We start from the raw sequence: 141052 nt of genomic DNA on the forward strand, positions 1-141052 counted from the left end.
TATATGGATATATGGCTAATAGGCTTTCCGCTCCATGCAATTTTCGAGTTTTTCCTTTCAACCACATAATTTTTGTGATAGATTTGTGAACACTTTCTATGTGTGTATGTGTGTGTTTGTTCCTTTATGCCTGTTCAGCAGGTATTAATTTCATTGGCTCTACGTGTTATTGCTGCTTACAACTCATCTAATATTTCCACCTCAGCTCCCATTCCACAATTTTCCATTGTTTGGGCATCTGTTATGTACCCGAGGGACTGCTGATTATAATGAGCTGCGGCATTGCTCCTTCAACTAAGACCATCCAAAACAAGTTAAACTGATCATTAATCTCATTGTTACTTCTCGTCGGGATGTAGGAAGACTTGTGGACTAAAAATTGATTTTTCAAACAACAGTTCCTATTTTTCTGCTTCTTGTGTGTACCTGTTAATCAATTTGCAATGTATTAACTCCTTACAGTTTCTAGCACTTGCCCAAATAATCCCATTCAAGTACAATGCCTAAAACAGAATTTGAAATAATCCTACATTATGTTATGGAATATCCATTATTATTATTGTAAATTTTGTTTACATTGAGCAATACAATTTAATAATGTGAAAAATAGACAACACTGGAGTTTTCTGGACTGTGGACGTAATTTGCTTCTCCATGCGATTTGAAACCTCAACGCAGCACTACACTTCACACTTAAAACTACCTGACCTCCTGTGGCACTGCTCCTATGTAGATTTATGTAGGCTAGCTATTGCTTGTTGGGAGGCTAAATAATGACCATCAGAGTCAAGTTTTATACGAGAGTAAACCAACAGCCAACATTCAATGAAAAAATGGTGGCTGTTTTGACACATTTTCTTCCAGGCTTGATTTCCAATTAGAAGGCTGCATGAGAAAGAAAATGTTTTGGCTTGACCAATCGGAAAATTGAGTTGCAAATTTAAAGCAACATTAATTTTATTTACGATTGATAATATGATTGATCACTTACTAAGTATGTCAGAAGGAATGGTTTGTTAACCTTGCTGTCTCCCAGTTTGTGAAGAAGGTGCCTACCTTTAATCTGCCTTCCGCAATGTATATTCATGGAAATGACATGAACAGAGTGGCAAAAATCTCTCCTGCACTTAAAAAAAATGATCCCTACAAGCTGGAGTTTAAGCACTGAGACCAGGGGTAGACACAAATGTTTGTCAATTTATTCAATGAACTGGATATGTCACATGCATTCAAATGATCTCCTTGGCTTTGGACAGCAGGACAATAAATGTTGTATCAGGTCATGGCTTATGCCTATGAACTACTGAATAAATTTATTATTAATAGGTAAGAATGCAGCATTAAAGACCAAACTACAGAATTTCTGCAGTATATAGCGCCTCCTGTTCCTTCTCAGAATATGGAAAACATAATCATCCCCTGTGCTGGAGCCCACATTAAAACTGGACCTGATAATATCTTTAACAATGTCATTTTTAAAATTCATTCATGGGTTGTGAGCGTCGCTGGCTAGGCCAGCATTTATTACCCTTCCCTAATTGCCCTTGAGAAGGTGGTGGTGAGCTGCCTTTTTGAAGCACTGCATTTCATGTGGTTTAGGTACACCTACAGTACTGTTAGGGGGGGGAGTTCCATGATTGTTACCCAGCAACAGTGAAGGAACGGCAATATATTTCCAAGTCAGGATGGTGAGTGGCTTAGCGGGATACTTGAAGGTGGTGGTGATCCCATGAATCTGGTAGTGGTCAGGGGTTTGGAACCTGCTGTCTAAGGACACTTGGTGAATTTCTGCAGTACGTCTTGTAGATGGTACACACTGCTGCTACTGTGCATCGGCAGTGGAGGGAGTGAATGTTTGTGGATGGCATGCCAATCAAGGGGATTGCTTTGTCCTGGATGATGTCAAGCTTCTTGAGTGTTGTTGGATCTGCACTCATCCAGGCAAGTGGAGTGTATTCCATCACACTCCTGACTTGTGCCTTGTAGGTGGTGGACAAGCTTTGGGGAGGCATGAGGTGAGTTACTCACTGCAGAATTCCTAGCCTCTGACATGCTGTTGTAGGAGCCATATTTATAGCTCCATCTATCACTTGTTACTTATGCTGCTGGCATGCAAATAGCCCTGTGTTGTAGCTTCAGTAGGCTATCACCTCATTTTTAGGTATGCCCGGTGCTGCTTCTGGCATGACCTCCTACACGCTTCATTGAGCCAGGGTTGATCCCCTGGCTTGGCAGTAATGATAAAGTGGGGGATATGAGGTTACAGATTGTGGTTGAGTACAAATCTGCTGCTGTTGATAGGCTGATGGTTGCTAGATCTGTTTGAAATCTATTCCACTTAGCACAGTGGCAGTGCCACACAACACAGTGATGGGAGTCCTCAAGGTGAAGGCGGGACTTCATCTTCACTAGGACTCTGCATTGGTCACTCCTACTGAACTTGTCATGGACAGATGCATCTGTGGCAGGTAGGTTGGTAAGGATGAGGTCAAGTATGTTTTTCCCTGTTGTTGGTTCCCTCTCTACCTGCGGCAGGACCCAGCCTAGCAGCTAAGTCCTTGAGGACTTGGCTAGCTTGGTCTGTAGTGGTCCTACCAAGCCTCTTTTGGTGATGGACATTGAAGTCTCCCACCAAGAGTACATTCTGCGCCCTTGCCGCCCTCAGTGCTTCTTCCAAATGGTGTTCAACATGGAGAACTATTGATTCATCAGCTGAGGGAGACGGTTCATGGAAATCAGCAGGAAGTTTCCTTGCCCATGTTTGACCTGATGCCACGAGACTTTATGGGGTGCGGAGCGATGTTGAGGGCTCCCAGGGCAATTCCCTCCTGACTGTATACCACTGTGGCGCCACCTCTACAGGGTCTGTCCTGCTGGTGGGACAGGACATAACCAGGGATGGTGATGGCGGTGTCTAGGACATTAGCTATAAGATATGATCCTGTGAATATGACTTTGTCAGGCTATTGCTTGACAAGTCTTTGAGACAGCTCTCCAAATTTTGGCACAAGCCCCCAGATGTTAGTAAGGAGGACTTTGTAGGATTGACAGGGATGAGTTTGCCGTTGTCATTTCCAGTGCCTAGGTTGATGCTGGATGGTCCGTCCGGTTTTGTTCCTTTTGGACTTTTTAGCGGTTTGATATAACTGCGTGGCTTGCTAGGTCATTTTAGAGGGCTTTTAAGAGTCAACCACATTGGTGTGGGATTTGCTGTATATGTTCCACTGACTCTCCCACCTCTCTGTCCCTCTTTCTTCCTTGTTGGTGACTTCAGAAGGCTGCCAAATAGGAATTTAAATCAAGCAGCTCCTGGCTGTAATACTTTCCTCAAAATGGGCTATGAAGAAAGAAGCAGCCCCCCTCCCAACGCACACACCTGATTTAAGCCCATCCTTGATTCCCAAGAGGGAATGAAACCACATTTATCCACAGAAATGTAGCTGCCCCTCACAGCGGGCTGAATTTTTGCCTGAAGGCTGAAGTCCTGCTGCCAAGGCTGCAAGCGGGCGGCGATCCCACTTTGGCTGTTGCAAGGACCTGGGTCAGAGAGTAAGAGTAAAGACGTCTCACTGCAATTTTGTAGGATCTTGGGGAGACTGCACTTGGAGGACTGTATATGGACTGTTTTGGTCTACTTACCTAAGGGAGAATATACTTGTCCTGGAGGGTAACAATGATGCACTAGACTGTTTGCTGGGATGAAGGGATTGTTTTAGGGGGAGTGACGGTGTATGTAAGGCTTGGAATTCCTTGTGTTCAGAAGAATGAGAGGTGACCTCATTGAAACGTATAGGGCTGAATTCATCGGGGGCGAAGTTGAAGGGTGGGCTCGCTTCCAATCGATTGAGGGCGTAGCTCCAATATATATGGGCAGGCCAATTAAGGCCTGCTCAGCGTGACGTCTGCACAGAAGTTCTATGCGCTTCCTGTGCGGGTGGAGGCTGGGGGTGGGGGGGTTCTCCCAAAATCGAGATTGTGCTCTTTCGCGCATGCATACAAAAGAGTGCACTCATCTCCCTGAGGCTAAGTGCAGCCTCAGGGAGTTCGGTTGTAAATGTAAAAAACCTAAAAATAGAAAAATAAAATTTCCCTAACGTGCCCCCTCATGTGACAATGTCACCTGAATTGGGACATGTCCATAATTTTCACAAAAAACATTATTAAAATTTTTTACAATCTACATGAAACATTATCCCGCCCATGGATGAGGTTTCATGCTTTTTCTAATTCACGCCAGGGCTCCTGACCTGCCTGCCAACCTGAAGGTTGGACGGGCAGGTCCTTTAATTACTTAATTGCCTCTGTCAATGGTCTCAAGTGGCCACTGACAGGTCGGCGGGCGCGCAGCTGACTTCGCAGCGCCCCCGCCTCCCTGAAAATTTGAACCAAGCGTGGTGACGTCAGGAGTTCCCCCTGATGTCACCAAGTGTCATTTTATGCATTGGCCAGCGGGCCCCACCCCTGCTCGCTGACACGTAAAATCCTGCCCATAAAATTCTTAAAGGCTTGTCAGGTTGCTGGGAGGATATCTTCCTGGCCGGGAACCCGAAAACTAGGGGTCACAGTCTCCAATTAAAGGTTCAGCAATTTTCAACTGAGATAAGGAGAAAGTTTTTCAAAGTGTGAATCTTAGGCACTCTCTACCACACAGAGCTGTGGATGTACAGGTGGTGAGCATATTCAAATCAGAGTTGGACAAATGTTTGGATTCTAAGAGATATGAGGATAGCAGGAAGGTGGAGTTGAAATAGAAGATTGGTCATAACCTTGCTGAATGGCAAACAAGTGCAAAGGACCGAATGGCCTATTCCTGCTCCTATTTCTTATGTTCTCATATAAATTCATGTTGTTGTTGTAAGACACTTACTAAAATCCATCTTGTTTGTTGTAAAACAAACTCATTAAAGTCCTAAAATACAATATTAGCAAAAAGCATAGCAGTAATGTCGCTAGACTAATAATCCAGAGGCCCAAGCTAATGCTCTGGGAGCACAGCCACCGGTGGAATTGAAATTCAATTAATAAATCTGGAGTTAAAACCTCATCGAATGGTGACCACAAAATCATTGTCAGTTCACTGATGTCCTTTAGAGAAGGAAATCTGCCATCCTTACCTGGTCTGGCCTGCATGTGACTCCAAATCCACAAGCAATGTGGTTGACTCTTAAATGCTCTCTGAAATGGCCTGGCAAACCACTCAGTTCTATCAAACTGCTACAAAGTCTAAGAGGAATGAAACCAGGTAGACCACCCGGCATCAATCAAGACACTGGAAATGACAACAGCAAACCCAACCCTGTTGACACTGCAAGTCCTCCTTTTTAACATCTGTGGGCTTGTGCCAAAATTGGGAGGGCTATCCCACAGACTAGTCAAGCAACAGTCTGACATAGTCATAGTCACCTTATAGGCAATGTCCCAGACACCACCATCATCATCCCTGGGTATGTCCTGTCTCACCAGAGGTGGCAGCACAATAGTATATGGTCAGGAGGGAGTTGCCTGCGTGTCCTCAACATTGACTCCAGAACCCCTGAAGTCTCATAGCGTCAGGTCAGACATAGGCAAGGAAAATTGCTGATTACCATCTACCATGTGCTCTCAGCTGATGAATCAGTGCTCCTCCATGTTGAACATCAATTGGAAGAAGCACTGAGGGTGGCAAGGGCGCAGAATGTACTCTGGGAGGGGGCTTCAATGTCCATCATCAAGAGTAGCTGGTAGCACCACTAATGACTGAGCTAGCCAAGTGCTAGTGGACATAGCTGTGAGATTGGGTCTGCAGCAGGTGGTGAAGGAACCAACAAGAGAGAAAAATTTACTTAACCTCGTCCTCACCAATCTACCTGTTGCAGATGCATCTGTTCTTAACAGTATTGGTAGGAGTGATCACCGCACAGTCCTTGTGGAGACAGAGTTCCACCTTCGCATTGAGAATACCCTCCATTGTGTTGTGTGTCATTACTACAGTGCTAGATGGGATAGATCTTGAACAGATCTTCCAACTCAAGACTGGGCAAACATGAGGCCCTGTGGGCCTGCAGCAGCAAAGTTGTATACAACAATAATCTGTAATCTCATGGCCCGGCATACCCCCACTCCACTATTACCATCAAGCCAGGGGTGCAGGAGGACATGCCTGGAGCAGCTTCCGGTATACCTAACAATGAGGTCTTAATCTGCTGAAGTTACAACACAGAACTACTTGCATGCCAAATAGCGGAAGCAGCATGCAATAGGCAGATCTAAGCAACCCCACAACCAACGGATCTGATCTAAGCTCAGCAGTCATGATCCACCCAGTCATGAATGGTGGTGGACAATTAAATAGCTAATAGGAAAAGAAGGCTCCACAAATATCCTCATCCATAATGGCGGGGGAGCCAAGCACATCAATATAAAAGACAAGGCTCAAGCATTTGCAACCATCTTCAGCCAGAAGTGCCAGATGGATGGTCCATCTCAGCCATCTTCAGAGGTCCTCAGCATTACAATGCTAGTCTTCACTCAATTCGATTCACTCCACACAATATCAAGAAACAGCTGAAGGCACTGGATAGTGCAAAGGCTATGGGCCCTGACAACATTCCAATAATAGTACAGGAGATTTGCACTTCAGAATTTGCTGTGCCCCTAGCCAGGCTGTTCCAGTACAGCTACAACACTGGCATCAACATAGCAATATGGAAAATTGGTCAGGTATGTCCAGACCACAAAATCAGGATAAATTCAACCCGGCCAATTTCCAGCCTTAAGCAGAGTAAACAGACTCTGCTGAGAGAGCTGAGTAGTTAATTAGCTAACCGGTTGAATCTGGTTTCTCTAGCTCCAGTTTACGCATGATGGCTTTCTTTAGTGCAGCTAAGGCAAATGAGTGCAGCTTTGGAACTGAGTGCATACATGGGAGTTTGGTGAGTGGGAGGAGTTTGGTGAGGAGGGTAAGAAGGTGTTCCTTTCCCTTTTCTTTTTCTACCTTTTTCACTCTGTAGGAATTGGTTCTTACTCTACTATAGGGAAGGGAGTTAGCTACTTGGTGAGTACCTGGTACATGGTTAAGGTCTATTCCAGTACTAACGTTTATAATAATAAACAAACTGGTGGTAAAGTTAATAAAATATATAAAAAGGGGAAATAAATAATTGGATAATATAATTAATTAATTAAACACATTATGGATGGCAGGACAGGTGATGTATCAAGGCTGCAGCATGTTGAAGCTCCTGGATGCCAGTGTGATCCAGGGCAAACACATCTGCAGTAAGTGTTCGTAGCTTGAGGAGCTTTGTCTCAGATTCACTGAGCTGGAGGCTGAGCTTCAGACACTGCGACATATCAGGAAGGGGAAAGTTATCTGGATGCTTTGTGCTAGGAAGCAGACACACCACTTAAGATAGAGTCTTCTGATTTGGTCAGTGATCAGGGAGAGGAAGGTGTGACTGTGAGTGAGGCAGCTAAGGGAATCTAGAGGGTAGGAGCCTCCATCTCTGCAATTATCCAGTAGGTTTGAGGTTCTCTCAGCTTGTTTGGATGAGAGTGGGGTCTGCAGTGTGGATAAGTAAACTGGCCATGGCATCATAGTACAGGAAGCCAGTCAAGTGGGGGGAGCATAAAGAAATGTAGAGGTGATAAGGGACAACATAGTGAGGTGGATTGATGCTGTTCTCTGCAGCAAAGAGTGAGAGTCCAGATGGCTGTGCTGCCTGCCTGGTGCCATGGTTCAGAATATCTGCTAAGGGATGCAAAGGAAATTGCAGTGGGAGGGGGAGGATCCATATGTTCTAGTCCATGTTGGTACTAATGACATAGGTAGAACTAGGAAAGAGGTTCTGCAAAGAGAGTATGAGGAGCTAGGCACTGAATTAGAAAGCAGAACCTCAAAGGTAATGATCTCTAGATTATTACCTGAGCCAAGTGCAAAATGGCACAGGGTACACAAAATTAGAGAGATGAATACGTAGCACAAAGACTGGTGTGGGAGAAGTGGGTTCCGATCCACGGGGCACTGGCACCAGTACAGGGGAAAGTGGGGGCTGTACCATTGGGACGGTCTACACTTGAACCATGATGGGACTGGTGTTCCAGTGAGATGCGTAATTAGAGAAGTAGAGAGAGTTTTAAATTAAATAGTGGGCCAAGGGACCAAATTTGGGAAGATGCGACCAATCAAAGTGTAGAGAAAAGGCAAGAGAGAAAGGTATTAATGTGGGAAATGATAAACAGACCATGACAGGAAGGGACAGAAAGTATTAAGAGTACAAATCCAAGAATAAATCAGCAGAAAAGGCTAGTGGTTACAAAAATAATAAGGGGACAAAACCAGAGGCTCTATCATTGAATGCAAAAAGCACTTAAAACAAAACGGATGAACTGATAGCACAAATAGAAATAAATATGATCTGATAGTCATTATGGAGACATGGCTGCAGGATGACAGATTAGGACCTGAATATTGAAGGGTTTGTGACATTTAGGAAGGACAGGGAGCTAAGAAAAGGTGGAGGGGTGGCTCTGTTAAGTAATGATGGTATTAGAGAGTGATGACCTAAGTTCAGGAAACCAGGACGTAGAAATGGTTTGGGTGGAGATGAGGAAGGATAAAGGCAAGAAGTCACTTGTAGAAGTGGTGTATAGGCTCCCTAACAGTAACCATCTGGTAGGACTGGTGTAAAGGAAGAAATAATGGGAGCTTGTTAGGAAGGTACGGGGATAATCATGGGGGATTTTAATCTGCATATAGACTGGAAAAAATCAGGTGGGTAAAGGTAGCCTAGATGAGAAACTCATAGAATATTTTCGGGATAGTTTCTTAGAACAGAACGTTCCAGTACCAACCAGAGAGCAGGCTATACTAGACCTGGTATTGTGCAATGAGATAGAATTAATTAATGACCTCATACTGAAGGCCCCTTAGGTAGCAGCAATCATAATATGATTGAATTGTATATTCAGTTTGAGGGAGAGAAGAGTGGGTCCAAGACAAGTATTTTAAACTTAAATAAGGGCAATAATGAGGGGATGAAAGCACAGTGAACTGGCAAATTAGGTTGTGGAAAAAGGTCAACAGCAATGCAGTGACATTTAAGGGGCTATTTTAGAACACATAGAATAGATACATTCCTTTGAGAAAGAAAATTTCCAAGGGGAGGGCCCACCATCTACGGTTAACTAAAAAAATTGAAGATGGTATCAAACTGAAAGAAAAGATACATAATTACGCAAAGATGGGTGGCAGGTCAGAAGATTTAACAGAATATAAAAAACAGCAAAAATTGATAAAGAAGGAAAAATTAGAGTATGAGAGAAAGCTAGACTGAAATATAAAGACAGATAAGAGTTTCTATAGATATTTTAAAAAATAGTTAACAAGGTGAACATTGGTCCTAAAGAAAGTGAGTCTGGGAAATTAAAAATGGAAAATAAGGAGATGGCAAATGAATTGAACAGGTCCTTTACATCGGTCTTCATCCCAGAACATGCCAATATGTTTCAGAAATAGCTGTAAATCAGGGAATGGAAGGGAGGGAGGAACTCAAGAAAATTACAATCACCAGGAAATTGGTACTGAAAAAAATGTTGGAGCTGAGGGCTGACAAGTCTGGTGGACATCATCTTAGGGTCTTAAAAGAAGTGGCCAGTGAAATAGTTGTTGTATTGGTTTTAATTTTCCAAAATTCCTTAGATTCGGGGAGGGTTCAATTAGATTAGAAAATAACAAATGTAACTTTTTATTCAAAAAGGGATGGGACAAAAAGAAGGAAACTACAGGCTAGTTAGATTAATATCTGTCATGGGGAACATGTTAGAAGCTATTATTAAAGACATTATAGCAGGGCACTTGAAAAAATTCAGGGTAATCAGGCAGAGTCAACATGGTTTTGTGAAAGGGAAATCATGTTTAACCAATTTATTGGAGTTCTTTAAAGAAATAAGATGTGCTGTGGATAAAGAGGAACCATGTATTGTATTTAGATTTCCTGAAGGAGTTTGATAAGATGGCAGTTCAAAGGTTATTGTGAAAAATAAAAGCTCATGATGTAGGGGGTAACATATTAGCATGGATAGAAGATTGACTAGCTAACAGGAAGCAGAGAGTAGGCATAAATGTGTCTTTTTCTGTATGGCAAGATGTAAACGGTGGTGTGCCACAGGAATTGGTGCTGGGGCCTCAACTTCTTACAATTTATATAGTTATTTACGTAACTGACTTGGATGAAGGACCAAAGGTATGGTTGCTAATTTGCTGATGACACAAAGATAGAAAGGATAGTAATATGTGAAGAGGACATGAGGAGGCTATAAAGGGATATAGATAGGTTAAGTGAGTAGGCAAAGACCTGGCAAATGGAGTATAACATGCGAAATTGTGAAATTGTCCATTTTGGCAGTAAAAGTAAAAATGAACCATTTTATCTAAATGGTGAGAGACCGCAGAGCTCTGAAATTCAGAGGGATCTGGGTGTCCTAGTGCATGAATCGCTATAGGGTAGTACGCAGGTATAGCAAGTAATTAGGAGAGTGAATAGAATGTTATCATTTATTGCGAGAGGAATTGAATACAAAAGTAGGGAGGTTATGCTTCAGTTATACAGGCATTGGTCAGACCACATCTGGAGCACTGTATACAGTATTGGTCTCCTTTTTTAAGGAAGAATGTAAATACATTGGCAGCAGCTCAGAGAAAGTGTACTAAACTAATGCCTGGAATGAGCAGGTTGTTTTAATAGGATAGGTTGGACAGGCTAAGCTTGAATCCTCTGGCAACTTGATTGAAACATAAGATCCTGAGGGATCTTGACAGAGTTGAAACGGAGAGGATGTTTCCTCTATTGGGAGAATCTAGTACTCAGGGCCACTCAGGACCCCATAAGGGGTCACACATTTAGGACAGAGATGAGGAGAAATGTTTTCTCTCAGAGGGTTGTGAGTCTTTGGAATTCTCTTCCTCAAAAGTTGGTGAAAGCAGAGTCTTTGAATATTTTTAATGCAACAGTAGATAGATTCTTGATAAGCAAGGAGATGAAAGGTTATCGGGAGTAGGTGGGAATGTGGAGTTGAGGTTACAATCAGATCAGCCATGATCTTATTGAATGGCAGAGCAGGCTCAAAGGGCCAAATGGCCTACTCCTGCTCCTAATTCTTACGTTTGTATGTATGTTCGCCCCATCAGCCTACTGTGAATCATCAGCAAAGTGATGGAAGAGGTCGTTGATAGCTCTATCAAGTAGCACTTACTCAGCAATAACCTGTTCACTGATGCTCAGTTTGGGTTCTGCCTGGGCCACTCAGCTCCAGCCCTCACTACAGCGTTGAACTAAACATGGAAAAAAGAGCTGAACTCAAGAGGTAATGTGAGAGTGACTGCCCTTGACATCAAGGCCACATTTGATGGGGGCATCAAGGAGCCCTAGCAAAATTTAAGTTAATGGGAATCATGGGAAAACATCACTTGTTGGAGTCATACCTAGCACAAAGTAAGATGGTTGTAGTTTTTGGAGATGAATCATCTCAGCCCCTGGACATTGTTGCAGGAGTTCCTCAGGGTAGTGTCCTCGGCCTAACCAGCTTCAGCTGCTTCAGCTGACCTTCCCTCCAAAGTCAGATACTAAGCAGTCCATGTCCATATGCATCAAGATGTGGGCAATGGTCAAGCTTGGGCCTAAGAGGCAAATAACATTCATGCCACATAATTGCCAGCAATGACCACCTAAAACAAGAGAGAATGTAACCATCTCCCCTTGATATTCAATGGCATCACCATTGCTGAATCCCCCACTATCAACATCCTGGGAAGGGGGTGGTGGGCTTGGGGGTGGTGGGATGAGGTACAATTGACCAGACACTGAACTGAAGCAACCTTATAAATATTATGGCTACAAGAGCAGGCCAGAGGCTGGGAATTCTGGGGAGAGTAGCCCACCTTCTGACTCCCCAAAGCCTGTCCACCATCTACAAGCCTCAAGTCAGGAGTGTGTTGGAATACTCTCCATTCACCTGGATGAGTGCAGCTCCAACAACACTCAAGAAGCTTGACACCATACAAGATAAAGCAACCCAGTTGATTAGTACCCCATCCACCACCTTCAACATTCACTCCACTAGCGACGCACAGTAGCAGCAGTGTGAGCCATCTACAAGATGCACTGCAGGAAGTCACCAAGGCTCCTTAGACTGCACCTTCCAAACCCATGGTCACTACCATCTAGAAGGACAAGGGCAGCAGATAGATGGGAACACCACCACCTGGAATTTCCCCTCCAAGTCACTCACTATCCTGACTTGGAAATATATCATCATTCCTTCAAGGTCGCTGGGTCAAAATCCTGGAACTCCCTTCCTAACAGCACTGTGGGTGTCCCCACACCACAGGAACTGCAGCGGTTCAAGAAGGCAGCTCACCATCACCTTCTCAAGGGCAGCCAAGGGTGGGCAAGCAATGCCCAAATCCCACACTGGACTAAAAAAAGATTATATTTATGCAAACCCTTTTTAACTAGCCTTATTCTGCAGTTATAGATTATTTCTTGAATTGTCAGCTTTACTGAGTTTTGTATTTAGCAACTTGATGTGTCATAAACTCTATCGTGAGGGTTGCTTTTGAGTTGCCAATTTTGCTAACTAATCTGTTTTTGCAAAGTAGATTCTTGACTGGATTAATAAAACCATTTCCACCCCTGACTGAGACCGTCTACTGTTCTTTTGTTAATTTGCTTTGCGATTTCGAATTGTGCCAGACCTCCATACAGCAACCGCTGATACCCCGTAGTGCGAAGTGCGGCTGCGCAACTTTTGATTGACAGCCACCCGCGGTCTCAATGGTCTCGTGTTGCGGAGCGCGGGCTGTTCAGGGTTTGATTGACAGCTGCTGGCTGGCTGAATGATTTCGTGTTGCGGAGTGCGGCTGCGCAAGGTTTGATTGACAGCGGCTGGCTGGCTGAATGATTTCGTGTTGCGGAGTGCGGCTGCGTAGGATTTGATTGACAGCAGCTGGCTGGCTGAATGGTTTCGTGATGAGGAGTGCGGCTGCGCAGGGTTTGATTGACAGCTGCTCCCGCCATCAATGGGTTTGAGCTGCGGAGCCGGCGCTGTGCTGTTCGCTCTCGGTTGCATTTTCGTTGCGAGAATTTTCCTGGCTCTCAGGAGACATGAAGCTGGCAAACCGGGTAGGCAGGGCACCGTCAGCGTCCTGGTGGTCCTCGGTTCCGGTAAGTTGATTTAAGAAGCAGGAAGCCAGGGAGAGAGGTGGTAGCTGCTGCCTCCCCATGTTTGTAAAGGAAAGGGAACCCGGAAGCGAATTCAGTTTCTGCAAATATAAACATTGAGGTCAGATTTGGGAACACAGAAAAAGGCAATTCCATGTGAGAACTCCACGCTGCGAAAACCCATTAGACAATTGGCTAAATGTAATATTTTCTTGGAGTGAATTTCTGAAATGTATGCAGAATAACCTTGTGTAAATATCACTGAGGATGATGAGGGATTATCACATCTCTGCACACACATGCTGGGAGTGAACGATCAGAAAATTATAAAACAATCTTATTTTTAAGTATTAACAGCCTGTAGAAAAGACACATTTCATTTTCTTTTACTCCTTCATGGGATGTGGGTGTCACTGGCCAGGCCAGCATTTATTGCCCATCCCTTGAGAAGGTTGTGGTGAGCTGCCTTCTTGAACCGCTACAGTCCACAGTGATGTTAGGAAGGGAGTTCCAGGTTTTGACCCAGCAACAGTGATGGAACGGCGATATATTTCCAAGTCAGGATGGTGAGTGGCTTGGAGGGGAACTTCCAGGTGGTGGTGTTCCCATTGGTCTGTTGCCCTTGTCCTTCTAGATGGTGGCGGTCGTGGGTTTGGAAGGTGACATTGGTTTTAACAAATGTTTTGATGTCTATAGTCATGCTTGATTGCAAAGAAATGCTGAGTGTTATATGTTGACAATAAACGTGTATTGGTTTAACTCCCCAACCCCTCTGCACTCCTATTGCCCTCAAGTGACACCTAAGGGTGATAACTAAATTTAATGGTTCAAATGTAGGTATCTGTGCATGTTCCTATTCTGAGCTAGTATACTGAAGCTCTCTCACTTGAGTGCATCATGGTTATCAAACCTTTGTTTTGACCAACCATGGAGGTTGAATAGAGGGGAGCCAGTCGGAGCATTAGGGGAGCAGAGCGAGCGTGGGGGTGAACGGTGCCAGCGGAGCTTCTCAATAAAAGCCTGAACATCGAGGCCCAGATCGAGCCAGTCAGAGCAGCAGCTAACCCCAACAGGAGCCCTGCCAGAATTTGAAAAGTCTGACTGGAGGGACATCAGCGCAAAGCAGAGAGCTGGTTGGTAGGTAGTGGGTAAGTTATTTTTCTCCACTTTAAAGCTACATGAAGGAAAGGTAAGAGTTCTAGCTTTTTTTAAAAAAAGAAAGAAACTTAAATAATTTTCTACTGGGCTTAAATTTAGGGTAAGAGTATTTTAACTAAAGGTATGGCAGGGGAGCTCAGTCCCATGTGTTGCATGGCCTGCAGAATGTGGGAAGCCTTAAATGCTCCTGGCAGTCTGGATGACCACATCTGCAGGAAGTGCCACTGGTTTGACCAGCTTGAGTGCCGGGTTTTGAAGCTTGAGCATCGGCTGGAGGCACAGCAGTGCATCCGTGAGGCTGAGTGTTACGTGGATAGCATGTTTTTAGATGTCGTCACCCCGCAGCTTAAGGAAGTACATTGAGAGGAAGGGAGGCAGGTAACTAGCCAGGAAAGCCCCAGAGTGCATCTCACTCGAGTTCAGCTTTTCAATGTTGGAAAACGTTGAGAGTGATGGTTCCTCTGGGGAGTGCAGCTAGAGCCCAGCTGCACAAGAGGGGAGGAGAAAGAGAGGAAGAGTAATAATGGTAGGAGACTCAATAGTGAGGGGTAGAGACAGGTGTTTCTGCGGCCGCAGACTTGACTCCAGAATGGTGTGTTGCCTCCCTGGGGCCAGGGTCAAGGATGTCATGAACGGCTGCAGGGCATTCTGAAGGGGGAGGGCGAACAGTTGTCTACCAGCGACATTGGTAGAAAGAGGGATGAAGTCCCGCAACAAGAATTTAGAGAACTAGGTAGCAAATTGAAAAGGAGGACCTCAAGGGTTGTAACGTCTGGATTAGCCCGGTTGCCATGTTGCTAGTGAGTATAGGAATAGGCGGATAGAGCAGATGAATGCGTGGCTGAAGAGTTGGTGCAGGAGGGAGGGCTTAGGATTGCTGGATCATTGGATCCATTTCTGGGGAAGGTGGGACCTGTGCAAGTCTGAGTTGCACCTGAATTGGAACAGGACCAACTTCCTTGCAGGACGGTTTGCTAGTGCTGTTGGTGGGGGTTGAAACTGATTTGGCAGAGGGATGGGATACAGAGTGGAGTTATATCAGGGGATGATGTATAGATAAGTATAGAAGAAAAACCAAGTCAGTCAGGGAGGCAGAGCCTATACATTCAAGTTAAAGCACAAAGGAGCATGGCACGGCTGGATGGCATTTACTTTAATGCAAGGAGTCTTGTGAGTAAGGCAGGTGAGTTGAGGGTGCTGATTAACACATGGGGATATGCTATCAATGCTATCACAGGAGACATGGCTGAGAGAAGGGCAGGACTGGCAGCTCAATATTCCGGGGTATAGAATCTTAAGGCAGGCGGGGTGGTTGTAAAAGAGGAGGTAGTGTCGCAATGTTGATCAAGGGGTCGTTAACTGCAGTAAGGAGGGATGATATCCTCGGTTCCTCAAATGAAGCCATGTGGATAGAACTTAAAAACAAAAAGGGGGCAATCACATTGCTAGGAGTGTACTATAGACCCAGAAACAGTCTGGGACTGATAGAAGGACAGGTATGTAGGCAAATCTCAGAGAAGTCTAAAAATAATAGGGTGGTAATAGTAGGGGATTTCAACTTCCCCAATATTAACTGGGATAGACAAAGTGTAAAAGGCTTAGAGGGGGCGGAATTCTTAAAATGTATCCAGGAGAGCTTTTAAAGCCAGCATATAGAAAGTCCTACAAGAGAGGGGGTGGTGCTGGACCTCGTTTTAGGAAATGAAGCTGGACAAGTGGTAGAAATGTCAGTGGGGGAGCACTTTGGTAATAGTGACCATAACTCAGATTTAAGGTAGTTATGGAAAAAAACACAGATGGACTGGAAATAAAGGTACTGAATTGGGGGAAGGCCAATATCAATATGGTAAGACAGGATCTGGCCAAAATGGTCTAGGAGCAGCTACTTGTAGGAAAATCCACATCAGAGCAGTGGGAGCCATTTGAAAAGGAAATAGTGAGATTGCAGGGCCGACATCCCGTAAAGGTGAAGGGTGGGCTCAACAAATCTAGAGAACCCCGGATGTCAAGGATGTACAGGATTGGATAAGGAAATAAAGGGAAGCCCATAGTAAATAACGAGGGCTCAAAAAAGACGGAAGCCTTAGAGGAGTATAGAAAGTGCAGGGGGTTACTTAAAAAATAAATTAGGAAAGGAAAGAGGGGTATGAAGAAACTCTGGTCAGTAAAAATAAAAGAAAATCCAAAGGTGTTTTATAAGTATTTTAGGGGCAAGAGGTTAAGCCAGGGAAACAGTAGGGACCAACGTGGCAATCTCTGTGAGGAGCCAGAAGATGTAGGTGAGGATTTAAATGAGTATTTTGCATCTATATTCAATATAGAGAAGGATAATGTAGGTATGGAAATCAGGGACGGGGACTGCAATACGCTTGAACAAATTAACAGTGAGAGGGAGAAGGTATTAGTGGCTTTAGCAGGCTTAAAAGTGGATAAATCCCCAGGCCCAGATGAGATGTATCCCAGGCTGCTGTGGGAGGAAAGAGAGAAGATTGCAGGGGCCCTGACATTAATTTTCTAATTCTCCACAGGAGAGGTGCCAGAGGACTGGAGGACAGCTAATGTGGTACCATTATTCAAGAAGGGTGGTAGGGATAAATCAAGGAACTATAGGCTAGTGAGTCTAACACCAGTGGTAGGGAAAGTTTTGGAAAAAATTCTGAGGGACAGAATTAATCTCCACTTGGAGAGGAAAGGATTAATCAGGGATGGGCAGCATGGCTTTATCAGCGGGAGATCATGACTAACAAATTTGAATTTTTAGAGGAGGTGTCTAAGTGCATAGATGGGGGTAGTGTAGTTGGCGTAGTCTACATGGACTTTGGTAAGGCTTTTAACAAGGTCTCGCATGGGAGATTGGTCAAGAAGGTAAGAACCCATGGGATCCAGGGCAAATTCGATCCAAAATTGGCTTAGCAGCAGGAGGTAGAGGATGATGGTCGAAGGTTGTTTTGGTGACTGGAAGCCTGTGTCCAGTGGCCTACCACAGGTTCAGTGCTGGGCTCCTTGCTGCTTGTCATGCACATTAATGATCTAGATATGAAGTATGATCAGTAAGTTCTTAGATGACACGAAAATTGGTGGTGTGTTAAATAGCGAGGAGGAAAGCCTTGAACTACACGATGATATATATGGGCTGGTCAGATGGACAGAAGAGTGTCAAATGGAATTTAATCCTGAAAAGTGTTAGGTGATGCATTTAGGGAGGAATAACAAGGCAAGGGAGTACATGATGAATGGTAGGACCCTAGGAAGTACAAAGGATCAGAGGGACCTTGGTGTGCATGTCCGTAGATCCTTGAAGGCAGCAGGACAGGTAGATAAGGTGGTTAAGAAGGCTTATGGGATACTTGCCTTTATCCAGAGCAGGGAGGTTATGTTGGAGCTGTATAAAGCATTAGGCCACATCTGGAGTATTGTTTGCAGTTCTGGTTGCCACACTTTAGGAAGGGTATGATTGCACTGGAGCACGGGCAGAGGAGATTCACCAAGAGCAGAGAAGGCTGAGGGGGGACCTGATTGAGGTGTACAAAATTATGAGGGGTCAATAACAAGGGGGGCATAGATTTAAGTTAAGGGGGAGGAAATTTAGAGGGGATTTGAGGAAAAATATTTTCACCCGGAGGGTGGGGGGGTATCTGGAACTCACTGCCTGAGGGGGTGGTAGAGGCAGGAACCCTCACAACATTTAAGAAGTCTTTAGATGAACATTTGAAATGCCATAGCATACAAGGCTACTGGCCAAGTGCTGGCAAATGGAATTAGAATAGATAGGGGCTTGATGACCGGCGCGGACATGATGGGCCGAAGGGTTTCTTTTCATGCTGTAAAACTCTGACCCTATGAGGTGAGAAGGGGTGAACTGGCTCCCATCAGTTCATCCTCTGTTTCTCTCGTTCTCTAGGCCTGTTGTTATTGGACAGACCATTTCCTGCTAGTCCCCTTCTCAGCTATGACACTGTTTTATCATGTTGCCATGATGCAACCTTTGCTTTTCCCTGTGGCCTGGGGTTTCAATTAGATAGTTTATGTCCTAAAGCTTCTTTGCTACTCTGTGCAGGCCCCTGAACCAGGCTTTTAGGGTTTCAATAGCATGTAGTCTCCTGGTGGAAAGATTCAGGTCCTGGCATATTTGTCTGCCTGTTTTCTCATAGCAGTTTGGGAGATTTTTGAGAGTTCTTGAGCCACATCACAGGCTCCGAAGAGTTGCTCACGGAAAATGATGATGTAGTCTGACGTGGAGACTTCCTCCTTCTGTCCTAAAAAATCTCTCCTTGATTAGTTTCAGAGGACCTCTCACTTAGTGTCCATAACCCAATCCAAACTGAATAAAACCGGTGGACTCATTGGGTGAGTCCCTGGTAGTAAACAGAAGGAAACCTAGTCCTTTATCCCAGTCATGGGGGTACTTGTGGCAGTGTGCCCTGATCATTGTTTTTAAGGGTTTGGTGGTACCGTTCTAGTTCCCTCTGTGACTGTGGGTGATACGCTGAAGACTTCAGCTGGGTCACACCCAGTTTACCCATGACTTCCTGGACTACTTAGGACGTGAAATTTTGAGCCCTGATCCGACTGGATCTTGGTGGGCAGCCCACAGCGGGTAAAGAATTGTGTTAATTTCCCCCACCACTATTTTGGCAGATATAGTCCTCAGTGCAACAGCCTCTGGGAAGCCGGCAAAAGCCGGCACAGGAATCAAAAGTGCAAGTTTCATTGCAGGCTGGGCTTTTCCCACAACCTTGCAGGTGTGGCAGGTTCTGCAAAACCTTACAACATCCTTGTGGAGGTGTGGCCAGTAAGAATGTTGGCTGGCGTGTGCTTGGGTGTTTTTTATACCAACACGTCTAACCATTGGGGTTTTTGTGCTAGCTTTAGTAAGTACCTCAGCAGCACCACTACCTGGTGGATCACTGTCCACTCCTCGTTTGCAGGTCTGTGAGGGGGTTCTCCACTTCCTCATCAGCACCTGACTTTTAATGTAATAACATTCAGGGATTGCCTCTGCCTCAGCTTCAGTTTGCTCAGTCTGAGGTAACTTGCCAGCTTGCTGAGCTGCAACCCTATTTATTACCTCTTTAGGGTCCTCTAGCCTCCTGAAAAAGGTCTCAGATAACCAGACGGTAGGGGTCATCTGTCTGCAGTGCCACTTCAGCCTCTGGAGTTTATCTGGCCATAGACTGGATTAGCACACAGTCAGGTGAAAATACCAGGTACTTTTCCCTGCAGCTGTTCCATCTCCCTGACCTCAGTCGGCTTCTCTGGGATTACTGGGGATGCTGTCGCTTTTGATCCTACCAGGTCATTGCAGAGGAGCAGGTTGACCCCAACCACGGGCAAACTGGGGACGACTCCCAAAGTCACAGGTCCTGACACAAGGTTGCACTCCAGGTGCACCCAGTATAAGGGGATGGGTATGTACCCTCCTTCAATACTCTTTACTAACACCTTGGCACTTACTGCACTTACTGGTGGAAAGGTCATGCCTTTTCCCAGCAGTAGAGTTAGCTGACCCCTGTATCTCTCAGTATCACTATGGGCTTACTCGCCTCGCTCTGGAGAAATGTGACCCCTCTTTCTTCTGATACAAAAGTTCACCCACACTCAGTAGCGTGACTACAGGGATTTGCTGCCACATTCAGAGCTGTAGCCTGGCCTGCTGTGCTCTCTGTCCAACTCCCATTTTCTGCATGGGGTTTGTGTGTCCTGGTTTGTGGCGGTTAAAACGCACAAACTCCTTGGGCTCACTCCTCTTCTCAGCTCCATCCTTTCTGGCCTGAGGAGGGTGCCGTGTTTCTAGCCATCCCTTCTTTATTATGGGCATTCAGTTTCCTATCGCTCTCCCACCTATCTTTCTCAAAACAAAAACAGAATTACCTGGAAAAACTCAGCAGGTCTGGCAGCATCGGCGGAGAAGAAAAGAGTTGACGTTTCGAGTCCTCATGACCCTTTATTTCTATTTTTCTCAGTTGGCTGGGAGTGACTCAGAAAGGGTTTCCTTTTGGATGAGGGTTTGTGAACAAACTCATGACCTTTGGCCTGTCTGGCCCCTGTTACACTCTGTTCCTCTATGAGAGTTCTTATCGGGAAGGGTACGGAGTTTATGAACTCCTCAAGGAGAATTATTTCATGAAGGTTTTCATAAGTGGCCTCAATTTTAAGTGCCTGTACTCATTGGTCAAAAGCGAGCCACTACAGCCGATTAAATTCCAGGTAAGTCTGGTCAGGCCGTTTCCTGGGAGTGCAGAACTTCTGGTGATGCGCCTCTAACACTAACTGGTACCCATTTAATATAGCCATTTTGCTGCCTCCATAAGTTGTTGCACTTTCCAAGAGGGAGTAAATACCTTGAGATTTTCCTGTCATCTTACTCTGCAACAGCAGGGACAAGTGTTGGGCTGGCCACTTCAACTGCTGTGCTGTCCTTTCGAAAGAGATAAAAAAGGCGTTCACCACTTCTCCATAAAACCTGGGGAATAAATGGGTAAACCTGAATACCTCAGCCCCAAAAATTGAGCCAGACGTGTCTTCAGTGAACACGGTGGGATGCTCGCTTCTCAGCTTGAGCTGTATTATTTTAAATTCTCTTTCCCTTTCCTGGAATTCTCTCTCCTCCTGTTCCTGCCTGCCCCTCTCTCTCTCTCTCTTTTTCCCATTCCTGCCTCTGTCTATCCCTTTCCTCAAATTGCAATTCTAATTTCCACTGCTCCAATCGTTATTTCTCTGCCACAAATTTAACTATTTCAATGTCCTCAATTTCCACCTGTTTTAAAACTTCTGTTTTCCTAGCTTTCGGGTGGAACTTTTGTTTTATTCATTCATGGACGCCGCTGGCTAGGCCAATATTTATTGCCCATCCCTAATTACCCTTGAGAAGGTCCTGGTTTCATGCCTCACTGGGGATAGTGCGCTGTAATATCAAGCCCCACTGTTCCCCAAACTGCGACAGTTGTGAAAACGTTTGACTAAACCACCAGATTTCCCCAATTCTACCTAACTGCTTAATTTAGGTTAACAGAAAACGAGCACCAGGTTTGTATACTTAATAAGTAAATAACTTTTTATTGAACAAGCTGTTGTTAACCAGTGGCAAAAGAAAGAAATATGAACTGCTAACTTCTAATTCTATAACCTAAACTCTACCCCTTCTTAAATCCCTACCCACACACATACATGACACACAAGACACTCAAAAACAAGGATTTTAAGGGTGGGATAAAACAGTTCAATAGCACCAGTTCTGGAGTACAGGATTTGTTAGGTTGATTGATGTCTTCCAAATTCCTTTCAGTTCTTGTTGATGACACGAGGTGGTCTTCCAGCTCTTTCAGTCTTTAGTTCAGCGCTTGCCTTTCACCGTCTCTAACAGTGATTTTCCCCTTTGCCTCTTGACAGGGGTTTTCAGAGAGAACAGGTTATAGAGATATGAGGAGAAAAAGCCAGCTAGCTATTAATCACTGGAATTTTCCACACAAACGAAAGCGAGGTTTTGGGTCTTGTTCCTTTCAGGCTAGGAGCTATTCAGCTGCACTGCTTCTCCCACAAAACCTGGTCACCTGGTCAGGAGCCAATTAAAATGTTGTTGTCAGTCAGCTCCCTTGTTCAGGACTCCTTTCAGACACCATCCTGTCTTTCGTGGCACATTCTGTTCCAGGACTGCAACATGTCTCATCCTGTTCCAGTGGACACATCTTTCAACCTGCAGTCATTGTAATTTTAATCCCAGATCCAACAGAAAATAAAACAATATGTTCCTTACAGTGGTGATCTGTTGTTTTCAACTATTTTTTAATAGTTTTCATCCATGGGATGAGGGCATCCCTCTCTAATGTGCTAATACTATCATTAATTAACAGAGCCACCCCTCCACCTTTTCTTAGCTCCCTGTCCTTCCTAAATGTCACAAACCCTTCAATATTCAGGTCCTAATCTATGTCATCCTGCAGCCACTCCCTCCACTTTTTCTTAGCTTCTGTCCTTGTGATGTTGATTGAGGGATAGATATTTGTTGGGATGTGGGGTATAACTCACCTGCTCTTCTTTGAAATAGTGCCAGGGGATCGTTTGTGCCCACCTGACAGGGCAGGCAAGGCCTCAGCTCCGTGTGTCATCAGAAAGACAGCACCTCTAAGGGTAGAGCATGTCCTTAGTACTGCTCTAGAGTGTTAGCATGGATTTTTGTGCTCAAGGGCTGGATTAGGATTCAAACCCACTACCGTCTGACTCAAAGGCAAGAACGTCACCAACTGAGCCACGTTACTGCCATTCTCCCTCCTCCTTTAAAATGACCCTTAAATGGACCACCTCGTGTCAGGTTTTGTCTGACAGGACTCTTGTGAGGTGCTTTGGGTGTTTTTGATGACATTAAAGGTGCTTAATGAATGTGAATTGCTGTGGTGCTTAAGGGACTCTGATGACAGAACTCATGTTTGGTCTAGCATTGTGTTTCATGCTTGACTATCTTTCTCCCAGGGGGACACACAACAGAAATTCTCAGGCTAATGGATAGCCTGTCTGCTTCATATGCTCCCAGGCATTATGTCATTGCTAACACGGACAGGATGAGTGAAGAGAAAGTCCGCATCCTTGAGGCTGCTAGAACCAAAGGAAATACTGAACCTCAGGTAAGTGTTAACATGGTCTGGATAGTACGCCCTTAAGCGACTATTGTGTCTTATTTCACATTTTTTGTGGTATTGTCAGCCAACAGGAGAGTCACTATGATCGCCACCAAGCCCAATGTCTATGCCTGAAGAGCAAATATAAATGTTTATATTTTTTTATGTGTAAATATGAACTTGTCCAGCAGAGGTCCCTAGTTTGCAGTCAGTAGTGGCAACTGGAAGATTTCTCCTTTAACCCTGCTTCCCCTGACCCCCACTCCCCACCCCCAAAATCCAGCGGGAATACTGAGGCCAATTGTAGTCAAGATCAGGTAAATTAGCAAAGACTGTGAATCAATGCTAGATTCTTACTCCTACTTACAATGCAGCAAGTGTTGCCTGAAATATGACTGTGCGTGGACACCAGTGGCAGATAGGCTTGACTGTGAGGGGCCCCCACAGCCGTTGAACTTCCAAAGATTCACCAGCCAGGTTCGATCCCAGGCTGGAAAGTGGTAGATGTCTGTTTAGTTTATAATTGATGGGAATACCAACACCAGTAGGAGTGTCAGTGATGGCAGACTCGCTCCCGCAGCGCTGTCAGTTAATAGAACTTGATGTCATTGGTTCAGTTAATGGTTGTTGAGTTCTCCAGTTGTGAGGGTGAAATCTGTTAGTTGTCTCCTGAAAGATGAATTGGCCTTTTTTGAGGAGGGTCATTGGAACAGAAAATAGTGGCGGTGAGCAGCAGCATCAGGAGAGAGAGAGAGAAGGCCTTTATGTCTTGAATAGTAAAAGGCGGTCAGAAGTTGTTTTATTTTTTGAAGTGCCAACAGGGAGCCGGTACAGGAATCTTCCTTGGAGGCTTGCTGGAATTAAACTTCTGTGCCGACTGTGAATGAGGAAGGAAGCAGTGGTGTAGTGATATTGTCACTGGACTGGTAATCCAGAGACCCGGGGTAACGCTCCAGGGACCCAGGTTTGAATCTGGTGGAATTTGAATTCAATAAACATCTGGAATTAGAAGTCTAATGATGACCATGCAACCATTGTCGATTGTGGTAAAAAGCCATCTGGTTCACTCATGTCCTTTAGGAGAGGGAAATCTGCCATCCTTACCTGGTCTGGCCTACATGTGACTTCAGACCCATAGCCATGTGGTTGGTTCTTAAAAATGCCCTCAGAACAAGGGCATTTAGGGATGGGCAATAAATGCTGGCTTAGCCAGTGATGCTCACATCCCACGAACAAATAAAAACAAAGATAGGGAGGTCCAGAGGACATCCATCAGCAGAAGAGAAAAAAGTCAAGCCAGCAGCAAAGTGAGTTCCAGGAGGAATTATTACAAAGATTTTGTGGCAGAGGGTGATAACTGGATCACAAGCCTCACGGTGAGGTATGAAACTAGACACACACCCTTTTCCTCATTGTTCCTTTATTTCCAGAATACAGTATTACAAATGTCTGCCTCCTAACCACTAATCCAGTGTTCCAGCTGTCTCTCATTTTACACTCTTTTGAGCATAGCAATAAAATAAAATAGACTAATAAACAAATTAACTAATTAAACAGATTGACAGTCCCTTAAGCGCTCGAAGTACTTAATTAAACGATGCCCTTCACCCTATATCTTAACATTATAATTAACGTACAATTAACAGGGGATCGATGGGGAGTGTGGGGGGTTGGTTGGGGAGGCAGAGGCTCCAACCTTCCTTGTGGGATCTGGTGGAGCCTCGTGATCTTACTGGCCCCAGTAAGGAAACATTTTGCTTTAAAAGGCCCTCATTGGCTGAAGAACAGCTTCACCTGAATGAGCAGACACATTGCTCAAGATTGGGTAGAAATGCCAAGTACACCATGGAACCCTGACTTATTAATGAGGCCCCCAGCAGAGTCCAGCAGCAGCCTCCGTCTGCTGCATTAAAATGGGAAATTGGCAAGAACAGAAGAGGAACTGAAGCTGCCCTATATTAAACATCCCTCCTCTTCTTTCACTGATCAGGGGGAATTAAAGTTCCCCTTTATTAATCAAACCAGAAATGCAGGAAGGGGGAAATCGCCTGTAACGGGGGAGGGGGAATCGTGGCTGGAGTGATGTAATCTCATCATGGTCAGTCAAACCATGGACCTTCGACATTAAAGAAGCATTAGTATATGCAAACAAGCAGGAGTGTACGGGCGGGAGCAAAAGTGTGTACGGATCTTGGGAAATGGAAGAGGTGGAAAACCAGCATGGATCAGGCACAAAATTAAAACTGATTTGAAGAACATGAAGATGTAGAAGTTCAAAATTACTGAATTGAGGTTGCAGGACCTGCAGCCAAAGTGTAAATTTGACCCATTTTCTCTGCAGGTGCTTATTGGCCTTACTGTGTTTTTCTAATATTTCGTGTACTTCTCTCAGCTTCCCAGCATCTGGAGTACCTTGTTTTTCTGAGAAAATGCAGTTGCCTTTCTAGTATGAAAAGTTTGAGGTTCAAGGTTAAACCTGTTGTGTTTTTCCAGTTTCAGGTTGTTATGTATTTCGGATTGAATATTCCAGGATAATTTAGTGAAGAGCGAGGGAAAGTTTGAGTTCTATTCTACCACCAGATGGCAGCAGAGCTAACAATGGTGTGGTTTAATGTTTGAAGCAGACACTGAGGCAGGTGAGATTGTAAATGTGTTTAAATTATTTCATTCTCCCTGTCACTTGCTCCATTGATTTCTTTTGAGTACAGTCAGTTTCTAGTTCACAAGGTAAAAAATGCATGGGGCCTATCTGTAACCTAGCAATCCTTGCAAGCACAAAAAGTACAAACATTTCTAATCACTATCTCTTTTCAAAGTTTATTCATGGGATGGGAGCGTTGCTGTCAAGGCCATTGCTAACTGCCCTTGAGAAGGTGGTGGTGAGCCACCTTGAACCGCGGCAGTCCACGTTGTGTAGGTACACCCAGAGTGCTGTTAGGGAGGGAATTTTAGGATTTTGATCCAGTGATAGTGAAGGAACAGTGATATAGTTCTAAGTCAGGCTGTGTGTGACTTGGAGAAGAACTTCCAAATGGTGGTGTTCCCATGCATCTAGTAGTCTTCTCATGTCTTCTAATTGGTAGAGGTCATGGGTTTAGAGGGTGCTGTTGAAGGCTTGGTGAGCTGCTGCAGTGCATCTTGCGGATTCTACGCACTGCTGTCATTGTGCGTCGGTGGTGGAGAGAATGAATGCTTAAGATGATGGATGGGGTGCCAATCAAGGGGCCTGCTTTGTCCTGGTTGGTGTTGAGCTTTGAGCATTATTGGAGCTGCACTCATCCTGGCAAGTGGAGAGTATTCCATCACACTCCTGACTTGTGCCTTGTAGATGGTGGACAGGTTTTGGGGTGTAAGGAGGTGAGTTATTTGCTGCAGGATTCCTAGCCTCTGACCTGCTCTTGTAGCCTCAGTATTTATATGGCTAGTTCAGTTCAGTTCCTGGTCAATGGTAACCCCCAGGATGCTGATAGTGGAGGATTCAGCAATGGTAATGCTATTGAATGTGAAGAGATGATGGTTAGATTATCCCTTGTTGGAGATGGTCATTGCCTGGCACTAATGTGGTGTGAATGTTACTTGCCACTTGGATATTGTCCAGGTCTTGTTGCATTTGGACATGAGCTGCTTCATTATCTGAGGAGTCGCGAATGGTGCTGAACATTGTGCAATCATCAGCGAACATCCCCACTTCTGACTTTATGATAGATGGAAGGTCATTGATGAAGCAGCTGAAGATGGTTGGACTGAGGACACTACTCTGAGGAACTCCTGAAATTACATCCTGGGACTAAGGTGATTGACTGCAACAACCAGAACCATCTTCCTTTGTGCTGGTATGACTCCAACCAGCGGATAGTTTTCCCCCTGATTTTGCACTTCTGGCTGAAGATTGTTGCGAATGCTTCAGCCTTATCTTTTGCACTAATGTGCTGGGCTCCTCCATCATTGAGGATGGGGATTTTTGTGGAGCCTCCTCCTCCAGTGAGTTGTTTAATTGTCCACCATCATTCACGACTGAATGTGGCAGGACTGTAGAGCTAAGATCTGATCCATTGGTTGTTTGGTTGTGGGATCACTTAGCTTTGTCTATCGCTTGCTGCTTATGCTGTTTGGCATGCAAATAGTCCTGTGTTATAGTTTCACCAGGTTGACACCTCATTTTTAGGTATGCCTGGTGCTTCTGGCATGCCCTCCTGCACTCCTTCATTGAATCAGGTTGATCCCCTGACTTGGTGGTAATAATAGAGTGGGGGATATGCCGGGTCATGAGGTTACAGATTGTGTTTCAGTACCATTCTGCTGCTGCTGACCCACAGCGCCTCGTGGATGCCCAATCTTGAGTTGCAAGATCTGTTTGAAATGGCAGTGCCACACAACACAATGGAGGGTATCCTCAGTGTGAAGGTGGGACTTTGTCTCCACAAGGACTGTGCGGTGGTCCGTCCTATTGATACTTGTCATGGACAGAACATCTGCCGCAGGCAAGTTGGTGAATATGAGGTCAAGCATGTTTTTCCCTCTTGGTTCCCTCACCACCTGCCGCAGACCCAGTCTAGCAGCTGTCTCCTTTAGGATTTGGCCAGCTCGGTCAGCAGTGGTGCTACCAAGCCACTCTTGCTGATGGACATTGAAGTTCCCCACCCAGAATACATTCTGCACCCTTGCCACCCTCAGCCCTTCCCCAAGTGTTGTTCAACATGGAGGAGCACTGATTCATCAGCTGAGGGAGGGTTGTACGTGGTAATCAGCAGGAGGTTTCCTTCTCCATGTTTGACCTGACGCCATGACACTTCATGGGGAACCAGAGGACTCCCAGGACAACTCCCTCCCAACTGTATACCACTGTGCTGCCACTTCTGCTGGTGGGACAGGACACACGCAGGGATGATGATAGTGGTGTCTGGGACATTATCTGCTTGACACCATCCAAGACAAAGCAGCCTGCTTGATTGGCACCACATCCACAAACATTCACTCCCTCCACCATCGACGCACAGTGGTATGTAGCAGTGTGTATCACCTACAAGATGCACTGCAGGAAGTCACTAAGGCTCCTTAGTACCTTCCAAACCCATGACCACTACCATCTAGAAGGACAAGGGCAGCAGATAGATGGGAACATCACCACCTGGAAGTTCCCCTCCACATCACTCGCCATCCTGACTTGGAAATATATCGCCGTTCCTTCACGGTCGCTGAGTTAAAATCCTGGAACTCCCTCCCTAACAGCACTGTGGGTGTACCTACACCACATGGACTGCAGCAGTTCAAGAAGGCAGCTCACCACCACCCTCTCAAGGGCAACTAGGAGTGGACAATAAATGCTGGCCCAGCCAGCGAAGCCCACATCCCATGAATGAATTTTTCTTTTAAATCCGTTAATATGGCTGTTGCTTGACTAGTCTGTGAGACAGCTGTCCCAATTTTGGTACAGTTTATTAGCAAGGAGGACTTTGTAGAGTGGACAGGTTGAGTTTGCTATTGTTATTTCTGGTGTCTGAGTCAATGCAGAATGATCCATCTGGTTTCTTTCTCTAAAGACTTCGTAGCAGTTTGATGCAATTGAGTGACTTGCTAGAACATTTCAGAGGGCAGTTAAGAGTCAACCACACTGCTGTAGGCCTGGAGTCACATATAGGCCAGACCAGGTAAGGATGCCAGATTTCCTTCCCTAAAGGGCATTAGATGGGTTTTTACGACAATCTACAATGGTTTCATACTTATCATTAGCATTTTAATTTCAGATTTTTATTAAATTCAAATTCCACCATCTGTCGTGGTGGGGTCTGAATCCGGATTCCTAGAAAATTAACCTGGGCCTCTGGATTACTAGTCCAGTGACAATACCACTATGCTCACTGCTGCCTCATGCAGGACTGCAGAGCTTTAATCTGATCTGTTGGTTGTGGGGTCACTTAGCTCTGACTATATCGCATGCTGCTTCAGTTGTTTAATATGCATATAGTCCTGTGTGGTAGCTTCACCAGGTTGGCACCTCATTTTTGGGTATTCCTGGTGCTGCTCCTGGCATTCCCTCCGGCACTCCTCATTGAACTAGCTTTTGTTCCCTGGCTTGATGGCAATGGTAGAGTGAGGGATATGCTAGGCCATGAGATTATAGATTGTGGTTAATTTCAATTTTGATGGCCCCCAGCACCTCATGAATGCCCAGTCTGAGCTGCTGGGTCTGTTCTGAATCTATCCCATTTAGCACGGTGATAGTGCCACACGACATGTTGGAGGATATGCTCAGTGAAGATGGGACTTCAGCTGTGTGATGGTTATTCCTACCGAGGATATCACAGATAGTTGCATTTGCGACAGGCGGGTTGGTAAGCACGAGATCGAGTAGGTTTTCTTTCTCTTGTTGGTTCCTTCACCATCTGCCGCAGGGCCAGTCTGGTAGACATGTCCTTTAGGATTTGGCCAGCTCAGCCCGTGGTGGTGCAGTGAGAAGCCTATCCACCAGGAGTGGGCATAAATGACTTAAGATATATATTGACACAAGGTCATTTTACAGCAGTGTTGTGAAATGGGTCCAAAAGCTACTGTCTTCAAGAAGAAGCATACAGCAGTGGTTTTCAAACCTTTACATGTGCAAATATTGACACGTTTTGAGAGATCGTCTTCCCAAAGTGCAATGCTTACTACCCAAAGGTAAACAGGTTAAGTTGGTGCTATTGGCTTTCCTAGTCATCACTAATCAATGCTTCTGTGATGGATTATCTGATAAAAACAAAAAACTGCGGATGCTGGAAATCCAAAACAAAAACAGAAACGGAAATACCTGGAAAAACTCAGCAGGTCTGGCAGCATCGGCGGAGAAGAGTACAATTGATGTTTCGAGTCCTCATGACCCTTCGAGTGTAATTAATTGGCTGCAAAGTGTTTTGCGGCACCCCACGATTATGAAACGTTCTGTTCAAATGCAAGTCTTTTTTTTCTTCTTCCTCAGTAAGTCAGATACAGAAACCTGGAGCAGAAAGTTGATGGACAAAGCATTTGCAGCCGAAAGTAGCACAAAACCAGCTATGCACCTGGCTAAAGTGCGCAGTGTGTTTGTGTTTATATTTTTGAAAACAGTGACCGAGTACTGAGTTTAGCGAAGGAAATAATATCTTCAGTATTTTGCTTTTATCTTAATGTTTCTGTGTACCAGGTGCCCTGGCCTTATTGACCTTTGTGTTTCACGATGACCTCAGCCAGGATGTTGTGAATTTAAATATTGTGAATTTAAAATGGGCTTCAGAATACCTGTATTCTTGAGGGAGGTTTTATTGTCCTGCAGGTTGCAGGGAGCAGGGTGTAACAAAGCGAGCACAGAAGTAGTTTCTAGTAATATATACCTTTTCAAATGAGGGCTAACTTGTGCAGTCAGTGTCCTTCAGGAATTGTATTCATTCACAAGTGAATTACATCACATCTTTTTAAGGTGTGAGCCCTTAGAGTTATACCTGATCCAAACTGACAATTAGAGCAAGTTAGTTTGATGTTAGAAGCCAGGTGGCAAAAGCAAACTGAAGCGCCATAATGACTACTTTTCTCACTCTTATCTATTCGAATGATCAAGTTGATTGATAACATAATTACCTGGCTATTAAGGAAGTTTCTTTGATCTTGTGTGTTTTAAATTGCCTTGGAGCCCCAGAAGACCTGTATAATAGGTGTGGAATTTCCCTGCATCTCTAGTTTCTCGTTTGAATGCCAATTTACAAGTCAAGGTTGTGAGGAAGAGGCTCTGTGGAAAGTCTTTGTCACGTAACGTACCCGTCAGAGATTTAGTTGAAACTGAATAGGCAGAACTAAGACCTTCAGCTTATTTTAGAGAACAGTTTAAGCATTGAATGAGTCAAATATCACACTGAAGGTTCGTTGGTTGCTGCATTCATTTGTCTCTATAATTCGTTTTCTTGAAAATAAATTTCACTAACTCAATTTAGCCTGTGCATGGTGGACTGCCCAGAATACTATGTTTCAATGTGGCCACGAAAATATAGCGGGGAGAAACCACATTCTCCATTGCAAGATACCTTGGAAAAGGGTTTACATTAAATCTCATTCATTCCACCATATAAGGGAGCAAATTTTTGTTTGTAAGAGATGAGGGCCAGTTTGTGGAAGTTGTCCTTGTGTTGTATACACAAGAGTGCTGGTAGAGACCCTGAACTGAATCGAGGTACATTGCTTGACGCCAGTCTAATCAACAAGCATATCGTAATCAAAATCCAAATCCTTACCCCTTCTGGAAAAAAAGGAGTCGTATCCACGCAAGGGCATTGGCTTAGTTTTCATATTGGCCCATAAAATCTTCTACAAATTTGGGCAGCAATAGGAGAAATGTCTGTAAGATGAAGGCAATGTGGTCATTCTAGCGCTATAGCTATCAAAAAGGAATGCCAGATCAGCTAAGGGGATGCATGTAGTTGGGGAAAGTGGAACTAAAAATATATCGGTATGTGTCCCTTGGCCTCAGCTTTAACCATGAATTGGTTCAAGCAGCGTCTATCAGAAAACTGGCCTAAGATCGCCATTATTCCTTTTCCCTATCAGCTATAGGATAGGAGATGAGTGTTAATTATATATTAATTATGTTTAATTGTTTGCGGTGGTGGCCATTAACTGGGGAGGGGGGAATCACTTGAGCCTCTCTAAATTAACACAGACTAAAACTGTGCTTGAGTTAGGAGGGAGTATGCTTTTAAAACGTAACTCTAAATAAATCCAGAAGTGTGTTTTTTTAAAAAAAAAATAAATTGGCTCCAGTTCTATCCTTCACCAACTGGGCTTTTTGAAAGAGAACAATGAGGACAGAATGTCCAACATTAAAATAGGGACTGTTGCACCTGAATGTTCGAATCCAATTATCCTCATCTTTTAACCTCGCTTCACCTGAAAACCACACATGTCCTCAACATTCTGTTTCATGGAATATCAACTCAAAACTCTGTACGCATGTGAATATACCTCCTTGACCAGGGCATAAAGAGGAAGTTTCTCGTTTTTTTTTAAACCACTTGATGTTTGCAATTAATTCAGCCACATAAGTAAAATGGCTTTGCGTTTTTCTTATTTTGAACTCATACTTTACGAATGGAACCAAACTGTTCCTAATTTTTTTTTTTTGGCAGGGTAATGCAGGGGGTCAGAAGTTCATGTTATTATTCCTGGAAAATTGAGGTCAGACAGTTTTCTTCGAACTATTGCCAAACCTGTGTGACAAAATAAATTAAACCATGGCTGTGTGTTACTATAATGGTTTTAAGTATACAGGTTGCTTTATCTTCTATTGCTGGCTTTTGTTTTTGTTCGATTCTTTTTTAAACATATAAAATAGATTATCCAAGTACGTTTGCGTACATATGTCACAGGTTGACTTTCCAAGCCATGACTCGCAAGGAGTGAATACAGAGCGTAGTCTTCAGACAAAGTAGGGTTAGAAGATGTGACAAATGGGTCAGAGCCAGCTGATGTAAAGTCCCTGTCAATTCGTACATTCTGTCCTTATTTGTACATTAGCATTATAAATTCTTAATTCCACATTTGTATTGTGAACTGTCAATGTAAACGCAAAGATAAAAGCAAAATACTGCAGGTGCTGAAAATCTAGAACAAAAACAAAAATACCTGGAAAAACTCAGCAGGTCTGACAGCATCAGCGGAGAGGGATATAGTTAACGGTCTGATGAAGAGTCATTCGGACTCGAAATGTTAACTGTATCCCTCTCTACAGATGCTGTCCAGACCTGCTGAGTTTTTCCAGGTATTTTTATTTTTGTTGTCAATGTAAACATCCTGTTCTGTAATTTCATCATCTTGAGAGTGATGGTGTTGCAGTGCATCTATTAGAGGGAGAATATAATTACGGTGCAGCCAGTTTATATCGACAATGCTTGTTAAATGAGGACACAAAGGAAGAAAGAAAGACTCGCATTTATTGATCGCCTTTCACCACCTCCAGACGTCCCAATTTGCTTTACAGCCAGTGAGTTACATTTGTTGCAGTCACTGTTGTCATGTAAGGAAAGGTGACAGCCAGGTTACGCACAGTAAGCTCCCAGAAACGTAGGGATGGTGACATAGCAGTCATGTGTGAGCAACCCAGAGGTGCTGATTAATGCTCTGGGGACACATGTTCAAACCCTGCCATTGCAGCTGGTGGAATTTAAATTTAACTAAAACTGGAAGTATAAAAATGAAACCATGAAACTACCTGATTGTTGTAAAAACCCATTCTGGCTCTCTAATGTGAGGAAGGAAATCTGCCATCCTTTCCTGTTCTGGCTTGCATGTGACTCTGTTTAGATCCACAGCAATGTGGTAACTCTTAACTGCCCTCTGAAATGGCCTAGTAAGCACTTGGTTGCACCAAACCACAAAGGCAAAGTCGACAGCACTGTGGGTGTACCTACACCAGATGCACTTTAGCAGCTCAAGAAGGTGGCTCATCATTGCTGCCTCAGAGTAATTAGAGATGGGCAACAAACGCTGGCCTTGCCAGTGATGCTCACCCCCCTTGAAAGAATATTTTTTAAAAAATGGAATAGAGGGAAATTGCGCAGATAATCTGTTTTTGTTAACTGACGCTGGTTGAATGACTGGCTAGGCCACTGGGGAGAACAACCTGCTCTTCCTCAAAATAGTGTCCTCGGATCTTTTACCCCCACCTTATCCACCAGTGTACCGCTCCTTCAGTTGTTAGAAGTGGAGAGCGACAGAGCCACTTAAGGAGGGATCTCTGAAAGGTAGCGCCCCAGCAGCTGCACAATCTTCCATCAGCAGAGCGAGGCTGGGGTTGGTCAGGGTGAAAGCTAGGGGAGGTGGGGGAACAGAGAAATGCACAGAGGACCAGAATCCGAGAAGTGGAACATTTGGAAGGGGAATCAGGGCTGCAGTCGATTGCAGAAACGATGTGTTGAGGTCATGTTGGGATTTATATATGTATGCAAAGATTCTAACTGCCTTTTAATGAAAATAAAGCACAATTTACTTTCCTTTCACTGGGGTTTCATGTTATTTATTGTATTACAACTCAGTCAGCTCCTAGTTCAGCAAAACGTCCCTAGTGATGAGTGACTCAGCTTCATTTTCCATGCTGATATGCAACCTACTTGCTTCACTGTGGGATATGATGGCCCCTGTAGCCAACTAATCACCCTAGGACGTTCCTCCCACACTGCCAAAGTTATCCTCGGGATTAAATGATCAAATTGTTTGCAGGTGCTTACGTGGTATACAACTGTTCTCTTCCTAAAAATAGCACTCATTTCCTTTGATGCATTCTGTGGAAGTTGGAGCTAAAGAAGGACAGCTCTTTACTGCTTTAAAGAATAAAAAAACTAAATTATTTGCAAGTTGAACTAGCTGCCATGCTGTGGGGTTAGTAACTCTCCTAACTCTTGCTTTTATGAACAGTCATTTTCTTCATCAAATGGAGCTTTAATCATGTTTGCCTAGCTGCCCAAGTACAGGCGAGGGCAAGATAATAACTTCTCTGGAAAATGAAACAAAGGGTGGAGTGTCTTTAAATTGGTGCATGGAGAGAAATCATAGCCTGAGAGGTTCATATCTCAGTGTACTCAACCGATCAGAGATCAGTCCTGTATCAGGTCATATAAATCTTTGTTTTTTTAATATACATAATATAAAACTATATATGGGACAGTACAGCTGTGATAACAAAGTGTCTTTGGAGACTGCTTTCTGGGAGAGACTCCACTCTGCGTGGGTGCTGTTGTATGGGGGTAGGAAGGACGGGCAGGCAGGGTCAGTCTGCCCTTTGTTTAAATCTTACTCCTTCATATCCAGATTGTTTGACCAAATAGCCCAGGCTTGTGATCTCTTAACATATGTAACATTGAGGAGTCATTTTCATTATCCCTCAGGTTTGGTGTGCCAAAATGAGCTTTGTTTTTTTCAAAAGCCAATCACATTGTATCTGGATGTCTCCTGATTATAGTAGCAGCATTTCATCATATGGGAGTTAGCTGTTTGAATACCAGAGTGTTTGTTGAACAAGCTGTGTCAACCAATAACTTGGAGGCAGGGCAGATTCCCAGCAAACTGAAGTGTAAGCATATTATTTTTAATTCTGCACCTTGCTTCTGCTCTGACCTTTCTGTGCTTGACCTGCTGCAGTCTTCCAATGAAGCTCTGTGAAACAGCATCTTGCCTTTCGACTGGGCACTTCACAGCTCCTGGGCTCAACATTGTGTTCCACAATTTTAGATCATAACCTCTGTCCCCATTTTATTTAGTGTCAAATTGCTGGTTAGGCTTTTTCTCATTTCTCTTATTTCCTTTATTTTGTATTTGGATGGCAGTTATCCTGCTGTTCACATCTCCTCTAGGCACATCTTTCATTTCATTACATGTCCCATTAGCCCCTTTAACCTTGCACCCATATGAAACCTTTTGCCATTTAATCTCTTGCCCTCTGCCCTATTACAGACCTTCCATCTTGTTCTTCTTCACTTGATCAAGACCTATTACATTTCTAACTTCCCCAGTTCTGATGATGGACCACAGCCCCAAAACATTAACTCTGTTGCCAGACCTATTGAGTATTCTCGGCACTTTTTCTCTCTTTGTTTCAGATTTCCAGCATCTGGAGTACTTTTGTTTTTCTATTTATAGAGTCGACATAAAAAGAGTCTCTACGAGCTGCAGCAAACAGACCTCCTCACTCAAACTGCAGCAACTGCTCCTTTAAAAGCAGGGTGATTTCTCCAGCAACAGGCAGTGAGTGGAGGACAGTTCCACAATACAAATTGTGTGCAAGAAATCAATCGCATCAATTTACAGCAGTGCAGTCTCCAAGGTGTGAATGCAGGGGAATTGTCTCTATTCTGATCGGGGATAGAATATCACTGTAGATAGCCTTGAATTGCTCAGCAAGTGTTGGAAAATATAAAGTACACTCAGGTGATGGAGCTATTCAACATAGACCGTTGACAACCTGGTGATCAACTTCAAGGCTTCTCAAATTGTAGGCCGTTCTCCCCACTCCCCCAGTGGGGTCATGTGTCGAGATTTTGGGCTGCGAGGTCCCTTAAAAATCCTGGTGTTTTTTCTCTGTTGGTGGGTGTGGCTGAATGGAATGCTCTCTGAGGTTTGATTGCTTCTGTAAACAAAGCCTGTGAAATGTAGGGTTCATTTTATTTTGGGAAACTTGCCTTTTCATCAACTCTCCCTATGAGCGGGAGATACTTTGGGGTTGGTGGGATGTTGAACATGGCACACTCAACACCTTCCTCCTCTGCTGCTCAACAACTGAAGTCTCCCCAACCCCCCACCTCCTCAACCTCACCCCACACACCTCCCCCCCCCCCCCCTCTCCCCCCTCACATTTTCACCCTGGGGTCAGACAAAGTCTGAAGCATTAAAATGGGGCCACACTGGGAATGAATTTGGGACACGGTCTATTTCTTCAGTTTATTCCTGGCCACATTAAAATCAGATTTAATTGGCTGTGAATTGTGGTGATACCTAGCTGTCTTCCTCCCTCGATTAAAGGGAAGGAAGAATCTATAACTGACACGTTCTTCATTTTGCTTCAGCACTATTCTGGCTGGTGGTGATAGAGATGCCACGAAGTGTCTTGCTCATGTGGAAGCTTTGATCAGGAATGTGTAATCCAAATTACAGAAGTTACTTCAAGAAAAACTAGTGTTATGGGGCTATTCCTGTCTTTAAAATGTTTTTAAAGTACTAGTGGTGAATGAAATCTTTACCACAGTACCCACTCAGCTGATTGATCCATTTTGCTCCTCTGTACTTGGAGTCTCTTTATCAATTAGTGGTTTTCAGCCTGAATGATGCGGTCTGTTGGCTTGTTATTTTCTGCTGTGTCCAGAGAGGTCAGGAATTACAGGGATAAATTATACCGTTTTCCAGTGTCCGTGTCTCTTCTACATCCTGGGTGCTTTGTGTCTAAGGCTAAGATTCATAGGAAACGTGCTGAAATGACACTTGGCCTCAAGTTGGCCTTGGTTGCTGGGTAGAGGGGGTGGGGTGGTGGTCACAAGCTCAGGATAAGGAGTTGGCCATTTAGGACTGGGATGAGGAGAAATTTCTTCATTTGAGTGTTGCGAATCCTTGGAATTCTCTGCAACAGAGGGTTTTGGGTGCTCCATCATTGAGGGTGTTCACAATTGAGATTTTTGGACACTAGAGGAATTGAGGGATATGGGTGTAGGGCTAGAGAGTTATGTTGCCAATCTGCGTAGCTGGATATCTGCTGAATTGGTGTATCTACCCACTGAACGGTGAGAATTAAATCACAATAAATGGCTTCTCGTTCTTTGTGTAGTATGTTGTGCAGTGTCAGCCATGGCTCAGTTGGTAGCCCCCTCATGTCTGAGTCATAAGGTTGTGGGTTTAAGTCTCACTGTAGAGTCCTGAGCATAAAATCTCAGCTGTCAGAGGTGCCATCTCAGACGCACATAGAAGATCCCAAGACACTATTTTGAAGAGTTCTCCCCTGTGTTTTGGCCAATATTTATCCCGCAGCAATTACCACTGTGGAATCTTGCTGTGCGCAAATTGACTGGCACATTTCCTACATTAAAACAGTGACTTCACTTCTAAAGTATCTCATTGGCTGGAAAGTGCTTTGGGGCATCCCAAGGTTGTGAAAAGTATTAGATAAACTTCTAAGATTTTTACTTGCACAAAATTGGAGTTGAAGATTCTGGAAAAGCTGGAGTGACTCTGGGAAAATAATTGCCAATGGCCTTGATGAGAGAAGGGACAGTGTTTTTGGTCGAGTATTTATGATTTGTTTAGGACTGCTCGAGTTAAAATGTGCCAGAAGATGCTGCATTCTGGCCCAGTTAGGATTCATTGTGAACCCTGCCATAATGAGTAATTGAAGGTAAATATATTTAGCCTTGGTCGAGTGAGTGTTGTGGTTTTACGCTACTTTCTACTTCTGATGCTAAAAGCCTTCCTCAGCATGACTTCCATCTACCACTTTTTTCACAGCATACCATTCACTGGATTCCTCGTAGCCGTGAGGTTTGTCAGTCCTGGACTACTTCAGTGGTATCAACAATTTATTCACTGCTCTATTCCATCCCACTGGTATTCCAGCTGAAACCCGATGTGGTACGTATAAGCAAACTGATTTAATCCTCCAGACAACTGATATACAAACAATCCCACTTTTCATTTCCCTCAGTTTATGATAAATTAAACATCAAGCATTTTTGTTGAAACGGCACAAGTGTGTGTTGGGCAGTTGCACTGCATGTTGATGGTAATAGTGAGTGATTCTGGGATTTGGCTGAATCAACAATCAGCGACTGAAGTGTGGTCGGCCTTCTTTTCATTCAGGGATGAGAAATTACTGCCATTGGTGGAATTCTGACTCTTGGATAATGGAATTCGGCCCTTTTTAAAACCTCCGCTTCCCCTTGGCAGGCACTGGCCAAAGCCGGGAGGAGAGAGTGTCAGAAGGTCCAAAAAATCTCTGCCAGTAACAAGCAGGAGCAGGCTCAAGGGAATTAAGACCATAAGACCATAAGACATAGGAGCAGAAATTAGGCCATTCGGCCCATCGAGTCTGCTCCGCCATTCAACCCCATTCTCCCGCCTTCTCCCCGTAACCTTTGATCCCCTTACCAATCAAGAACCTATCTATCTTGGTCTTAAATACACTCAATGACCTGGCTTCCACAGCCTTCTGTGGCAATGAATTCCATAGATTTACCACTCTCTGGCTAAAGAAGTTTCTCCTCATCTCTGTTCTAAAAGGTCTTCCCTTTACTCTGAGGCTGTGCCCTCGGGTCCTAGTCTCTCCTACTAATGGAAACATCTTCCCCACGTCCAATCTATCCAGGCCTTTCAGTATTCTGTAAGTTTCAATCAGCTGCCCCTCATCCTTCTAAACTCCATCGAGTATAGACCCAGAGTCCTCAAACGTTCCTCATATGTTAAGCCTTTCATTCCTGGGATCATTCTCGTGAACCTCCTCTGGACCCTCTCCAAGGCCAGCACATTCTTCCTGAGATACGGGGCCCAAAATTGCTCACAATATTCTAAATGTGGTCTGACCAGAGCCTTATAAAGCCTCAACAGCACATCCCTGCTTTTATATTCTAGTCCTCTTGAAATGCCAACATTGCATTTGCCTTCCTAACTACTGACTCAACCTGCAAGTTAACCTTAAGAGAATCCTGGACTAGGACTCCCAAGTCCCTTTGCACTCCAGATTTCTGAATTCTCTCCCCATTTAGAAAATAGTCTATGCCTCTATTCTTCCTACCAAAGTACATGACCTCACACTTCCCCATGTTGTATTCCATCTGCCACTTCTTTGTCCATTCTCCTAACTTGTCCAAATCCTTCTGCAGCCTCCCCACCTCCTCAATACCACCTGTCCCTCCACCTATCTTTGTATCATCTACAAAGGTAGCCAGGATGCCCTCAGTTCCTTCATCTAGATCATTAATGTATAAAGTGAAAAGTTGTGGTCCCAACACTGACCCCTGCGGAAATCCACTAGTCACTGGCCGCCATCCTGAGAAGGACCCCCTTATCCCCACTCTCTGCCTCCTGCCAGACAGCCAATCTTCTTTCCATGCTAGTACTTTGCCTCTAACACCATGGGCTCTTATCTTACTGAGCAGCCTCCTGTGCGGCACCTTGTCAAAGGCCTTCTGGAAGTCCAAGTAGATAACATCCATTGACTCTCCTTTGTCTAAACTACTCATTACCTCCTCAAAGAATTCTAACAGATTTGTCAGGCATGACCTCCTCTTGATGAAACCATGCTGACTTTGCCCTATTTTACCATGCACTTCCAAGTATTCTGAAATCTCATCCTTAATAATAGACTCTAACATCTTACCAACGACCGAGGTCAGGCTAATCGGCCTGTAATTTCCCATCTTTTGCCTCACTCCCTTCTTAAACAGGGGGGTTACATTAGCGATTTTCCAATCCTCTGGGACCCTCCCTGACTCCAGTGATTCCTGAAGGATCACCACTAACACCTCCACTATCTCATCAGCTATCTCTTTCAGAACTCTGGGGTGTAATCCATCTGGTCCAAGTGATTTATCCACCTTCAGACCTTTCAGTTTTCCTAGCACCTTCTCCTTGGTAATGGCCACCATACTCACCTCTGCCCCCCGACTCTCTTGAACTTGAATTGTCAGGCATCCCACCGGGAGGGCGCGCTTTACTGCCGGCCACTTGGTGGAACGATGGGGTCCCGTAGACCCAGGGAGGGGTGGGTGGAAGAGAGGGACTGCTGGGTAAGTGAGTGTGGGGGAGGGGGATTGGCGAGAGGGGCTGCTCCGTGAGTGAGTGGGCTGAGGGGGATTGGGGAGGTTTGTGTGTGTGTTTGTGTGTGCGTGCGCACGCGGTGGGGGTAGAGGGGGCATTTAATTGTCAAACACATTGCCATGGCCCTGCTGTCCCATATGGGCAAGACCATGGAAGGACAGTAGATTTCCTTCCCTAAAGAACGTTAGTGAACCATATGGGTTTTTACATCGATAGTGGTTTCATAGTCACTATAACTGAGACTAGCTTTTAATTCCAGATTTTATTAATTGAATTTTGGCTACCATGGTGGGATTTGAATCTCTTTCCCAGAGCATTAGCCTGGGCCTCTGGATTACTAGTCCAGTGACATTACCACTATGCCACTATCTCTCCTTGTGGAAATATATGAAGAACTTGATTGAAACCTGCATGAGTGTATAAAAAAATATTTTTATAAGGTGCTTTAAAAATAGCTTTTTGTATTTATATGATGTATTATTATATGTTGATCTATAATATGCCAACTTTTAATGTTGCCATGCTGCTTTTTTTGCTGGCATCTGGAATCATGTTAGTTTTCAAGAATTTCTTTATATATGTTCATGGCATTTGGGCATCGCTCGTAAGGCTGGTATTTGTTGCCCTTCCTTAATTGCCCTTGAGAAGGTCATGGTGAGTTAAAATGGGGGCCCATTGGAAAATAATTTGTGAAACATTGCCCATAGTCCTTTGCTTTGCATCTACGTAATCTGCAAAGTCATGTTCTGTTGTTGTTAGACTTCATCTGTATTACATGCATTAACTGCACTGAATGCTGAAATACTGAGGTCACTTTGGTGATTTTATACAAATGCATTGGTCCACACAAAAGTAGGAGGTAAACAAAATAAAAACTAATGTTTCTACCCACTTGAAGTCAAATAATTACACCTATTTGAAGTGGCCTAGAAGCATTTTCATTCACTGCAGATCATAAAAGGTGCTATAATTACACGATTTCTTGTCACAAAACATTTTCAGCCTTTTTTGTCTTTGGCCACTCTATTTCACATGAACAGCTTGAGATTTTCGAAATTGTATGCTGCATTAGGTGGTTGTGTAGAAATTTCATCATGAAAAGAGGCCTTGCAGCTAATCACGCCTGTTTCAATTCTTGCTTGCTTTTACCTATTGGAGCTTTCCACTTGAATCCAGTATTCCTGCTCGCCCTGTTTTAATATATTTTTCCTTTGAATGTTTATGTACTCTGAAGTGTTGTGATTGGCTCGGCTTCAATAGCCAGATCTGTATCACAGTCAGTGCTATGGTAGCTGCGTATGGTGAGAATGCTGTTCAAGGAGTCATGTCTGGTGATGATCAGATCCAGCTGGTGCCAGTGGGCTAATCTTGGATGTCTCCAGGACACCTTGTGGTCAGGCTCCCCTGAGTTCCTCTGAAGCTTTAGCCTGGGACGCGAGGGACCCAGTTTCTGTGTGTTGCTACGAGGAGGCACAGCTGAGGACTTGTCGATGGAGAGGCTGTGTACTGACAGAGAGAGGCTTACACGTTTGGCTCTCTTTCACGCACTGCTGCTAGCCAGCGGCGTAGGCTGAAAATGAAAAACAAACAAGCATGCAAAAGCAGAAAGCATGCTAGCTCTTTTCACCCACACACTTGATGCATCATATCGACCTATTGGACACACATTGCAGAAGTGAAACGAAACATATTTTGAGACACCATCTATAACGCTGCACTTTCAACTTCTGGGAAGCAAGAATGGGAAAATGCTGACCGGTTTGATGGGACCTGGTCATTGAAGACAAGCAGCCCACTCTCATTAATTACAAGAGAGATCTGAGTGAGAAAAGTCTGAATGCGCTAAAAGCCACTCGAAGTAAACTCCACCAGACTGCCAGGCAGTGCACCAGTTACGACTTTGCCAGGATATCCAGATAACCTTCGATACTGGGAATGTTAAGGGCATATATAAAGGGATCAAAAGGGCAATATGTCCATCGCCATAGGAAATGGCTCGGTTAAAAGCAAAGGCAGGGGAGGTCATTATCAACTGCAAAAAAGAGATGGGTGGAGCACTACCTTGAGTTGTACTTGGGCAGAACACTGTCACCTGAGGAAGCTCTGGACGCTATAGAAAGTGTACCTGTCTTGGAAGAGCTGGACATTGAACCCACAGTGGAGGAGCTTAGCAAAGCTACTGATGTATTTGTCCAGGGCAAAGCTCCAAGTGCTGATGCTATACTGCCTGAACTCATCAAGCATGGGAAACTGGCACTCCTGCAGCATCTGCACAAACTCCTCTGTCTCTGCTGGAGGAAGGGGGCAGTGCCCAGAATATACCTGATGCAGGATGTGGCCTGGTCCAAGAACAAGGACGAACCCAAAACAATTGGATCAACTATTGAGGCAGCTCCCTGTTGAGCATCACGGGGAAAGTATTTTCCCATGTTGCCCTTGTCAGGCTGCATATCCTGGCTGAACAAATCTACCCTAAATCCCAGGAAGAGGAATATCTACAATTGACATGATCTCAGTTTGGCAGTGGCAAGAGAAATGCCGTGCTCAGAGGAGACCACAATATATTGCCTTTATCAATCTCACCAAGGCTTTTGACCACCTGAGCAGAGGCGGTCGATTTAAACTTGGAGAAATTTGGCTGCCCACTGAAGCTGCTCAGTATGATCTCCTCTCTCCATGACATAATGGTAGGCAAGGCCAGCTACGACAGAACTACAGCAGAGCACTTTTCAGATCCACAGTGGGGTCAAATAGCTGTGTTCTGGCACTGGCACACTTTGGCACATTCTTCTCTTTGCTGCTGTCATGTGCCTTCGGGTCACCTTCAGAGTGTGTCTACTTATATACCCAGAACTGATGGGAAGCTATTCAGCCTTGCTCATCTGAGATCCAAGGCAAAGGGGCACCGAGTCCTTATCAGAAACTTGCTCTAAACTGACAATGCTGCACTAGCACTCCATACCGAGGAAGACTGTCAGCGGCGAATGGACAGATAGACTTTCAGGCCTGTAGAGAGTTTGGTTTGAACATCAGCATCAGAAAGACAAATGTCATATTCCAGGATGTTGCCATACTGTCATCTATTAGCATTGACAATGTGACACAATATATTGTCAATAGCTTCACCTATCCTGGCTCCACAAACACCAGTTATCTGGCACTTGATGCTGAACCCAACACATGCATCGCAAAAGCTGCAGCTGTTATGTCCAGGCTGAGTAAAAGAATGTGGAACAACAGCAACCTGACTGATAACACCAAACTGAGAGTCTACCAAGCCTGCATCCTCTACAGTGATGAGACCTGGACAACATGTGAGGCAGGAGAAAAGGCTGAACAGTTTCCACCTTCACTGTCTCAGACATTCCTAAGCATCCCTTGGCAGGGCAAGGTCACCAGCTCGGAGACCCTGGAGTATGCTAATCCTATCAGTATACACATATGCTAAACCAATGATGTCTGAGCTGACCTGACAGCATTCATTGGATGGGTGGCTGCCATATACCCAAAGACCTTCTGTACGGTGAACTGGCCACTGGATCACAACCTTGTGGAAATCCATACCTCTACGGCAAGCGAGTTACAACTGGGAAAGGGGCACTGATGGCCGTGACCTGTGGAGGCTGGCCGTTTGAAATGGCGAGCAGAAACTAAAAGCTTGGCTGATCGAGAAGAGTGCCCAGAGAAAAGAAAGGCCAATGAATCATGCAGCTTCTCAGCCCATTGCCTTCCTTTGCAGCATATGCAGCTGAGACGGCCATGCCAGAATGAGACTGAACACAGAGCTGACCACCAAGGCCCAAACCACTGTCTTACGGGACAGAAGTCTGCCACTAGCCCTGGTAGCCTGTTATCATAACGTATTCCACATTCCAATCATTATCAATTTGAACAGATAAAGCTTTTGATGTTCATATTAAAATACTGCAGTTGGCTTCAAAAAAAGAGCAGAAAATATTTTCAATATGTTTTACCTGCTGGCTTGGGTGTGAGTTTTACACCAGCACAATGTGCTGTATACACTTATATCTGTGGTAGCTCAGGTCAGCATCACTCAATGAGAATATGACCTTCCAGTATTTCTATTTGCATGCACCCATATTCAGTTCATTTTTAAAAATTCATTCACAGGATGAGGGTGTGGCTGGCTAGACCAGCATTTATTGCCCATCCGTAATTGCCCTTGAGAAGGAAACCTGCCCTCTTGAACCGCTGCAGTCCATGTGGTGTAGGTATACCCACAATGCTGTTAGGGAACGAGTTCCAGGATTTTGAACCAGTGATGGTGAAGGAACGGCAATGTATTTCCAAGTCAAGATGGTGAGTGGCTTGGAGGGGAACTTCCAGGTAGTGGTGTTCCCATCTGTCTGCTGCCCTTGTCCTTCTAGAAGGTGGTGGGTTTGGAAGGTGCTGTGTAGGGAGCCTTTGTGATTTCCTGCTGTGCATCTTGGTATACATTGGTTCATTGACCAATTGATATTAACAATGACCACTGCAACATTTAGTCAAATTGTGAATTACAATGTACTGATATTTTCTCTTGCATGTGGATTTTCAGCCAGGGTACCTGCAGTGATCACTTGCTCCTGACAAAAGAAAAACCCAGAAAAAGCCTCCCATGAACACCACAGTAAAATTTTATTAAAAGTTAAGTCTTGGGAGTCATTTTGTCTGGCCTCCTGGTTTAAATGATGCTGATACACTCTATATTGTGGTTCACTCTGCCTGAGCCACTTGAAGGGATCACTGCCTTGGAACCATTCCTAAGTTAACAATTATTCTCCATTTGATCTGTGACCATTTCTCCTGAGGAGATCCTTTTTTTAAAAAAATTAGAATACCCTCTAGCAATTCCATTAAAATAACCTTAGTCTAGTTTAGCCCACCCCTTGCTGGTCCATTGTCATGGTCAGTGACACAGGCCTACCGTATTTGGCTTTGCAATATTCACTGCCTAGGAAATGGGGTTAAGACTGCAGCTGGGCAGGAGCACGTAACTGTAATCCCTTGGCCCACCCATATTGAAAATTGTGTCATTGCAGCATAATGGAAATATGCTTCTAATTTTGAATTCTTACCCTCCCCTGATCTGCCCCATCTTTAAAAAAAAATTGTGACAACTTAAAAATTTATTTAGTGATGTTAGTGCTTCTACCATTACCCCTTACTGTCAGAAATATACTGTTTCTTTTCCTTGATATTAAGTGATGCATATGGGCTGGATTACCACTTGAGAAACAAACTTGATGCTTTGAGTGTTGGAGCCTAATGCAAACCTCCTGCTGCTCCTCTGCACAGTTTAAATCTGCAAAGGAAAATGTGTTTTTACTCAGCCTAGTGATTGCACAGTAATTCCACTCTGTTTACTGAATGTTGGGGCTTACCACGTGAACCAGCTGCAAGTTGACGTCCTCCAGAAAAAGGAATTTTTAACTTGTGTAGTTTGCTCTGGAAACATTGGGGATAATTTCCATCTTTGCTCTCTGTGTGGTAATCTGGCAGAGCGTACTGTCGGATCGACATAGATTTGTGAAAGGTAAGTCAAGTCTGTAACCTAGCTAAACTTTTTGAGGAGGTCACTAATATAGTGTATAGAGGAGTATCAATCGATGCTGAATATATGGACGTCCAGAAGGCAATTGATAAAAGTTAAGAGATTATTAACAAAAAAAAAATGCACACAAATGGAGGTAACCTTGTGATATGGTGTTGCGGACAGGTGGGGAGTTAATTGAAACAGCAATAATTTCTTGCCTCACTGCCTGTCCATAAAGTGAAAGGCGTTTTGATTTGTTTCCCTCTTTATAATTGGTAGTGTATTTCCCCAACTCCTCAGGCTTTTGTGCGATCAAAGTTCCTACTAATAACCCCACAGCAAACTTAACAGGGATGAACTCAACAGGTTTAGTTTATTTACAAACACTCAACGCAGAATGGAGGGTTCACTGCGTCACCTCCACACTCAGGCAGTAAAGAGAGGAATAGAGAAAAGGTTTTATAGTACAGAGACCACAGAGAAAATAAATATTGGTTCACGTGAGTTCTAGAATCAAAAGCCAATGAGATATTCCTCCTTGGAGGTTGGCAGGCTGAAAACTGATTCACTTTTCCAGTGGTGCTGACTTCACAAGAATAGTTAGGCAAGCAGAGATGAATCAGTCTTGTAGTTGCTGGCACAAAACTTCCAACAGAAGCAGTGTAGATGGGGTAAGGTGTTCAACCTGGGCAGAACACCTTTCTGTGTGGCTGCTAGTCAGGTATTAAAAGGTGGACTGAGCTCTTCAGCTCAGCAAAGGCAATATTATTTGTTCAACAAGCCAGAGGCCTATGATGCATAACCCCCACCTCTCCACCAGGCCTTCAACAAAGGATGTGTATCCATCAGCTGGAATTTGGCTCGGTCTTCAACCCAGCCATTGGGTTGGAAGGAATGCTTGGGGGGGGACATTATGTCTTAGCAGACCCTGTATCTCCTGCTGGCTGGCTACCTGGGTTATCAAATGCAAATAGCCAATGTTTAGCTCTCTTTAAAGTTGGGCAGTGCGGTCCCCAGGTGATCATCAGTGGCTCCTCAGATATAACGAGGTGTGATTTTTCCCTGAAACTGCAAAATGGCTTCTTTTGTTCTGGGGTCACAGACAAACACAGGTTCAGCCATTTTAAGGGTTGTGTTCAGCCAGGGTTCAGTTTTGTAAAAAAAAAAAAGTAGTGTGAGGTTGTATTCCATCACACATGGGGTAAATAATTGGGAGATGGGCATTAGAGAGCAGGGATAAAGGGAACTTTCCTGATTGGTAGGTTGTGACGAGTGGTGTTCCCCAAGGATCTGTACTGAAGCTTTAATTTTTCATATATCAAGTTGCCGATGATATTCAAATTAGGAGGCACAGTGTTATGTGCAGATGAGAGAAGGAAGTTACAAAGGGGTATGGACAGATTAGGTGGGTGGGCAAAGCAGTGGCATATGGAGTTCAATGTGGGGAAGTGTGAGGTCATCCACTTTGAATCTGAGAAAGATAAATCAGAATATTTTCTTAATGGTAGGCTAGGAATTGTGGAGGAGTAGAGGGATTTAGGTGGCCATGTACACAAATTGGTAAAATCTAAGTGCAGAATTGCAAAAGTAATCAAACCCTAATGGAATATTGACTTTTTAACTCCCAGATATTGGGGGGGAATGTTATGATTCCATTGTACAAAGCTCTGGTCAGACCCCATCCATGGTGCTCCATTGAATTTTAGACCCCACACCTCAGGAAAGATATTGACCTGGGAAGGAGTAAGGCACTGCTTAACCGGTATGATACCAGGGCTTAAGGGGTTAAATTTATGGGGATGGGTTATGTAATTTTGGCTTGTATTTGCTTGAGTTTAAAAGGCTGAGCGGTGAACTAATTGAGGTGTTTAAAATGAAGAAGGGATTAGAAGGATACTATTTCCTCTGGTGAAGAATCAAAAACAAAAATATATGCTTTTAAAAATTAGAGTTAGGCCAGTCGGTATTGAAATCAGGAAGCACTTTTTCCACACAGTGGGGTAGTCAAAATCTGGAACATTCTCCAACAGCGAAGTTCTGGGTGCTGGGCCACTTGAAATTTTCTCAACACTGAGACTGATGGACTTCAGTTAGGAGGTTGTCAAGGAATGATGTATTTTAGGGGATGAATGGATTTGAGGTACAGACCAGCCATGACCAGATAGAATGGTAGAACAGGCTGGAAGGGCTGAATGGCTGACTGCTGTTCCTATGTCTGATTTGATTTCATTGGAATGAAACTCGGACAGGTTTCTACAAAAGGCAAGCGATTCACTTTGATAAAAACAAAAAACTGCGGATGCTCGAAATCCAAAACAAAAACAGAATTACCTGGAAAAACTCAGCAGGTCTGGCAGCATCGGCGGAGAATTTCCCCACCTGTGAACGTGGAACAAGTACTGATGGATCAGCTTAAGCTTTTTCATAGTTTAATCTAGTTTCTCACCAAACCAGGCAGACACGTATTTCGCAAATATTCTCGTTCCATTTTGAGTGGTTTTTGTGGAAGTTTTTGTGAGATGTAATCTGCACATCTCTGGTTTCTGTGCATGAGCAAGGATGGTGTGTTGAACCCAGTGAAATTAATGTTTTGTAATTTTGCAACAAGCATTAGCCGTGTGCAATCCGTGGTCTGGGGGGGCGGGGGAAGTTGGTGAGGGTGCTTGTTGTGGTATTGCCAATCAGGATTTTTTTAAAAAGTGTTTGCAGAGTTGTGCAGGAAAACCTGGTTTCCACCACAAAGGGGGAGAGGGGGGTGGGGTGGTGGGGGGGGGGGGGGGGGGGGCGCGCCGGAATCCTCCAGATGACCCTTCAAATCGTCGCTAAACATTTTGGCAGCTGACTCAACAAAAGCAGAGAAGCTCTTGCAGGTGGATGTTGCCTATGTGAATGGGGAACAGTCACAATTATACGAAGGGCACTGTCAGCTAGTCAGGCAGAAAACGTGGCCATCTCGTGTGAAAAATGAAAGCAATGAGAGTCAATGATTTCTGAGCATAGGTCAGCCGGAGATGATGAAATGTTGATTTTGATAAATTGATTATCCCAGTGCTGAGTTGCTGCTGCAGGAGAAAGTGAAATGATTTGTTTAAAACTAGAGGGAAAATAATCAAGGCCAATGGGGGTTACCAGTCAGAAAAGCTCAGAAAATAGACAATAACACGAGAGAAGAAAAGAAAGCAAAAAAGCTATTTGTTCCATTGAAAGCTCATCCAAATCTAACTTTCCTATTCTGGCATCCAGCAATGTTTTGAATTTCCCGAATATATTTGTCTCTTCTGCCCCAGTTGACAGATTGTTCTTGGTATGTAATTCTCTTTGAAACAAAAAATTTTTCCCTGTATCTATTTAAAAGTTGCTTCAATTGATTTAATATGGAGTTGGGGAGGCACCTGAAGAGCGCAAAATAAAGTCTCTGACAAAAGACAAAGAAGAAGAAAGACTTGCATTTGTATATGGCCTTTCACAACCTCAGGATGCCCCAAAACACTTTACAGCAAATGAAATACTTTTGAAGTATAGCATCTGCTGTAATGTAGGAAAAATGTTGGCTAATTTGTGCACAGCAAGCTCCCACAAACAGTAATGTTATAATGACCAAATGATCTGTTTTTGTGATGTTGATTGAGGGATCAATATTGTTCACGACACCGGGGATAACCCCTCTCTTTGCAATAGCACCATGGGATCTTTCACATCCACTTGAGGAGGCAGGCGGGCCTCTGTTTAACCTTTCATCCAAAGACAGCGCCTCCGGTAGTGTAGCTTTTCCTTGTTACTGCACTGGAGTGCCAACCTTAATGTTTGTGCTCAAATCTCTGGAACAGGATTTGAGCTACATCCTCCTGACTCTGAAATGAGAGTGTCACCAACTGAACCACAGCTGACAAAGTGGAAATATAAAGAAAATCAGGAGAAACAAAACTTTGGAATGAGAAAAAATGACCTTGAATTTATATACAGGCAGTCTTTGGACTTACGACACAATTGCTTCCTGAAAGCCACACTTTAAGTCGAAATGTCATAATTCGGAACCGATTTTCCCATAAGAGCAATGTTATAAATGGGGGATTGTTTCCTGAACCAAGGCCCGATACCCTATTTTCACCAAAATAACCCAGAATTTTGTACTGAATCAATTATAGAGATTAATATAGCAACATTAATGTATTTATGTTGTAAACAGAAATCAGATTGGCATAAAAAAAACACAAGCTAAAAATACATATAGAAATATAGTACAGTACTGTATTAATGATGTTGGAACAGCAACTGAGTGAGTGTCTTGAGTCAGGGAGATGGGCAGTGCAGAATGTTGATACGCACGTATGAACATTTGAACTTGTTCACTGATGCGGCGTCATAAAGTCAAAACTGACGTGGGAAAATCAAGACAGGGTGTCAATTTATAAATGTCTTAAGAATGTCCTAAAGTTGAGGACTGCCTGTAATCCTGTTCTTTTGAAGCATGATCAGTGATGTTTTGTAGTCAAACACAGCAGAGTAATTGCAAAGAGGAACTAACTGAGTGAAGACTTGGAGTTTGATGAGAGGAGAATTTTAAGTGTTAATTTTGCTCTTAAATTTTGTTCTTAAAATTTAATCTAGTCTGTATTTAGCAGTAACTGGAAAGTACTGTGTAAGCAGGCTACGTTATTTCTTTCTTTCTTGCACTTTAGACAGGGTAAACTCACTCTCAGTTGTAGGAGCTTGGTAATTAATTAGCTAACTGGTTGAATCTGGTTACTGTAGCCCCAGTTCAGTTTACTATGAATTCAGGTTTCTTTAGTGCAGCCTTGGCAGAGTGCAGCTAACTAAGTGACTAACTGAGTGAAGACTTGGAGTTTGGTGAGAGAAGAGCTGGGAGAAGGAGTTGTTCGTTTCCTCCTTCTATCTTTCTCACCCCATAGAAATTGGTTCTTTCTCTGCAGGGAAAGGAGCTGGTGTTTTGTGAGTATCTGGTAAGTGGATAAGTTCTATTCTATCCCTAAGGTTTGAAATAGTACACAATTTTGTAGTAAAGTTAATAAAATATATATGAAAGCAACATAAGCAAATGATTAATATAATTAAGTACTTATTTAAAACACATTAAGGATGGCAGGGCATGTGATGTGTCAAGGCTGCAGCATGTGGGAGCTCTTGGATAATGTTGTGACCCAGGGCAAACACATCAGGGACGGGGAAAGTTACCTGGATGTTTTATACCAGGAGGCAGTCACACCACTTAGGATAGGGTCTTCTGATTTGGTCAGTGGCCAGGGACAGGAGGGCGTGACTGTGAGTGAGGCAGGTAAGGGGATCCGGAGGGCAGGAGTGTGAACCCCTGTAATTGTCCAACAGGTTTGAGGTGTTCTCAGCTTGTTTGGATGAGAGTGGGGGCTGCAGGGTGGGTGAGTAAACCAACCATCGCACCGTGGTACAGGAAGCCATCCAAGTGGGGGGAGCAAAAAGGAATGTAGTTGTAGTAGGGGACAGTATAGTAAGGGGGATTGACACTCTTCTCTAGCAAAGAACGAGAGTCCAGACAGCTTTGTTGCCTGCCCGGTGCCAGGTTTCAGGACATCTGCTCAGGGCTGGAGAGGAACTTGCAGTGGGAGGGGGAGGATCCAGTGGTCATGGTCCATGTAGGTACTAATGACATAGGCAGGATGAGGAAGGAGGCTCTGCATAGTCAGTATGATGATCTAGGCACCAATTAAGAAACAGAACCTTAAAGGTAATAATTTTTGAGGCACGTGCAAATTGGCATAAGACAAATAAGATTAGAGAAATGAACGCATGGCTCAAAGGCTGGTGTGGGAGAAGTGATGGGGAAAATGGGATCTGTACCATTAGGACGGTCTACACCTTAAGCGTGATGGGGCTGGTGTCCTCATTAGATGACTAACTAGGGAAGTAGAAAGGGCTTTAAACTGAATAGTGAGGGCAAGGGACCACATTTGGGAAGATGCGGTAAACCAAAGAGTAAAGACAAGGTAATATGGGAAATTATAAACAGACTGTGACAAGAATGGTCAGAGAGTACCAATCTAAGAGTAAATCAGCAGATAAGGCTAGACACTACAAAAATAATGAAAGGACAAAACTAAAGGCTCTGTATCTAAACACATGTAGCAGTTGAAACAAAACAGATGAATTGATAGCGCAAATAGAGATAAATAAATAAGTACGATCGACATTACAGAGACACGGCTGCAGGATGACATAGATTGGAACCTGAATATTGAAGGGTATGTGACATTTAGGAAGGACAGGAAGTTAGGAAACTGTTGTGGGGGGTGGCTCTGTCAATTAATGATGGTATTCGCACATTAGAGAGGGATGAACCAAATTTAGGAAACCAGGATGTAGAAGCGGTTTGGATTGAGCTGAGGAATGATAAAGGCAAGAAGTCACTTGTGGGAGTGGTGTACAGGCCTCCTAATTGTAACTACATAGTAGGACAGTGTTTAAAAGAAGAGATAATGGGAGCTTGCGAGAAAGGTACAGCAATAATCATGGGGGATTTTAATCTACGTATAGACGGAAAAATCAGTTTGGCAAAGGTAGCATGGATGAGTTCATGGAATGTTTTTGGAATACTTTCTTAGAACAGCAGGTTCTGGAACCAACAAGAGAGCAGGCTATATTAGACCTGGTATTGAGCAACAAGATCGGATTAGTCAATGACCTCATAGTGAAGGCGCCCCTAGGTAGCAGCGATCATAATATGATTCAATTTTATGTTCGTTTTGAGGGAGAAACAAGTGCATCCAAGACTAGTATTTTAAACTTAAATAAGGGCAATTATGAGGGCATGAAAGCAGAGTTTGTGAAAGTGAAATGGCAAATGAGGTTAAGGAATAGGTCAATAGAAGTTCCGAGGCAGACATTTAAAGGGATATTTCAGAACACAAAGAATAGATACATTCCAATGAGAGAGAAAAATTACAAGGAGAGGGCCCACCATCCGTGGCTAACTTAGAGTTAAAGGCGTATCGAACTTAAAAAACATATAATTAGTCAGAAGACTTAGAATATAAAGAACAGCAAAGAATGACAAAAAGATTAATAAGTGAGGAAAAAAAGTATGAAAGATAGCCAGTAATAAAAAGACGGAGTTTCTATAGATATTTAAATAAGAAAAGAGTTAACAAACTAAGTGTTGGTCCTATAGAGAGTGCATTTGGGAGATGGTGGATGAATTAAACAGGTGTTTTGCTTCGGTCTTCACTGAGCAAATTGTTGGGGCTGCGGGCTGACAAATCCCCAGGTCCAGATGCATTTCATCCTAAGGCCTTGGAAGAAGTGGCTAGTCTGATAGTTAATGCACTGGTTTTAATTTTCCAAAATTCCCTAGAATCGGATTGGAAAATAACAGATATAACTCCTTAATTCAAAAAGGGAGGGAGACAAAGCAGGAAACCACAGGCCAGTTATCCTAACATCTGTCATAGGGAAAATGTTAGCAGCTATTATTAACGATGTTATAGCAGGGCATTTAGAAAAAATCAAGGCAATCAAGCAGGGTCAACATGGTTTTGTAAAAGGGAAATCATGTTTAACCAATTTATTGGAGTTCTTTGAAGGAGTCACATGTGTAGTGGATAAAGGGGAACTGGTGTATGTACTGTACTTAGATTTCAAAAAGCATTTGATAAAGTGCCACATCAAAGGTTATTACAGAAAATGAAAGCTCATGGTGTAGAGGGTAACATTGGCATGGATAGAAGATTGGCTAGCTAACAGGAAGCAGAGAGTTGGTATAAATGGGTCTTTTTCTGCTTGGCAAGATGTAACATGTGGTGTGCCACAGGGATCATTGCTGGGGCCTCAACTTTTTACAATTTATATAAATGACTTGGATGAAGGAACCGAAGGAATGGTTGCTAAATTTGCTGTTGACACAAAGATATGTAGGGAATTCAATTGTGAAGAGGACATAAGGAGGCTACAAAGTGACACAGATAGGTTAAGGGAGTGGGCAAAGATCTGGCAAATGGAGTATAATGTGGACAAATGTGAAATCACTCATTTTGGCAGGAAGAATAAAAAAGCTTATTATCTAAATGGTGAGAGATTGCAGAGCACTGAGATACAGAGGGATCTGGGTGTCCTCGTGCATGAATCACAAAAGGTTAGTATGCAGGTACAGCAGGTAATTAGGAAAGCTAATAGAATGTTATGATTTATTGTGAGGGGAATTGATTACAAAAGTAGAGAGGCTATGCTTCAGTTGTACAGGGCATTGGTGAGACCGCCAGTGGAGTATCGTGCACAGTACTGGTCTCCTTATTTAAAGAATGATCTAAATGCATTAGAAGCAGTTCAGAGAAGGTTTACTAGACTCATACCAGGAATGGGCGAGTTGGTTTATGAGGAAAGGCTGGACAGATTAGGCTTCTACCCACTGGAATTTAGAAGAGTAAGAGATGGCTTGATTGAAACCTTTTACGATCCTGTGGAGTCTTGACAGGGTGGATGTGGAGAGGATGTTTCCTCTTGTGGGAGAGTCTAGAACTAGGGGTCACTGTTTAAAAATAAGGGGTCACCCATTTAAGACGGATGAGGAGAAATTTTTTCTGAGAGTTATGAGTCTGTGGAACTCTCCTCCTCAAAAGACAGTGGGAGTAGAGTCTGTGAATATATTTAAGGCAGAGCTAGAGAGATTCTTGATTAACAAGGGGGTGAAAGGTTATCAGGGATAGGCAAGAACGTAGGGTTGCGGTTACATTCAGATCAGCCATGGTCTTATTGAATGGCGGGGCAGGCTCGAGGGGCCGAGTGGCCTACTCCTGCTCCTAATTCGTATGTTTGTAGCAAACTCCTACAAGCAGCAAGGAGGCAAATGTCCAGTTCATTTGTTTTGATGAAATTGGTTGAAGGATGATTGTTGGTCGAAACACCAGATGAATTCCCTGTCCTCCTTTGGAAAAAGTGTTGTAGCATCTTTGGTATTCAGGGTCTTGGTTAAATGTTCTATCTAAAAGGTGGCACCTCCAATAATACCACGCTCTCCCTCCCTGATGTTTCTCCCCGGATTGTCTACTCAGGTCCTGTAATGGGGCTTAATCAACCTTCTGACTTCAAATGAAAGGAGCCTAGCTGAAGAGGATATATTCCTAAAAGAAGATGCAAGAGCAATTTGAAAGAGAAACTCGTATGTAAGCTCTGGTCTTTAATAGTATTCGCTCTCCACCACTCTCTAATATCTACCCGCCCTATGTTCTGCCAAATATTTTTTTATTTATTCATGGGGTGTGGATGTCACTGGTAAAACTGACATTGAGAAGGTGGTGGTGAGCCACCTTGAGGCAACTGAATGGCTTGCTAGGCCACTTCAGAGGGCAATGAAGAATTAACCACATTGCCCTGAGTCTGGAGTCATATGTAGGCCAGATCAGGTAAAGAAGGTAGATTTCCTTCCCTAAGGGACATTTGTGAACCAAGTGGGGTTTTACGACAATCTAGCTGTTTCATGGTCACTGTTATTGCTTTTAGCCTTCTGTTGCAGATTTTGTTTAATTAACTGAGTTAAAATTTACCAGCTGCTGTGCTGGGATTTGAACTCATGATCATTAGTCCAGGCTTCAGAGTCACTTGCCCAGTAACATTACCAGCATGTTACTGTATCCCCTCCAATTTTATTTTTGAATTTAATCTCCTGTTTTCCTTTGTTATTGGATCTCCCTTGTTTTAATTTCCTTCCAACGAGATGTTAAATGGTCGTTTTTAATTTGGTATTTCAGGATGTCATGGCACTATTTGAAGAAAGGCAGGGATTTAGCAAGTGACCTTTCAATACCATCCCTGCACCCACCTGTGCCCCCCCCCCACCCCCACCGCCCCAGCAAACAGTTAAGTGGTTACTTATTTCACTGATGTTTGTGAAGTTTTGCTGCCTGCTAACTGGCTGCCTTGTATGCCTTCATAATAGTCACTGCACTTCAAAGTGATTCATTGTATGCAATGCAGTTTAAGACCTTTCTAAGGGGAAAAATAAAGCGCCATATAAAAGGACAGCTTTCTTTGCTGTCATAAGCTTTAGGGGCAAACTGAGGTTTGAAGTTCACTAAACTGCTACATATATGTGAGACTCAATTTCAGATTGTCATATTTTCACCATTAAATCACCCCTGCCAGCCCCTCCTCACCCACCGTTGATCCTTCCCCACACAGTGCATATCAATACGTTGGCCTAGAAATTTGCGTAGGCCTATTTTTTTGGGCATGCAGAGGGTTCAGAAACCAATCCCTGCACCTGAATAGCGAGGTCCAAGGCATACCAAATATTGAGCCTCATTACCATCAAGTCGGTAAGCGGCAGACAGTAATGATTAGGTTGCTGTGGTCCTTGAGTAAGTGAGGAAGAGACAAAAGGGTGGAACAGCAATTCAGTTAGTCCCATTTTCTCCCCCCAGCCCATCTGCTCTTTTCCAATATCCTTGCATTTTTCTTCTCTTTTGAGTATTTATCCACTTCTCTTTGAAAGCTACTATTGAATCTGTATCCACCACCCTGTCAGGCAGTGCATTCCAAACCCTAACCACTTGCACAAAAGAAGTTTATCTTTATGTCACCTTCTTTTGCCATTGATCTTAAATCTGTGTCCATTGGTTATTGACCCTTCAGCCATTGGACACTGTTTCTCTTTATTTACTCTATCTGGACCTTCATATAGAGTTAAAACATCCCTATCAAATCTCCTCTTAGCTTTCCCTGCTTTCAGGAAAACAACCCCAGCTTCTCCAGTCTACCCACATAACTGTAATCCCTTACCCCGGCAGTTATTCTAATATATCTCATTTGCACCTTTCTGAAAGTGTGGAGCCCACAACTGTGCTCAATCCTGCAGCTGGAGTCAAACAAGTGTCTTTTATAGGTTTAGCATAACTTCTGGGTTTTTATGTTCGATACTCTGTTTATGAAGTCCAAGATCCAATATGCCTTGTTAACTGCTTTGTTAGCCTGTCCTGTCCCTCCTGTCGAATACGCTGCTCAATGTTCTTTCCATTAGATAATTCGAGTTAATTATTGGCTAAATGGAATCAAAACCTTCCAAACACACCCTTCAATAATTTGTGCAAAAGCACCTTTCGTATTGTACCCCCTTTAATATTGTGTCATTTAGCATGTATTGCCTCTACTCATTCTCCTCAACAAAATGTATCACCTCTGACTTTTCTGTACTGAACTTCATCAACCCTGTGTCTGTCCACTCTATCAGTCTGACCTCTTGAATTCTGTTACTATCTTTCTCAGCATTTACTACGTTTACAAGTTTCATGCCATATGTAAATTTAAACTTGTGCTCTGTACCTCCAAGCCCAAGTCATTAATGTGTATCAAAACAGCAGTAGTCCTTGCACTGAACCTATGGGGACTCTGCTGTATGTCTGTTTTGCTGCCTGGCTTGAGCCATTCACCACAAATCTGTTTTCTCTCCAAAGCCAATTTTGTATCCATGCTGCTACTGCCTCTTTTAATCACATGGCCTTTAATTTTGCTAACTTGCCTATTATGTAGCACTTTATCAAATTCCTTTTGAAAGTCCACATACGCAACATCAATTGCCCTCATCTACTATCTCTGTTACCTCATCAAAAAACTCAAGCAAGCTAATCAAACGTGACTCGCCCATAATAAATTGAGCTGGCACTCCTTTATCAGTCCATGCTTGTCCAAATTGCTGTTAATTTTCTCCTGGATTATTATTTCTAAAGGCTTCCTCACCACCAATATTAAACCACTAGCCTGTAATCGCTAGTTTTATCCTTCTCCCCATTTTTGAACCTGGATGTGACATTTGCAATCCTCTAATCCTTTTGCACCACCTCAGTATAGAGAGAGGATTGGAAGATTGTAGCCAGCAACTCTGCAAATTATATCCAAACTTCCGTCAGCAACCTAGGATACACCTCATCTGGACCAAGTAGCTTATTTATTTTTAAGTGTTGCCAGCTTTTCTAGTACCTCATCATTATCTATTGTTACCTCATCCAGTATCCCAGCAATCTATCCGTTTACCATAGTCCTCTTCTTTGCTAAACACCAATGTAAAGAACACATTTAGTGCCTCAGACATGTCTTCAGCTTCCAGTAGATCTCTAATTTGGCCCCATTGCTCCTCTGACAATCCTTTTACTGTTAAGACCACCTTATGATAGAATGTGCTTCCTGCCCACCATGTTGGACTCTTGGCCCTTTACACAGCTGAAAAATGAGTCCTGAGTGACCAGATTTCCAGGCTGTTTGACTTTCTCACTCTCGGGCGGTATACTTCATGTGAAACATATGCTGAGGTGTACCGAAATAAGTACGTACTGCAGTGTAAGTTTTTAGCACCATTTAACGACCCATTTACAGTCCTGTCACAAATTGCAGACAGTAAAAACCTTAGTTCATGCAGGGTTTAGTAGTATGTTGGAATATTTAATATGTTCGAGGTGCTACTTGAATGCAAGTTGTTAATGTTACACATAGTAATAACATCATCCTGGTGTTTGCAGTCTTTTAAGTATGCACTTGAGAATCTTGTCACCTTCTAAAGAGAAATAGAACTTAATATTAATTGTAAAATATTGCACTGATAAAATCCTATGATTGCCTCGTTAGTCATTGCTGTCTCACGAGTACTTATGAAAACGAAGACCACCCATGTAACTATGGTCAGTTGAGATTCTCTTTGCCAATTTTCATACACTCCCTGTAAGTTTTTTCACTGTTTTCTGAGGATTTGTTCCTTGGACTTTACCCAGTGACTGTTATTTATATGTGAGCTGTGACACTGAGTGTTGGCAAGTTACCATAGGGGAGCAATGTAGCCAAGCCCAGCCCTATTCTCACTCAACATCCACACACAGATTGAAGTAATTTTTGAAAGGCTGATGTTGTCAGGAATTTTATTTTCCTTTTGAGAAAGGCAGCTTATGACCTCTTGATATTTTGAGTTCAAAGTCCCATTTGATTCAGTCACTCATGTTAGGGCTTCTGCAACATTCTTGCATTGGGCATAACCTCTCTTTAAACACAAAGACCCATGGAACTTTTCAATCATGTCTGTGTTCGGTTAGCTTGTGTTGTTTCACAGTGCTGTAACAAAACCTTGCAGTGTATTTGTGAAAATTGAGAAAAAGTTTTTCGCCATTTTCTTTAAGAGAAAACCTTACACTGATGCATCATGTGCAACACAATATTGAACGGTCATGAATTTCTCATGTGTCCAGGGTAGTTTTTGCAATAACATACCCTAGAACCAACAAAAGGGCGTACCATTTTTGATAGAGTCGTGAGCTAGATTTAGTTAACTTCTTAACAATGCGTGAACATTTATCCAATAACAATCATAATATGATCATGTTCAGTGTCGTGTTTGAAAAGGAAAAACGTAAAATAGCTACTAAGGTCCTAAGTTTAGGTAAGGCTGACTTCAATGGGATGAGACAGAAACTGTCCACGGTAAACTGGGGAAAACCGTTACAAGGTATTTATTCTTTCATGGGACGTGGGCGTCGCTGGCAAGGCCAACATTTGTTACCCGCTTCTAATTGCCCTTGAATTGAGTGGCTTGTTCGATCATTAGTACAATGACAGAAGACCAATGGGAAATATTCAGAAGAATTTAATATGAAACAGAACCATTTCATACCACTAAGGGGCAAGAGATCTACTTGCCAAAATACACAACCATGAATGGGAAAAGAGATAAGAGACAACATAAAACTAAAAGAAAATGTGTATAAAAATGCAAAATATAGCATAGTGCCTGAAGAATGGGAGAGATACAAAGAATAGCAAAAAATGTGAAAACAGTAGGAGATACAAAAAAGGACTTGCAAGGGTATCAAAATCGACACAATTTTTTACAGTTCTATTAAGAAGAAAAGGATGGTCAGGAGCAAAGTTCACCCCTCAAACTGATTACTGATATTGCCAATGAAAACACGGAAATATCAGCCATGTTGAATAATTACTTTGCATCTGTATTTTCATAAGAGGGACTGGTCAGCCTGTCAGACATCCCAAGGAAACTGATATTGAAACAGAAACTCCTCAAAATTACTGTTAGGAAAATAACAATAATGACAAAGATCAAGGCACTAAAGAGTGACAAATCACCCGGACCAGATGGTTTTCATCCCAAGGTTTCAAAGGAAGGAGGGTGGAACATGACACATGCCTGAACTGTCATCTTTCAAGAGTTCTCTTGATTTGGGAACCATTCCTTTAGATTGTAAAATTGTGCATGTCATTCCGCTATTTAAGATGGGTTTGAGAGAGGAAGTGGGGAATCATAGATGGTTAGCCTAACATTTGCTGTCGTGAAGTTACTAGAGTTTATAATTGAGAATAGTGTGACTGGACACCTTGAAATTTGTCAGCTGATCAGAGCGAATCAGTGTGGATCATGAATGGATCATTCCTGGCGAACCTGACTGTTTTTGAAGTGACTAAAGTAGGGGACAATGGAATGCCTATATATGTTTACATTGATTTCCAGAGGCATTTGCTAAAATCCCTCTTTAGACACTTTTAGCTCGAGTAGAAGTTCATGGAATTGAAGGCAAATTATTGAACTGGTTAGGAAATTGGTTGAGCAGCAGGAGACAGTAGGGATAATGGGCAGATATTCTAATTGTCATGATATGGCAAGTGGTGTCCAGCAAAGATCTATGTTGGGGCCTCAAAAAGTTGCCATACTTATTAGCCTACTTAGGCTTGTCAATGGCACAGAAGATGGGCATTGTAAGCAGTGAAGATGGAACCATAAAATTACGAAGCAATAATAATAGATCAAGTGAATAGGCAACTGGATTTCAATGTAGACAAATGTGAGATAATCCACTTTGGACCTAAAAGGGATAGATTAGTATACTTCGTAAATGGTGAAAAGCTAGAAACAGTGGAGGTCCATGGAGACTTGGGGCTGAGGTGTGGGGTACACAGATCACTAAAATATCGTGAACAGATGCAGGAAATAATCAAAAAACTAATGGAATGATGACCAGAATGCAAGGGAGTAGAAGATATGTGACAGCTGTACAAAGCCCTGTTTAGACCACACCTGAAGTGCTGTGAGTGGCCCTGGGCACCACACCTTAGGAACAATATATTGGCCTTGGAGGGAGCGCAGTGAGATTTACTAGAACAAAATCCTGACTCCAAAAGTTAAATTACAAGGACGCTATGTTTGTATTGCCCGGAATTTAGAAGGGCAAGGGATGAATTTATTGAAGTTTTCAAGATATGAAGGGAACGAATAGGGTAGATAGAGAGAAGCAACTCTCGCTGGCTGGGGAGTCGCAGACTAGGAGGCCCAGAATAAAAATTAAAACCAGACCTTTCAGGAGTGAAATTAGGAAACACTTCTACACACAGAAGGGTGGTAGAAGTTTGGAACTCTCGGTAATTGATGCTGGATTAATTGTTAAATTTAATACTGAAGTTGATAGGCTTCTGTTATTCAAAGCTGTTAAGGGACACGGGGCAATATCTTGTTAGGTTGCAGGTTATAGCCATGATCCCATTAAATGGCAGAACATAGGAACATAGGACTTAGAAGCAGGAGTTGGCCATTCAGCACTTCGAGCCTGCTCCGCCATTCAATAAATTCATGGCTGATCTGGTTGTGTTTCAACTCCACTTTGCCTCCTGCCCCCACATAACCACTGACTCCCTTGCCTATCAAAAATCCACCTGACTCTGCCTTGAATAAATTCAATGACCGAGCCTCCACTATTCTCAAGAGGAGAGAATTCCACATACTAACGAGCCTCAAAATAATTCTTATCTCCGTCTTGAATGATAGACCCCTTATTCTTTAACTGTGTCCCCAGGTTCTAGTCCCTCCCACAAGTGGAAACAACTTCCTGGTATCTACCCTATCAAATCCCCTCAGGATCTTGTATGTTTCAATAAGATCACCTCTCATTCTTCTAAACTCCAATAGGTATAGGCCCAACCTCCCTTCATAAGATAAGCCTCTCATCCAAGGAAGAAGTGGAGTGAATCTTCCCTGAACTGCTTCTCGCACAATTATCTTTTTTCAAATAAGGATACCAAAACTGTACACAGTATTCTAGATGTGGTCTCATTAAGGCTCTGTACAGCTGTGGTAAAACTTCTCTCCTTTTAATTCCATTCCCCATGCAATAAATGCCAATGATCCAATTGCCTTCCTAATCACTTATTATACCTGCATACTAACTTTTTGTGATTCATATACCAGGGCACCCAGGTCCCTCTGTATCACCGAGTTCTGCGATCTCTCTCCATTTAGGTAGTATACTGCTTTTCTGTTCTTCTTGCCAAGGTGGACAAGTTCACATTTTCTCACATTATACTCCATCTGCCAAATTTTGCCCACTCAATTAACCTGTCTACATCCCTTTGTAGACTCTCTACCTCCTCTTGACAACTTCCCTACGTACCTTGGTGTCATTGACAAATTTAGCTACCGTACATTCAGTCCCTTCATCCAAATCATTGATGTAAATTGTAAGTAGTTGAGGTCCCAGTACTGATCCCTTTAGCACTGCGCTTGTCATAGCCTGCCAACCTGGAAAAAACCCATTTATCTCTGCCCTGTTTCCTGTTGGCTAACCAATTCTTTACCCATATCAATATGTTATCCCCTATACCATGTAATCTTATTTTGTGTAGTAACCTTTGATGCGGTATCTTACCAAATGCCTCCTGGAAATCCACATCTGCCAGTAACCCTTAATCCACCTTGCTTGTTACTTCTTTAAGAAACTCTAACAAATTAAACATGATTTCCCTTTCACAAACCCATGTTGACTCTGCCTGAACAAATTATGATATTTTAAGTGTCCCGCTATAACCTCTTTAATAATGGATTCTAGCAATTTCCCTGAGAGATGTTAGGCTAACTGGCCTGTAGTTTCCTGCTTTCTGTTTCCCTCCTTGCTTGTTATATTTCATTAGCTCTTTTCCAATCCACTGGGGCCCTTCCGGAATCTAAGGAATTTTGGAAGATTATAACAAATACATTTACTATCGTTGCAGCCACTTTTAAGACTCTGGGATGCAGGCCATCTGGTCCAGGGGACTTGTCAGTCTTTAGGTCTAACAGATTTCCCAGCACCTTTTCCCTAGTGATAGTGATTGTTTTAACTTCCTCCCGATCACCTCTTGATTTTCAAATATCTTTGGGAAGTTTTCTAAGTCTTCTACAGTGAAGACAGACACAAAATACCTGTTCAACTCCTGTCATCTCATTTTCCATTATCAATTCCCCAAGACACTCTCCAGAGGACCAACAATAGCTTTAGTTACTTTTTTTTCTATTTACTTATAGAAACTCTTACTATCTGCTTTCATATTACTAACTAGCTTTCTCTCACTCTTCTTTCTCCCTCTATTATTTTTGTCATTCGTTGCTGGTTCTTGAAATTTGACCAATCTTCTGACCTATCACTAGCCTTTGCAGATTATACACTGTTTCTTTCAATTTCACACGATCTTTATCTTCCTTATTCAGCCATGCGTAATGTATCCTTCTCAAAAAAGGCTGGAGGGGCTGGGCTGACTCCTGCTCCTGTGGTGAAATCAAAGTAGAAGTTGGACATTTTGGTGGATCCATGTAATAATTTAGTACTTTCTGAAATGTTTTTATACTGTAACTTTCATGAATCAGTTTCATAATATAAACCTTACTGTAGAATGAAACCAGCTGTTACATTAGCTGACAAAATGTAAATTATAGTGAATGTGGCAAAAGGCACATACAAACCAGAATTTGTTGAATTTTCTTTCCAAGTTAACGATAGTTGATGTCGACACTTGCTCCAGCACCTGATGGATTAGAGAAAAGAAAAATTAGTGCCTCTTGATTACTGTTTCTTCATCTCTGCTGGAAAGTGCAAGTGTCTAGACATGGACAGGATTGATCTCATGCTCTGTAAACTGCTGAAGCCTGTCAGGGCTGAGAGACAAATAATGTGCACATTATGTCAAAGTACTGGACGGCTGACAGTTCCTGCAGAGACTTACAGTAGCAAGGTTCAGCTTCAAATGAGGTATGATGAAGAAAATGATCATGGATATGATGTGACACAATCTGAGGGTTCAAATAGGTTGTGGGACATGTAAGTGCAGTTGATATAATCTGAATCATTTCAGTTATGCTACTGCTTAATACTTTTAACACTCGTTGTCCTCTAGCAATAAAAAAGCATAGTATTTATTGAATGATCTCTAGTTAATAGAAAAGCATTTTCTAAATGTAGCATCGAACATTCTGACATGAGTGTCAATTAATTTGTGACCTCACGATACTCAGCTTATCTGAGTTATGAGCCAGTCCTCTTCTTCAAGATGAAACCCATACAAAGCAAAATTTACTTTGATCTCCTTATCAGTAATGGAGCTGCAAACCAGGTGGTCTCTAAACTGGGTGTGCTGTTGAGGCTTTCATTCCAAAACATTGATCTCCAGTGAGAGATGCTGGATGTATAATAGCAGACCCTGTTCAAGGTTACTGTACAAACATTAGCTGTCTGCTATTGTATATCTTACCACATACCCCAGTGGAATGTCAGTATATGTAAGAAGGATTAAAAACTGAAACTGGTACAATAACTGCAAAAGCACTTCATTGGTTGTAAATTGCCTTGGGATGTCCTAAAAGACATTATAAAAATGCAAGCTCACGATGGTGGCCAAAAATTGCTTCTATTAATGTACATAGTGTTAAAGCCACTGTGTTTTGTCTCTACCTTGGAATATCTGGCCAATGTCAAAGCTGCCCTGTTCCTGCATGAGTACAGAATACCTCACCTCAGCAGCTATAGAAATTGGTCCAGGTGGTGGTCCCAGGGGCCATTCCAACGATTGCTGTTCCTCCAGCCTGGGTATTCTGCAGAGAGACAACTCCATCATCACCAAAGTTAAGGAGGTGATGAGTACTCACCTCCTTGTAGCAGGCATAGTATACAAAAAACACACCCTTCCACTTAATTAACAAGTATGTCCTGGCTCTACAGAGTGAGCAGCTGGCCATCTTCCAGCAGCTCCCACGACTGCAGGCGTTGTTCAAGCTGGTTGTTCTATGCAGTAACATTCACTGAATCATTGATGTGTCTGGCTGATCCAGCAGGGCCATGTCCAGACTCCTTAAGGAGATGGTAAAAGATGCCAAGCTGTGAAACATCTTCATCCCTGCATACAGAGCACCATGTAGATACACTTAGTCGAGGCCAGACTGGTCCAACCATTCCAGGATTGACTTCCTGTTTGTGTCCCATTCATCGTCAAATGATGTCAAGACAGTGTTCTTTTCTGACCACTGCCTCCTACTGGCCCTCACAGGAAGACCAGAGGATGGCAGGGGGGATATGGAAGCTAAACATAAATCTGTTGAACCCAAAAAACATTTGAGGAATGCAAAGGGCTGGACAAAGGGTTGAACAAAGATTGGAGAATAGTGAAACCTCTCTGGATCTACAACATTGGCAAGCAATCAAGGCAAACATCAAAAGGTTCTTTCTTCATCCTCAAAGGTGTTCAGAAGGTGAGAGAGAGAGACTGGGGAAATGCCCGGACTCCAGAAAAACATACAGAATCTGCCACTGCTGCAAGCGGTGGGACTTGACTTTAAGGAGGACGTCCAAGAGGTGAAGGGCCAGCAGGCTTCGCTGTTTGCCTTGGAGGCCTCCAAAATCATCTTCCGGTCCAGATTCAGTTTGGTAGAGCAGGATAAGATGTACTTTCACTTCTTCTTCCAAAAGGTACACAGGGACCCCTCTGTGATTAGCAGTCGTGAAGGAAGAAGACAACTTGGTAACACAGTCTGACATATTGAGGATCAGGGAATCCTTTTATGCTGGTTTATGCCTCGTGAAGCCCACTGACAGCATAGCCTCCAAGTCCTTCCTGTCCTCTGTCACCGAGGTCTTAGATGACAGCAAGCAGGCGAGGGTCTGAACAAACCTCTGACCCTGGATGAGCTGACAAGGCTGTCAGGTCCTTTTGAGATGAGTAAAACTCCCGGAAGCAGAATTTTACCGTACAAGTTGTATTCTGCTCTGGGGGACTGGATTGGCCATACCTGCTGGAAGTGTACAAGAGTGTGCTTCTGGCCAGCAGTGTGTCAGAATCCATGAGGAAAGGCATCATCACCTTCAGCTACAAGCAGAACGGAGAAATGGGGGAAATTAGAAATTGACAGTCCATTTCACTGCTGAATGTGGACCACAAAATTCTAACCAAGGTCATTATCAATCTGGTCAACTCTGCTCTGGAGTTGGTGATCCACCTTGACCTGGCCTGCACTGCACATGGCAGGAAGATCTACTCAGGGGTAGGATCATCTTTGTGCAGGTCAGAGGGCAGACACCAGTCTCATCAGCCTGGACAAGGAGAAGGCCTTTGACAATATGGCACACCTACGTGATGAATGTGCTGTCCAAAATGGGGTTTGGGAGGGAATCCGCAATTGGATCCAACTGCTCTATATAAACATCAGTAACACGGTTTCAATCAATGGTTGGGAATAGGAAAGCTTTCCAATCCAATCTGGAGTCAGTAAGGTTGCCCCCCTCTCCTCTGTGTTTTATTCGTATTGTTTTGGCTGCGGAGGACACGTGTCAGGACTCAGCCTTTCTTTCTCACTCCTCGATTGATTGTAAACAGGGTTTTTTTGTAACTGATAAGGACGAAGGTATTAATTCAATGTCTGTGCTTAACTGTTCATGTGCTGATTGCAAAGAACTGAGTCTGACAGGCCTTCTTGAATTTAAACACAAAGTGGTTAGTTTTTGTTGAGTTAAAATCCCACCCAGGTGAAGATGTAAAGAAATTTAAAAAGGTAAACCCACATCCTGACCTTTGCAACACACACTCAGGCACACATGCAAAGCTCCAAGCTATAGAGTAGGAGGTTACTTTTTGGCCAAATTAAAACTCAATGCTAAAAGGTTAAAAAAAAGATAGTATGTTCACTGTTTGAGCCCTTCACTGGTGTTCACTGCTGAGGCAGGACTTTTTCCATGGTGGTCTTGAAACTCCAGGGTAGTTGAAGCTGATGCAAACTGCAATTTCTGGATGACAGTCTCTTTTAAACTGTAATCCGTGTTTTCCAAATTTCTATGTGAATTGTACCTGAGGTTTCTTTCAGTGGAAATTCCCTATTTCTGCGGTGGTTTCCAAAATGTTTCCAAAAGCTTTAAAGAAATGGGATCAGGTTTTCTCCTCTCAGTGGGAGGATAAGGGGCTGAGCCAAGAGACTGAGCTTGGAATTCTATTTTTCCGCCTCGGACTTGAGAGAGAGGAGGAGAGATGGTGTTACTGCTTCATTGGCAGATTTCATCCGGAATCTGTTTTTAGCAGCTTGGGTGTTGTAACAAATGACATTTCAAAATGGTTATTCTGGTCACATGATCTCTCTACCCACATTGTTTTCAGAAGGTAATTGATTAGCTCATGTCCGGACAGACCGTGGCTATTTTGTGGCCTAGTTTCTTTATCACTTCTAACATAGATGATTCTTCCCTGTGATGAGCTAGGAAGAACACCTTCCATATGACCGTTGTTCTGCCTCTGCCTGAAAGGATAGCTGTACAGAAATGCAAATGGTGAGAGCCAGTACGGTTTCAGTTCATCTTTTGGAATAGCTCTTTACATCAGCAGATGTGAAATTTCATCGGAGGTTACCTTGGCCTATCTTAATTGTAATTCACATTGGAGACTTCCAGAAACTGGCCAACTTGTAATACTAGTCGTCATGTGACCTGTGGCAACTATCTTAAGTCAGTGTCTGTGCTTGCTTTTTAAAAGTTCTTTTCAAGCAGTTCAGTATATGTTTGACCAGTCGATGAAATAAAAGGTTAACGTGTCACATGCACACTTCACATCATAGTGACAGTATGTGGTATCAGACCTTTTGCCGAGTCCATCAGGGTGGATGTGGGCATAAGAGGGGTGATGATCCCAAGCAGGGGAAGCATGAAAATCAAAGTCTCCCTGTACGTGGACAATGTGGCTGTCTCCTGCTCATATCCGCCATCAGTTCGCAGACTGATTAGCATCTGCGACCAGTTTGAGCATGCCTCGGGAGCCAAGGTGAATCACAGCAAGAATGGAGCCATGTTCTTTGGGAACTAAGCTGACTGATCCTTTTTCTCCTTCGACTTCAGGTCAGACTATCTGAGGGTACTGAGGATGTGGTTCGGGGCGTGTGCCAAAAGCTGTGAGGAGTATATAGTCAAGGTGAGGCAGAAACTGGGCATGTGGGAGCGACACCACCTGGTCATCAGGTGTGAGGTGCTCTTGGTGTTTCTCTATATGGCGCTGGTCTGACCCATACTATGCTCCTGTGCCGTGGTGGTCACTGAACTAGATGGATCATGTCCACAGGAACACAATGTGCAAATCTCTGGTTAGGGAAAGAAAAAAACATATTCACCGTCACCCTCAATCCTACTTTTCAAACTTGGTCGTGCATCAGACAGAATAAAATTAACTGTTAATTAATCTCCCTGCATGCAGCTCCACTCAGCTTGATGTACTTCATGGTTGCTATATTTCAAATAATAGCTATAATATCACAACATAACTCCATATAGCTAGTTAGAGTTTGCCATGGTAAATTTACCATCGTAACGGAAAAAAAGACTTGAATTTGTAGTGTCTGTCATGACCTTGGGGCATCTCAAAGTGCTGTTAAGTATTACTATGTGAAGTGCAGTCAATGCTATTCTGCAGGAAATGTGGCAGCCAGTTTGCACCTCAAGCTCCCATGGCAGCAGTGTAGATGAATGACCAGTTAATCTGTTGTTTAGTGACTGGTTGAGGGGTAAACATTGGCTTAGATGCTGCGGGGATTCCCCCGCTCTTCAAAATAGTGATATAAAATCTTCTACATCCACCTGAGAGAGCAGATAGGGCGTCGGCTTAATGTCTGTTCTGAAAGACAGCACTACCGACACATCGTTTGTGTTTGGGACTTTGTGGAGGAAAATTGTTCATTTGCTTACAAATTAGGTCACTTTTAGAAAGTACTGTCTACAGATGTTTGAAGTGACTGTTAACCAAACAAGTGCTTCGGCTATAGAATGGCAGTGGGTGAAGTAGGATACCCTCTGTGGCCTTGACAACGAATTAGACCTGCAGCAGAGCTCGTGACTGGTCCCCAGTGATTTGTACTATTTTACCAGAACAGAAGTGCTGTGTTCACAGGCTGCATTCACAGACCCCTTGGCCAGCTGCCAGTCTCAAGTCTGAAAGCTTTAGCGAAATGGGATCAGGTTTTCTCCTCTCAGTGGGAGGATGATGGGCTGAGTCAAGAGACTGAGCTTGGAATTTTATTTTTCCGCACTGAAGCCATTTATATTTTGCTGAGACATTATCTGAGGAGCAGAATGTCAGTTTCTAGCAAAAAGAAATCTTCATCTGTGCACTCTACGTTGGCTTGGGGTGTGCGTGTGAAAGTGCAAAGAATCTTCTGTGCAACTCGAGGGCTACCGTTATTTTTATTGAGAGAAATCTGTGGCAAATTCTGAATTTGCAGTAAAGTTAATGAGCACTTATTGTCAAATTTCACTGGCGTCCTGATTTACAATTGTTCCGTCATTAAATAATTCCTCTGTGAATAAGTGTAGGAGGGTGTGAGTGACGCTCAGTTCTGTTGAGTGAGATCACCGACTGCAGTTTAAATGCTTTCACCATTAGCTATGAAATTCAGTCCCATAATTAACCCATTGATACTCTATATTCTTTGTCAGTATACTTAGGAAAGAGATGCGTCAGCTTTTGTAAGATGTTTTTATTATTACAGTTTTATCTTCTGAAAAGAACAGTCTCCAAACGCTAGCCCTTGCACCCCTACACTCCCACACCCCCAGCTTTGGTTGCAGGTCTCCAGAGGCCCGATTGTCTGATTTAAGGCCTGAGGGACAGGCTTTGAATGATTAGCGCACTCCAACAGAAGCCTTAATTCAATGGCAGGTTTGTAATTTTTTTGGGTCTACAATCCACTGGTTTCCTGTGGGTGAAGTTGTTTACAGTTAAGACACGGAGCCAATGCCAAGAGAACTATACGTCTGCAGTCGGCTGCATTCCTGTGGAGTAGAAGCACCTTAAGAGTATTGTAACTAGCTGGGAATACAGACAATGAATTTATAACACAAGAGACCATAGAATCAGCAGTGTTGTTACAGTGTAAGAGGATACTATTGCCTTTACTGATAAGCCAGTTGGAGTCTCCAAATGAAGATTTATTGGACTGGGAAACTTCTGTTTCAGGTTTCTTTTACTTTGTTTGCTTTTGCTCTTGATGTGTCTCCACTATTTCTTGCTCTTCTCTCCCTCTCTTTCTCCTTCTCTCCCCCTCTCTCTCTGCCTGCTCCCTCTCTCTCTCTCTCTCCCCCCGCTCCCCCTCCCTCTCTCTTCCCTCTCCCTCTCCCCCTCCCTCTCCCCCTCCCTCTCCCCCTCCCTCTCCCTCTCCCCCCTCCCTCTCCCTCTCCCTCTCCCTCTCTCCCTCCCTCTCCCTCTCTCCCTTCCTCTCCCCCCCTCTCCCCCTCCCTCTCCCTCTCCCCCCTCCCTCTCCCCCCCTCTCCCCCTCCCTCTCCCTCTCCCCCCTCCCTCTCCCCCCCTCTCCCCCGCTCCCTCTCCTTCTCCCCTCTCCCTCTCTCTCTCCCTCCCCCTCCCCCTCCCCCTCCCTCTCCCCCTCCCTCTCCCCCTCCCTCTCCCCCTCCCTCTCCCCCTCCCTCTCCCCCTCCCTCTCCCCCTCCCTCTCCCCCTCCCTCTCCCCCTCCCTCTCCCCCTCCCTCTCCCCCTCCCTCTCCCTCTCCCCCTGTCTCTCCCCCTGTCTCTCCCCCTGTCTCTCCCCCTGTCTCTCCCTCTCCCCCTCCCACTCCCCCTCCCTCTCCCACTCTCTCTCCCACTCCCTCTCCCTCTCCCACTCTCTCTCCCTCTCCCTCTCCCTCTCCCTCTCCCCTCCCCCTCTCCTCTCCCTCTCCCCCCATCCCTCTCCCTCTCCCTCCCCTCCTCTCTTTTTCTTTTTCTCTCTCTCCCCTATCTCCTCCTCCCCTCTCTCCTTATCCACCCTCTCGCTCCCCTCCCCGCCCTTTCTCCCTCTCGCTCCCTTCCCCGCCCTTTCTCCCTCTCGCTCCCCTCTTCCCCCCCCCCCCCCCCCCCCCCCCCCCCCCCCCCCACCCTCTACATTTTCTCACCAATTAATTTCCCACTTCTCTGGCTCTCACTTTTTTCTTGTTGACTTTTAGTTTTGCCTTTCTTTTACTTCCAAATTTCTTTATGTTTCTAAATGACTCCCATGCTTGTGTTTCTTTCCATGTTTCTTCTCACATTTCCTTCTTGAGATTATAGACTTACAATGGCATATTTCCTCAAATCATTTCATGCTGTAGGGGTTGGGGGTGGAGGGGGGAGTTGATGGAGGGAGCAGGGGAGGGGAGGGGGGTGTGGCAGTTAATTCTCATGCTAACACTCCATGAAATACTCAAGTGCTGCACTTTGGGGGTGAGTTGTTAAATTGTCTGCTCCCTCAAGTGAACATAATAGATCAGAAGGCAGTATTTCAAAGAAGAGCTGGGTAGTTTTCTCCTCTGCCCTGACCAGTATTTATCCCTCCATCCACATCACAAAAAACAGATTGTCTGGTCATTGTCACATTGCTGTTTGTGGGAGCTTGCTGTGTGCAAATTGAATGCCTTGCTCCCTAAAACTGTGACTGTGCTTCAAAATTAGCTTAACTGGCTTACAGTCCTTTGTGGTGCCCAGAGGTTGTAAAAGGCACTCCATAAATATATCTGTCTTTTTTTACCATGCTAGCATCAGTTAACCATAGTGCGGTGCAGCAGTTGAGGGAGGTAATGCAAAAAATGATAGCCTCCTGAGCAGCTTGTCTATCATGTTAAGGTCTTGTGTTACTCCAATGGCAGAGTTATTCAACAAATACTTAGCCAAACCAAAATATTGTTCAACACCTGAAATTAGCAATTGGCAGCTCGCAGTAATCAAGCATTCAGACCAACCTATAACTATGAGATACTATGTTCACGTGTTTGGAACTGTACAAAATATGAAGGTAATCTACTTTATGCTCTTATTCATTAAGGATATAGTAAAACTGAAATCAGAGGTTTCCAAATGCAACTCAATCCTTTCCTGTGACTCGACGGAAGATTTTAGTTGGTAGTTTTGCTTTAGAATTTCAATGAAACTTCCAGTGCAGGTAAAGAGTTAAAAATAGTTTGACAATTTGAGTAGTTCCTGAATTAGACTGATATTGCTGTTAGTGAAAGGAAGGTGGGATTTTGGGTGATGTACCCTCATGGTCATTTTTATTTCCTGGAACTTGCAGATAAGGGTGAAAGTGCTCCTGGTGTTGCCCGCCAGGACGGTCATGCCCCATGTCTATTCGCTGAAGAAACTGGAGATCTAGATCGTCTGGGCCCTGCTTTTAAAAGACATATGGTTGCAGAACATCAAGCATTTCTGGAGGCAGTGTCAGACCTTGCGCTGCAAATACATCTTTATATCTGCATTAGAGGGCAAAAGGGATTTCGATTTAACATCCCATTCGGGTGAAAAGCAAGAACGCTTTTATAAATATTTTTTCACAACTGCAGCATGCTCCAAAGCGCTTTACAGGCAGCGGAGTACGTTATAAGTGTAGTCACTGTTGTAATGTAGGAAAAGCAGCAGCTCAGTTTTAGTGGTGTTAGCTGAGGGATAAATATTGGCCAGGATACTGGGAAGAACTCTAAGATAAAAGTAAAATACTGCGGTGCTGGAAATCTGAAATAAAAACAGAAATGCTGCAAATACTCAGGTCTGGCAGAATCTGTGGAGAGAGAAACAGAGTTAACATTTCGAGTCCCTATGATTCGTTAGAGCTAAGCTTCTTTAGCTCCAAAGAAGAATCATATGGACTCAAAACGTTAACTCGGTTTCTCTTTCCTTAGATGCTGCCAGACCTTCCAGATTTACCAACATTTCCTGTTTTTGTACCGGGTAGAACTCCCCTGCACTTCTCAGAAATCTGGCCATGGGATCTTTCACTTCCACCTGAAAGGCCAGACAGGGCTTGGGTTTAGCATCACTTCCAAAAGATGGCACCTCCAACAGAGCAGCACTCCCTCAGCTTCTACTGGACTGTCGGCCTTGATTTTTGTTCTCATTAGTGTCCTTGTTTTGAATCTGCGACCTTCTGAGTCGGCAAGAGTGTTACCAACTGATCCAAGGCTTTTTTTTAATTCATTCATGGGATGTGAGCTTCATTGGCTGGGCCAGCATTTATTGCCCATCCCTAGTTGCCGTTGAGAAGGTGGTGGTGAGCTGCCTTCTTGAACCACTGTAGTCCATGTGGTGCAGTTACACGGGAGTTCCAGGATTTTGACCCAACGACAGTGAAGGAACGGAGATATATTTCTAAGTCAAGATAGCGGGTGGCTTGGAGGGGAATTTCCAGGTGGTAGTGATCCCATCTATATACTGCCCTTGTCCTTCTAGATAGTACTGGTTGTGGGTTTGGAAGGAACTGTCTCAGGAGACTTGGTGAATTCCTGCAGGGCATCTTGTAGATGATACACATTGCTGCTACTGTGCTTTGGTGGCGGAGGGAGTGAATGTTTGTGGATGTGATGCCAATAAGGTGGGCTGCTTTGTTCTGGATGGTGTCAAGCTTCCCAAGTGCTGTTGGAGCTGCACTCATCCAGGCAAGTGGAGAGTATTCCATCACACTCCTGACTTGTGCTTTGCAGATGGTGGACAGGCTTTGGGGAGTCAGGAGGTGAGTTACTTGCCACAGGATTCCTAGCCCGTGACCTGCACTTGTAGCCACAGTATTTATATGGCTAGCTCAGTTCAGTTTCTGGTTAATTGTAACCCCCCAGGATGTTGATAGTGGAGGATTCAGTGATGGTAAAGCCATTGAACATCAAGGGGTGATGGTTAGATTCTCTCTTGTTGGCGATGGTCATTGCCTGTGTGTTGTGTGTTGCGAATGTTATTTGCCACTTGTAAGTCCAAGCCTGGATAATGTCCAGGTCTTGCTGCATTTGGTCATGGACTGCTTCAGTATCTGAGGAGTCGTGAATGGTGCTGAACATTGTGCAATCATCAGCGAACATCCTCACTCCTGACCTTATGATGGAAGGAAGAGCGTTGATGAAGCAGCTGAAGATGGTTGGGCCAAGGACATTACCCTGAGGAACTTCTGCAGTGATGTCCTGGAGCTGAGATGACTGACCAACAACGACAACCATCTTCCTTTGTGCTAGGTATGACTCCAACCAGCAGAGAGTTTTCCCCCAATTCCCAGTGACTCCAGTTTTGCTGGGGCTCCTTGATGCCACATTCTGTCAAATATGGCCTTGATGTCAAGGGCAGTCACTCTCACCTCACCTCGAGAGTTCAGCCCTTTTGCCCATGTTTGAACCAAGGCTGTAATGAGGTCAGAGGCCAAGTGGCCCTGGCAGAGCCCAAACTGGGCATCAGTGAGCAGGTTGTTGCTAAGCAAGTGCTGCTTGATGGTATTGTTAATGACCCCTTCCATTACTTTACTGATGATCGAGAGTGGACTGACAGGGTGGTAATTTACCAGATTGGATTTGTCCTGCTTTTTGTGTACAGGACATACCTGGGCAATTTTCCACATAGCTGGGTAGATGCCAGTGTTGTAGCTGTACTGGAACAGCTTGGCTAGGAGCGCGGCAAGTTCTGGAGCACAAGTCTTCAGTGCTATTGCTAAAATATTGTCAGGGCCCATAGCTTTTGCAGTATCCAGTGCCTTCAGCCATTTCTTGATATTACATGGAGTGAATTGAATTGGCACCTGTGATGCTGGGACCTCCGGAGGGGGCCGAGCTGGTTCATCCACTCAGCACCTCTGGCTGAAGATTATAGCAAATGCTTCAGCCTTATCTTTTGCATTGATGTGCTGGGCTCCTCCAACAGCTGAGTTTGCCATTGTTGTTTCCGCTGCCTAGGTCGATGCCGGGTGGTCCATCCAGTTTCATTCCTTAACTGACACTTTTTGAAGCTATTACGTTTGTTTTACGCAAGGGTCTCCATTCACAAACCACTCCGGCCACTGTTTCATGACTGAAACAAATTGTTCACACCCTTGATGCGTTATTTTACCCTGTTCTGAGTTTCCAATGCTGTATTCCTCTCCATTACAAAGACCATACCTCCACCACAGTACTGTCACTCACCTCCTCCTGTACCTCAGCAATTCTACTGTTGATGTTCTCATTAATGCTTTTGAGACATCCAAAGTTATACTGTTTCAATGTTTTCATGGCTGTCATCTCATCCTCCACCTTCCTTAAACTTTGCCTGACCCAAAAACTCAGCTGCCTGTAGCTGTTGTCATCACACCCAGCCTGCCCATCAGCCCCGTGCTTACTGATCTGCATTGGATCCTCGTGCTCGAAGGCTTCAAATTTCATGTGATCATCTTTGTATTTCGTCCTCCCTGTCTCTGTGATCTTCCCTAACACTATAACTGTCCGCACCTCCCCCCCAGCCCCACCACCAGCACAAACAAAACTCTTCTTCTGACTCAGTCCTTGTCCATTCCACTCCTCTTTCCCCCCCTCCCCCCACCTCCACTGCCACAATGATCTCCCTCATTGGTGGCTGTGCCTGCAACTACTTTGGTCCCAGACTTTGGGACTCACTACCTTAGTCTCTGCTTCCCTCTTTACTTTTTCAAGATCCTCTCTAAAACTGATGCGTGATCAAGCTAATGGATCCTCTTGGTAGCCTGACATGCATCTTTTTCTTGTACCTGAGCGACACATATTAGAGGGTTTCTATGTTACCAACACTAAGCAAATGTGTCTTTATTGGCTGTGCTTGGTCTTGGAGTAACAGAACATGCACTCCCACCAGCCCCCCTCCAAGACCTCCAAGATGAAGAGGGCTGGGAGGAGGCTTGTGTGGAGCATAAAACCTGCTGTTTATGTGCTGTTAAACCATTGTATAGTTACCTCTGTCTGCAGGTGTAGTTGTGTGGGTATTGGTGCATGAGCATAGAGTACCTATTTTCAGCCTCACTTGTTTGGCCCTTCAGCTCAGATTGGGGAATTTTTATCAGGAAACTCATTGGTGCAAGTAATTGTGCTGGGAGCAGGACAATTATAACAATTGGCATGAAGGATCAAAAGAATTTCACCACCATTGAGGGGGCAAAAAAACATTAATGGGTGCAATACATTGACCATGACATAACTTTCCGCTACCGGACACACAATTACTGCTGCCCTGCAATCCTGGGCATCCATTTCGCATCCAATCTACTGCACATCAGAAAGGTGGGCAATGATATGCGTAATGTCCCTGCCCCCAGATTAATATTTGAATGACGTTCCTGCTTGTTTGACATCGGGGCTCCTCTTAACTGCCAGAATTAACAGCAGAATACGGATTGTGCACTTAAATGGGAAGCAATTTGGTGAAGCATATCTCGGCCCCATTTCTCACTGCCGTCTGCCTGATGCCATGCTTAAATTGGGCGGCCCCGAGTGGAGGACCATACTTTCCTCTAGAGCTTTCCAAGTGAGGGCACGGACAAGTTACAGCCTGACGAGCGCGGAATTAGTTGTGTAAGAAGACGCTGTTGCCTATGGTGACGAACCTGTTCAAGTTCCTCAGTAAGGTTCTATAGGACTAAGAATTGAATGATAGCTGTTTCGGTAAATGCTGTAATGCTGTTAGGGAAAATGGTTTGCGTAGGCTGTTGAAGGTTTGGACAAACAATGACTCTTTGAACTGAGACAAAGACCATCATTTTAACCCCGTCCATTTCATCCCCCCCATCCCCTCCTTAAAGATGATGATTCATTTGGATATGGTTTCACCAGCAGTGGAGGTGCTTTAGTATCTTCGCCAATGTCAGCATCATTATATGTGAGTCTAGATGCTGGACAGTAGAAGGCAGTTGTGTCGTGGCACTGGTCAAAATGAACGACCTGTGCATCATGTGTGAAATTTATATTCCAGGTTGATGGAGAATCTGAAGGAAAACTCACAGAAAATCTTGATTTGTGGCACTTTATTTGGTTCACATTTGACAACAACAACTTACATATATAACACCCTTAATTAAACTTCCTAAGGTGTTTCACAAGAACATTGTGAAATAAAGTATGACACCGATCCACAGAAAGAGAATTGGGTCAGATGACCAAAAGCTTGGTCAAAGAGGTAAGCTTTAAGGTGTATCTTAAGAGAAAAGCGAGGCAGAGAGGTGTATGGAGGGTGCTCCAGAGCTTTAGGGCCTAGGCAACTGAAGGTGCGGCCACCACTGGTGGAGCAATTAAAATCAGGGATGCACAGAGGGCCAGAATTAGTGGAATGCAACATTCTGCAGTGGAGATTTTAAGAGTAATTTTGCAAAGAAAGACTTGCATTTATGTCGTGCCTTTCGCAACCTCTGGGCACTCTAAATTGCATTGCAACTCAGCACTTTGAAGTTTAGTCACAGTTGTAATGTAGGAAATGTGTCAGCCAATTTGTGCACAGTAAGATCCCACAAACAGCAATGAGATAATATCCAGATATTCTGTTGTAGTAATGTCGGTAGAGGTATGAATATTGACCAGGACAAGGGGAGATCTCTGCTGTTCTTTGAAATAGTGCTGAGAAGAAAGATGAGGCCTCAGCTTAAAGTCTCATCTGAAGTTGCCTCCAACAGTGCAGCACTCCTATAGCATTGACCATAAGACATAGGAGCAGAAATTAGGCCATTCGGCCCATTGAGTCTGCTCCACCATTCAATCATGGCTGATAAGTTTCTCAACCCCATTCTCCTGCCTTCTCCCCGTAACCTTTGATCCCCTTACCAATCAAGAACCTATCTATCTCAGTCTTAAATACACTCAATGACCTGGCCTCCACAGCCTTCTGTGGCAATGAATTCCATAGATTCACCACTCTCTGGCTAAAGAAGTTTCTCCTCATCTCTGTTCTAAAAGGTCTTCCCTTTATTCTGAGGTTGTGCCCTCGGGTCCTAGTCTCTCCTACTAATGGAAACATCTTCCCCACGTCCACTGTATCTAGGCCTTTCAGTATTCTGTAAGTTTCAATCAGATCCCCCCCTCATCCTTCTACTCTTCCTACCAAAGTGCATGACCATGTTGTATTCCATCTGCCACTTCTTTTGCCCATTGTCCTAACTTGTCCAAATCCTTCTGCAGCCTTCCTGCCTCCTCAATACTACCTGTCCCTCCACCTACCTTTGTATCATCTGAAAACTTAGCCAGGATGCCCTCAGTTCCTTCATCTAGATCATTAATGTATAAAGTGAAAAGTTGTCCCAACACAGACCCCTGCGGAACTCCACTAGTCACCGGCTGCCATCCTGAGAAGGACCCCCTTATTCCCACTCTCTGCCCCCTGCCAGACAGCCAATCTTCTATCCATGCTAATACCTTGCCTCTAACACCATGGGCTCTTATCTTACTGAGCAGCCTCCTGTGCGGCACCTTGTCAAAGGCCTTCTGGAAGTCCAAGTAGATAACATCCATTGGCTCTCCTTTGTCTAACCTACTTGTTACCTCAAAGAATTCTAACAGATTTGTCAGGCATGACCTCCCCTTGATGAAACCATGCTGACTTTGCCTGATTTTACCATGCATATTACCATGTATTCTGAAATCTCATCCTTAATAATGGACTCTAAAATCTTACCAACGAACGAGGTCAGGCTAATCGGCCTGTAATTTCCCGTCTTTTGCCTCACTCCCTTCTTAAACAGGAGGGGTTACATTAGCGATTTTCCAATCCTCTGGGACCCTGCCTGACTCCAGTGATTCCTGAAAGATCACCACTAGAGCCTCCTCTATTTCTTTAGCTATCTCCTTCAGAACTCTGGGGTGTAATCCATCTGGTCCAGGTGATTTATCCACCTTCAGACCTTTTAGTTTTCCTAGCAACTTCTCCTTGGTAATGGCCACCATACTCACCTCTGCCCCCCGACTCTCTTGAACTTTGGGGATGTCACTCGTGTCTTCCACCGTGAAGACTGACGCAAAGTACCTATTCAGTTCCTCCACCATTTCCTTGTTCCCCACCACTACTTCTCCAACGTCATTTTCCAGCAGCCCAATGTCCACTTTTGCCTCTCTCTTACCCTTTATATATCTTAAAAAAAAAACTCTTGCAATCTTCTTTTATATTACTGGCTAGTTTACCCTCATATTTAATCTTCTCCCTCCTTATTTCTTTTCTAGTTGTCCTCTGTTGGTCTTTGTAGGCTTCCCAATCCCCTGGTTTCCCACTGCTCTTCGCCACATTGTATGCTTTCTCTTTAGCTTTTATTGAACTACAGTGTCAACCTGGACCATTCTAAAATGGCCTCTGTGAATTAGAAAAAAAACAAAAGTAACCCTGCTGTGCAAGACAGGAGGCAGAGAGGAAACAGGAAATTGAAGGCCGGTTAGCCTGACATCAGGGAAAATGCTAGAATCTATTATTAAGAATGTGGTAATAGGGCACTTGGGAAATCACAGTCTTATTCGGCAGAGCCAACATATTTTTAAGAGAAGGAATTGTGTTTGACAAACCTATTAGAGGTTTTTTGAGGGTATTCCTAGAGGAGAGATCAGAGGGAACCAAGAATGCATTATATATGGGTTTTCAGAGGGCATTTGATAAGGTGCCATACAAGAGGTTATTGCACAAAGTTAGGGCTTGTGATGGGAGGCTAAAATAGTAGCCACAGTCTCCTGCCAATGCCAGATAGCCACAAAGATGACTGCCAATACCAGTCTATGCATATGCACTGGTCCGCACATGTACAGAAATCCAATGACATTACTTCAATGTGCCCCAGCCTGCCAGAAAGCTTTCGATAGAAATTTAACACCGCAATGCTTCTGATCCTTTAAGATCTAGCTACTTGAAGCGTGCATGGATTTGATTTATTTAACTACGGTAAGCTAGTGATGTTGCGCAGATTGCTAAAAATGGGACCCTCGGAGAAGCAGCGACTGCGAATTATTCACTTAAAGATGTTATCCTAGATACGGGGTTATTCACATCTCCCTCCCTATTCATTGCTTGTGTTTATGCAGCATCTAATAGTCTGCGACCTTAATTGCAGAGCTGATTGTGAATATGGCAGAACATGATTTTATTGCCTTGCTGCCATTGTGTGTCCCAGTTACGTTGTTGTGATTATTTTGCACTAAGGAGCAGAGACGTTGACCGTAGGGCCAATCAGAGAGAAAAACACAGTTAACGCTTCAAGTTAGTTTGATTTTTCTTCTAAAGAAGAGTCGTACGGACTCGAACCGTTAACTCTGTTTCTCTCTCCACAGATACTGTCAGATCTGCTGAGTTTTTCCAGCATTTCCTGTTTTCATTTCAGATTTCCAGTATTCGCAGTATTCTGCTTTTATCTTAGTAAAGTTAGGAACTCTGTCGCTGGCAATAATGTCACAGAGTAAGATAGTACAACTACATATTGTCGTGAAAATATAATAATTTTTATAATATTATTGAGATTTATTGTAAAGCTAGTTAAATAGTGGGGTTTGGATTAGTCTCTCTGGGTGGATGTTTTTGTGGAGGGGAATTAATTCAGTTGGAGACTTGTCTGGAGCTTTTGAGTTATCAAAAGAGAAGCTAGGTTTGAAATGCCAAATACATGGGGGTCGTGGTGTGAGAGTGGGAAAAGAGGCCATTGTCGCTGATTCTCTGGCTACAATTAGAAAGATAAGAATGGAACCAGGTAAGAGCAATCCAACTCAGCTGAATGAGTGGAGAGATACTGGAGGAGTACAATGCAGTCAACTGTGTTAAGGGCTGCAGTCAAGTCGAGAAGGACAAGGAGGGATAGTTCACCTTTGTCAGTCACATTGTATGTCAATTGTGACTTTGGTAAGAGCCATATTGGTACCGTGGAAGGGGAGGAAACCTGATTGGAACATGTAAATCATTAATACATATTGTAAATAATTGAGGCTTAAGTACTGAGCCTTGCAGCACTCCACTACTTGCTCCTGTCATCCACTTATTCCTGCTCTGCTTTCTGTCCATTCACCAATCCTCAATCTATGCAAATATGGGCTATGTTTGCTGCCAGTGCCATCCATTTTGTTATGGCACAGCAAATGGTAAATGCCGAGGTACTCAAATATCAGAGGGAAACTTGAAACAGCTGCCACAACTGTTTTGAAATTAGTATTTTATTTCAAGATGCGTGCCATAGAGTTTTTTTACAAAATTAAATTAAACATTTATTAATAGAAGAAAAGATTTTATGCACAAACATAGGTCTACAAATTACTACTATATTACTACTTTCATAACTCCTAAATCCCCCAATTAATCTGGCTCCCAGTTACACCTCTGTTAAGGCAACAGTAAAATAAAAGATTTCAACAGATCTGGGCAAAGCACACGATACCCTGGACAGTGATCTTCAAAGTGAATTTTCTTAACTTTGGTTCCTGTAGACAGCAACTTGATACATAGAGGCTAGAGGCTCTTCATACTTGTGTTGATCTTAGAATGCGTTCTCCCTTACACATAACATCATTTCCTTTATACATGTTTCTCCCTTTTTAATATAAACTCCTTTGTTCCAATATGTCTTGGCAACTTTATTTTTCTCATAATATAAATCTTTCATAGTACTCATATTATCACTAACCTTTGGGAAAAATAAACATGCTGTTTGGCTTAGCTTCTTTTAGCTAGGTATAACATCCTACCATCTCTTGCAAATTAAAACTACTCTAATTTATCTAAAAATGCAAATTTTCCTCACACATCACAATCTAAAGCGGTATTGGCAGCAAACATAGCCCATATTCACATAGATTGAGGATTGTTGAATGGACAGAAAGCAGAGCAGGAATAAGTGGATGACAGGAGCAAGTAGTGGAGTGCTGCATGGCTCAGTACTTAAGCCTCAATTATTTACAATATGTATTAATGATTTACATGTTCCAATCAGGTTTCCTCCCCTTCCACAGTACCAATATGGCTCTTATCAAAGTCACAATTGACATCCAATGTGACTGACAAAGGTGAACTATCCCTCCTTGTCCTTCTCGACTTGTCTGCAGCCTTTAACACAGTTGACTGCATTGTAACTCTTTCAAGTACAAACACGTTTCCATCTGTTCCTATTCAGATGAAGTTACATTGTTTCATAGTTTGCCATTGTGAGATTTGAACTCTTGATCTTGGGGTTATAAACCCAGTACCATAACCACTTGGCTATTTATTCCTCCAGTATCTCTCCACTCGTTCAGCTGAGTTGGATTGCTCTTACCTGGTTCCATTGTTATCTTTCTAATTGTAGCTAGAGAATCACCTACAATGGCCTCTTTTCCCACTCTCACACCATGATCCCCCCCCCACACCCCCCCATGTCCAACAAAGATCTTTCCTTGGCCCCTTCCTAGTTCTCATCTGCATTCTGCCCCTCGGGGACGTCATCTGAAAATGCAGCGGTTTTCACATGTACACTGATGACACAGCTCTACCTCACCATCGCCTCTCTCGACTCCTCACTCTTCCTAAATTATCAGGCTGCTTATCTAACATCCTGTGCTGAGGAGCAGAAATTACCTCCAATTAAATGTTGGGAAGACTGAAGCCAGTGTCTTCGGTCCTCTACAAATAACTCCATACCTCTCCCTAGCAACTTTGATGCTGAACCAGGCCATTCACAACCTGTTGTCATATTTTCCCCCATGAGCTTAGAACCACATATCCACACCTTCACCAAGAATGTCCGTTTCCTCTTCCATAACATTGCCCCAGCTGATCTGTTGCTGAAACACTTATCCATACCTTTGTTACCTCCAGACTTGACTATTCCCACAAACTTCTAGCTGGCCTCCCATCTTCTGCCCTCTGTAAACTTGAGGTCATCCAAAGTCTGCTCCCATGTCTTACCTTGTACCAATTCCCATTCACCCATCATCTCTGTGCACGCTGACCTACAGTGGGTTTAGTTTAAGCAATGACTTGATTTTTAAATTCTCATCCATGGTTTCAGATCCCTCCATAGCTTCGCCCCTCCCTATCTCTAATCTCCTTGGGCCCCACAATCCTCCAAGATATGTGTTCTCCTAATTCTGGCCTCCTGAGCGCCCAGCTTTTAATTGCTGCACCACTGGTGGCCGCATCTTCAGTTGCCTAGGACCTAAACTCTGGAATTCCCTCTGTTAATGTTATCTAATTGTATTGCAAAGGTTAAGGATAAACAGGTGGAGGTTATTGATTGATTAAATATTTTGAGCACATGTAGAAAGGGACTGCTGAGATACTAGGGTTGTTGGTCAATAGGAGGCAGAGATACGTAATGCTGTACTCTGCTAATAAACCTACCATCAAGAAAAGGATCTATGTCTAGTTTCATACTTCACTATCTGGCTTCGATCCATTTAACACCCCCCCCCCCCCATCAAAATCTTTCCACCTCTTGACTGCTCTTTCCTTCTTTAAGACACTCCTTTGGTCATCTGTTCTAACATTTATCTTATGTGAGTCATTGTCGAACTTTACTTTATAATACCCCTGTAAAGTGGGTTGGGACATTGAAATGCATTAAAGGTGCTCTATAAATATGAGTTGTTCCTGCAGTAGATAAGGCTGCCAAGTATAATCTATCCACATTTGCTGACAATAAAAAGTTAGATGGGAAAGTAAGCTGCGAGGAGGAGGACACGGGCTACAAAGGGAAATCAGCCTGTTACATGATTGGACAAAAATAAGAGCGAGACTTGAACTCTCAAGCTTCTGATTCAAAGACGAGAATGCTACACCTGAGCCATGGCTGACAAAATAATGACAACAATAGGGGTGTTATGTCACACTACATTGAATATATTATCACACGTACTCATTCACAATAATTGAAATTTGATCATGTGGTTTTTTGGGATTATTACCAGTGTTTTGAAGATCAAATTCTTTGTGTATGCATTTTACTGTGGAGATTGTAAGTCACTGAATTTACTTTCTACTATACTGCTTTTACTTACTTGATGTCATTTTTTAAACTGCAGGCTGCACAGATAAAGCATAGGAAAGATGTTACCAGGTGGGAGGGAAATACCTGCCATTTAGGAGTAAGATTGGACTTTCGGGTCAATGTGGGACTGGATTTTGGCAGTTAGAGTAGGTTGGGTAGTCTTGCATGTTCGCTGAACTGGGTTGTATCATTCAGGGGCAAAGCAGAACTGTGCGGAGATGCAGTTTTGCAGTATGGGAGATAGTTCTCGAATTATTATCGGCACAAAGGAGTCAGGCCCTGAATTTGGCAGTTGTTAGATAGCAGTCTTAAGGTTTGATGCCATGACAGGCTTGGGGAACTTGGGATTTACAACAAGGGGACAGGCCCCAGACATGGAGTGGGTGGACCAATGGTTTGATGGAACTTGGTTAAGAATCAACAACTGTGCCTGTAGCATAATGAAACTTCCCAAAGACACTTTACAGCTGCATTATAAAATAAAGTAGGGGGAGGCAGTCGCGTAATGGTATTGTTGCTGGACTAGTAATCCAGAGACCGAGGCTAATGCTGTGGGTTCGAATCCCACCACAACAGATGGTGGAATTTGAATTCAATAAAAATATGGAATTAAAAGTCTAGATATGACCATGAAACCATTGTTGATTGTTGTAACAACCCATCTGTTTCACTAATGTTCTTTTAGGGAAGGAAATCTGCCAGCCTTAGCTGGTCTGTGGTTCCAGACCCACAGCAATGTGGTTGACATTTAAGTGTCCTCTGAAATGACCTAGCAAGCCGCTCAGTTGTATCCAACCACCAAAAAGTCAATAAAAAGGAATGAAACCAAAGCTACCACCTGCATTGACCTGGCATCACAAACGACAGTGGCAAACCCAGCCCTGTCAAAGCTGCAAAGTCCTCCTGATGAACATCTGGACTCTTGTGCCCAAATTGGGAGAGCTAATCACAGACTAGTCAAGCAACAGCCTGACATAGTCATACTCATGGATCATGCCTTACAGATAATGTCCCAGACACCACCATCATCATCCCTGCCAATCGGACAGACCCAGCAGTGGTGGCAGTACAGTGGTATACAGTTGGGAGGGAGCTGCCGTGGGAGTCTTCAACATTGACTCTGGACCCCATGAAGTCTCATGGCATCAGGTCAAACATGGGCAAGGAAATCTCCTGCTGATTATCACATACGATCCCCCTCAGATAATAAATCAATACTCCTCCATGTTGAACACCACTTGGAGGGTGCACTGAGGGTGGTAAGGGTGCAGAATGTACTCTGAGTGGGGGACTTCAATGTGCATCACCAAGAGTGGCTCAATTGCACCACCACAGACCAAGCTGGCTGAGTTCTAACAGACATAGCAGCTAGACTGGGTCTGTGACAGGTGGTGAGGTAACCAACAAGAAGGAAAAACATACTTGACCAACCTGCCTGCCGCAGATGCATCTGTCCGTGTGAAGTCTGGTCTTCACATTGAGGATACCCACCATCGTGTTGTGTGGCACTATCACCAAGCTAAAAGGGAAAGATGTTAAACAGATCTAGCAACTCGAATCTGGGCAACCGTGAGATGCTGTGGGTCATCAGCAGCAGCAGAACTGTACTCAGCCGCAATCTGTAACCTCATGGCCCAGCATATCCCTCACTCTACCATTACCACCAAGCAAGGGGATCAATCCTGGCTCAATGAAGAGTGCAGGAGGACATGCCAGGAGCAGCACCAGGCATACCTAAGAATGGGGTGTCAACCTGGTGAAGCTATAAAACAGGACTACTTGCGTGCCAAACAGTATAAGCAGCTAGTGATAAACAGAGCTAAGCGATCCCATAACCAATGGATCAGATCTGCATTCGGCAGTCCTGCCACATCCAGTCGTGAATGATGGTAGACAATTAAACAACTCACTGGAGGAGGAGACTCCGCAAATATCCCCATCCTCAATGATGGAGGAGCCCAGCACATCAGTGCAAAAGATAAGGCTGAAGCATTCACAACAAACTTCATCCAGAAGTGCCAAGTAGGTGATCCATCTTGATCTCCTCCAGAGGTTCCCAGCATCACACATGCCAGTCTTCAGCTAATTTGATTCACTCCACGTGATATCAAGAAATGGCTGAAGGCACTGGATACTGCAATGGCTATGGTCCTGACAATGTTCTAGCAATTGTCATTAAGACTTATGCTCCAGAATTTGTTGCGCCCCTTGTAGTGCCAGGCAATGGCCATCTCCAAAAAGAGGGAACCTAACCATTGCCCCATGATGTTCAATGGCATTACCATCACTGAATCCCCCATTATCAGCTTCCTGGAGTTTACCATTGACCTGAAACTTAACTAGACGAGCCATATAAATGCTGTGGCTACAAGAGCAAGTCAGAGGCTAGGACTCCTCTGGCGAGTAACTCACTAACTGACTCCTCAAAGCCTGTCCACCATTTACAAGGCACAAGTCAGAAGTGTGATGAAATACTCTCCATTTGCCTGGAGCTGCACTCATCCAACAACACTCAAGAAGTCAACACTATCCAGGACAAAGCAGCAGGCTTGATTGGGACCCCCGCCACAAACTTTCACTTCCCTTCACCACCGACACACAGTGGCAGCAGTGTGTGCCATCTGCAAGCTGCACTGCAGGAATTCACCAAGCCTCCTTAGGCAGCACCTTTCAAACCCACGACCGCTGCCATCTAGAAGGACAAGGGCAGCAGACACATGGGAGCACCACCACCTGGAAGTTCCCCTCAGATCCACTCACCATCCTGACTTGGAAATATGTCACTGTTCCCTCACTGTCGCCAGGTCATAATCCTGGAACAGCACTGTGGGTGTACCTGCACCACAGGGATGGTAGCGGTTCAAGAAGGCAGCTAGGGATGCGCAATAAATGCTGGCTTAGCCAGCGACGCCCACAGCCCATGAATGAAAAAAAACCGAGCCATGTAAGGAAATATTAAGACAGGTGACCAAAAACTTGGTCAGAGAGATAGGTTTTAAGAAACGTCTTGAAGGAGGAAGGCAAATAGAGTGCACAGAAGTGTAATTTAGGAATTCCACAGCATAGGATCTTGACACCAGAAGGTATGGCCACCATTGTTAGAACATTTATAGTAGGGAATACACAAGAGCCAGAATTAGGGGAGAGAATCCTGGGATCTGGCTGTTCTGGGGATCGGTGGGGGTGGGTATAGAGGGATAGAGCAAAGCTGGGGTTTGACATTACTCGAGGATGATCCTAGGAATAGAAATTATCTGTTGGCTTAGAATCACTATTAAGGAGGCTTCACGTTTAAACAATACCATTTGGGTGCTGGGTTGTGACTGGGGAGGTTCCTGGGGTTTGAAAATACTGGGTCAGGGTCTTACATCATGTTATCACTTTACGAGGTTTCGTGCACTTTCCAAATAACTAGTAGTAGTGACATGCAGAAGGAAGAGCACCGGCAACCAGTAGAGTTGTTGGGAGGGAATGGCAAATTTTAACATTAGATCAGGAAGATATTTTTGTAGAGTGATCTTTTTTTGTCCTGCAGGAAATTATTGTCGATAATCTGTTTTAGTGAAGTTGGTTGAGGGCTAAATATTGGCCAGGTTATTGGGGGAACTATACTGTCCTTCAAATAATGCCGTGGGATGTTTTACATCCACCTGAGAGGGTAGATGGTGCTTCATGCACCTTCCATAGTTCTGCACTCCCATAGCACTATACTGAATTGCCAACTTAGATATGTGCTCAGGTCTCTGAAGTGGAACTGGGTTGACAACCTGATGATGCTGAGGTGCAATTGCCAGCACCTTTCCATCGATCTTTCCTGATTTCTGTGTTCGCACAGTTCCAGTTCAGATGCACCACTGTTTTAATCACCAAAGGAGCAAATTTTCACCCTGGATGCAGGAATCGGGAGTTGGAAAATTTCCCAATGTTGCGATCCCATCTCCTGACAGTGTGGGCAGGCACAGCCAATCTCCATGGTGGGGAGTCCTGCAGCAGGCCTGAGATGAAGAAGAGCTGATGCCTAGGTGGCCAGGTTAAAAGCCCCATCTTCATTCACTGAGACATCAGCCCAGTTCTGAAGATGAGTGTGATGCCCCCTCACCCCCTAACCCTTATGCCACTCACCCACCCAGCCCCTTACCACACTCTCTCAACCCCACCTCCACCCCGCCAATAAAAATTGCTGCGCTGGGAATTGGATCTTGAATCCGGAATCAGGCCCCACCCACCATTTGTGAAGCATGTCCAATATGATTTAGTCGTTGTTGGAACAGGAAAATCCAGCCCAAATTGTCACGGAAAAATGTGACAGCCAGAAGGGTGTGAAACAGGGTGTGCTTGTTAGGTGCAAGACCTTTGAATATAGATAGAGAAGTGATTATTTTTTGTGTATTCTATTTGAAAGGAGAAAATATACCCCACTATTGGTGAATAGTAGTTGATGATGTAATGCATTGTTAATAGAAAAAGAGGTGGAAGAGAGAGCCCATGTCATGTATAATAAAATAAGAAAAAAAGTTATAAATACCCTTGTATAGTATATTTTAATACTCAGTGGATGTGATATTCTACATTAAGGCTTGCTTTCACTGATAACACATTTTTAAACTTCTACTGAGGCTCATGAAGTTCTACTGAGGCTCATGAAGTTCTGGAAGTTTAAAATGATTAGTTTAAAACGAATTATACTCTTAAAACCACAGCTGCACAATCTTGGAGTCACAATGCCAAGGATGAATTGTCTAAATTTACTCCAGCTCACCTTGTTACCTGAACATCTCAATTGCTTTCTATTAGTTTCATGTTACTGTCATTCCATGAGCCAGTTTTTAAAAGTTTAATATTTTCGCCTTCAGAGTGACCCCAGGACATTTCTAAAGTAGTGCACTTTCCTGCTTGGAGTTTATTTGTCTTTGGGGTAGTGACAGTGTCTAACATTTCAATATGCTGAGATCACAGGACTGCAACATAAACATCCTTAGGAAGGTCAAGCTGGAGGTTTAAGGTCTTGAAGATTTCATTGGAACTGACTTGAAGCATAAGAGTAAAGTTAACAATTTCTCCCGTTCCTGCTTTTTGCACAGTTGTTTGTTGTTCATGTGCATCTTGATATCTACCTTAACGTTTCTAATTTTATGTATTCAGATCAGTGTTTTCCCCACCTCGATTTGTTGCAGCTGGATACAGATGGTTATATAAAGTGTGTTACATATAGAGGCTGTTTCTAAGTTAGCTTTAAATCAGTTAAGATTGTACTTTTGAAGTGACTCCATCCTCTTTCTGAATGAATATAGTATCCAAAACAATAGGATATTTCTTTTGCAAAAAGATATTTTTTAAAAAAAATTATAGATGTTAGAAATATGAAGTGAACACGGGAAAATACTGGACATACAAGTCTGTCAGCATCTGAAGAGAGAGAGAAAACAATTTGACATTTTGGGTAGAGACTGATTGGCAGAACCATTAATGGAAAGAAGCATCCATTATTTAACTGACTGAAACAAAGGTAGAAGGGAGGTGATGGTCGCAATACACTAACTCTTCTTTTAAAAAAAGCAGTTCAAGGGTTTAATCATCTGTAAGCAAAAGCTTCAGCCACTTTAGAGCCTATTTGTCTCTCCTACTTCCTGCCAATTTCTCCTCCTCACATTCCTCACTTTGCTTGCCTCTTATTTTGGAGCTGTTTGACTTGTTTTTTTCTCTCCTGCCTTTTTGTATGACTTTTTTGTCTATCATCAAATACTTTTCACCTCTTTCCAGCACTCTTCTGTTTAAACATAGTGCAGTTTATGAAACCCAGTTTCTTGCCTCTTTTTGTTCCTGTTTACCATGTTAACTTCAGGCCTGTCCACAAGAAAAGTGTGGAGGTTATAATCTGAAATTGTTGAACTCTGTGTTGAAGGCGGAGGGTTGTAAAGCGTTTAGTTGAAAGGTGAGGTGTTGATTCTTGAGCTTCATTGGAACACTGCAGGAGGTCGAGGGCAGAAAGATCAAGGTGGGGATGGAATGCAGAAATAAAATGACCGGTAACCAGTAGCTTGGAACCTGCAGACTGAACATAGTTGTTCCACATAGCATCTCCCAACCTTAATTAGTATCCCTGATGTCGAGCAGACCTAATCTTTAGCAGCAGATGCAGTATACAGAACAGGGCTAGATTTTGCGATAAGAATGATGCTGAGACTAGCAGTATTCACTATTATAATGAGGGAATTCAGAAAGCACTTCAGGCGTCTGCACATGGGCAGTTTAATGCGGAAATCCAGAAGTTGCTGTCAGAGATATCCCTCCTCCTCCTTCACAGGATGGGTTGGTTCAGTCCTCATCAATAGACTCAGCATTGAAATTACTGCAATAGTGTGAACCTAAGATACTGGCTCATTTTTCCTGCAATCTCTAGTAGAGAACTAGTTAAGTCTCATGCATTCATGATTGAGTGAGTTTTTAAGCAATCATACTGTCAAATAATCTCTCTGGCCCTCTAAATGTATGTTTTTCAAGTGTGGAGCCTAATTCCTTCAGAAGTCAAGTTTTTCTCCATTTCTTTGTCTTTTGTCTGTATCTTTTATCTCTCGCTGTTAATCTCATCTGTATTTTCTTAGCTTTTGTTTTGTTTTTTGCACGTCTCGGCGAGGATGCTTCAGTCTGGTTCAAGAGCTACATATTTCTTGTCCCGCTCGTGGATGCCACAGAACTCCTGCAGAGGGCATCCTCCAGATGCTACAATAGAACAAGTTTGCATTCTATAAAGACTGCAAAAATCTGAGAGCCGCTGTCATTGAGGTGAACAGTGACTACCATCCCATTGTAAATTCTGGGCCATAACCATGGTTTTTGTTTCAACCTTCCTGTTTATTTTTGCGGTAGAAAAATTATGAATTACTGCACGAATCTAATTTCATCACTTTTCATCAAAATAAAAGACAAGTTTACATTTGAAGGAAATGACCAAAAAAATGAATTTCCTATGTATACCGAAAAGTTATAAAGTGCTCATGTATTCTAAACAATAAGATACTTTCGTATCGTCTGCAGAAAATTGCTGCTGCTGCCAGAGAGGGACCAAATTAAACTGTTTGGAACCATTAATATTTATTGGATAGTATAAGGTATCAAGTGGACTATTTCTAGCTAAAAGGTATTTGTTGAAGGCTTTATGCTGTGATTTACACTTGCTGATGTATCAAAGGAATGATTGTTTCCAGATACAATGGTAATTATAGTTAAAAGATGGAAAAAACACCTTTTTATTTTGCACCTTTCTCAGCTTCTGGATGTCCTGAAACACTTCATAACCAGTTAAATATTTTTGAAGGTAGTCACTGCTGTAATGAAGGAAACACAATGGCCAATTTGTGCACAGCAAGCTCCCGTAATCGGTGATTGTTAATGACCAGGCAATCTGTTCTAAGTGATGTTGGATGAGAGATTAAATATTAGCCAGGACACCAATGAGAACCCCTCTGTTCTTTGAAATAATACCATGTGATCTCTTACCTCCACCCAAGAGAGGGCAGATGGAGCCTCAGTTTAACATCTCATCTGAAAGATGGCACCTCCAACAGTGCAGCACTCCCTCAGTACTGTACAGGAGTGTCAGCCTTCAATTTGTGCTCAGTCTCTGGCGTGGGACTTGAGCCACAACCGTCTGACTCAGAAGCAAGAGTGTACCAACTGAGTCGCAGCTGACATTGTACACATCAGAAAACAATTCAGGTAATTGAACTTGATGCCATTTAATCAGCAATTCCGTCTCTATTGACTGTTTAAAGAAAGGGAAAAGGGAACTGTTTTTCTACAAGACATGAGAAACTCAGAAACCCAAAAATTAAATTAACAGGCAGTCTACTTCATTGCACATATTACTTGACTGACCACATATTGTCTCCTGGAAACATTTCAAAGCAATTAGAAAAACTAGTACTTGCATTTATATAGTCTTTCATGACCACAGGATGCCCTGAATTTGTGAAAAGCCTGTTAGTACTTTTGAAGTTTAGCCATTATTGTAATGTAGAGAACTCTATATCTTCTAAGTATCTCTAAACTTGCCCTTTCCTGTCTCTAACTTACCCATGAAAAATATGATCCCCTGAATTCATCATTTCTTTGAATCCAGCCTTTTATGTTTATCCCCTCCCTGTGCTGCTCTATCAACAGCAGCTTCTTCGATTCTGGAATCCCCTCGCTGAAATCTTTCCGATTCTTCAGTTCGTTTTCTTCCTTTAACACCCGGTTTAAATCCCACCTCTTTGACCACCCCTTCTCTTTTGGTGTGGCATGTAGTTTTTTCCCTTTGTGCTTCCGTGAAGCACTATTACTCTTTAAAAGGCAATAGTTGTTGTTAAACCCCCAATGCAATGTAATTTGACCCTCCATCAAAACGTCATGTTCTGTTAAAGCTAGATGAGCCTTGATATAATGTTTTCCCATTAGCGGGTGCAGCTTTTTACTGTGTCCTTAACCTGAGAGTAGGTCATCAATGCTGCAGAGCCTTTTCACAACCACTGCTTTGCTCACATAGAGGAGAATGTCCATTAGAAACATCTGTGCCATCAGTTTTTTTTTAATTTATATTTTCATTGGATGTGGACATTGCTGGCAAAACCAGCAAGTTACTTTTGGCAAGCTCACACTGAGGCTTGAAATGGTGGCTCATCCTCCTCTTGAAACCTTTGTTTCCATTTTTGACCAAGAGATTGGATTTTTTCATCATAAGAATACATTAAGTTTCCAACCACATGATTTTTGGATGCTGCTTGATACATAATAGCCACCTTTCACCCCCTACAAAAATAGAGGGCGACAAAATAAAGCTTCCATGCAAATGTGCAACTTAGAATATTAAATCCATGAAAAGATTAACCCGACAGAGAATGTCAGACAGATGTCCCTTGGGCTGGATGTGGCCGTCAGTACTGTTTAATTTAGCCCAACTGTGCTGAATTAAAGGTTGTCAGATGTCCTGTACTGGGACATGAACTGTGCCTTTTTAACTTTGCAACACAGCAGTACCCTGCATGCACTCCATGTCATCACCCTCCTTCCCTCCGACTACCACAAGGTTGGTACACAAGTGTGATCGGAACTCGAGATGAAGATCGGGGCTGCATGTGGAGGGAGGGTGTTGGGGGATTGGGGTAGTCATGAGTCTGGAACATTGGAACAAAGGGTGCGAGAAATGGAAGATTGGAACTGGGACTACAACTGGACAGGATCCTAGGACTGCAGGCTGAAACTGGTAAGAAAGAATATGGTGGCAGTCATGCCATGACACAGATTAGGTGCAGGACATTGCACCCATAAATTGGAGCACAGTACACCCATTTTACACTCTCAAACTGGCTGTGAGACAAAGCAATTTCTATCCCGTTGTTACTACATAACTTTTGCTGAATGTGCCTTATGTCAAAAATCAAGATGTGTAAATTGAGTTTGATATCCACCGACAACAACTACTTATAGAGCACCTTTAACATCATCAAGTGTCCCAAGATGCATTATAAAGGAAAATTAGAAATCGAGTCACATGAGATATTAGGTCGTATGACCAAAAGCTTGGTCAAAGATGTCCATGTCCAAATGCAGCAAGACCTGGGCAATATCCAGGCTTGTGCAGACAAGTGGTAAGTAACTTTTATGCCACACAAGTGTCAGGCAATGACCATCCCCAACAAGAGAGAACCTAGTCATCGCCGCTTGACATTCAATGGCAATGACTGAATCTCCCACCATCAACATCCTGGGGGTTACCATTGACCAGACTGTGTGGATTTTTTTTTTATCCATTCATGGAATGTGGGCTTTGCTGGCTGGACCAGCATTAGTTGCTCTTGAGAAGATGGTGGTGAGCTGCCTTCTTGAACTGCTGCAGTCCATGTGGTGTAGGAACACCCACAGTGCTGTTAGGGAGGGAGTTCCAGGATTTTGACTCAGCAACAGTGAAGGAACGGCAATATATTTCCAAGTCAGAATGGTGAGTGACTTAGATGGGAGTTCCAGGTGGTGGTGTTCCCATCTATCTGCTTGTCCTTCTAGATGGCAGTGGTCGTGGGTTTGGAAGATGCTGTTGAAGGATCCTTGGTGAATTCCTGCAGTACATCTTGTAGATGGTACACACTGCTGCTACTGTGCATCGGTGGTGGAGGGAGTGGATGTGGTGCCAATCAAGCGGGCTGCTTTGCCCAGAACGGTGTAAGCTTCTTCAATGTTGTGGGAGTTGCACTCATCCAGACAAGTGGGGAGTATTCCATCAAGCTCCTGACTTGTGCCTTGTAGGTGGTAGACAGGCTTTGGGGAGTGAGGAGGTCAGTTACTCGTCACACGATTCCTAGTCTCTGACCCACTCTTGTAGCCACAGTATTTATATGGCTAGTCCAGTTCAGTTTCTGGTCAATAGTAACCCCCATGATGTTGATAGTGGGGGATTCAGTGATGGTAATGCCATTGAATGTCAAGAGGTGATGGTTAGGTTCTCTCTTGTTGGAGATGGTCATTGCCTGGCACTTGTGTGGCACGAATGTTACTTGCCACTTGTCAGCCCAAGCCTGGGTATTGTCCAGGTCTTGCTGCATTTGCACATGGACTGCTTCAGTATCTGAGGAGTTGCGAATGGTGCTGAACATTGTGCAATCATCAGTGAACATCCCCACTTCTAAACTTATGATGGAAGGAAGATCATTGATGAAACAGCGGAAGATGGTTGGGCCGAGTAGACTACCCTGAGGAACTCCTGCAGTGATGCCCTGGAGCTGAGATGACTGACCTCCAACAACCATAACCATCTTCCTTTGTGCTAGGTATGACTCCAACCAACAGAGAAATTCCCATTGACTCCAGTTTTGCTAGGGTTCCTTGACACCACACTCTGTCAAATGCTGCCTTGATGTCAAGAGCAGTCACTTTCAGCTCACCGTGGGTGTTCAGCTCTTTTGTCCATGTTTGTACCAAGGCTGTAATAAGGTCAGGAGCTGAGTGGATCTGGTGGAGCCCAAACTGGGTGCCAGTGAGCAGTTTATTGCTAAGCAAGTTCCAGTTGATAGCACTGTTGATGACCCTTTCCATTACTTTACTGATGCTTGAGAGAAGACTGATGAGGTGGAAATTGGCTGGGTTGTACTTGTCCTCTTTTTGTGTACAGGACATACCTGGGCAATTTTCCACATAGCTGGCTAGATGCTAGTGTTGTAGCTGTACTGGAATATATTGGCAAGGGGCACAGCAAGTTCTGGAGCATAAGTCTTCAGTACTTTGCCAGAATATTGTCAGGGCCGATAGCCTTTGTACTATCCAGTGCCTTCAGCCATTCTTGATATTGTGTGGAGTGAATTGAATTGGCTGAAGACTGGCATCTGTGATGCTGGGGACCTCCAGAGGAGGCTAAGATGGATAATGCACTCGGCACTTCTGGTTGAAGATTGTAGCAAATGTTTCAGCTTTACCTTTTGCAGTGATGTGCTGGGCTCCCCCATCATTGAGGATGGGGATATTTGAGGAGCTTCCTCCGCCAGTGAGGCTCTACTTCCTGGATGAGGGCAGCTCCAACAACACTCAAGAAGCTTGTTACCACCCAGGACAAAGCCCACCTGATTGGCACCCTTTCCACAAGCACTCACCTCCTCCACCACCAAAGAATAGTGGCAGCAGTGTGTACCATCTACAACATGCATTGCAGGAATCCACCAGGGCTCCTTAGACAGCACTTTCCAAACCCACAACCACTACCATGTAGAAGGACAAGATAGATGGAAACACCATCACCTGAAAGTTCCCCTCCAAGCCACTCACCATCCTGACTTGCAAATATATCACCATTCCTTCACTGTTGCTAGGTCAAAATCCTGGAACTCCCTCCTTAACAGCACTGTGGGTGCACCTGCAGCACAAGGACTGCAGCGGTTCAAGGAGGCAGCTTGCCACCACCTTTCTGAGGGCAATTAGGGATGGGCAATAAATGCTGGCCTAGCCAGTGCTGCCCACATCCCATAAATGAATAAAAAAAAATGTAGGTTTTAGGAAGTGACTTAAAGGTGGAAAGTGAGGTAAAGAGGTTTAGAGCTTGGTGCCAAAGCAGCTAAAAGCCTGGCCACCAATGGTGGAGCAATTAAAACAGGGATGCTCATGAGAGCAGAATTAGAGGAGTACAGATATCTCTGATGGGTTGTGGGGCTGCATGAGATTACAGAGGTGGGGAGGAAGATGACACCAAAAATGAATGGTTATTTTCTTGAAGAAAGGCTTGGGAAAATTGTTCTTGTTTCCCCACGGGAACAGAGACATTTAGGGAAATCTACAGGAAATTTTTAATTAGTTAATGCTTTTAAATGTTAAATAATAGATTGCTTCTGCTAGTTAATTAATCAGTAACAAAGGGGCATAGTCTGAAGGTTCACAGTAGAAAAATTGAAGGGGAAGTTGGAATTTTTTTCATGTAATGAGTTCTTTATGCTTTATAAGTGCCTATTAAGGCAGAAACTATAGCATCAAAAGGAAGTGCATGAGAATTTGAAAAGAACAAATATAGAAAAGTATGGGCGAATTGAATTAGCGCAAATAGCTTCAATTGGAGAGCTATTACCCACAAAGGTGACAGAGCCAAGTGATCTCCTTCTGACCTGTAATTTCCATAATTCTGTGGGAAAACATGATTGCGCTCGTAAGCCTTTTAAAAAATCTTATTTATTGTCTGGTTTACTGTGATCAAAGTTTACTGGGCAACCACTTTCAAAATTTAGCAACATAACATAGGAGATAGGAGCAGGAGAAAACCATACAGCCCGTCGAACCTGCTCCACCATTCAGTACAATCATGGCTGATCTTGGCCTTCAACTCCACGTTCTTGCCTGCTTCCCATATCCCTTGATTCCCTGAGAGACCAAAAATCTGTCCATCTCAGCCTCAAATATATTCAATAATGACGCATCCATAACCCTTTGGGGAAGAGAATTCCAAATATTCACAGACCTTTGATGGAATTTCTCCTCTTCTGAATCTTAAATAATCAGCACCTTATCCTGAAACTCTGCCCCCCCGTGTTCTAGATTCCCCAGCCAGGTGAAACAATCACCATGTCTACCCTTTCTAGCTCCTTCAGAATTTTGAATGTTTCAATGAGATCACCTCTCATTCTTCGAAACACCAGAGAATATTGATCCAATCTACTTGGCCTCTCAGCATAGGACAACTCTCTCATCCCAAAGACCAATCTAGTGAATCTTCACTTTACTGCCTCCAATACAAATATATCCTTTCTTAAAAATGCATACCAAATTTGCACACAGTATTCCAGATGTGGTCTCGCCAAAGCCCTGTACAATTGTAGCAAGACTTCTTTATTCTAGTACTCTAATTCCCTTACAATAAAAGCCAACTTACGATTTGCTTTTCTAATTCCTTGCTATATTTGTATGCTAACCAAAGTGAATAACCTCTCACTTCCCCACATTGTAGTCCATCTGGGATCTTATTAGCCACTCACCTAACCTGCCTCTATCTCTTTGAAAGCCTCTGTGTCCTCCTCACAGCTTGCATTCCCACCTAGCTTTGTATTTTATACATTTCAGTTGCCCTTTGCTGGTTTCTAAAACACTCCCAATCCTCAGACTTCTTACAATTTTTTGCAACATTTAAGCCCTTCTTTTAATCTAATACTATTCTTAATCTTCTTAGCCACAGATGGATCTTTCTCACTGAGCTTTTGATTTTCAAAGGAATGTATTTTTGTTGAACATTTTGAATTGTTTCTTTAACTGTTTCCCATTGGTTATTTATTGCCATCCTTTTAATCTATTTACCCAACTAACCTTAGCTATCTTTCCCCTCATACTTATGCAATTTGCATTGATTAAGTCTAAGCTTCTTATTTGTGATTGGAGTATATTGTTTTCGAACTTAATGTAGAATTCAATTGTATTATGATCACTATTTCCCAGTGGGTCTTAGTGCTATGATATTACAAGTTAACCCTGCCTCATTGCACAATACTAGATTTAAAATAGCTTTGTCCCAAGTTGGTTCCACGACATATTAAAACTTAAAGTCCCCCACTTTTACTACTACTATTAGTGTTTTCTGACCCATGCTATTCCTAATCTCCACCCATGCTGATTCTACTTCCTAATTTCCTGAGACAAGATCCTTTCTCACTAATGTTCTTATGTCTTCCTTTATAATCAGGCTACTCTTCCTCCTTTTCTGTACTGCCTGTCTTTTCAAAAAGTGTACCCTGGAATATTTAGCTCCCAACCTTGGTCACCTCATAACCTTGTCACATAATGGTGATTAGATCTAAACCATTTATCTTTCTTTGTGCCACTGGTTCACCTGAGTTATTGCAGATGGTCTATGCTATCAGATAAAGTGACTTAAATTTAATTTTTACTACTTTTCCCTGGATGGATCTTGCTCTTTGCACTATCACCATTAAACTCTCTGTCCCTTCTTGTCCCACTCAGCTTGTCTTTACCCACATCAATATACTTTTATATTGCCTCAACTTTTATATTGCCCCAACTTTTATCTTTGAATTTCTAAATTTTCTTTCACCCGAACCCTCCCCATCACACCCCACTCCATTAGTTTAAAGCCAATTTTCCCTACCCTGATCACATTTGCTGGTGTGCTCCTGTGTTTGTATGCTCTGTCCTTTTCTGTCTTGCTCCGGCTTCCATTACCCATATTGCTACCGTGTCCTATTGTCTTGTCTTGTCCTTTCCCTTTAACATTCCAAATCTCCCATCTTGTGAACCCTCTCCCTCCCCCACTATTTAGTTTAAATTGAATTAGGTGCAAACCAAATAGGTGGTGATGCTTTGGCAGAGCCTATTTTCATGCCTTTCTCTTCAACAAAATTGATTGTAGTTCTTGCCAAATCGGCTGAAATTAAAGACTGCGTAGCAGATTAGTTGAACAAGCAGTTTTCAATCCCAGTTTATAATTAACACAAAAATAAGACGGGATATCCTTTATGGAAACAGAGAAATGAATGCTTTGTCTATATTGTTTAGACACCAAGGACACTACCTTAAGTGCAGTGATAGTTCAGCCAAGCCTTTGCTTATTTTGCACAGAACTATAGTTCCGTCCTGTGCACTGAAAGGGCAAGTTCAGCTCGATTCTCCATCTGTCTTTCAGGAATTTGGCACTGCCACTTTGAGAGACGTATTTGAGCCAGCGGCAGGCAGGTTCCCCATTAAGTTTTATAAGAACACTGTGTAGTACAGTGCATCTATGTTGTTATGTTTGTTATGTGGTAATTGGCAGAGCATGCATTGCCCCAAAGGACCTGCTAGTTTCTCTTATTCATAAAAGAAAAGGTCAGGACACACCCCCCCCCCCTGACCCCACCCCTGTCTCCCATGACCCTGCTTCCTTCTTTCAAGAGTTGACCCTTGAAGATCTGTTCCTTCAACTCGTTCACCCAAACCAAATTGTATCGATTGAGGCAGCATTTAATTGCGAGTGTTTGGAAATCATTAGCTACCAATGGCACCAACTAAATAAAACAAGCCACTTAGATAATTCACAGACACTTCCTCCTATCTCTCCCTGGACCATGACCCCACCACTGAACATCAAGCCATTGTTTCCAGGACTGTCACTGACATCATCTCCTCTGGAGATCTTCCACCCACAGCTTCCAACCTGATAGTCACCCAACCTCGGACGGCCCGCTTCTACCTCCTACCCAAAATCCACAAACAGGACTGTCCCGGCAGACCGATTGTGTCAGCCTGTTCCTGCCCCACGGAACTCATTTCTCGTTATCTTGACTCCCTTCTCTGTCCCCTTGTCCAGTCCCTTTCCACCTACATCCGTGATTCCTCTGACATCTTACGTCACATCAACAATTTCCAGTTCCCTGGCCCCAACTGCCTCCTCTTCACCATGGACGTCCAATCCCTCTACACCTCCATCCACCACCAGGATGGTCTGAGGACCCTTAGCTTCTTCCTCGAACAGAGGCCCGAACAATCCCCATCCACCACTACTCTCCTCCGTCTGGCTGAACTTGTTCTCACACTGAACAATTTCTCCTTAAACTCCTCTCACTTCCTCCAAATAAAAGGTGTGGCTATGGGTACCCGCATGGGCCTCAGCTATGCCTGTCTCTTTATTGGGTATGTGGAACATTCCTTGTTCCAGTCCTACTCCGGCCCCCTCCCACAACTCTTTCTCCGGTACATCGATGATTACTTCGGTGCTGCTTCATGCTCTCGTCATGACCTGGAAAAATGTATTAATTTTGCTTCCAATCTCCACCCCACCATCATTTTCACATGATCCATCTCTGACACTTCCCTTCCCTTCCTTGACCTCTCTGTCTCAATTTCTGGTGATAGACTGTCCACCAATATCCATTACAAACCTACCGACTCCCCCAGCTACCTCGACTACAGCTCCTCACACCCCGCTTCCTGTAAGGACTCCATCCCATTCTCTCAGTTCCTTTGCCTCCGTCGCATCTGTTCTGATGATGCTACCTTCAAAAACAGTTCCTCTGACATGTCCTCCTTCGTCCTTAACTGAGGTTTTCCACGCACGATCGTTGACAGGGCCCTCAACCGTGTATGGCCCATCTCCCGCGCATCCGCCCTCACGCCTTCTCCTTCCTCCCAGAAAACATGATAGGGTCCCCCTTGTCTTCACTTATCACCCCACCAGCCTCCGCATTCAAAGGATCATCCTCCGCCATTTCCGCCAACTCCAACATAATGCCACCACCAAACACATCTTCCCTTCACCCCCCCGTCGGCATTCCTTAGGGATCGTTCCCTCCGGGACACCCTGGTCCACTCCTCCATCACCCCTACTCCTCAACCCCCACCTTTGGCACCTCCCCATGTAAACGCAAAAGATGCAACACCTGCCCCTTCACTTCCTCTCTCCTCACCGTCCAGAGGCCCAAACACTCCTTTCAAGTGAAGCAGCCTTTCACTTGCATTTCCCCCAACTTAGTCTACTGCATTCGTTGCTCCCAATGCGGTCTCCTCTACATTGGAGAGACCAAACGCAAACTGGGCGACCGCTTTGCAGAACACCTGAGGTCTGTCCACAAGAAAGATCCAAACCTCCCTGTCGCTTGCCATTTTAACACTCCACCCTGCTCTCTTGCCCCCATGTCTGTCCTTGGCTTGCTGCATTGTTCCAGTGAAGCCCAACGCAAACTGGAGGAACAGCGCCTCATCTTCCAACTAGGCACTTTACAGCCTTCCGGACTGAATTTTGAATTCAACAACTTTAGATCTTAAACTCCCTCCTCCATCCCCACCCCCTTTCTGTTTCTTCCCCCTCCCTTTTGTTTTTTCCAATAATTTATATAGATTTTTCTTTTCCCACCTCTTTCCATTATTTTTAAATCTATACCTTTTATGCCCAGTTAGTCTTATTCCACCCCACCCCCATTAGAGCTGTACCTTGTGTGTCCTGCCATTCATTCTTAATTAGCACATTCGTTTAGATAATATCACCACCTTCCACACCTCTGTGTTCTTTTGTCTGTGACATCTTTTGATTATCTGCTCCTATCACTGCTTGCTTGTCCCTACAACCACAACCCCACCCCCACTTCTCTCTCCCCCCCCCCCAACCTTAAACCAGCTTATATTTCATTCCTCTCCTAATTTCACTCAGTTCTGTTGAAGGGTCATGAGGACTCAAAACGTCAACTTTTTTCTTCTCCGCCGATGCTGCCAGACCTGCTGAGTTTTTCCAGGTAATTCTGTTTTTGTTTTGGATTTCCAGCATCCGCAGTTTTTTGTTTTTATCATTTAGATATTTAATTGGACTAGCTAGCATTGTCTGTGACTGCGCGTGGACTTGTCTTTGGAGAGTTGAATACTCCATCTTACTGTATATTGCATCAAAATTTGGTAGGAACAAACCATATGGATTCCTAACCGCTCCCAGTGCAAAGAAATACAATCTTCTCTCGTAAAATAAAAGCAAAATTCTAAGGATGCTGGAGATCTGAAATAGAAACAAAGTGCTTGAAAAACCCAGCAGGTCTGGCAGCATCTGTGAGGAGAGAAACAGTCGAGTCCAATATGACTCTTCTTTGGAACTGAGGAGAAGTGGAAATGTGATGGGTTTTATGTTGTTGAAAAGGTGGGGGGTGCGGGGGGCGGTGGAGGGTGGGGGGAAAGGTCAGCTGGAACAAAAGGAAAAGTCAGGGGTCAATCTTCTCTCACCTGCTTCCAGAGGTACAGATCTTTTAATTCAGCTCACCATAAACGAGCCTGTATTACTTTTTCTGAAGTTAAATAAGGGTGTGTGCTTCCATCCAGTAGCTTTGGATTCTGTGATTATGTTAGATGGTTTGGCTCTAGAGGTACACATTCAGGAAGATCTGCAGTTTGTTGCCAAATGGTTTGCCGCATCTTCTAATAACTAAGGCCTTATTGTGACAGAGCAGATGGATGTCATGTATCACTCAGACCCTAGAAAGTACTACACCCAATCAAATGCAATCATCCATAATACTGAACAATACATGAACTAAATGTTGTCGGATGGCCCTATCTTAACTAGTTGTGTGTTGTCAAATGACCCACTAACACACACAGTGCTCTCTACCACTAGGTAGGGGAGTTTGCTGGTTTGTAAGACTTGAAAACATGCCATGAAGGCTGTAGGGAAAGCCACAAATGATAGGCTGTAGGGAAATGGGGTTTCCACAAGAGGCCAAAATTGAAATTCTTGGAATATTGTGAGGCTGTAGCAACTTACAGAGATAGAGAGGAGTGAGGCCATGGGGGATTTGAACATAAGGATGAGAATTTTAAATCGAGATTTTAATGGACCAAAAGCCAGTCAATGAGCTGAGGTAATGGGTAAGCTGGAATGTGCAGGTTGGGATATGGCCAGCAGAGTTTTGGATGAGCTCAGGTTTATGGAGGCTGCAGGTTGGAGGTTGCCCCAGGAGAACATTGGAACATTTACCAGTAAGTATGGAGATAGCAAAAGCATCAGTGATTGTTTCATCAGCAGGTAAGTAGAGGCAAGGGCGAAGGTGGACGATGTTACAGGGATGGAAGATCTTTGTGGCGATAGTTATGATTATCGTTGAAAGAAGAAAGTGAGAGACTCAATTTTTTTATGTGGAATGTTGTTGAGGCATGAAGTTTGGCACAGGAGAACATCTGGCAATCGGACATGGAATGCTCTACCAGGAGCAATGATGATAGCAGAATTCATAAAAGCTTTTGACAGGAAGATATAATAATTTTCATAATATTATTGGAATTTATTGTAGAGTAATAGTGGCGTCTGTGTCTATATGTGTGTGTTGGGGGGGGGACTTAATTGAATTAAAACAGCTGGTCTGAAGACTTTAATATAAGAAGAGAAGCTAGGTTTGAAATGCAAAATAGGTAAACATGGTTGAAGTTTTAGAATATGAGGCATAAAGGGAACATTTGTATTTTTAAATAGAGTAGCTTGAATTCAAAAGAGGGGGTGAAATGTTACACCTAGCCAGGTGAAGTTCAGAAACTGGGCGGAATTTTCTGAGCCCGCTGGTGGCGGGCGAGATGGGTGGCGTGCGCAGAAAATATGGCGGGGCCCACTTCACGACGGTTTGAAGGCAGGTCGCGATCTTCTGCTCAGTCCGCCAACGGTGGGCTGCGTTCCCGCTATCAGTCAGCAGGGAGCTAATTGTAATACATTAACATACAATTAAAAGGCTATCCCACCAGGCTTTTGGAACCCCACCATATCATCCATCCACGCCGGTGGGAAAGCACGCCGTTATGTTTTACAACAACGTGCACTTGGCGGCTTTCACTTTGGGGGAACTGAGGTGAGTGAGCAGCGGCGTTCTCCACAGCTCGCCTGTTGTTTACAGGCCTCGGGCACTGTGGGGGTGGGGAAAGCGGACGCCTGGCCCCGCAGACAAATGCTGAGGGGTGGGGGGTGTCTGGGGGCAAGTGCTGGCCAGCCTCAGGGGCGATTGCTGAAGAGGGGTTCAAGTGCTGCCCTGGCGCTGCAGCCGCGCGCGCACAATTGAGGTGGGGGGCAGGGTAAGCGAGGGAAATGGCCACGCATTAGGGACACCTGTATAAATCGACCAGGCCTCTGCAACTGAGACAGATCAGGCGCAGCCACAGTGATATGATTGGGTTCAGGCTCCCAGCCTGCCCACCCACGCAAGCATTGTGGAGGCACCAAAGGGCCACCAAGTGCTCCTTACCTTACCCACCCCCAGCACAGACTTTGAGTCCGTCACCACTTTATTGAGCCGCGGAGCAGTTGGACTGCACACGTTGTACAATCTCCTCGCCAACGCTGGCCATGTAGCAGTCACTGCTGGAGGCGCTTACATCTCCTTGCAATCTCAGCATCCTGATTTGGACCAGTGTCCCCCATGTCACAGGGCAGTCATGCAGCACACTCATCTCTGGCCATCTGAGGGGTGTCCAGCACTCTCCAGGAAGCACTGAGGGACGTTCACACAGGGCCTGGAACGGTGCTATGTACACCCATGATAACCACGTCTCTCTCCCTTTCATGCTGCAGGAGGACCACGTCAGGATCATGGATCCTGGTGACCTAGCTGTATGCCCGATGGCCTACAGAGAGTGGAGAAGACGGAGGAGAGAGGGACTGAGGCCCCTGGCTGCGCAAAGACAGGAGCAGCAACCTCATGAAGAAGGGGCAGCAAGGGCTCCCGCACACGCTGCCCAGGAACGACAGCGAGCTGTGGCTGGTCGGGGCCCAGTGACACCCAGGGTTTATAGACTCCGCTTGCCATTCCTGTAGATAATTGAGAACCAGTGTTGCCGATGACTGCGCATGTCTAGGGACCTGGTGGCTCACATCTACCACTTACTGCAGGACTTGGCGCTAAGGAGACATGGAGGGCATCCACTGCCAGTGGCCATGAAAGTGACCACGGCACTCAATTTCTATGCCAGTTGCTCCTTTCAGGGTGCCACAGGTGATCTGTGGGATTTCACAATCCGCCACCCACAAATACATCCTTGAGGTCATGGATGCCATCTTCTCCATGGCACACAACTTTGTGCATTTCACCCGGGACAGCCGGGATGCAAGGGCCATTGGATTCGCCCTGATCTCGGGATTCCCAAAGGTGCAGGAGGCGATTGACTGCACTCATGTGGCACTCAGGTATCCATCGCTATATCAGTGGACTTCATCAACTGCAAGGGCTTCTCATTAAAGGTGCAGCTTGTATGCGACCACCAGAAATGCATCCTGCAGGTTTGTTCATGGTTTCCAGTGGCACCCTCCTCGGCCTGTGAAGCTGGATCTGCGGAGGTCACAGGAATAGGGGAGTCAGATGGGCCAGTCACTCCCAGAGTTACCTGGGTGGATTGCCCGGGAGGGTGCATCTGCTGATCCGCCTCCCCATGGGTGCCTGAGGGCCCCTGGCTGACTCTGAGCGGAAGGGGTAGCTGGAGTGAGATCATGCTGCTCAGCACCCCTCCTTGCGTACACACTGTTGGAGGCCAACTATGGCATCAGCGATTGAGTTAAGTCCATGCAGCAATGCAGGAGTGACATTCTGAACCAAGGACTCTATGGTGGCCACCAACCTGCCAGTGTTGACCTCGGTGCATTGCAATGCCGGCGCTATTACCTCAGCCTGAAGATGGATGGACTCCTCCATCGTGCTTTGTAATCTGAGGAGTGCAACGGACATCCCTTCCTGATGTTCCCGAGCTTGCCTTTGCGGTTCCAGCAACTGCGATATAACAGAGTCCAGAAGCTCGTCATCTGACTGGGACTCAGCCACATCCTAGCCTCCAGCAGTCCTCCGAATGCTGGGGACCTGGGAAGTCCCTGCAGCCACCTGCTATGGACCAGAAAGTGGGATGTGCTCACCAGATTGTGATCCCAAGGCTACTCTAAAGCTAGGTCCCACCAAGGTGTGTGTCTTTGCACTGGTGGAGGATATGGGTGAGCCCTGTGACAGGACTTCAGGGAGGGTGCCTTCAGATTCCTCTTCAGAGGTTTCTTCAGATCTTGATTGGAGGTTCTGGGTCGTGGACTCTGTCTGCTGCTTCCCAGATGTGCCTGCGAAAGCAAGGGGAGATAATTAGTGCATGGCAGTGGCCTGTGAAAGAGGACACATCACTCTCAACATGGTTGTCTGTTGGATGTTGCACTGCTGGATCCTCGCTTGGTAGCGCAGCGCCAACCACACTGTCAGAATAGGACCGGTCCGGATTGTCACTGGCTGTTTTTGAATTCTCACAGAACCTTGATCTCCAGCATCCCTCCACATGTCTGTGACCTTTTCCTCCTGTTGTGAGCCAGTTTGTCCTGCATGGATAGAGATGGGGACGGTGTATCAAGACGCCTGCCGGGCCAGATGATATGTATGCCTGGCCTGCGTGGGTGGTGGGTGGTGAGCGGTCCTGTGGATGGAATGAGGACAATGATGGTGCATGTGAAAGAGTAAACGGTGATGCCCCTTGCACCGGCAGTGAGTGAGGGTCCTGTGAATGTGTGATGGGTTTGAGAGTGTGAGAGTTGGGAGCGATGAAAAAAGTGACTTACCCTGGCAGAATGGAGGAGATCATTCATCCAATTGCGACACTGGGTGCCTGTCCTCCTCTGCAGGCCATTTGCGCTGACCACCACCTCCCAAGCCGGGGGTGGGGGTGGCCTCCACGGCATCCAGCAGTCGCTCAAGAGACCAGTTGTTGAAGCGGAGGGCTGCAGTCTTTTTTGCTTTGCAGGCCATGAGCACTTTGCTTGTGGCTACCTTTTAAATATGGCAGTCGGCCTGATGCAATAGCGGGGCGATGGCATTTGGGCGAATGACAGCCTGCCTGCTATGGAAATGGCATGTTTTGCAGGATTGAATAAATAATGAGGCAGGATCGGGAAGATACAGCATGAAAACCCGCCATTTTCATCGGCTGGTGGAACTCCATTTTCTCTGCCCGCTACGGCACTTAGTGCAATTCTGGGAAAATTCCGCCCTGTGTGTTTATTCTTCCCAAAGCTTACTGTTAACATTAGTACTATGATAGATTTTTATTATTAGAGGTAAAGTCCAAAGACATATTGAAACAATGGGAATTTGCATTCAAAGGGGAAACGATGTATAAAAGAGAGAAGGCGATGTGTAAGAAAAGGCATTTTAAGTTCCAACACAAGTGTGAAAAGCCTTCAGCATCTAAGCCTCAAGCTGCTGTCTACAAGGAACCGAAGCTGAGAAAAACTCACTTTGAATTCGACTGTTCAGAGTGTGTGCTTTGCCTGGGTCTGTTTAATTCTGTGTTTCACTGTTGTCCCAACAAAGGTGTAACTGGGAATTAGATTAATTGGGGGAGCTAGGAGTTATCATAGTATCATAAATCATAATTTGTAGACCTATGTGCATGCTTAAAATTATTTCTTTTATTAATAAATGTTTAATTTAGTTTTGTAAAAACCCTCTAAGATTTGGTGGACTTAATTACCACTGAACTCAAGGCACGCATTTTGAAATAATTATACAAATTGTAAAACATTTGTGGCAGTTGTTTTAAGTTTCCCTTTGGGATTTGAGCAGCTCAGCATTTACCATTGGCTGTGCCATAATACTTTTAAGAGGGAATTGGATAAATATTTGCAAAATAAATATTTGGAAGGGTTGGGATAGGTTGAAGTAATTTTGGAATCACTTATCTTGCACAAACAATTAAAATACTTGAGTGATAAAAATATTCTGCTGAAAATCTACACAGCCGAAGATTAATCAAGCAGAAAGTTGAGCAAGAAAGTTAGGGAGGGGCGGTTTGTGCGTTCTGTAATTTCCTTTAATTGCAGTGAGCGTGAAAGTTAAGGAGTCAGACTTACAAAAGATGTGGCTGAATGATTGCAGAGAAATTTTACTATATTACTTATTTACACAAAAGACCCAGATCTTTCAAGAATGTTCTGGCTGAATTTCAGAGCTGAGTTTTGACAGGTCCTCATATAAATGTCAACTAAGGTCTTTATGATAATTGGTCCTACACTCAAATTTGCTTAAGTCTAATACTGAAGTGACATCTTTTGATTATCTGCTCCTATCACTGCTTGCTTGTCCCTACATCCACACCACCCCCCTCCACTTCTCTCCCCCCACCCAACCCCCACCTTAAACCAGCTTATATTTCACCCCTCTCCTTGGATTCACCCAGTTCTGTTGAAGGGTCATGAGGACGCGAAACGTCAACTCTTTTCTTCGCCGATGCTGCCAGACCTGCTGAGTTTTTCCAGGTAATTCTGTTTTTGTTTCTAATACTAAAGTTGTTATGTTGAAGGTAAGGTTACAATATTTCCATTTGGAAGTAATACATAGATGTCAAGGTAATGACCGGTATATTAATAAAACCAGCTTTAATGTGAATATGTATATTCACATTCTGTAGCATTGTATTAATGTGATGTTGTCCCTCTTCCAAAATTCTGTGAACATCCAGTCGACTACTTTCTGATTAGTGTCACCCTCACAATTCTTGATAGGAAACGCATTGTCAAAAATAACAATAGTCAAGATGTGCTGCTGTACTGGATTTCCTTGCCTTCAAAGCCAGTTTGAATTGGATTGTCTTGAAAGATGGCCCAAAGCTGCCTGAAAGTGTGCAGCACGCCCTTCTCACTCCTGAAAGTCATTGAAGTGGCTGCTGGACCAATCTGAACTTTCAGTCCCCTTTTAAGCTAACCAAGTTGCTCCTGAAGACACCAGAGCAAATCTTAAAACAGGAAGGGCAGGCCTCCAGACAATGAATTTGGATACTTTGTTTGGAAATATATTTGCTGACATTTTTGCCGCCTTGTTGTTGAGCGAGTAATTGTCAGATATTATTGGCAATCCCCTGTGTTGAGGTTGATTTTTTTCTTGTGGATGGAAGTGAGACGTCAGTTTTGGCTGTGCATTTGCAGATAACATCTGAGCTGTATCTTAGCTTGGAAGGCTTTCCCCACAGTGAGGGCACCAGTTGTAGTTGGTAATGGATTATTGGCTGGAGCCCCCTCTTTCCATCCCTCTTACCATTCTCTCTGTGTGACTGCTCTTGTTAATTGGAAGGTCTTGACAACATTTTTGATGATGAATTGCCATTTTGGTAATGTATGGGCATCTGCTTCCCCTGTGTTGATAATAGAGCAGGTCTTCATGGAGGCTTTGAGATTATTTTTAAAAACATATCCTTTACTCCTGGTGTGAACAGGTTCCCTGGGGTAGCCCTGAGTAGAGCGTCTGTTTGGGCAGTCTTGAGTCGGGCATTCTGATGCTGTGGCCTGCCCATCTCAGCTGATGCGAGATTATCATAGCCTCAATACTTGGCATATCTGTGTCTCGGAGGACGTGCATGTTTGTTTTTGTCCTCCCACTTGATTCGAAGGTTCCTTCTAAGACAGCATTAATCATGTTGCCCTAGGTACTTTATATGGTGTCTCTACGTTCAGCACCATGGAGAAACATATGGAGAGCCACTGCACAATAATCTTTGAGTTTAGTCTCTGATTTGATGTCAGGATTCCCAAACTCAGTATGTAATTTACCACAGGCTGAGTTAGCACATTGGATTTAGTGTACCTCTTAATCGATGTCAGCATTTTAGGATAGTTAGCTTCCAAGAGATGTGAAGAAAGGGACATTTTATCAATAGTTCAACATGAAGCTCGAGTGAAGACTTTAGATTTGACATATTTAACCACATACCGAGAGTGTTTGGTTTCTGTAATTGTTTCATTTGAGTCATTTCGCTTCCTTTAATTTTAATGACCCTGCTTCTAATTTTTTTTTCAAAAATTTGACTTTACTTGTTAGAAATGATCTCCCTGAATATTTCAGGCTCACACTGAGCACAAACCGCTTTCACTGAGCTCATGTGCAAAGAATGCAACTTGGGCAAGACACCAGAAGCATTAAAGGAAGAACAAGATGAGCCACAGGTTTTCAGTCTCAAAAGAGACGATGTTTACAGAAGGATATAAGATAATTAAAGGCAGAGAGAAAGCGAACCCAGATACATGTCACAGTAGCGCAGCAAAATAATCAATGTTGCGAAAGGTAAACTTAGGATACTGGCAATAAATATTTCTTTATGCGGAGTGTGATCAGCAGCTGGAATGTATTTTATGGAATGGCCATATCTTGGAAGAATTTAAGCCAAGGTCCACCTTCATCCAGACCTATCTTTCGAAGGTACCATCATTGTTCAAGTGATGTTTTTGGATGAGCTATTACATCCATTTTAATTGGTGTCAATTCTCATATAACTTTGCTTTTTTTTAAAAAAGAAGTCTGCTTGGATCAAGTTTGTTGGTTAAAAATGACTGAGACAGGGGAAATTAATATGTTGCTATATAAAGCTGTCAGGTTCTGTTATGCTCCGGACCCCCTCCGGATATTTCTCACCGGGGCTCCACACAATAGTCTTGTTTTCCTAGGCAAGCACATGTTTCCTGCCAACTGAAACTTGACCTTGTGAACACTATCTAGGACATATCACGCATATTTGCACTGGAAAGGGAAATATTTCACCTGTAACTGAAATTGATAGAAAAATGCTCATTATGAAGAGACGGAATAAAATAATTAGCAAAATTAGTACTATAAAGTAATTCTTGTTTTCTTGCAAGTTCTTAAAAGCTATATCAAAAAGAGCTCAATGAATTCTCCGACTTCTGAATCAAGCATCTGTAACAAAAAAGGTTTGTGTAAGAAAGGCGACGGACAGTAATCTTACTGTGTCTTGGGCCCACACAGCCAGCAGCAAGAAAGAACATGGAGAATGCATCCAGTTTCTGAGTTCCAGTTTTCTGATGTCAGATAACAAAAAAGGAAGATTAAGTGGTATCTTCAACTGTAACAGAGTTATCGACCAAAAATCAATTTTTAACCCAGTGTGGTCCCTCAGAATCTGAATGAGCAGAGTGAGCACCTTCAAAACAAAGGAAAAGAGTGAGAGCCCTGTTCAAGCATCACAGTCTATGAAAGTAGGCATGTGACAGCCTGTTGATCCATATGATCCATATTAATTATTGCCATTGCCTGGACAAATTTGTCATCCAGGGCCTTTTATTAAGCATTATAGTTGGCTCTGTCTTAAATTAGGATATCTGCTTAAACAGACAAGCTATTTTGTCTTGATGGACAATCAGCCTAAACAGCGATGAATTTTTACTTTTGGGATTTGCTGTTTTGGATCTAGGTGTTAGCCAGGTGATAGCACCCTGGTCTCTGAGAAGAAGGTTGTCGGTTCAACTCCCACTCTCGAGACTTGGGCTCAAAACCTATGCTGATAGTTCATTGGTACACAAAGGGAATTGGGGTGCGTCCTTACAATGAGATGTTTCTTCTTAGGTTGGTGCTGAAAGATCCCATGGCCCTATTTTAAAGAAGGGTAGGGATTTTCTCCCCTAGGTGCTGTTGAAGATTTATCCCTTATCCAACATCATTAAAACAGATTATCTGGTCATTATATCATTGATGTTTGTGGGACCTTGCTGTGTGCAAATGGGCAACTGTGTTTTGTACATTAGAACAGAGACTGCACTTCAAAAGATTCTTCATTGGCTGGAAAGCATCTTGGGATGTCCAGGGATCAGGAAAGGTGCAATGTAAATTCAAGTCAATTTATTTTTCACATGGGGAGTGGGGACTTTGTCAGTTTTTTAGGTCAAATATATTTATAGATGGGGGAATAATTAGACCAGGTCTGAGGGAGAATTGTTATGTTTGAGGCTGGAGGGTTGAGGCAGACCAGTAGAAAAGTAAAGGAGAGGTCAAGGTCGAGCAGGAGTAAAGGTTGAGGAAGGTTCAAGGTTACCAGCAGGATGAGAAGGTTGAGCAGTGTCAGTGGAGATGGTGGAGGTGAGGTAGAGTAAGGTTTGAGACTTTTTGTAACAGAGGAGAAATATAGAGCATGAGATTAGGGGCATGAGGTCCAATTGGAGGATGATGGAGCTAGGCTAGAGCCCAGAGGAAGGGGCTGCATTGTTGTAACCAGCGTGATCAGTATGGTAAACACAGCTATATAGGTGCTTGGGGAAAGGGAGTGAGGAGGGGTGGGTGTTGTGTTATTTTATTTTTCCTAAATTGAGAGACAGCATTAGTTATGGGAATGTCGAACCATATAATGAACAGCTGGTACTGTTGGGGTACCAGCCTAGGGGGGAAAGGGGAAGATCATTTTGCCACCATATCATTTTTAAAATTTAGAAAATGAAGCTCCTGTTTTTGAGGACTGTTGTAGCTGCTCTTTACCTTGATGGTGCGAAGATGATGTCAAATGAGAGCCATTAATGCTGGAGATCTAATTTCACACCATTACTTCATCTAACACATCAATGAAACCAGATCATCATTTTACAGTGTAACGCTTATGATTTACACTGTGCATGTGTGGAATTTAACAAAATGTTGTCCTTAGTGGTTTATTCTTGGCTGGCAGGGTTGAATTAAATCGTTGCTTCGGATAGACATCATTGTCATTGTAAATAATTTTTTGGATGATCTTTCTTGCTTCCTGAAGCTGGTAGTTCCTGTTTGGCTGCAGTTTCACAAGTGCTGTCAGCCTCTGAGTGCCGTTCTTCACATGTGAGCCTAAACAGCAGCGTTTCAGACCAAGTAGGTTGGAGCAGGCATCACAGCAGAGGGGTTTGTGTCCTTTCCAGACATCCCCTTGTGTGAACTTTCCACCAAAGATCATTAGAGTGGGGATCCTGGCAGAATTTATTCCCCGTCCTTACGCCCCACTACTGTTATGGCTCAGACCTGGGGTTACCCAGGATGGTTCATTGTTGCAGGGAATCCAGTTTTCTCAATCATACCTGTCTGCTAAATTCAGTGTGTCTGCTAAATTCAGCATATTAGACAAATCTTAGTACAAGATTCTTGTATGGATATTTTTTAAAAAAGTGTAATTTAAACTTTTTCCGCCTTTCCCTCTTTCTTTATTTCCATGTTTTTCTCTCTCTCCCTTTTTCGCGCTCTCTTTATTTCAGTCACCTCCCAAGTGGTAGTCCTGAAATTATGTTCCATATCCAGACTATCAAAGTGATGACCCTACATTCAACACTAGAAGGGTAGAGTGTTAGTGATCCACATTGGCTGCATTAAATTCTCAAACATCTGTAAATTATGCAAATAACCTTTCCTTTTCTCTATGCAGGTGCTGTGTAATGGACCTGGAACATGTGTGCCTCTCTGTATATCTGCTCTGATCGTCAGAATACTCGGAATGAAGAAAACACTGATTATCTACATAGAGAGCATCTGCCGAGTTGAAACCTTGTCTCTTTCTGGGAAGATACTGTACCATTTGTCAGATTACTTTTTTGTTCAGTGGTCAACGCTACAGGAGAAATATCCTAAAGCAATCTACCTTGGCCGACTAGTTTGAGCTCCCCGTTGAGGCTGGGCTGCTGATTGCCTAGATAACATCTGTGCCCAGATGTCAGGAAGCAGCAGCTATGCAGAATAAATATACATTCCAGAGGTTGTATATTGGGCCTCATGCCTGTAAGGGGGAAAATGCATACTGAAAGGAAAAATTCTGTGTAAATTTATGATTTTGGGGGAAGATATGCTCGGTATAAATTTGTGGTCTTGGGACTGCTTGCTTGGTCAGAGAAAGTATTAACATGTCCAGTTTGAGGGAGTTAACTCCCACGTAAACAATCTTATAGAACTGTTAGAAATGTTGGTTGCTTCAAGTGCTTTAGACTCCTCAGCTCTCCACTTTCTTGTCACCATGTTTTAATAGAAGAAGGCCATTAGATCCAACAAACCAGCTCGTTTTAATGGATCAACACTATTATCTTCTTGCTGTATCCCTCAGTCCTTGACTGACAATATATACCAAATGGATCTGCATTTAATTTATATTTATTCTGAATGCTTAATTGCTATAAACATTTTGCACATCAAAGGTTAGTGTGTCAGTGCACTTGACTCCCAGCCAGAAGTCATTTGAACTCTCCTCGTTTTGTAGAGCATGTTTTCCTTTTTTGAGCTGTCAGATGCTCATGTTATGAGCAATCTTTCATACTATTGTGTGCTTTCTTCCTACCTATGGTTTTCGAAACACCAAAGCCAACTACAGAAGTGATAAAAATGTTGGCTGGCATACATCTATTTTATCTAAAGTCTTTCTGTGACACTTAGAACTATTTGCTCTGTCATTATTTACCCTAATCTCTGATGCTCATCACTGCTGGCTTTCTTTTTTTAGATTGTTAATTTTTTGTATTTTACTTCCCCTCCCTGTTATTCCTTTGTTTCTCCTGGAGGTTTGTTTTGTCATCTACCATTGCTTTTCCTCCTTATTCCTCTCATTGCACCTGTTTTTAAAAAAAAAAGTTCAGGTAATTCTCAATTATTGATCACTAGGATGGAAAGGTGGGGACTGATCCCTTCGGTTATGGCAGATGCTTGAGGTTCTAGTGTTTAAAGAAAGAAGGAAGGACTTCCATTTATATTGTGCCTTTCACAGCCTCAGGACATCTCAAAGTGCTTTATAGCCAATGAAGTACTTTTGAAATGTAGTCATTGTTTAATGTAGGAAACATCATGCAGAAGGTAAATATTCAGTCCTGGGTGATGGAAAATTTGACTTGCTGCAACTCAGACTGTACCTCCATAATCTCTTGTGGGGGAAACATCCATAGTGGGGTGCAACTTCAAAGAGAGAAATATTCTTTTCTAAATGAAAGAAACAAAAAAAAAAAGCAAGTCTAGCACTAAGGTTCTTTTCAGCTGATTTAGAAATCTGTCCAGGGCTTGGCAGCAAGCCAAATACCTCAAAATCAGTGTGTACAAATGCAACAATAATTCATAAGTAGCTGCCAGTTTCCTTTCTTTCATATTGTTGCCTAGTTATTGCAATGGTATCTTAAATGAATTGGTGTGCAGATTCCTACCCTGACCTCAATGTGTCATGTTTATTTTCTGTCAACTGTACATTCCATTTATCTGCATTCTGAACGGACATTGCCATAGATTAGAATTTAAAGGATGAGCCCTTTCTCCTGGAACTTCACAAAAGCAGGTTTCTCTCATAAACCTTGATTTATACCTGCTGCAGCTGAAGTCTACAAATTGCTCTGGAATTTAAATGACTATGTGCTTGTACTGACGCCACTGTCATTCTTACTAACAATTATTAAGTGGACCATTTCGGCACTTAATAATGACACAATTAGGGAAAAGGGTCATTATCTCAGGTGTTAGACCAAATTGAATCGAAAAATGATGATAGGCATTGCAACAATATTGACAGTCAGTTGAGCAGAACAATTATAGGTAATTCAAATGTGCTAAGTTCAAGGCCATTCAAAGAGGTTTGTAGAAGGACCTATAACAATGTAGGACACTCGACAAGCCAGATGCAGAACGGGATAATGCTAACAGTGATGGTCAAAAATAAGGATGTGTTTGCAGAGTGTATTTTGAACTGTTTACTAACTCTACGTTGCAAGTCTAATGAGGAAGGATGCAGTTTTAGAGCTCATTTCGAGTAATAAACTGGGATAGGTAAGTAGCTTGACAGTGGGAGAACATTTAAGGGTTAGTGCTGATCGTGTAATATTGTCAGAATTTGAGAAAAAGCCTGTCAAAAACACGAGGTGTTGGACTGATATTAGGCTGAAGGGAGTCATAAACCTCATTAACTGTATGGAAAGTTTTGCACACAAACCAACACTGCAGCAGTGAAAGGAAAGGGATGAAGGAGGAAAAAGCATTTATATCACATCCCTCAGGATAGCCTAAAGCATGACCCAACTAAGAAACTACTTTTGAAGTCTAGTCACTGTTTTGCAGAAAACGATGTGAGCCGATTTACATACAGCTAGATCCTATAACAATGATCAAATGTACGCGGAGTTAAGAGTGGCCAGAACGCTGGGAAATTTCCCTGCTCTGCATTGGAGAAAAAAACCCATGAGATCATCTTTGTCCACCTGTATCAGTACATCAATGGATCATTAAGGAACAGGAGTAGATTATTCAGTTTTACGAGCCCATTAGTTAGCATCTAATCCAAGAGACAATGCTGAAGCACTCACTCACTATTGCACTGCAGTTTTATTTCAATAGTAGGATTTGAACCCAGAGCCTCTGCAGCACTTAGCCAACAGGATAGGGGACAGGCCAAAAATATTCTAATGAGGAGTGGAGATGTTTGACAAAGCCCAAAGTTTCAGAGATCATGCGATCAAGGCAAATATAAAGTTTAAGATAAAACTAAGGCTGTTAAAAACACTAATGTTGTTTTGGGAAGAAAATCTGCTGTCCTTATCTGGTCTGGCTTACATGTGACTCCAGACCCATTGCAATGTGTTTGACTCTTCAGTGTCCTCTGAAATGGCCTAGCAAGCCACTCAGTTGTATCAAACCGCTAAAAACAAGACAATTAGGAACGAAACCGGACAGATCACCTGGCACTGACCTAGGCAATGGCAATGCCAACAGTAAATCCAGCCCTGTCAATCCTGCAAAGTCCTCCTTAGTAACATCTGGGGGCTTGTGCCAAAATTGGGAGAGCTGTCTCACAGACTGGTCAAGCAACAGCCTGACATGGAAATACTCTCAGAATCATACCTTACAGATAATGTCCCAGGCACCATTTGGGTATGCCCTGTCCAATGGGTAGTGCAGACCCAGCAGAGGTGACGGCACAGTGGTATACAGTCCGGAGGGAGTTACCCTGGGAGTTCTCAACATCGACTCTGGACCCCATGAAGTCTCATGGCACCTGGACAAAAGACAGGAAAGGAAACCTCCTGCTGGTTACCACATACCGTTCCCACCCCCCTCACTGATGAATCCTCCACATTGAACACCACTTGGAAGAAGCACTGATGGTGACAAGGGCACAGAATGTATTCTGGGTGGGGGACTTCAATGTCCATCACCAAGAGTGGCTCTGTAGCACCACTACAGACTCAGCTGGCTGAATCCTAACGGACATAGTTGCTAGACTGGGTCTGTGGCAGGTGGTGAGGGAACCAACAAGAGAGAAAAACATATTTGACCTCATTCTTACCAAACTGTCTGCAGCAGGTGTGTCTGTTCATGATAGATCTGTCAGTGTGGAGATGAAGACCTGTCATCACATTGAGGGTACCCTCCATTGTGTTGTGTGACACAACCACCATGCTAAATGGGATAGATTTTGAACAGATCTAGCAACTCAAGACTGGACAACTATGAGGCAGAATTGTACTCGAACACAATCTGTAACTTTGCCCTGGCAGTCCCCCACTCTACCAGAATCACCAAGCCAGGGGAGCAACCCTGGTTCAATGAAGAGTGCAGGAGGGCACACCAGGAGCAGCAACAGGCAAACCTAAAAATGAGGTGTCAACCTGGTGAAGCTAAAACACAGGACTGTTTGCATGCCAGACAGGATAAGCTGCAAACGATAGATAAGCGTTAGACGATTCCACATCCAATGGATCAGATCTAAACTCTGCAGTCCTGCCACACCCAACCAGCCTTGAATGGTGGTGGACAATTAAACAACTCGCAGGGGTAGGAGTCCCCACCAATATCCCTGTCCTCCATCATGAAGAAGCCCAGCACATCAGTGCAGAAGATATGGTTGAAGTATTTGCAAGAATCTTCAACTAGAAGTTCTGAGTAGATGATCCACCTCGGCCTCCTCTGGAGGTCCCCAGCATTACAGATGCCAGTCTTCAGCCAATTCGATTCACTCGACGTGATATCAAGAAATGGCTGAAGGCACTGGATACCGCAAAGGCTATGGGCCCTGACAATATTCTGGAAATAGTACGGAAGACTTCTGCTCCAGAACTTGCCACACCCTAGGCAAGCTGTTCCAGTACAGCTCCAACACTGGCATCCAAGCGGCATTGTGGAAAATTGCCCAGGTCTGTCCTGTACACAAGCGGGACAAATCCAACCTGGCCAATTACCACCCCATCAGCCTACTCTCCATCATCAGTAAAGTAATGGAAGGGGTCATCAACAACGCTATCAAGTGGCACTTGTTTAACAATAATCTGCTCATGACGCCCAGTTTGGGTTTTGCCAGGTCCACTCAGCTCCTGACGTCATTACAGCCTTGGTTCAAACATGGACAAGAGAACTGAACTCCAGGAGTGACTGCCCTTGACCTCAAGGCACCATTTGACCCAGTGTGGCATCAGGGAGCCCTAGCAAAACAAGAATCAATGGGAATCGGGGGGAAAACTCTCCTCTGGGTTGGAGTCATACCTAGCACAAAGGAAGATGGTTGTGGTTGTTGGAAGTCAATCATCTCAGTTCCAGGACATCACTGCAGGAGTTCCTCAGGGTAGTGTCCTCAGCCCAACCGTCTTCAGCCGCTTCATCAATGACCTTCCTTCCATCATAAGGTCAGAAGTGGGAATGTTCACTAATGATTGTACAATGTTTAGCATCATTCGTGACTCCTCAGATATTGAAGCAGTCTATTTCCAACTGCATCAAGACCAGGACAATTTCCAGGCTTGGACTGAGAATTGGCAAGTAACATTCGTGCCACACATGCCAGGTGATGACCAACTGCAACAATATAGAATCTTACCATTGACCCTTGACATTTCACAGCATTACCATTGCTTCCTCCACTATCAACATCTCATGTGTTACCATTGACCAGAAACTGAACTGGACTGGTCATATAAATACTGTGATTACATGAGCAGGTCAGAGGCTAGGAATCCTGTGGAAAGAAACTCACCTCCTGACTCCCCGAAGCCTATCCACCATCCACAAGGCACAAGTCAGGAGTGTGATGGAATACTCCCCACTTGCCTGGATGAGCAGCTTCAACAAATCAAGCAGCTTAACACCATCCAAGTCAAAGCAGCTGTTTGATTGGCACCCCATCTATAAACATTGACTCTCTCTACCACCAACGCACAGTGACAGCAGCATGTACCATCTACATGATGCACTGCAGATACTCACCAAGGTTCCTTAGACAGCACCTTCCAAACCTATGACTGCTAGTATCTAGAAGGACAAGAACAGCAGACACATGAGAAAACCACCACCAGGAAGTTCCACTCCAAGCCACTCACCATGCTGACTTGGAAATATATCGACGTTCCTTCACTGTCTCTGGATCAAAGTCTTGGAACTCCCTACCTAACAGCACTGTAGATGTACCTGCACCACAAGGACTGCAACAGTTCAAGAAGGCAGCTCACCACCATCTTAAGGGCACTTAGGGATGGGCAATAAATGCTGATCTAGCTAGTGACAGCCACATCCCATAAATGAAGTAAAAAATATCGAAATACGGAGATAGATTAGAACAGCTCAAAGTGTGAAAAGGACTGGCAGTCAATTTAGATGGTAATGATGAAGGCTTTCCTACATATATCAAAAATTTAAATAAATTAAATATGGGTTGGGTCATGGAGGCTGAAAAGGGAAGTCTTACAGTGAAGCAGAAAGGAATAGTACAGATACTTAACTAATATTGTACTTCTGCACTTAGGGAGGAACATGAAGAAAAGAACACAATTATCAGAGGAGGAGTTGGGAATTACTAATGGACAGTAGGGCAAGTCAGTTCAGGCTACCCTTTAGAATATTGAAGAAATGGGAATTGTCTCAAAGGACTGGAAAATGACTATAACCCTTTTGAGATGTCTGCACTCCTCCAACTCTGGTTCCTTTTTAGTCCCTGATTTTAACCTCTGCGCCCTTTGGTGGCCATGCCTTCAGCTTCCAAGGCCCTAAGCTCTGGTATTTCCTCTCCAAACCTCTCTCTCTCTCTCCTCCTTTAAGATACTGCTTAAAACCTGCTGTTTGGTCAACCTTATGGTTACCTGCTCTAATATTTCCTTTATGTGACTAGGTGTCAAATTGTGCTTGATAAATCTCCCATGAAGTGCCTTGGAATATTTCACCAGTTAAAGGCATTTTATAATTTATGTTGTTCAATAAAGGAAAATAATAGTCAGGCAACTGTACAAGTTAGCCTCACGTTGGTAGTAGTAAAACTGCAAAGCTCATAAGGTCTAAAAATAGAGAGCTCTTAGAAAGATTTGGGCTCATCAGGGAAAGCCAATATGAACTTGTAAAGTGCAAGTCACACATGACTAATAAATATTTCAAGAGACTGTAGAAGGACTTGGGTGAGGGAAGTAAAGGGATATGTGGTAATCCAACCAATGACAGAATCAATGTACAAAAAAAAACTACTCAATCAACTGGAAGATCTGATTTAAGGAAAGAAGCAGTTACATAAATCTATAAAAGCAAATCTATAAAAGGCAAATGGGATTCTGAAATTAATGTAAAGATTTCAACACACAAGCAGATAATTAACATAGATTTACTAGGAAAGTATTAGCACGTCATGAACTGAAACTTGACAAACTAGGTCGATATTCGTCAGAGGAGGTCAAGGAAACAAACTCAGTGTTTTGAAGGGCAAATAGTAAATAGTGAAAGGTTATTTCCATGGGTTAGTAAATCAGCAACTTTTTAAAAATATAAATGGGAGGCTAGAGGATATTTTTCACATATTATTGAATACTTTACCACGAGTGATTATTGAAACTGAGTTTCAATTATGGCTCAATGAGTAATACTCATGCTTGCTGGGTCAGAAGTTTGTTGGGCTAAACACCACTCCAGAGACTTGAGTAGGTTATCTTGTTTATCACTCAGTGCCATACTGAGGGGGTGCTGCATTGCTGGAGGTGCTGTCATTTGGATGAGATGTTTAACCAATCCCCCAAATGCCCTCTCAGGCGAAAGCAAAAGATCTCATGACACTATTTTAATGAAAAACAGGGGAGTTCTCATTCTTCCTGGTATCCTAGCCAATATTTATCCTTGAAACAACATCACTAGCTCATTGCTGTTTGTGGGAGTTTGCTGTGTGAAAGTTGGCTGCCATGTTTTGTACATTATAACAATGACAGCACTTGAAAAGTACTTAATTGCTTGTAAATACTTTGGGATGTCTTGAGATTCTGAAAGGTGAAATATAAATGGAAGTTTTTGCATTGTTTGTGTTAATTACAGCATTTTAGGAGCAGTTAGATAATGAAAAGAAGAGATATTAAAGGGAATGACAAAAGAGCAGGTGACTGATATTGGAATCTATAGTTCCACTATGAAGCTGCAACAGCCATGATGGGATAAATTGTCTCCTTTGCTAAGTTGTTCATGACTCTATGATTAAATCATTGGCATTTAATAGTTTAAAAAAATTTATTTGTTCACATGACTGACTTGAAGCTTGAAGAAGGGAGAAGCAGCAAAGCCAGGATATAGTTTCCCACAAGTAAGCAACTATTGAGGTGTTGGTTCTGTTGGAAATAATGATGATGTTACTGTTGACGTACCAAGACATATTGTCTGAGCAGTGAAGTTTTTGTCAAAACGCAATGCTTGGCTGTGAGATTCTACCGAGTGCATCAGCACCAGCTTAAAAATAGCAGTGAGTAGTGAAGCACATTATGTCATAATGAGAACTTTGCTGATCGGTGTGATCTTGTAACTTCTCATGCCTATGAAGCAGTGTTCTGTGCAGTAGCATCTGTTTGCTCCTCAAGCTCAGCACAAATTTGTGCACTTTGCACTGTCAGCACTGGCTTGGCATTACAGGGTGAAAGTTGCTAAGAGTTGCCAAAATATAGTTACATATCATGTAGCTTCATTCTGGGGTTTTGGGCTTTAAATTAAATGATATGGCACTTATGATGATCATAATGTACCACGCTATACGTAAGGATCATTAAGCTTAATATTCGTGCCAGTTTTCAAACCTTGGCTTATTGTTTTCGGATTGTATTCTTAGTTTAAAATAGGAAGAAATTTGTTGGGGGAAGAAATTGAACCACAAAGCATGCAGATAAATTCAGGGAAATCAGTTTAAAAAAAAAATTGGATATTGTTTAATCTAAAGAAAACAAGAACAGTGAATGTAAATGACTCAGCACAAATTATTTTGCATAGATTTATACAGCACAGGAGAAGGTCATTCAGCCTATTGTAACTACACTGGCTCTTTGGTACAGTGATCCTATTAGCCCCACTCCCCTGGCCATTTCCTGTAACCTTGCACATTTTCCTTTTCAAGTCTAAATCCATTCCCTTTTGAAAATTTCTAATGAATTTGTTTCCACCACCCTTACAGGCCATGCATTCCTGGTCATGAACCACTCACTGTGTGAAAAATGTTCTCCTAGCTCCTTGCTGGCTCTTTTGCCAATAACCTTTATTCTGTGCCCTCCAGTTAAAATCCTCCTGCCAGTGGAAACAGTTTCTTCCTATTTACCCTACCAGAACCCCTCATAATTTAGAATACCTCTATTAAGTCCTCCTTTATTCTTCCTGGCGTCTCCAGTTTTACACAGTTCACAGGCACCTCACTTAACTTCCAGATCACCTTCAGTAAATTTAAAAACTAATTAAAGAATCTAGCCTATATTATCAGCAGACCCATTCATGATGGTAGAATTGTGCTGGAGTGGGACTTTCATCCACTGCTTTGGACATGCATGAACTCCATTCCCAAATTGCAGGTTTGGATTAATTAGAATAGTTGGGAGGGGATCCCAGACCTATAGAGACACAACAGTAGTGACTGATTGACTGTGCTGCCAGAATCCTTTTGTTTGTACAGTGTGCCCATACTTTGACAAAAATATTCTGTAAGAATATGTGTTTATATTATATCATTACCAATGGCTGAAACTGATATATTGATGTTAATGTCTTGTCAATGACATTAAGGTTTGCTAATGTTCTGTCAATTGCATTGTTAGGGTTAGGACAAACAGGTGATGAGTATTAATTGTTTTTGAGCACATATAAATAGGAAATAAAAGCAAAATACTGTGGATGCTGGAAATCTGAAACAAAAATAAAAACTGCTGGAAAAGCTCAGCAGGTCTGGCAGCATTTGTGGAGAGGAAGACAGAGATGAAATTCTGATGAAGAGTCATACACACTCGAAATGTTAACTCTGTCTTCCTCTCCACAGATGCTGTCAGACCTACTGAGTTTTTCCAGCAATTTTTGTTTTTGTTATAAATAGGGAATAGCTGACACACCCAGGTGTGTGGGAGGAGAGCTGTGAGACTGAACTTCCTCAGTAAAGAAAGGCTTTGCCTTTTGGTTCCAGCTTCACCTCCCGGCTTGGATCCTATTAACAATTGACATTCTTCACTTTTATTTAACATTTTCATTAAAAAAAAATCATAAAATATATATTTCTTTAAAAGGTGCATTTTTGTACTAACCACTGGCCAATCTTTAGAATCAGGGCTCGAAACTTGGTATCTAAAATCAATCATTTCAATTTGAACTGGCAATAGTCTATACATAAGATTTGTCATGTGGAACAGTATTGAATCATGGTATTGATTAAACATATTAGTCATGCTCATTGATGCCTACTTCTTATAATGAAATTTAAATAAGGCACTCTGTCACTGAACAAGTAGTTTCAAAATGGATTTGGATGTAGCCCCAGTCTGTGGCTGGTGGCAGTTGTTACTCTGTGCATCAAAACTCATCCTGGTGGAAGAATGTAGCAGTGACTGAAGCTCCATTGGAAGAAATGGTAACAGTCTTCCTCAAATACTTTCTCTAAACATATCCTAATCTTGCTTTTCAGGACATTTCAAGGATTACAATCTTGTGTTTAAACTGCTTATGAATGATTACTTTATGCCAAATTTTAATTCAGTGCATCGTGAATGTTTGGACTGAACTGCTCAGCGAGGAAATCGAGGATTAGCACAACAGTAATTTTGAGACAGAAAAGGACAGGCAGTTGAAGAGAAAACCAATTGGGGATACAGGGAGTGAACTATGTATCTTGTTTGAATTTATCCAGATTTGCTATAATGTTCTTCCGTCCGTGTACATTCCTACATTCCTGTGATCAGCATTCATTTGCTGCAGCCTTTCTCCTGAGTAAAACTGCTTTTGGAGCCTGTATCTGTGTGGGAATGGTGAAATCTGAAGGACAAGCAATTGCTACTCAATATGGTTATTCCTATTCCTCTGAAGGAGGGTCTTCATACAATAACTCTTTGGCCTTCTTCCCTTCCTCTGAATACCTTTTGAAGTAGGTGGTTCTTGGAATGTAATACATTCCAATGACTATGATTTATACAAAAACTGTCCACTCTTTGACATATCACAAGTGATATGAGTTACAATTCTTCCCTTAGCTATGTTGATTTAGTGCTGTGAATGAAAAACTGTTCTTTAGAGAAACAGAAACTGCACTGACGAGCAATATTCCCCTTTCACAGACTTTCGTCAATTGTAAAATTTGTATTTACCTGTGGAAGCTATTTGGCCCATCATGTCTACTGATTTTGCCAGAGCAATTCAGAATTAATCATATTACCCTGTACCTTCCTCTGCTTCAAATGTTTGTCCACTTTCCCCTTAGAAGAGTCAGTAGTGTTGGCCTTAGCCAGTACCTGCAGCAAGGCATTCCAGGCTTTAACATTTATCTGCTGTCATTAAACCGTTTCTGGAATATTTTATTCTGAGTTTATTTCACACATCAGAATCATTGAAGTATTTTAAAGAATAGCCACTGTTGTTATGTGGGCAAACATGGTGATCTTTTTGCACACAAAGGTCCTATAAGCATCTGTGAGGGAGACAGCGATGTAGTGGTAATGTCACTGGACTAGTAATCCAGAGGCTAAGGCTAACGTTCTGGGGGAAAGGGTTCAAATCCCACCACAGCAGCTGGTGAAATTTAAATTTAGCTAATAATCTAGAATTGTAATGGTGACCATGAAACCATTGCTGATTATCATAAAAACTCATCTGGTTCACTGATCCCCTTTAGGGAAGGAAATCTACCACCCTTACCTCACCTGGCCTACACGTGACTCCACAGCAATGTAGTTGACTCTTAACTGCCCCCTGAAATGGTGTGGCAAGTCACTTAGCTCAAGGGCAATTAGGGATGGGCAACAAATGCTGGCTTTGCCAACGCCAGTGCCAGCCACATCACATCAAATAATTGAATTTTTAAAAAGCAGCAGTGATTTGTTGTTATGGTGTTTGTTGAGAGATGAATATTGGCCAGGATACTTGCCTGTACTCTTTCAAAAAAGTACAATGAGCCTACAATCATCTTCTAAGATTATTTTCTCCTTAAATATTGTTAGGAACAATGTATAATATTTAGGTTGAATATATATTTGTGTGTGAAGAAAGGTAAAATGGTTTCAGTTTCATTTAGTTGATTTGAGAGCCTTGTTGCCTGGAATTCTGGATAGACTCCTGACTAAAAGGTCAGGAGTTTTGGGTTTGTTTGTATATATATCATTTTAGTGAGGTTTTACAACCACTGAAGTTAAAGAGATGGGTTAAAAAATGATTTAGGGAAAACAAACACAACAAAAGTAAAAAAGACTTTGCTGTTGTCTAGTGACGGTGGTCTAGGGACACAGACACAGGAAAAAGACGGGAGTTGGGAGAAGAGAGTTCAGTGTGTCAGAGAGAACGGGGATTTTTAGCTCTCTTGAGAAGTAAAACTATAAGGCTTTTGGGGCAGTAGTTAACTGAAGGATCAGCTATAAAATTCAATAAGGTGATCAGTTTAACAGAGGTGCTACTGGGAGACTAAGTTTAGGGAACTTGTGTTTGCTGTGCAGTTGAAGCAATAGTGAGCTTAGAATAGCAGTTTTGGGTCTCTTGAGAAAAGATACAAGGGCTGAAAAGTGTCAAGTGAATGCTCAGGGATTCACCAGAAGAAAATGGTTTGCAGCTGTACCAGTCCCAAGTGAGAAGCCTTTGTGTCAAGATAGTGGTGAATCTTCACTGGCTTAAGTGTCTGTAAAATCACTGCTGGATAAACAAAGTGTGAATTTGAAATGTCTCCTGTGTTTGCATTGAGATCTTTCCAACCTTTTTGTCTGATGCAAAAGTTCATTTTTCTTGTTTAATAAACATTTTATCCTTTTTTAAAAGTTCATCAGCAGACTCCTGTGAATTTGTTCAGTAACTTTCCTCCACTGTTTCCAAAAAAATGTTAGGATTTATCAAGCCAGGTATCACTCTGGGATCTGACTTGTCCAGTATTAACATCAGCGGGGATTGGAACAGCATTCAGCACTCCATGCATTCTTGCCTGTGCTGAAAAGCTGCTGATCCTGTCTTTGAATCAGTAGTCACACAGATTTACATCGGCAACAATGATATGTGCTGGCATTGGTCACCTATCAGTGTAAGTTACTTTTGGTGCAGAGATCTTATGTTGGGCATCTTCAGATTTACGGCTCAGTTCTATATTAATGTTCCATTTGCAAATGAAAATAAAATATTTTAAGAGCACCTTTTTGAAATCGCTGAAATGTTGATTTGTTCAGACCATGTACAACATTATCAAATTCAATGTGGTCTCTTCAGACTGAAGTTCTGAAATGGAGTGCTTGGACAGTCTCAGACCAGCTTTAATGGGATAATACTTAGGACTGGCTGGGAATCAATCCAGAGCTGTGCAACCCTAGACAGTAATAAAAGGAATTCATACTGTTGCAAACAACAGAGCTTCAGGAGGTTGGCCAGTTCTGCAAAGGCTTACCGGCTGGCCCAAAGTGCCAGATTCCATTCATCTGAATGGAACACTTATAGCAGACGTGTGAGCCATTCTTTATTACAGTTAAGCACTACCGGAAGTATAAGTTGTTCATATATATTCCAACATTTTTATAGCATATAAATAAGATTAATTACATAGCTTTCATAATTTTAGGCTAATGAAATAGTGCTATATCGTTCTCTTGGCTCACTTTATTTAATTCACATTACTAAAGGCTTGCAACTGGGCTACTAAGTTCCCTTTATGACCACTCTTCAGCCCTAGTTTTTCATTTTTCTATGCAATTAGATGCTGTTACTCAAAAGACTACTGTATGCTGAGTCTCGCTGCCTGATAATGAAATAGCCGGGAACAGTATTTCTGAGGATTGCCAGCTGCTGAAATACACTGCGTGTTAATGTTGGCAGCTCTGCAAAATACCTACATAAATTCCAAAGTTACTGAAGCTGTGCATTTTCACAGTAATTAAATACAGCTGGGCAAGAAGGAGAATTATTGACTTTGATCTGGCTAAATTCCAAACTGAGGTAAGACACTAATACTACAGATTATGAGAGACACGGACATGGGTTTGAAATACTCCAGAGAAAGACCTGATGACAAATTAGTTTAACGTCTGTAGCAGTTCAGTCTGAGATACAAAACATCTTCATGATATTTACTGAGCTTTTGGAAACATCCACAAAATATGTCTGATGCAAGTTTTTATAAATAACATGTTAACAATTAAATGTTTTCAGTAAACTTTTTGCACTTGGATTGCATTAAAACTAAATATTTTGTGCACTTTCTTTGTGTCAGGTCAACTGTTCTATTAGATTATTTTGCCCTGTATCATATTCTGAACTTCTCAGTCATACTTTGTATACTTATGCTGGATTCCAAATTTGGCTTCCTTCTTCATTCAAATCTGACACTCAACCAATACTTAAAATCTAATTTTTCATTTGTAATAATTCACAAGAAAAATGAACCTTCAAGTTTGGAATCCTTTTGCACACCCCAGTATTAGGAATATATCAGGTGTTTAATGTCTGGCCTTCCTCAGATTTCTTAAAATTAGCAGTAGGAAAAGTTTTATTTCCCTCACATTTTACTCAAACCCAATGCTCTGATAAAATTACATTTCAAACTTAAATATATTGGGCAGAATCTTGTTAAGGCGTTCGGGATCTTGTCTGCTGGCTGGAGAGCTGACAAGAGGCCCATGCTGCCTCTTTTCGGGAAGGCCAGCCAAACCACAAGCCACGGGCAGTCAAAACAAAGGGCCACTGGTGGGCCTTCCCCTGGAATCAAGACCTTGGGGGCAGCAGTTGTGCATGGTGAGAGCTGCCAGCCAATCCCAGCAGCGCCATTGGGTTGGCTGCTGCTGGAAGGACAGACATTGGAATCCCAGGGTTGTGATGCAACCCAGACCGCAGGTAACTAATATCGGGTGGTGGGGCTATCACAGGACGGGGTCACTAGGAGAGAGGTTTGGGGGGGTCAGCGACAAGGAAAGAGGGGCCCCACATTCCTGGTGTCAAGCCCTCGATGAAGCATTGAGTGCCTTTGATCAACGGGACCCCCAAGCCCTGGAGGTGATGAGCAGCCCACATAGGTTTACCTGTCATGCACGCTGCATGGTAACAGGTCCGCCTGCAGCTGGATTAATACCAGCAGCAGCAGGATGAGGTCCTTAAGTGGTTATTAATTGGCCACTTAAGAGCCTCAATTGGCAATGAGGCTGGAAGGTTACCCTTAAGGTTGGACGGGCAGGTCCTTTAATTGTTTAAATGATCCTGTCAATGGCCTCAATTGGCCATTGACAGGTCGGCGGGCCTGCAGCTGATTTTGCTGTGCCCCTCCCTTCCTGAAAGTTTAAATGGGGCAGGATGACGTAGGGGGTTCCCATGTCAGTGAGCGGGCCCCGGCCCCTGATCACCGACAGCAAAATTCTGCCCAAAGTTACTCATATTCCCCATCCAGTCTGCAATGATTTCTTATATCATTCTTCGGGTCAGGCAGAGTGACATTGTGTCGCAAAGTCAATTCATGAATTTGAACTTCTGTTTTTGAATATTATGCATCAAATGAAAATGCATCCAGGTTTCATAGTTAGTCCCTCACAAGCACGAAGCTTTTTGTATAGAGTCATAAGAGTTATACAGCACAGAAACAGGCCCTTCAGTCCATCATGTCCGTGCCAGCCATCAAGTACCTATCTATTCCAATCCCATTTTCCAGCACTTGGCCCATAGCCCTATATGCTATGGCATTTCAAGTGCTCATCTAAATACTACTTAAATGTTGTCAGGGTTCCTGCCTCTACCACCCCCTCAGGCAGTGTGGTCCAGATTCCAACCACCCTCTGGGCAAATTTTTTTTTCCTCAAATCCCCTCTAAACCTCCTGCCCCTCCACTTAAATCTATGCCCCCTCGTTATTGACACCCACTAAGGGGAAAAGTTTCTTCTTATCTGTGTATCTCACAATTTTGTATCCCTCTATCAGGTCCCCCCTTAGCCTTCTCTGCTCTAAGGAAAACAACTCTAGCCTATCCAGTCTCTTTTCATAGCAGAAACACTCCAACCCAGGCAACATCCCTGTGAATGTCCTCTGCACCCTCTCCAGTGCAATCACATTATTCCTATAAATGATGACCCCACACTGAGCAGCAAGCTTCCTTCCTTTCTTTACTTGTTGGGGAGACCCTTGTCAGGGATAGCCTTGTTCATGCTTATATAACCCTGACTTCCAGCTGCCCTTCACCTTGCACGTTTTCATTCAATATCTAAAAATATCAAGAATTACAAACACAGAAGAAGGGCAATCTGTGCTGGTGTTCACTAATTCTCAAATACTTATCCAATTTCATCTTGCACTATTCACCCATTTGCACTCAATAGCTGTGTGGCAGTAATTTCGGTGCATTTCCCTGTAATCTATACCATACTGAATCGTACTTTATTGTTGGCTTCTGCTGTGTTCACCTTTGCAGTGGGGTAACTGTTTCACTGCACATTTCTGTTTTGTCTGCAACTGTGATGCTCGCATCCCTATGACTCACCATTTCAACAACTCTCCCTATTTCCACTCAAACAAGCCTTTAGCCTCGCACAGTATTCCAAATGATCTCAAGATATCCCTCAAGAGCAGCAACTAATCTTATTCCTGGGCAGGGTGGAGCCCTCTCGGTTATACATTGGCTTTTGCAATTGATATTTTTTTAATAATTTCCCCATCTGCCTTCACCTTTGTTTCCCTCCATTTTGGAGCTGTTTTATGTGTATTTTTCTGGTGCCTGTTTTTTTGCTGCCTTATTTCATTATTTTCTTGTTGGTTTCTTTGAATGTCTTTCCATTGCCTCACCAAGATAATAGTTTTCTAGCTCTGCAAAATTTATTTTCAATGACCGTTAAGCGCAGCAGAAGGATAACTCCCTGTCTGTCACAAAACTATTGACCTATACATTTCAAAATACACTCCTTGTAAATTATGGCCCAGATTTTACAGTCAGTGGTGAAGCGGATGGTGCTCCTGCTGACCTTGAAAAAAGCTGCCCACAAAGATCTAGCGATCTACATGACTTGAATTTCCCCTTTCCTAACTTCAATTTGTATCTTGCGGCAAGTCAATGGATAGCCAGGTGTCGCGCAACAGTGATGTCATCAAGCAAGGTAAGCAACCAATCACATTGAAGTATTCTCAAAGACAGCAAAGGAGCATGTAAAATGCACTAATTATCACTCACTTTTAAATATTACAGAGAGCAAATTGAATGATCGGGACATGCCGGCATGATTAAAGTTGAAGCTGAAATATCTTAAACAAACTCTTTAAAAAAAAGTTAAAAAGATGTGTGATTTTTAAAATCATAATGAAGAAAATTGATATGCCACAAATGTAAAATTAGTTTTTCAGGCCCAGAGTAATTTGGGCAATATTATTACCTTAGGATGTTGTTACAATCCCAGTTACACCACATTCAACAAGGTGTTACCTTCAAGGCTTTTTACAGCATAACTAATAGAGTGAAAGGGCAAGTTCTCATCTATTAACTGATTTCAATTGAATGGTGTCTGCGGGGACTTAAACAGTGCACGTGGTCGGTCAATCTGCTCATATCATAGTGTAAAATTGCTGACAGCAACTTCTGGATTTCCATATTTAACTGTGTACTGATGGACTCCAGAAGTTGCTGTCAGTTTCAAATGAGTTTTGACGGCAAAGACTCAGTTTTTTTCTGACATTTCTACCACAAAATCCAGATCCACGCATTCTCCCCTGAATTTTCATAAAGAATGATATAACATAGAAGGAGATCATTCAGCTCATTGTGCCTGTGCCAGCTGCTTTAAAGACCTATCTAGTTAGTCCCATTCCCCTGCCCTTTCATATTTTGATTTGTAATTTGCATTTTTTAACCCCATGAAAATTGCATATTGGTGAACATCCTCCTCCAGACAGGGATATTAGAGAATTTGAACCATAAGTAGGTACCTCATGCCTCAGAAATCTGTCCACAAGTATAGAATTCAACTGAAGAGAAATAATTATAGAACATACAGCATGGAAGGAGGCCATTCAGCCCACCACACCTGTGTTGGCTCTTCGAAAGAGCTATCTAATTAATCCTGTCCCTCTGCTCTATCCCCGTAGGCATACAAAAATGTACAACTCCCTTTCAAAAGATGAATCTGCTTCTTCCACCTTTTCCGGCAGTGTGTTCCAAAGCATAAAAAAATCACCTAAGTTCTTTTGCTAATTATCTTAAATTTGTGGTCATCTGGCTGCCAACAGTTTCTTCTTAGTTACTCTATCAAAGCACCTCAATTTTGAACACCTATATGAAATCTAATTTATATCACTGGTGCCAATTTTTCCTTACCCTACTGCCTACCCAACACTATATGTGGCATTTCATCTAGCGAGCAGACTGAAAGCTGATTTAAAAAAAAAATCTTTGACCAATCTAAGTAGATTGAAGCGATGAGAAGCCTATAGGCCAACCCCAACATATGGAGGTGGTGCATGCTGACAATATTTGGAATTGGTACAGGTGTGCTATGGTTTGATAAATTGAATCATATAACCTTGAAAATTTTCCTTCCCAATTAAATATGGTGGCAATCTGAGGTGCAATACACCTTTAAGAGAATATCAGCATATTGACCACATGACTGCATTACCCAATTGCTGTGTAGCGCGGGCTACAATGTTAATCAGCAGTTTAGAATAGGGTCTGGTTGGAGAAGCACCCATGTGTTAGTGCTCTCTTACTTGTGTTAATAAACAGCATGTGCTTCATCTTGCGTTGATCTCTGAGTCTGCAGTATCTTGTTTACCAACTCACTCACCAGTAGATAGGCGTGCAACTGTGTTCGTTGAGCAAAGTGACCCAACAGAGAAGGAACATGACAAATATCATGGAATCCTTTTAAAGTAAAATTTTGTTTACCAGATCTGCCACTGGATAAGTTATCACATGATGGAATTATTGCTGCATTGTTTGATAAATTGAAGAAAGAACAATTGCTAGGAATCAGACCATCTAAAGAGGAAATAAATATGTGTAACTGTAATATAAGTGTTAAAGCTATTGGAAAATGTTATGGTTCACTTGTTGCAACCTGTCCGATTTCTGTTTAGTCCTGCTTGTTAACATTGTTGTTAAATTAATAAAGCATTCTGCTCCCAGCGAGGCAGGGAAATTCTGTTGTTTCCAATAATATAAGTGAATTAAATTAACAATAATTGATACCATAATTAAATTGATGGGTTACACATGGAGGATTTTAATTCAGATTTCTCATAGTTTTGAGTCAATAGTATTTGTGTCATTCTTGGACATATCAGTATTCATGGTTCGAACAAATAAAAACATAACATAAATCAAAGGGACATTAAGATCATTCCCAGCCTTTTAAACAAAAACAGGAAATGCTGAAAACACTCAGTGAAACCAGGTGGCATCTACAGGAGGAGGATTAGGTCATTCAGCCCTTTGAGCCTGCTTCGCTATTCAGTATGATCATGCTGATCCTCTATCTCAACACCATACTCCTGCCCTCTCCCCATACCCCTTGACATCTTTATAGTTCAGGAATCTATCTATTTCCTTCTTAAATATATTCAACAACTTGGCCTCCACAGCTTTCTGTGACAGAGAATTCCATAGGTTCACCACCTTCTGAGTGAAGATGTTCCTCTTCATCTCAGTCCTAAAAGGTTTACCCAATATCCTGAGACGGTGATGCCAGAGGAAATATCCCTGCATCCAGTCTGTCCATCCGTCAGAATTTTATATGTTTCAATGAGATCTCCTCTCATTCTCCTAAACTCCAGTGAATACAGGCCTAGTCGACCCAATCTCACCTCATACAACAATCCTGCCTCCCAGGAATCAGTCTGATGAAACTTTGCTGCGCTCCCTCAATGGCAAGTATACCCTTTCTTAGGTAAGGAGACCAAAACTGCACACAATACTCCAGGTCCGGTCTCACCAAGACCCTGTACAGATGCAGTAAGACATCCTTGTCCCTGTACTCAAGTCCTCTCGCACTGAATATCAACATACCATTTGCCTTAACTGCTTGCTGCCCCTGCATGCTGGCTATCAGTGATTGGTGTACAAGGACACCCAGATCCCTTTGTGCAGTAACATTTCCCAATCTATCACTTTCTAAATAATATTCTGCCGTTCTGTTTTTTCTAGCGAAGTGGATAACTTCACACTTATCCACATTATACTGCATCTGCCATGTCCACTCACTCAACCTGTCTAAGTCACCTCGAAGCCCCTTAACATCTCCTTCATCACTCATGTCCCCACAAAGTTTTGTGTCATCAGCAAACTTGGAAATATTACATTTAGTTCCCTCATCCAAATCATTGATAAATATTGTGCACAACTGGGGCCCCAGCACTGATTCCTGAGGTACCCCATTAGTCGTCTGCCACTTTGAAAAAGACCTGTTTATTCCTACTCTGTTGCCTGTCTGCTAACCAATTCTCAATCCATGTCAATATATTACCCCCAATCCCATGTGCTTTAATTTTACACACGAACCTCTTCTGCGAGACTTCATCAAAAGCTTTTTGAAAATCCAAATACACCAGTCCTTTAGTTCTTCCTTATCTATTCTGATGGTTATGTCCTCGAAAAACTCCAGTAGGTTTGCCAAACATGATTTCCCTTTCATAAATCCACGTTGACTTTCTCTAATTCCATTGATATTTTCTAAGTGTCCTGTTATCACATACTTTATAATAGACTCTTGCATTTTCCCTACTATTGATGTTAGGCTAATCAGTCTGCAATACACAGTTTTTGCCCTCCTTCCTTTTGTAAATAGTGGGGTGACATTTGCCACCCACCAATCTGCTGGGACTATTCCAGAATTTACAGGATTTTGGAAGATGACAACCAGTGCATCCATTATTTCCATGGCCACTTCCTTTAGTACCCTGGAATGTAGATTATCAGGCCTGGGGGATTTATCAGCTTTCAGTCCCATTAATTTCTCCAGCAGTATTGTTTTAGTAATACTAATTTCCTTCAATTCCTTCTTTTTACTGGACCCTTGGTTCCCTTGTATTTCTGGGAAGTTATTTGTGTCCATGAGGACAGAACTGAAGTAGTTGTTTAATTGTTCTGCCATTTCCTTGTGCTCGATCATAAATTCTCCCATTTCAGACTGTAAGGGACCTACATTTGTCTTCACTAATTTTTCTTTTTACATACTTATAGAAGCTTTTACAGTCTGCTTTTATGTTCCTTGCAAGTTTACTCTCGTACTTTATTTTTCCCCTCTTAATCAATCTCTTGGTCCTCCTTTGCTGAATTCTAAACTGCTCCCAGTCCTCAATTAAAAAGCAGTGGCAGCATTCATGAGGACTCGAAACGTCAACTCTTTTCTTCTCCGCCGATGCTGCCAGACCTGCTGCGTTTTTCCAGGTAATTCTGTTTTTGTCCCAGTCCTCAAGCTTGCTATTTTTTCTAGCAACTTTTTACGACTCCTCTTTGCATCTAATACTATCCTTAATTTATTTTGTTAGCCATGGTTGGGCCGCTTTTCCTGGTGTTTTTGCGTCAGAAAGGAATTATAACTGTTGCAATGCATATATCTGTACCTTAAATATTAGCCATTGTCCATCCACCATCATGCCTTTTAACGAAGTTCCCCAATCTATCTTAGCCAACTCATGTCTATTACCTTCATAGTTTCCTTTGTTAAGATTTAGGATCTTAGTATCAGGTCGGACTACTTCACTTTTCAACCTAATGAAGAGTTCCAACATGTTATGGTCACTGTTCCCCAAGGACCTCAAGACACAACAAGGTTATTAATTAAACCCTTCTTATTTCACAATACCAAATCTAGGATAGCCTGTTCCCTAGTCAGTTCCTCGACATACTGATCTAAAAAACCATCTTGTGCACACTCCAGGAATTCATCTGCCACAGTATTATTACTAATTTTGTTTGTCCAGTCTTTGTATAAATTAAAGTCACTCATGTTCACTGTAGCACCCTTGTTACATGCATCTCTAATTTCCTGTTTAATGTCATCCTCTACTTTATCACTACTGCTTGGAGGCCTATAGACAACTCCCACCAATGTTTTCCACTCTTTGTTACTTCTTAGCTCCACCCAGACTGATCAATCATCTAGATTTTCTGAGCCAATATCCTCTCTCACTATCACACTCTGATTTCATCCTTAACTAACAATGCCACACCACCTCCTTTTCCTTTTTGCCTGTCTGTCCTAAATATTGAGTAGCATTTGATATTCAGTTCCAAGCCTTGGTCACCCTGCAGCCAAATCTCTGTAATTGCAATCATATTGTACCTGTTTACATCTATTTGCGCTGTTAATTCTACCTTATTGAGAATGCTCAGCGACTTCAGATACAGTGCCTTTAGACTGGCCTTTTTAATATTTTTACACATTTTTTTGTACAATGGCCCTATTTACTGCTAACCCTTGTTTCCTCAGCCTTCCACTTTTGCTTTTTAGTTTTATGTCTTTCATTCCTATCTTTGTTTCCCTCTCTTGTGTCTCCCTGCTCAGGTTCCCAGCCCCCTGCCAATCTAGTTTAAAACTTACCCCACAGTACTAGCGAATACCCCTGCGCGGATATTAGTCCCAGTCCTGTTGGGGTGCGACCCGTCCAGCTTGTATCAGCAGGTCCCATCTTCCCCAGAATTGGTCCCAATGCCTCAGGAATATAAATCCCTCCTTCCTATACCATCTCTGCAGCCATAAGTTCATCTGGTCTATTCTTCTATTCCTGATGTTGCTGGCAGATTATTACTACCCTGCACAACAAGATTATTAATTAAACCCTTCTAATTCTATTATTGAGATTACTATCTTTGAGGTCCTGGTTTTTAATTTATTTCCTAACTCCCTATATTCCCAATAGAATCCCCTATCACTTGCCCTCCCGCTCTTTTTGCCTCCACTCTGTGCAGCTGAGCTATTTGTGGTGCCATGGACTTAGCTCTGCTGAATTCCCCTGAGAAACCATCTCCCCTGCAGTATCCAAAACAGAAAATCTGTTCAAGAGGGAGATGGATCTAGGGGACACCTGCACTCCCTGTCTTATGCGTTTACTCTTTCTAGAAGTCATCCATTCCCTTTCTGCCTGTGCACTCTTTATCTGCGGTGTGACCACCTCACTGTATGTGCTATCCATGAAGATCTCAGCCCTGCAGATGCTCCACTGTGACTCCAGCTGCAGCTCCAGCTCCAAAATATGAATTTCAAGTAACTGCAGCTGGAGACATTTCCTGCACACCTGGTTGCCTTGGACACTGGAAGTGTTCCTGACTTCTCACATCGCAGAAGATGAGTATTCCACGTGGCTGAGCTGCTCTGCCATGACTTACCCTTAAGTTACTCCTTTCACTTTTACTTTCTCTAGTTTAGAGAATATTAAGGACAGAAGAAATACTTACCAGGTCCTTCTTACCAAGTCTCTTCTTATAAGGAAAGATAGAAAATGAAAGGATCACCTCCTTCCCTCTTCAGTAAACACCCTCTCTCACCAAACTCCAACTGAAGTATTCTAATGCAGGCCAAAGCAGCACTGTAGATGTCTTGCTTTTATGCTGTCTGAATCTAGCTTCTGAGAACTTGTTTAAGCCAGTTAACTAATTTACTAGCTGCAGCTGCAAGCAGAGCCTGTATAACCCCTGTTTTAAAGCTGGACTAAAATTCACCTTCTCCCAACCTAAAGAACAAATTTTAATTAGTTGCTAAATTAAAGAAAGATTAGACTTTAGATAGAAGTTAACCCTTAAAAGTCCCTTTCTCACCAAATTCCAACTGAAGCACTCTAATGCAGCCCAAAGCAGCACTCCAGTGCAGACTATGGAGAGAGAAACAGTTAACATGTCAGGTTAGGAACATAGGAAGTGGGAGCAGGAGTAGGCCATTAGGCCCTTTGATCCCGGTCCACCGTTCGATAAGTTTATGGCTGATCTGGTTGTGATCTCAGTTCCACTTTCCTGTCTGTCCCCCCATAACCTTTGACTCCCTTGTCTATCAAAAATCTAACTAATTCAGCCTTTAAAATATTTAATGACCCAGTCCCACTGCTCTCTGGGGAAGAGAATTCCACATACTAACAACCCTCTAACAGTGGATAAAACTCTTCTCATCTCTGTCTTAAGAGGAAGACCTCTTATTCTTAAACCGTGTCCCCTAGTTCTAGTCTCTCCCACAAGAGGAAACATCTTCCCATTATCCACCCTATCAAGTCCCTTCACGATTTTCTATGTTTCAATAAGATCACCTCTCACTCTTCTAAACTCCAATGGGTATAGGCCCAAGCTGTTCAACCTTTCTTCATAAAATAAGCTCTTCATCCCAGATAACCTTTCATTAGTTTAATCTTTTATAACTGGTTATTCTTAGAAGTAGGACTAATAGCTTCATAAACCATTGAAATGAACAAAAGGCCACTCTGCAGGTCCAGATCTTCATCATTCAACATTTCCTTCAGGATCCAATCTGACCACTTCTCACTTCTTTGTCCTTTAGCATAGAGCAGATGTTAAATTAATTCTGTTTTGAATTCTCCAAATTTCCTGCATTAGATGGAAAAATCTCTACAGGTTGATGTTCTTGCCATGAAGAAATTACTCTTTAACTTACTTTTGTTCATGTTCTTAGATTCCCTTTTCCAGTTGGACACAAAATTCCTCTCTCCTGCCATATTTTCAATTCCCTTCAATGTTTTAGAAACTTACATCATGCCTATCATCCCAACATTCGTATTTTTCCATTGAGTTAAATTTCATTTCCAGAGCCTTCTTTTACAGCTCTGTCATCATCTTTTCCATTGCCATGTTATTTTTGGAGCTATGGAAACAATGGGGCCCCATTTGCTTTGATCTAAGTTTCTATCCATTTTCTTTACAGTGGCAAATAGTAAATACTTTAACTATCAAAACAGCCATTATCCCATTCTGTTAACCTAATTAGTAGCTAGGAGTTGAATCATTAGAGAGTTTAAGTAGACTCCAATATCTGAATAGTTTCATTGTTCTTTTTCACTATCTTTTATACGAAAACTGGATTCAGAGCAATAGAGAGTTTGGCGGGGGAGACGGAACGTAGGGGAGGATGAGGAATAGGGAATGACGAGGTTGTGGAGGGAAGTAAACATAAGGACATGATTTTTGTAGCATGGAGGAGCTGGAAGGCAATGTAGGTCTGTAAGGGCAAAAGTAATGGGTGTACAGGATTTGGTCGCTGGGTCAAAATCCTGGAAATCCCTCCCTAACAGCACTGTGGATGTAACTACACTACACGGGCTGCAGTGGTTCAAGAAGGCAGCTCACCACCACCTTCTCAAAGTTGGGTTGGGTTGGCCTAGCCAGTGATGCCCGCATCTTGTAAACAAACTTTAAAAAGGGATGCAGCCAGCAAAGTTTCAGATAAGCGGAGGATGGAAGATGGGAGGCCAGCCAGGAGAGCATTGGAATAGCTGAATCTGGAAATTACAAAGGCATGGATGAAGGTTTCAGCAACAATAGGCTGAGATAGGAGTGAGAGTGGATGATGTCACAAAGGTGCAACCAGGCATTTTTGTGATGGAGAAGATGTAGGATTGGAATCTCAGTTCAGAACTGAATAGGACATTGAGGTTGTGAACAGTCTGCTTCAGTAATAGATAGTGGCCAGGGTGGGTGTTGGTATTGGTATATAGAGTTTGCTCATAAACAGAGGACAGAGCGGAGATGATTTGAAATATTCTGCTTTTTGAAAGCCAATTGAGAGTTGTCAGAGGTCATTTTGAGACCAGAATATTTATGCCTGAAGAAAGATGCTGGGTGGAGTTAGTATTAGTAAGAGTTCACAGCTGTTGGTCGATCAAGCTAAAGAAATGAAGAAACTGACTTTAAAGAACTGAAAGAAACAAAATTGTCACTGTCTCTTCAAAGATGAAGAAAAGATTAAAATTTAGTGATTAAGATATTGTGCTCCAAAAAGGACTGAAATATGATAAATGTGATCAGAGATAGTTTTTAAAAAAATTCTTTAAAGGTATGTGGGCTTCGCTGGCTGGGCCAGCATTTATTGCCCATTCCTAATTGCCCTTAAGAAGATGGTGGTGAGCTGCCTTCTTGAACCGCTGCAGCCCATGTGGTGCAGGTACACCCACGGTGCTGTTAGGGAGGGAGTTCCAGGATTTTGACACAGCAACAGTGAAAGAACTGTGATATAATTCAAATTCAGGATGGCATGTGGCTTGGAGGAGAACTTACTGCTGTTGGTATTCCCGTCTGTCTGCTGCCCATGTCCTTCTAGGTGGTAGAGGTCGTGGCTTTGGAGGGTGCTATCGAGGAGCCTTGGTGAGTTGGTGTAGTGCATCTTGTAGGTGGTACATACTGCTGCCACTGTGCTTCGATAGTGGAGGGAGTGGATATTGAAGGCGGTGGATGGGTGCCAATCAAACAGGTTGCTTTGTGCTGGGTAGTGTCGAGCTTCTTGAGTATTGTTGGAGCTGCACTCATCCAGGAGATTATTCTATCACACTCCTGACTTGTGTCTTGTAGACGGTGGACAGGCTTTGGGGAGTCAGGAAGTAATTTATTCTCCGCAGCATTCCCAGCCTCTGACCTGCTCTTATAGCCACAGTATTTATATGGCTGGTCCAGTTCAGTTTCATTTGTAACCCTATCGATGTTCATAGAGGGGGATTTAGTGATGATAATGCCATTGAATATCAAGAGGAGATGGTTGGCTTCTCTCTGGTTGGAGATAGTCATTGCCTGACACTTGTGTGGCGCGAATGTCATTTGCCACTTATCAGCCCAGCCTAGATATTGTCCAGGCCTTGCTGTAAATGGGCATGGACTGCTTCACTCTTTGAGGAGTTGCAATTGATGCTGAACATTATGCAATCATCAGTGAACATCCCCACTTCTAACCTTATGATGAAAGGAAGGTCATTGATGAAGTAGCTAAAGATGGTTGTGCCTAGGACACTACCCTGAGGAACTCCTGCAGTGATGTCCTGGAATTGAGATGATTGACCTCCAATAATCACAACCATCCTCCTTTGTGCTAGGTATGACTTCAACCAGCTGAGAGTTTTCCCCCTGATTCCTATTGACTCCAGTTTTGCTAGGGCTCTTTGATGCCACACTCATTAAATGCTGCCTTAATGTCAAGGGCAGTCACTCTCACCTCACCTCTGAAGTTCAGCTCTCTTGTCCATATTTGGGCCTAGGTTGTAATGAGGTCAGGAGCTATGTGGCCCTGGTGGAACCCAAACTGAGCATCAATGAGCAGAGCTGGGTAAGTGTCAATTGATAGCATTGTCGATGACCCCTTCCATAACTTTTCTGACGATCAAGAGTAGACTGATGGGGCCGTTATTGGCCAGGTTGGATTTGTCCTCCTTTTGTGGACGGGACATACCTGGGCAATTTTCCACATTGCCGGGCAGATGCCACTATTGTAGCTGCACTGGAACAGCTTGGCTTAGTGTGTAGCTAGTTCTGGAGCACAAGTCTTCAGTACTATTACTGGAATGTTGTCAAGGCCCATAGCCTTTGCAGAATCCAGTGTCTTGAGCTGTTTCTTGATGTCATGTGGAGTGAATTGAATTGTCTGAAGACTGGCATCAGTGATGCTGGGGACCTCCGGAGGAGGAGGCCAAGATAGATCATCCACTTGGCACTTCTGGCTGAAGATTGTTGCAAATAATTCAGCCTTATCTTTTGCACTGATGTGCTGGACTCCCCCATCATTGAGGAGGGGGATATTTGTGGAGCCTCATCCACAATTTAATTTAATTATTTAATTATCCGCCACCATTCACAACTGGATGTGGCAGGACTGCAGAGCTTGGATCTAATCTGTTGTTTGTGGGATTGCTTAGCTCTGTCAATTGCATGCTGTTTTTGCTGTTTGACATCCAAGTAGTCCTGTGTTGTAGCTTCACTAGGTCGACACCTCATTTTTAGGTATGTCTGGTGCTGCTCCTGGCAATATCCTCTTACACTCTTCACTGAACCAGGGTTGATTCCCCAGCTTGATGGTATTGGTAGAGTGGGGGATTTGCTGGGTCACGAGGCTACAGATTGTAGTTGTATACAATTCTGCTGTTGATGGCCCACAGCATCTCATGGATCCCCAGTTTTGAGCTGTTAAAAAATCTATCCCATTTAGCACGGTGGTAGTGCCACACAACATGATGGAGGGTATCCTCAACGTGAAGACGGGATTTTGTCTCCA

General features: G+C 43.3%; 1 protein-coding gene across 3 annotated transcripts; it reads left to right on the forward strand.

Moving 5' to 3' along the window:
• The first annotated feature begins 12957 nt into the window (after window positions 1-12957).
• alg14 (ALG14 UDP-N-acetylglucosaminyltransferase subunit) lies at window positions 12958-114639 on the forward strand. 3 transcript variants are annotated; one of them, XM_041207562.1, is made up of 5 exons: window positions 12958-13202; window positions 22824-22975; window positions 37952-38074; window positions 67934-68006; window positions 112885-113019. In XM_041207562.1, exons 1-4 carry the CDS (start codon window positions 13058-13060, stop codon window positions 67988-67990), a joined length of 477 nt encoding a protein of 158 aa, XP_041063496.1. In that variant the 5' UTR covers window positions 12958-13057; the 3' UTR covers window positions 67991-68006; window positions 112885-113019. The 3 variants fall into 3 exon arrangements, with proteins under 3 accessions (XP_041063496.1, XP_041063494.1, XP_041063495.1); XM_041207560.1 differs by lacking the exon at window positions 67934-68006 and having other exon boundaries at window positions 112885-114639; XM_041207561.1 differs by lacking the exons at window positions 37952-38074; window positions 67934-68006 and having other exon boundaries at window positions 112885-114639.
• The last annotated feature ends 26413 nt before the right edge of the window (window positions 114640-141052 follow it).

The sequence above is a fragment of the Carcharodon carcharias genome, chromosome 16 (assembly GCF_017639515.1).
Source record: "Carcharodon carcharias isolate sCarCar2 chromosome 16, sCarCar2.pri, whole genome shotgun sequence".
Taxonomy (NCBI): Eukaryota; Metazoa; Chordata; class Chondrichthyes; order Lamniformes; family Lamnidae; genus Carcharodon; species Carcharodon carcharias.

Bases quoted from the DNA above. Each gene is read 5' to 3' on its own strand.
- alg14 (XM_041207560.1), top strand. From the start codon at position 13,058: ATGGGTTTGAGCTGCGGAGCCGGCGCTGTGCTGTTCGCTCTCGGTTGC. The intron at 13,203-22,823 runs GTAAGTTGATTT...TCTTTCTCCCAG, and splicing joins CCTGGTGGTCCTCGGTTCCG to GGGGACACACAACAGAAATT. The intron at 22,976-37,951 runs GTAAGTGTTAAC...CTTTTTTCACAG, and splicing joins AAGGAAATACTGAACCTCAG to CATACCATTCACTGGATTCC.